Source organism: Nothobranchius furzeri, chromosome 5 (assembly GCF_043380555.1).
Source record: "Nothobranchius furzeri strain GRZ-AD chromosome 5, NfurGRZ-RIMD1, whole genome shotgun sequence".
NCBI lineage: Eukaryota > Metazoa > Chordata > Actinopteri > Cyprinodontiformes > Nothobranchiidae > Nothobranchius > Nothobranchius furzeri.
In genome coordinates, this window is record NC_091745.1 from 34,803,437 (window position 1) to 34,944,623 (window position 141,187).

Below are 141,187 nucleotides of genomic sequence, written 5' to 3' on the forward strand. Positions count from 1 at the left end.
TCAGGTTAGGCAGCTGTCACTTCAAACATAAGTAATAAATATTTCCTTCATTCAGATTCTAGTAAAGTATAAAAAACCCAGAGGATGAAATAATAAAGATCAGGACGAGAGAAGCGCAGAGCAGCTCTCTCTCTCTCTCTCTCTCTCTCTCTCTCTCTCTCTCTCTCTCTCTCTCTCTCTCTCTCTCTCTCTCTCTCTCTCTCTCTCTCTTGGGGGGGGGGGGGGGGGGGGGGGGGGCTCTAAATAAACTTTAGAACTCATGGGGGGGGTGCAGCGGAGGGCTGAAGTCATCAGCAGCAGGCGGGAGGGGAGTGAATGAGTCCCGCACGCAAAGCAGAAGTGTCTGAAAGTGCGGAGGTTTACTTTGGTTCGGATGCGGCTCCGTTACAGCAGAAGGAGGAGGTCCCGGTTTGGCAGCAGAACCAGAGCAGAGGTTTTACTGGTGCCGATCCTGTAACGGCTTTTCCTCCAGCTGATGCTGGAATGAAGCCCTCAGCGCGCCTGCTTTAGTCTCCACACTGCCAAGCACGCACCGGAGCGCACGGCGCATCTCCATCCAGAGAGACCCGGAGAGGGGAGCCAGTCTGGAGTTCAACAAATGGATTTAAAACACCCAACTGTTCGGAGATCTTGCTGAAATCTCTGTTGTTTTAACACCTGAGCGGTGGTTCTGATTTGTTCGTGCGCGCAACAGATGTCAGAGAAGCGTTTCCGTGCGTCCGGCTACGTTCTGAAGGGAATGTTCTTCATCACCGAGAGGATAACGGATCACTGACTCAGCCTGGCCTTCTTGGCACATATGTGGACCCTATCCAGGATGTTAGAGTCGAAACGGCCCAGGCATCATTGGGCCACCGTGCACTACCACCACCACATAACCCCCCACAGCTGGGCGTCCCGCTGCGTTTAGGAGTCATCTGTGCCGCAGCCTCTTTTACTGGGGAGTCAAGAAAACGTGGGGAGAGAAAAAAAGTTTTTTGGGTGAACATTGGCTGTATCTCCTCTCTGGGCTACTATGCAATTACAACTGATCTCCTTTGTTTTGATCTTCTCGCACTGCATGGATTACACTGGTGGTCAGCCGAACAGCAGCTCCAGGCACCGGCAGCACAAGCGTGAGTCTTACCTCAGCTCCGTTTATTTTCTTTCTCGGTTTCAGACAATTCAAGAAAATAGAAATAATAATTTATAAAAACGTTGTTTTTCTGCTCATTCTGATATTAAAGATAACTTCAGCAGATTTCAGCAAAGCTCAGAAAAGCCAGCTTCTTGAGTGATACGTAACTTTGTAATTAAGTCAGACACATTTTAAGAAATTCATCAGGTCGGATAAGAAACCAAAATAACTTTCAGGTTCGTTTTATTTTTGTTAAATTGGTAAACTCTTTAAGGAAATAACTTTAAGATTTCTGTCGTTGCTATTTCTGATTCCGTTAACGCGTGTTGCCTCGTTGCTTTTCGTGCCTTTAATGGCTCGTGTGTGGCTTTGATTGGTTAAATTAGACGCATTAATTAAACGTGACGCCGCAGCTGGTGCGCAACTACCGCTCCGCGCGCGCAAACTCTCCTGCGTCGCTCTCTAGCGGTCAGAGCAGCGGAGTTTTGTGTCTAGTTATCAAAGCTGTGAAAATTCACACATTTTGTCCCATCTGTGGAGAAATTAGCTCCCACTGCTTTTGTTTATTTTGGCTGCAGCATTTTAAAATAATAAACGATACGTTTGTAGTCACGTGGGCGCAGATCCGGAGACTTCTTGATCATGGAAAACGCAAAGTTTATGCAAACTGACAGCCGGCTGCACCAAAGGCAAGAGGAGATGTTCCACACTTGGTCTGCTGGTGTTCCACCTTGTCTCCCTGAGGTCCAACATTGTCTCATTTCTTGGGCTGTGACCAACTCCACCCCCACCCCACTATAGCATAAGTATCAATAAAGAGCATTTTCCTGCTCTGCCCACGCAGACTTTATCACTGAGGGCCTCCAGATGTGCTGGGTGACTAACTCAGTAAGTGATAACTGGAATATTCCATGTTTCTCTGGCCAGGACGCCTGAAACTGTCTGTGATTTACAATAATAGCCCTTCGGAGTGGTGTTTTTATCCATGCCACCTGGAAGCTCTCTCCTCTGGTTGGCTTCAGACCACAGCTTGTGTTTGACCAAAGTTCATGCTGAGTTTGTTTCTAAACACTCTGGATATTTTTTTAAATGTTCTGTTACTTTCAGGGTTGTCCATCTTTACTTGTGTTTTGTGAAATTAGAGCGACCCGGTGCAATAAAATGGGTTCAGGCTGAAATGAAGTTTCAAATCTGAATCCTGAAGTACTGGTCCATGATGGGATTTCCTCCCACTTTGGGATGGCAGCAGAGTCAAACGAGAAGCGAACCCCCAACACCTCCCCAATGACGCTCACTCAGAAGAGACTCTTTTCTGTTCTTCGGTGAATCCAAACTTCCTCCACGGATACAGATATCTACACTCGTTCAGATATATCCGGGAGGATGGAGGGATTAGTTGGTGAGGAGTTCAGGCCGTAAAGAGGAAAAAGGGGGGCAATAGAGTGAGTGGAGAGTCAATGACCACGAGGTTAACATGCCAGAATTACAACGACACAGACAGAGCCCAAGTCCTGAACTTCCTGTGTGTGATGATGCCCCCAACTGGAATGAAGGTCTAGGCACAGACGGCGTGTGCTTCATGAATTATCAGCTGTCGTTTTAGTCATCCCTTTTCTCTGAATCATCTTTGCTCTTGAAGATCTGCTGGTATCACACGTGATTTTGTTAGCGGCTGTCTGTCTGAGGTGTGTTTGGTGCGCGGCGAAGGGCAGGCCCGAATTCCTGCATCTGAGGTTTCTGTGAATCGGGCCAGCTTGGCAGGAACACGTGTGGGCAAACGGACAACGCTTGCAAAGTCAGTCAAGACATTTCAAACAAAGTGTTTCTGATCTATGGTGCACTGGCAGCTAAACCGTGAGCTGGAAAACACAGCAAGTGCAAGCCGCTGAGATGCCAAGACGGCAGAGAAAGAGCAGATTCTTGGGTGCGTACATGAGTTGTTTTAACTCACCTACCATCTGTGACTACTGAAAGGTTTTTTTTAAAACACCACTGGAGAAAAGAGTAGATGCAACAACGATATGTAAGAATCTGAAACATACCACAGAGTTTACCGTTGCAGGTTTGTCTGACACATGTTGGTACCTGAGTTCATCTTTATGAACCAACAGTCATCAGAAGCTGTGTGGTGATGCTCTATGGTGGGTGTGATGTTAGAGCATCTCTTCCAAACAGGAGCAGAGTCTTCCACAAGGCTGCAAACACTTTTCACTTCTACTGTTTTTGTAACTGAAAAGTGTTGAATGAGATGTTTTCCTGGAGCTTTTTTGCCATATTGCTTGAAATTTTCTTCACATACTGATTTCAAAATGAAACTTTCTGTTAAAATGACTCATTTTAATCATACAATCCTGGAAAAACCTCGTCCCATCATGGCGAAAGCCTCGTCCATCCTTCAAACTGCCCTCTGACCCGCCCTCACCCCTCTGTACGTAACCTTATTTGTGCACAAATCACACATTCTCAACTTGGAGCAGCTGAACAGGAAGCAAAGCCAGAGTTGGGCTGCTTAGTTTATTGGATGGAATGCTCCACTCTGCACATTTCGTTTAAGGAGACCAGCTAGCGTATGGTCGTGTTCTTGTTGGGAAATGCTTAGGCGGTGGACCTGTATTCTGTGAACGCAGCCTGTTCTCTGTCGGCCGGCAGAGGTGTGTATCTAACGTGCTGGTTTGTTATGTCTCGCCCTCCGGAGAGCAGAGGGAGGAGAGCCAGGCTTGAGGAAGTTGGAGTCGAGTTCCGGTACGTAGTATGTGGCTCTTTCTAAGATTGTAAACTCCACCTCTAAATGTTTCAGATCAGAGATAACCTGAGTAAAAACGCTGATTTCATTTGTTAATGAGAAAACATCTAAACCAAGCCGTTTGATGCAGTATTGACCCCCTTGTTGAATCATGAATTAATTGTGTTTGATTGGAAAGCTGACTCCAGTTTCTCCAGCCACACCCAGGCTTGATTACTGGCATACTCGCAAATGGGCCAGCGACTTGTGTCTTGAAACCTTGGAATACTAGAGTTTTACTATTTAGGTACGGTGATTAAGAGTCTAAATCTTTCTTATTGGAGCGCTAATCCAGGTGAGAAATCTGATGAAACTCCCAGTGATCTATTAAACTGTCAGAGCACCCCTGCTGCTTGGCTTTTATCTTAGTCACTCATTTTAAAAGTTCAGTTATGTGACGTTTTAATGTTTACTGCACGATGCGGCTAACTCACCTGTTTAAAATTTTACTTACTTAGAAAGAAATAAGAAGTATTACAATAACAACAACCACTCAAACTATCTGACCTGATCCCATCACAGAGAACAGGAGCAATTTTTACTGACCTCCATGTTTCCATGTTTATGTTTCCACGCTTCGCTGTGGTGGCCATCTATCGTGCTGATTCTAAAAGTACTTCAAATCTGCCACAAGATATTTTGCAAACACCATCGCTCCCCTTTCGCCCCGTGGAGGTGATAACGTTTACCTCTAGCAGTGACAAAGGGAGATGGATGTGTTCGTACTCTGGCTGTGACAATGAATGTCATCTGCTTGTGTCAACAGTGATGACGGGTGCAAGCTCAGCGTGCCAGCAGAGTGGCTGTCTGACCTGCTCCGACTACAACGGCTGTCTGTCCTGCAGGCCACGCTTCTTCATGCATTTGGAGAGGATCGGGATGAAGCAGATCGGGGTGTGCATGACTTCCTGTCCTCCTGGCTTTCATGGCAATCGCTCCCCAGAGAGAAGCACCTGCACAAGTGAGTCCCGATGAGCAACAAACTGGACATGATGGGCCTACAAATGTCTCTAAAATGTTAAAATAAAACTATTCTTTACAAGCATCTCTTTTAAAATACTATAAATCGCTTATTCTGATTTAGATTGCCTGTTTAAAGTTGGTAACTGTTGTAGATGGCTCTTTGAAAAACCTTAGTTTGAAGACACAGAAATGACTGTAAAGGTCCTGCACCCATTTATTAAAGGTCTTATTAAAAGGGAGACTGCAGGGTGTGTTCCAGCTACAGGGGCATCACACTCCTGAGCCTCCCTAGTAAGGTCTCTTCTGGGGTTCTGGAGAGAAGGGTCCGTCGGTCTGTCCAACCTCGGATTCGGGAGGAGGAATGTGGTTTTTGTCCTGGCCGTGGAACACTGGACCAGCTCTATACCGTTAGGGGGTCCTTGGGGGTTTGCCCAACTGATCTACATGTGTTTAGTGGATATGGAGAAGGCGTTTGACTGCGTCTCTCGGGGGGGCTCTGGGGGGTACTCTGGGAGTATGGGGTACCAGACCCTCTGATATTGGTTGTTAGGTCCCTGTACAACTGGTGTCAGAGCTTGGTCCGCATTGCCAACAGTAAGTCCTCAAATCCGAGACCACGGTCTTGAATCGGAAAAGGGTAGAATGCCTTCTCCGGGTCAGGGATGAGGTCCTGCCCCAAGTGGAGGAGTTTAAGTATCTCGGGGTCTTGTTCACGAGTGAGGGAAAACTGGAGCGTGAGATCGATAGGCGGATTGGTGCTGCATCTGCAGTGATGTGGGCGTTGTACCGGTCTGTCGTGGTGAAGAGAGAGCTGAGTCAGAAGATAAAGCTCTCGATTTACTGGTCGATCTACGTTCCTACCCTCACCTATGGTCACGAGCTTTGGGAAGTGACCGAAAGAACGAGATCATGGATACAAGCGGTCAAAATGAGTTTTCTCTGCAGGGTGTCTGGGCTCTCCCTTAGAGATAGGGGAGAAGCTCAGTCAACCCAGAGGGGCTCAGAGTAGAGCCGCTGCTCCTCCACATTGAGAGGAGCCAGTTGAAATGGCTTGAGTATCTGGTCAAGATGCCCCAGAGAAGACCCAGGACACGCTGGAAGGACTATGGCTCACGGCTGACCAGGAAACACCTTTGGATTCCCTCGGAGGAGCTGGCCCAAGTGGTCGAGGAGAGGGAAGTCTGGGCGTCTCCGCTCAGGCTGCTACCCCTGCGACCCCACTCCGGATGAGCGGATGAAAATAGATGGATGGATGGTCCTGTATGACGCAAAAGCCACTTTTTTAGCTTTTGGCCATGTTTTGTTGTTATTTCCTCATGAAAAACACCCCAAAGTGGTTTGAGCTTCAACCACACATGTTCCTGTTTCAGCTGCAAATCTTAGCTGGTGTGCCGACCCGCGACCCGCTCCTCCTCATCCAGGTAGTGTCGAACCCCTCCTCTACTGGACAGTAAATACGCTCTGCCTCTCCGTTCAGCTAGCAGGAAGTCTATTCTTCCCAGTTGTGAAGAAGTGATTTCTTTCTAATCTACTCTGCCCTTTACACAATGCCTAGATGCTAAAATGGATTTTAGTCTGCAAGAGGAACAGGATCCCTGTCCAGTCTTCCTGAAGAAGGGTTTAATCAGCAGAAATGGTCTATAAAACTGAGCCAGAACGTGAGCGTGATTTCACAGACTGTTGATTAAACAACCACCAGTACCGGAGTGGGTTTTCAGATGGATTAATTCTTCAAACCTGCCCTATTCCAACGTTAGAACCCCCGATGGACTGGCCCGAGATGTACGTACAACCAAAATGCTAACTGCTAGCTGCATGGTTATAAAGTGTGTGTGTGTGTGTGTGTGTCACCAGCTCTGCAGCTTCTGTGGAATTCACATGTGGTGAGGCGGGGTTTCATCAATTTCAAGCGTCTTATTTTCAGTTTGAAGGAATGACTCACGAAAATAACATATTTCATAGAAGTGACATCTCAGCAGTGCCAACGGTAAGCATGACACAGGCCCTTTTATGTCTGGTCATGGTAGGATAAAGTTAAACGGTACTGCTGCAACTAGCCGTTAGCTTATCAGTCCAGTCAGAACTAATCTGATTCTTCTACCTGCTACAACACAAACACCCACTTACAAGAAAAGTGACTGGGTTGTTTATGAACGTTCTTAAGTAAACACTAACGAACCTGCAGGTGACTCCTGATCATTTAAACACCTGTGGTGTGTCTGTGCTTCTCTGACAGAGTGCAGGTCGGAGTGCGACTCCTGCTTCACCAAGAACTTCTGCACGCGCTGCCGGACGGGATTCTACCTTCACCTGGGCAAGTGCCAGGAGAGCTGCCCAGACGGCATGGTCCACAGCGATGCCCAGCGAGAGTGTGTTCCCGGTGAGTGCCCTGCTTTTACTTCAGTCTGGAACAGGACTTCCACCTCCTGCTCATCCACATTCACCCCACATAGCATGTCCATCAGGATCCTGAAGTGGCTCTGTTTGCAGGGTGCCCTGCAGAGTGTGAGTCGTGTGTGAACAGTGAATCATGTACACGGTGCCGGCCAGGTCTTTACCAGCTGAGCGGAAGGTGCTACCACGTCTGTCCAGATGACTATGAGCCCAATGAGGAACTCATGGAGTGCACACCACAGGGTGAGTTCAGTGTGAGAAAGTGTCTGCTTGTGCTCTTAACCTAGTCAGAATGCTGCAAAGAACAACTTTTCAAGTTAACACCATTTCCTATCTGTCAGTGCACTGTGAGGTGGGCGAGTGGAGCGAATGGAGCCCCTGCTCCAAGTCCGGAAGAACTTGTGGCTTCAAACGAGGCCAGGAGACCCGGACCCGGCAGGTCCTGCAGTATCCGTCACCTTTTGGCAAACCCTGCCCAGACATCTCTGAGATCAAAGAGTGTCTAGTCAAAAGGAGGAAATGCCCAGGTAAACTGTTTCTCTGTCTCTGGGATGTGTCGGGACCTACGGCCCCTCTGGGCCAGCAGATGAACCCAAAACCTTGGTGGTCCAGAACTTAATAGCTGTCATGTTTGCTGCCAGCATCATATTTGTGACACATGGCATGATCTAAGGTCTGTATAACTTCCAGACCAAGCAGCCTGTCTTTTATTCAGGTCTGTGCCTGTTTGCTGAGAGGACAGTCATTGTGGCTAATGCGAGGACAGAGTGTGTGTGAGAGTGTGTGTGTTGTGGGGGGGAACACATGTGTGATGTTGCAATGCTGTGTATTTTTCCACCAGACCTCTTTAAACTGCAGTGCTACTTTTATGCACTGGGCAAACAGAGACCAGTGTGATTAATTCTAATGAACTGGGTGAAAACTGCTTTCAGACGCTCTTTTATATAAAATCTGTTGCCTGTAGAGTTTTTAAGACTGTTTTGTGTTCTGCGTACTGTGTGTGTGTGTGTGCGTGCGTGCGTGCGTGCGTGCGTGCGTGCGTGTGTGTGTGTGTGTGTGTGTGTGTGTGGTTAGTGAGGAGGTTGGCGGCTTCGGCTAGTTGTTTTTGCACCGAGGTTGTGTAGTGTTAAATGACAGACTGCAGACAGGCTAGAAGGCTGAGATCCAGCCCCCGGGGGCCTCACACTTACAGAACAAACACTGTGTGTGTGTGCGTGCGTGTGTGTGTGTGTGTGTGTGTGTGTGTGTGTGTGTGTGTGTGTGTGTGCGTGCGTGCGTGCGTGCGTGCGTGCGTGCGTGTGTGTGTGTGTGTGTGTGTGTGTGTGTGTGTGTGTGTGATGCGGCAGAAAAGCATTTGATTCTGGAGCTGAAACAGTCAGCTCAACATCAACATCCTCCCCTTGGGAGGCACGAGGCGACCAGGGGATCAGTCCTGGTTTATCCCCACAGCTGCCAACATACACACACACACACACACACTAAAGAACACATAAACCCGGTATCAGTCTTGAGTTGGTGCTTGCAGCTACTGATCGAGCCATAGACATGAACAGAGAGATAGAGTATGCTGTGTGTGCGTGCGTGCGCGCGCGTGCGTGCATGTGTGTGTGTGTGTGTGTGTGTGTGTGTGTGTGTGTGTGTGTGTGTGTGTGTGTGTGTGTGTGTGCAGACACTCCTATCATCTTTGCCGTTTTTACTCAGATCGCCACACTGAATGGGAGCTAATTATCAGCCTCTCCTTCTCTGTTTACCTTCTGCACACGCTAGCGGGTCAGTGGCCCGACCTTCCAGAGCCCCAGTAATCCTGCAGCAGCCCTCCGACACTGATACATCCTCCTTCCCATCCTCTTCCTTTCCTCCTCTTTAGGGCTTCTCCTCCCCCTTCTTGCCTCTCCCTTTCCTTTACCTCTCCTCAGAATAGTGTTTTGTTTTTTTCCTCCACAATCCTCCTTGTATCTCGTGATCACCCTAAGTCCTCTGGCACGGTTTCCTCTTTAGTCCTCTTTGGTCATAATTAAATACAATCAGATGAGGTTTAAAGTCAGTTTGAAAGCATTTGGAAAGCACCCTTTTTATAGTTTCAACATTTTGTTTAAACTTTTCAGACACAAACTGACTTCCACGTTCATTAGAAAAAACTGATTGCATCTTTTTATTATTTATTTCTAGTAAAATCTGTAAAAAATAAAGTTAGGTGAGTTCAATCAAAAATGGTTTCTGTTTTAGCAAATGAACCTAAATAGACTGAAACCTGTTTTGGGGATTTTTTAAAGAAGAAGATGCCTGACTACTCAGCTTTTCCTACTGAGTCTGGACAGTTTAACAATTTTAAACTGAAAACACATTTTAGACCAAGTATTAGTCCCAAGTATTAAAAACTGTTTTTTATATAATTATAAATGAAAATGAGCATTTAAATCAAATCTCCCTAAATAAGGAAAACGTATTTAGTCTGAACAAGTGCAGGGAGGTGAGGGATGCAGGGTCAAGCCCAATCAGTGGGTCATGCTTCAATCCTAATGCAGGTAGCTGTAGGGACATCTGAACTGTTTTCACTAAATCACAAATAAAAAGCAGCACAAGCACTCATGCTGCTGATCTGTGTCTCACTTGCAGCTCTGACAGCTCACCTGTTTGTGAGGGGAAATTCAGTTTAACGCCTATTTGAATTTTTTGTGCAGAAATCCCTCCACAGTCATTATTGAGCTCACCATCATTCATAAACTCCCCTCAGATTCAGTTTTCCTCTGATAGACCCACTGCCTCAGGAACAGAAACTCAACCATGTTAACGCTCACCCAGACGCAGAAACATGCTGATATACATGCTACCACCAGCCATTTGGTGTGTGTGTGCGGGTGTGCGTGTGTGTGTGTGTGTGTGTGTGTGTGTGTGTGTGTGTGTGTGTGTGTGTGTGTGTGTGTGTGTGTAAGGGGGGTGTTACTCACCCCCACAACCACAACCCCCTCCTTTGGGACATCCTGGCAGCCATGCGGGAGGCATTCCACTTGTGGGACAGCCCAAGGCCTTTAATCCCAGCCTGGCTCCCACCTAAAGCTCCCTGAACGACAGAACGCCTGCCACAGAGGATGTGCCACCATAAAACACACAACGTTCCTCTAGCCATGTACACACTTAGATAAACACTTCCTCTTACCCTCAGTGGCCCTCTGCTCTCATTTCATCTGGATCTGTCAGGTCCTCCTGTCCAACTCTGGCTCGTTTCTTACTCCATCTCATTTCCTCTCTAACATCCTCCCCAGCTGCATATCAGTAAAGCTCCTCTCTTACAGAGCAACGTTACAGCCAGTGACAGTTAAGTCCCCTCTAAGATGGACCTCGGGAGTCCAGAAGTATGGTAAAGATTTAAATGTTCAGTCAGATTTTCCCTAAATTTAACAAGAAGGCAGTAAAGAAGACAGAGGGTCTCTCCTATTGGACAATGGTCAACGTGGCATCCTCACCGCTACAGACGTCAGTCATCGGGGCAGTCCTTGATACACCGTTGAAGAAGACACAAATGCATCCTTCTTCTAAATAAGGGACTAAAGTACCTCTGTCCACTTATGACTCAAAGAAAAGCCCAAGTTTAAATAGTCCAAAGTTGATGCCAATGCTGTTTCAAACGAGCCGCCGCCATCTTTGTTTTGCTCAGTCGCAGTAACATCCCGCCCACCGAACCGACGGCCACAAGAATGGTCTGGCCCGCTTAGGCTCTAATGGAGCGTGGCTAGACCAGAATGCAGAGCGGCGACTGTCTGTCTAGACTTCTAGGCTACTTGTTTTATGTAACAGAGAATAAACCTGGACTTGTTCTGGTCAATAAGCTGTTTGGATTTCCACAAACGATTAAAAGCAAAAGACAAAACTGTTAATAAAACTAACTTCTTCCCGCCAGACCTGATTCAGTCTTTGAGCTGAGCCACTGTTAGCCCAGCGGAGACAGTTCAGCACACGGTGAACACCAATAAACCCAAACCCGTCTCTTCTTGGACTCTTTCTATTGGTCTCAGGAACATCAAAGGGTCAAGAGAAGATGGTAGAATAATCTGCCTGAGTACCAAAAAAAAGCCCAAACACGTGGCTGAAAATCAGACTGTAGTGATGAAACAACGGCGTTCTATAAAAGGCTTTATTAAAAAATAAACTTCACAACTTGCACTATGATGACTAATTAGATCATTAAGAGTCAGTGACTTGAGTTGAGAAAAAAGGCCCCAAAGGCCTTTGAGAGGAGTCGACTTCCTCGTCTTTCTCAGCAGAGCTCATCCAACTCTACGTTTCTTTTCGTGTTTGGTTCGCCGGCCAGCTTCCCTGAAAGTCTCTGACTTCTGAAATGATTCTTGACAGGATGACGTTTGGGAATGTGCTATATGTCTTTTGACAATGTTCCAGAACTTCTAAAGGTGTCTCATGCAGGAACCGCCACACACACGTCAACACACAGTTTACAGAAAGCCCATCAGAAACGTTCCGACTAACCAAATGCAGGCTGCTTTGATAAACACTGGCCTAATCATCTCCGCGCTGGCATGGATTAGGTTTCTCCTCTGGTTCAACAAAAGCACCGGGGCTACAGTATGACTAATCCACTGAACTTGTAAATAGTTATGGTGTTAGGACAGAGAAAACAATGAGGGCCAAGGGAACTTCCTGTGTTTATAGAGCGAGGGGGCATACCCTGGATGAGTCAGCGGACCAGACTACTCCATTCATCCATCCATGAAACCACCTCCCTCCACTATCACTGATATAAGTCTGTTGGACTCAAAAGCAAAGCCTTGGTATTATCTGTTTCCTGTCCTCTCCCTGCAGGATGTCTCGATTAGACGCAGTAGAGAAGGAGAGATTAAATACAATATGCACAGGTCAGACCTTGTTCCTGGTCCAAACTGAGACCTGCCTTGATTAATGCACATAGGGAGCGAGGTAAGGGGCGTGCATCAAGCAGACAGACAGATGTCTTTCCCCCCTCTCCCTGTCTGTGCCCACTGCCGACTTCAGCAGTTTCACAATCCCCACTCGGCCGGCCAGCCAGCAGCCAAGCAGGCCGTACTGCTCCGTTCCACTCACACATGGGCGGCAGCCGTACAACAACAGGAAGGGCCTCCTCTGCTTTCGCTCGCAGCAGGTCCCATCTCCAGCCTCCCTGAAGGAAGATCTCAGTATTATCATTAATAACTGCAGCTCGAGCAGAGAGATAAACCTTCAGCATTCCAAAATGCTCCGTTTTGTTTATGAGATGATGTTGCAAGAGCTGATAAGTCTGGGAGGTTATTTAAAGGTTTTCTATTCTGGACAAGGGTCCGCTCATCACTGCAGCAGCTGACTGACAGCTCTTTCTGTGGGTAAACACTGACACCTGGTGGTGAAGGAGCCACACTGCTCCTGATGTCCATCCATCCATCTTCTGAACCCGCTTTGTCCACGCGGGGTCGCGGGGTACACCCTGGACAGAGAGCCAGTCCATCGCAGGGCAACACAGAGACACGCAGGACAAACACACACACTCACACCTAAGGGCAGTTTAGACGGACCAATTAACCTAACAGTCATGTTTTTGGACGGTGGGAGGAAGCCGGAGTACCCGGAGAGAATCCACGCATGCACAGGGAGAACATGCAAACTCCATGCAGAAAGATCCCAGGCCGGGAATCGAACCTAGGACTTTCTTGCTGCAATGCAACAGCTCTAACCACTGCACAACTGTGCAGCCTGCTCCTGATGTTTGTAGTTCAAATGTTTTCACTTCAGTAGAATTTTTCTATCCATGCTTCAGTTTTATTATAATGCTGATGAGTTCCTGCCACTCATGCTGAGTAAATTATTTTTACTCGAACAACAAAATGACTTTTGTTTCTTGACTCCATTAGGAGGACGGAGAAAGACTGAGCGAAATGGCAGAAGGAGTCGCAACAACCGTAAAGACAAGGAGAGCCAGGAGGTGCGGCGGGAGAGGAAGAGAGAAAGGGAGCGGGACAGGGATGTGGGAGAACGGGAAGACTCGGATAACAGGAACAAAACTGAGCACCGGCACCGCCGAGGCCACAACACAGAGACCGTGTCCCCCGAAGACAGGCCTGTGCAGTAATGCTCAGGACAGACTATGTTAAACAGCATCGTTTGACCCTTTTGACCCCTCTCTACGGGGTGCTGCTGCTACCTGTACGAATTAAAACGACTTGACTGTTTATGCGCCAACGTTATGGGAAATATTCAGCCACTCTGGACTCTATGTCCCGTTGTACGCTGGGGCCAAACTCCTGCAGATCCACGGCTCAGTCTCATCTGAAACGGACAGGAGACACCACTTTAGGGACGATGGACATAGAGAACGGTGACCGTGAGGACTCAAGGACTTGTGTGCTTGTTCATAAGGTTATTTAATGATGCTTAAGGGTACAACAATGTGCATCTTGGGTTCTGAATGTAGATTTTATAGCATTATGTAGAACGAATGTTTATTATTATAACTGTTGTTGTACCTGTTCTTTAGAGCTCTGTATTCAGAGTAAAGCTTGTAAAGAAACCTGACGTCTTTGCCAGCTTCACATCCAAACCACGGACAGATGGAGAGCCGGCACGCTGCGGTCAGGAGGGGTTTGTTCAGCGAAGCAGGATGATCGGATCCAGAAAAGTCATCTTGTGTTTTAGGCATTCTGTTCTCGAAATAAAACTCCTGGAACCAAAGACAACTTTATGTCAAATAAAAGTGTAATGGTTTGTATCTGTGTTTATTCTCTAAAGATAATCTGCTGTAAAATGTTTCTCAGAGAAAACAGAGAGACGCTGCGTGTCATTAGCGGTGGACTCGGATCTTAATCAGGAATTAGATTAGGAAGTTTCATAGCTGAACTTTCAACCCACGGCCTATTTCCTTGTATTCCTGAGTAACGCGTATTTATCATCAGTAATAATTGTCCAGGTTTTATCATTGTTTATTACACAGAATTTAACTATTAGCATCAAGTGAGTCATATAAAACTGGCTTAACCTTTAAGTTGGTTTCAACTAGACTTTTTTTTAATTTGGGTTAAAAATGAAGCTATAATATTAATCAGTACTAAATTTAATGTCCCACTTAATCCAGCTGATGAAGAGAACTGGGATTATTTTATGAATTTGGTATTTATCTGGTGGATTTGGAGGGAAATCACTGGGTGTGATGAGGCATGCATGAATATTTGACACATTTGATCCTCCTTTCAGTGCACTGTCAAATAATGTTGTGCAGAAGGGAAACAGGCAAGCTTCTGAAAGCTAAATTATTTATTGGTGGAGTGAATATTTTGTTCATCAGCAACAACAACCGTTTGCATCAGTAAGCATGAAAGTATTTCCTCTTTGTTCACTCAGCAGAGACGTCCTCACAAATGCATGCTGTACATTAAATTAACAATCCTGACAAAACTTGCAAAGTAAATAAGTCACAGTACAGCACAGACACCAGGTATAAGCACAGGATCAGGCCATGTTTGTTAAACTAAAACAGCTTAAAAATACGACCCCGCTGCCAAGACAAAGAAGAGGAAACCCTGACAGATCTTCAGTTACACAGATGTCTTAAGACTGAACCTCCATCATAACTTTGGCTTCTGTTTACTTCATGTTAGCTGCAAAGTCCTCGCCTTTCTTGATTGAAGCCTTCAGCTCTCCGATGGCGTCAGCCACCAGCTTCTCCTCAAAGGCTGACAACTTCCCCAGCCCAAGGTTCTTCTCAATGCCGTTCTTGCCCAGAAGGAGAGGCGTGGAGAAATACTTGCACTCCGTCTCCTCAGACCTGACAAAGGCGCACTCCACCACACCTTCTTTTCCATTCATGGCATCCAGGACTGAGAAGGTAAATCGGGCACCCGCATAAGCCATGGAGAGGGTGGCAGATCCTGCTCCCGCCTTGGCTTTCACCACTTCTGTGCCGGCCTCCTGGATTCTTTCTGTGAGGGCAGTCAGCTGGTCAGCAGGAAACTCTACTTTGGGTGTACACTGGGAAATCAGCGGGATGATGGTCTTCCCAGCATGACCACCAATGACTGGGACATTGACCCGAGCTGGATCTAGACCTTTGAGCTCAGCCACAAAGGTGTTAGCTCTGACAATGTCCAAGGTCGTGACACCAAACACTCTGTTGGGATTGTACACACCATGCTTCTTCATGATCTCTGATGTAATGGGGATAGTTGAGTTCACGGGGTTGGCGATGACACAAATCATGGCTTCGGGGCAGGTGCGGGCGCAGGCGTCGGCCAAGGTGGCTACGATGGTGGCGTTGGTGTTGAACAGGTCATCGCGGGTCATACCGGGTTTCCTGGGCACGCCGGCGGGGATGACCACCACGTCACAGCCCCGCAGAGCAGCGTCGAGCTGGTCTGGGCCTATGTAGCCGGTCACCTGGGCCCTGGTCTCGATGTGGCTGAGATCCGCCGCCACCCCGGGTGTGTGAGCGATATCATACAGGGAGAGGCGACTCACCAGAGGGCTGTTCTTGAGCAGCAGGGACAGCGACTGGCCTATCCCGCCTGAAGCCCCTAGCACCGCCACTTTGGCGTTGTTGTGCGCGGAAGTAGACAGGCTTCGAGCGAGGCTCGCGGTGGGTCTCACGGCGCGGGAAAACATCCTCTTGCTGCTTCTTTTTGCGGCTTAGCGGAGAAAATGAAAAGAAAACCTCGGGAGCCCCTCTCCTTTGTGACACCAACGTCCTCTGGCCACGAGCGAACAGGAAGTCAGCCTACTTGACATGCGTGAAAATGGTCGCGTGACAGGATGTCAGATGACGCAGACGCGTAGCGTTAACGTCGCCCCCTTTATCTCAGCTTCTCTTGCGGAGGAAAACAAAGCCAGTTAGCATTGAAAGTCGTGTTATTGGCACCGGGAATCGGTCTGCGTAACGAGTCAGAGCGCGAAGGAAGACGGAGACAGCAGCGTATAACGACATGCTCGGTGCGTCACCGTTTTATTGGGAGTTGTCTCGCGACTGAAGGTTTTTTTCTGTTTATGTCGCCTCGCTAAATGAAGCTAGCGTTGTCAAATGTACTCCGTCTACTTTCTGGAATGAGGATGCAGCACTTAGCCCAGCCCAGCTGCAGATAACTACAGTCGTTGTTCTGAAGGGTTTGGTTTGTCCTCGGAACAGTAACGGTGGCCTCCCTTCCCTAGCTGTCACTCCTACATACATCCTGTAGGTGAGAATAAAAACGCTGTAGTTGTAGACGGCTGTCTTCATGTGTCCGACGTTGAAGTCAGATGGGTAAAGTTACCGTGAAGTGACACAGTTCGGTGATTGTAGTCGGTACAGAGCTTCCCTTTGTCCCTCAGATTTCGCCTTTAACCTTTACTATCAGGCTTTAAAAGACAATAAACCTCTGTGGTCTATTGGGCCATTCCCATCTGTACCGGGTCGGCCCGGGTAGCGTAGGTTGTACCATAGTATTATACAACTGCGTGCTCATGTTAACGAAACGCGTTAAAGTCCAGTTTAAACGCTTATTAACTAGTTGTTTTTGTTTGAAAACAACACATAGAAATAGTTTATGGGCCATTTTTGCCTGAATGAGGTAATAAATAAAGTAGCTCTTCAGACAAAGACATCACAATGAAAACCATCAGATGTTTAATTAAGAGGTTTGTGTCTTTGAGAAAACATTTGAAAGCCGGCAGGTCTGTTGCCTAAGATCATTAAAACACTACAAGTAGAAATTAACTGATGTGGGTTTTTCTACGGCCGACGCCGATCTGTAGAGATCTTTTTTTTTTAGCTGATTGGTGCTGTTAGTTTTAGGCCAGTTTTCATGGCCGATATCTAGAGGTTTTCCTCCCTATTGCTGCCACAAATGTCACTGGTACCAGTGGATACACAACATTTCTAGTTTCAGAGTCTTTACAGCAATCCTCATGCTAAGCAAGCATGCAGCGACAGTGGAGAGGAATACTCCCTTTTAACAGAGGATCCTGGCTCAGTATAAGCAGCCGTCCTCCACGACTCACTGGGGATGGAGAAGACGGAACACACACACACGCGCACAAATACCTGATTTCTTAGTAAATATTCTGTTTAGTGAAAGATAAACTTTATTGTATTTATCCTAGTGAATCTATAATTAAACGGGTAAACTAGTAGTAGCACATTCAATGTCAAAGAGAGTAAAATGTTATCAGGAGAGGGAGAATGTTTAAGTAGTTAGCAGCAGTGTGCTAGCCGATGGCCCCTGCCCCTAGTTTTGTTTAACCAAAGTTTTAAAAAATCAGTAATCCAAGTATTAAGTACATAAAACCGGTAAACAAAAAGAAATCTCAGTTAAAATAATGTTTCTGAGCATTTAAAGCTGTTTTTTGTCAGGAACATAAATATAAATACAACTCTGCAATAGCACAGGGCTGCCCACGAACGTGCCTGACTTTTAAAATATCAGCTCGACATGTCGGTCTATCTCTAATTACAAGAAGTATGACTTTTATGCAAACTCTACAGAAGAGAAGGCCGACTCTAGCCTTTTGCTCTGTCATGTACCTCCAAGCTAATGTGGAAAACATGTTCACTCACTGCCTGTTTCCTTTTAACAGCGGGAGGTTTGAAGGTCCAGAAGCGTTCCTAATGATTCGTCAGCATTAAAGCAACTTTGAGTAAGTATCTCTGGGTGGCTTTTTCTGTATGAAAGTGGTCTGTGTTTAAACTTTTCATGACGAAAAGAATAGTTTTACAAACACAAGGTTTATGCTGCAAGGTTAATACTACAGACCAGAGCTGTCATGATGTAATCACTCAAGTAGAACAGGGCAACATGTTTTCAACTGGTGTTTAAAGATAATAAAATGTGGTGGTCTTGCTATAAATGCTTATCTCCTTTTCTTCAGCACTTCTCAAGGATGGCTAGTTGTGGAGAGGTCGACCACTCTGTTGGCTCACTTCCTTCTAGTAAGAAAGGCAGCAACGGCGGCGGTGGAAGCGGGAACAGCGCAGACTCGTCGTGCTCTGGCTCCAGCAGCTCATCCCCAGCTCTGTCGGTGCCAGAATGTGCCATCTGTCTGCAGAGCTGTGTCCACCCTGTCCAACTGCCGTGCCACCATGTCTTCTGCTTCCTGTGTGTGAAGGGAGCGTCCTGGCAGAGTAAACGCTGTGCCCTCTGCAGACAGGAAGTGCCGGACGACTTCTTGGAAAGACCCACCCTTCTTTCCCCGGAGGAGCTGAAGGCTTCGGCAGGAGGTCGGGGTGGGGCAGCGAGCGACCACGCGTGGTACTACGAGGGCCGTAATGGTTGGTGGCAGTATGATGAGCGAACCAGCCGCGAGCTGGAGGATGCTTTCTCTAAGGGGAAGAAGACGGCTGAGATGCTGATAGCAGGGTTTTTGTACGTAGCTGACTTGGAGAACATGGTGCAGTATCGGCGCAACGAGCACGGCCGTAGACGCAAGATGAAGAGGGACATTTTGGACATTCCCAAGAAAGGGGTTGCTGGACTGCGGTTGGACTCTGAGGCCGTTATCGGGCCAGCGAGTCGTGGAAATTCGGCAGATGGGGCCGATGCCTCAGTAGCAGGTTTACAACAGCAGGCCACAGTCGCCCCCCCCGCTGTTATGGCCCCCTCGGCTTCTGCCCGGCCTCCCACCTCTCTCGGGGGTCAGCCCGGCACCAGTTCTAGCCCCTCTCTAGAGGACGCTCTATCTCATCTGGAAATCACCCCCAGGCCCAAGCCTTCTGACAATCGAGCCGAGGCTGGGGAAGGAGAGGGGGAAGACGAGGAGGAGGAGACATCACCCTCCCGGTCTTCTGACCCTCACACCTCCGTGGAGTCTGGCTCTGGAGACTGGAGCGACGATGAGGAAGAGGAGGGAGGGGATGTGGAGCTTTGGGAGGACTGGCCACGGAGACGAAGACTGACTCCAGAGGACAGAGCCCCCCCTCGTGCCGAGTCTGCCTCCCCCCCTCCGTCATCCAGCAGCAGCGGCAGGTCCAGAATGCCTGATGGCCAGTGTACAGTGACTGAGGTGTGAGGGGCTCATCTCTAACATCAACACCGAATGGCAACGTTCCACTCCGTTAATTTATTCCTGACATCATGCTGTTGTTCACAGGTCTGATGGGGGTGGGGGGCTCTTTGGTACCGCAGAATTCAGCACCCACACATCCTAACAGTACCAGGTTGGGTTTACTCTGGGTCTGGGTACTTTGTGTCGTCATAGAAACAAGCAGCCAGCTGGTAGAGGGGTTAGCTGTGGACGAGGTTACATCTTAGCTCACAGGTAGATGCTCTGTGAGTGAGGAACCACGCGTCTGCTTTGTGTTTACATTTCATGTCTGACTCCCAGAGGGAAGAAGGAATAATGGGGAAGGGATCCAAGTCGTTCCGATGAGCAGCTGCATCGTTGTGCTCTGAACTCCGCTAACAGCTCACAGGAACGTTAGAGTTCAAGTCTGGTCCCACAGAGAAATCCACCTTTCAATCCCAATCCTTCAGATTCGTCTAACGGCTTCCCTTCTAAACCTCTAACTTCAGAACGGTAACCTGAGAAGATCTGGAAAGTGTTCACTACAGTTTTTCAGGAGTCCCCGTAGCCAGTTGTGCTCTGGATTTGATCTTGTGAAAGTCCACCGTTTGCAGATTCATAACTGTTCGTCATATGAATGTCTGCATATCTGATTTAACGAGAATTTACGTTTTAATGTGAATTATGTTTTCTTTGTTTTTTGTATTGCAGCTGAAGCTTCTTTAATGATCTTATTGTTCCTGAGTAATAAAAGTTCTCAAAGTGTGTAGTTTTGTGATTTGTGTGTTTGATGTGACCGGTTCAGACGGGAGGAGAACCGATGGCTTCAGTTTCCCTGTGGTGGTGAGTCTCGTGTCTGACATCTGAGGGAAGAGAACACGGACACGCCGCTGTCTCAGGCCGTCCTGCAGAAGCTGCAAGTCATATTTTTATTACCTCATCGACTTGACATTCTGATTAATAGTTTGTGTCAACAATTTCCCTTTGTTACTCGATTTGTAATTAAACATTTCATCCTATTATTACATATTTGTGGTCTTTTGGGAAAGACTTTTACACTAGCTGTTACCAGAGCTGTCGCTGTGCCCACCAGGTGATGACTGCTCACCTAGTAGGTGTTTGATCATGTGACCACAGCAGGTATTACCACCTCAGCTGGGTGTCTAGACAAGAAACGTGACCTCTGGATGAAGGGAAGGGCAGCCGGGCTCTTTGGACCATCCACCACGTCCCCTGACAGCTTGCTGTTTTAGTTCGAGCACATCTCTGCTTTCACTAATGTCCTTTACAGACTCGACCAGACACTAAATCACAAGTTTGAGCGTCCCGGTTTGACAGAAACCCAGGACGGATCTGAAGCTGTCCTGTCCAGGGGATGTCCTGCTGTCTCAGCGTCCATGTCCTCCAGCTGGACCCGGTGTGGATGATGTAATCTGGGTTCTTAAAGAACTGTAATAAAACGTGCTTGTGCATAATAAATACTCTTACAAAAGGTTTATTTCTATTATTTACAAAAGTAATGTGTGACGTGAACCGATGTTCAAAACTGGATTAGTTTAATATTTACAAAAGATTTTCAGAGATGGGAGGGGTCTGACGTAGGGCTGGGCAATAAATCAAAAATTTATCATCATCTAAATTTCTGACTTGAGATCATTTTTATGTCTAAATTCATTTAAAAAATGAAATGATGTGTGTAGTTCAGCAGCGTTCGTGACCCTTTAAGAAGCTGTACCACCTTGAGTCTCATAAAAATGTGACTAACACAGCCCCATCTAGTGGACGCTTTTGTTTCTGCATACCTGTAGTTATCATTTATCGTTATCCAGGTGAAATCCTCAGTATATGGTAACATTGATTTTAGGCCATATCGCCCAGCCCTAATCTGACGTCTGACACAATCACGGCCAAACCACTCTAGTATCCTCAGATGTTCCCAAGGAGGCTTCTGATTGGCTCTGCATCCCACCATGAGTTCATGCACAGAACAAGCATGCACTTTATTTTAAATCATGACTCAAACGCCTCATCTATGTTTGGACTTGCTGGCCAGGGCCTCCAGATTAGCTGCCGCCCCCCACACTGTCCCGAACACATTCTTCTCCGTCCTCAGAGCCTCGGACAGAGGGAGCTCCCTTCCCGAAAGCACCACTTTCTTCACAGCCTGGATCACTGGAGCGGGTCCTCTGGTGTAGCGACTGAGCCAGTCCTCAGCCTGCTGCAGGACGGTGTCCGCCCCCCCAGCTCCCTGATGGTCCTCCAGGACTCCATCTGCCAGGCCCATGTGCAAGCCCAGCTCGGAGTCCACTTTTACCGCCCCGCCCAGCAGCTTCAGAGCGTTCTGGCTTCCTACAAGGTGAACGAGTCGTGCAGCACCCCCCCAGCCTGGAACCAGACCCATGTGTTTATGGACAAACTGGATCACGCTACCTGGTGCCATTAATCTAGGAGACAGAGGTGACAGTAAGATGATGGATTAAGAAATACCAGGAGAGACATTACAGTCATTACCTAAAATCACAGGCAGTGGTGAGCTCCGCTCCTCCTCCTAACGCTTTCCCCTCCACAACAGCAACAGAGACCAGAGGCAGCCTGCACCGAGGAACACATCCTCTCAGCAAACCGTGCTCCTGCAGGTTACTGCAACAACACTCAGCTGAGCTCCTACCTGAGCAGTCTTGTAAGAGTATTTTGCATGAACATGCACATTTTCATCCCGTCCTACGAGAAAAGAAAAGATCTGAGGATTAGAAGAGCAGCATGGCCATCACAAACGTGTGAGCAGTTGTTCCCTGTGCTACCTGCGGGTTGGATATGGCTCGGACGGCGTTGAGGTCCGACCCAGAGCAGAACGTCTCAGCAGCACCACGAACAATCAGGCTTTTTCCGTTGGTCCAGTTCTCCAGCTGGGTCACCTTCTCCTCCAGGTCCACCATCATGCTGCCTAAAGGAGTTAAGACTCAAAACTCAGAAGTGGCCTAAAGGCTGCAGCTGTCAGGCGGCTTTAAAGTGAGGTTGTCATACCGGAGAAGGCATTCATACGAGACGGGTTGTTGATGGTCATCACGGCTAAGCCAGAGTCCTGCTTCAGAAGATCGATGGAGCCTCCGGGGAAGGCCTCCAGCTTCTGTCTGACCTCATCGTGGCTGAAGCCATGGACGCTGGAGTAAACACCGCCGTGGGCCCGCCTCTGCAGCTGCCTTCAATAAACACACCAGGTGGGGGTTTACAGCTTGAAGAAACAGACAAGTCAAACTGGAAAATGTGTGTTTACACAGATTATTTCACATGATAAATAAGTATCAGCCCCTCAGGGATTATGTGTATTTTTAAATCCAGATTTCCTCTGGAACATTAAAGTTCCTGTACGAGTTACCTGATCCAGACGCCGCAGCAGAGGCTGCTCCTCGCAGCACAGAGGACCATCCTGCTGATGAAAAAGAACAAATGTTTGTTTCATTCCCAACATTCAGCCCACAAGCAAGACCTCTCTATATGAGGAAGTTCTCTAAATAGTTATTTAATCGAATCAGGCTCATGTGTTCACTAGAGTGGCTTTGCTTGTTTTTATTCCAGCCCTATTTAATATTTTAAAACACGTAAATTAGCTTCCTACCTTTTCAACTGAGAGACTTTTTTTTACCAACTTTCCAAACATAATTGGCATTGAAACCATAAAACGGACAATGCGAGTAAAGGAAATAGTAACATTAATCAGATTAATCAGATTACACTGTTGGGGACCAGGTCCAGCTGCTAAGAGTATTGTGATTATTTTATTAGTTCTCCTCTTATTTATAGAAAGTAAAATAAATCCCAATGTGAAACATTTAAAACATAAAAACACCAGGTTGGGTTCCTACATGTTGCACCTTTAATGGCACACGAGAGGGAAAAAGATAAATATCAACATGTTTACACTGATGATGCAGTGATGTGCACATGTCTCTCTGCAGCAGCAGTGAACGTAAATCAACTTAAAGTGGATTTACTGCTGATTGAGATCATGACTCGTTTTTATCACTGCATGTTGAGCATTTCTGAGAAACGCTGTTCCGAGTAAATCCTGGAGCTCAAGGTTAAGAGTCGTAGATGTAAACTTACATATGTTTATGTACTTATCTATGATTAGAGTCCACAGCTGGAGCACCTACTGCCAGGAGGTCACCAGCAAAGCAACACACGTAAACATAAAATGAGCCAAAAAAAAAAACTACCTTCAGTTATTTAAATCAGCTCTAAATTAAATCATAAAAGAATATTTCAGACTAACTAACCTAAAGTGTCTGGAAAAAAGTCAAAAGTCTGATATTTAAAATAATATCAATCGGGTTTGTCTTGTTTTGTTGATCCGCATAAAACAAAAAGCAACGCAAACGATATATTCGCTAAAACGTCTTAAAATGATTAAGAAATGTCACTTAGCACCTACCTTGCTTAGTAGCAGCGCGGTGGTGTTGCACTAAATCTGCTCGACCAGAAACTGAAGCTGGAGAGAATTTGGGTCTGACGTGAGATGTTAAAGGTGGCCACACGAGGGCGCCAAACACAAGGGAGATTTAACCATAGACGTGATAACGTAAATGATGGCTACGTGCTCATCACGTTGATAGACTACACCCTCAGTAATCATCATTATTCAGATTTGAATCAAACTTTCTTTAACTGCAGCTTTTATTGTTTCTTTATTTCCCTGTGCTGAAATCATGTAAAAAGTAAAGTAAAAGTAACATAAAACAGAAGCAAATGTCTAAATGTCCACAACAAATAACGGGTGTACTGATAGGCTTCAGGAGCATGGACTCTGTGTTCACTATGAGGTTCTGCAGATGTCCTGGATCATGTAATGTGATGCCACAAGGTGATGAGAAAAATAACAAAGAAAATAATCTTTATAAGGGACAGCTGAGTTATCACACACACACACAGAGAGAGAGAGAGAGAGAGAGAGAGAGAGAGAGAGAGAGAGAGAGAGAGAGAGAGAGAGAGAGAGAGAGAGAGAGAGAGAGAGAGATCCTGAAGAAAATGTGGAAAAGTTGGGCCTAAAACAGTTGGATAGAAGATGAGAGTCTTCCTGTTCTGAGGTTTGGTTCATACCTCTGTCCACACATCCTCCACCACTGGTAAAAAATATTGGTCCTGAAGAATATTTCTTATTAGGATTCTGAATCTATCAGGTTTTATGATCATGTATTGTTTGTAAAGGAGAAATCTCGATTTTTCTTCTCAGAATTATTTGTGCAGCATGAATCCTTTTCGACTTCATTACAAATATAAAGGACATTCAACCAGAAGCCTCTGCTCTGTAGATCAGTGGCTCAGCTTTACAAGTCCACACCTCTCTGGTCTATTTAAAAGAGGGGAAGGAATTCAGAAAAGGTTTTCCTTAGACAGGAATCCCAGACACGCTGACTCCCGTTCCTGCTCTGCACAGTACATCAGCCCAGACAGCAACACTGCAATCTGTCCGTGCACATCACTTTGTCTACCTGAGGGACCTGTGGCTTTGACATCTGCTCGTGTGTGTGTGTGCGTGCGTGCGTGTGTGTGTGTGCGTGCGTGTGTCCGTGCGTGCGTGTTGTAAAGTAGTGCATCAGCACCCAGATCGATATGCAGCTGTCCTCTGCAGGAAGTCAGAGAATGTGCTGCAGCCAGGAGGGCTTCAAAAGCAGGCAAAGAGATAAGAAACATCCCACCTGACCAAACATTAGAGTCAGCTTCAGGTTCTATTTCAAAAACATGGCTGAAGGTTCTGGGTGGGTGGAGGTTTCCTGTGAGGAGTACTGAGAAGAGAATCAGACACCTACAACTGTACGATCTATTGCAACAAACAGAAGTAGCAGTAGTCTTTATAAATGCCAGCTAACACTGTGTTTAATGACATTGGAGGAACGCACATGTGCAAAAATAAACTTATTGTGTACAAAACACTTCACCAAGTGCACTAGAAAGTCATCATTTCCACGGCCAAACAAATAAAACCGTACATTCCCACAAAGCTGCATTCCTGTGTGGTGCATACACTCCCAGCTCTGCAGCTCCGTGTTTATGGCCTGCACCTAGCCCACAGTGGCTCACGGTTCTGGTAGGGTTAGGAATCCTGTGTGAACAGAGCTGATGAGCGACACTGCAGCCATCACAGGCAGACGTGTACAATCATCCCTCCTGTAGCAAAACAACATTATGTCTGCAGCAGCTTCTGCATCCAGTTGGCAGTGTTGCATGAAGACAGCAGATACTCCGAGCTTGTATAATCGAGCACAGACCGTTGCAGAAAATCCTTTCCAGGGCTGCGATTTTAGGAGCTGATGAGCAGCCAGCTAGTTATATAATAGCTTTAGCAGCTGGACACCTGAAGACAGGAGGACAGGTCAGAACTGTTCGCTCCTTCCCAACCTTGACACAGGAAAGCAGGACGAGACTGGCTCGGAGCCGGGCTGGGCGTCAGGAGAGAATGATAATATTTATATCAGCAGTGGGCTAAGATTTCCGGCACCACAACATGGATGCACCTGTTGCTTTAGTCTGCACAGGGTGCCGGGTTTCAGGGTGAGGGGGGTGGGAGGCTGAGTGTGTGCACGGCACCGTGTCCCTTCACATGTTCTTAAACATGGATGATGATGCAAAACACATGGATTTATATGACTCGGCAGTGATACTTGAAATAAAAGTCCAACTCTAACGTTTAAAGTATGAAAATTAAAAGAAAACTGGGTTAAAAGTCACAAAACTCTTTAAAGACCAGATCCACGTTTTCACCACATCTGCAGTAGGCTCTAGTATAAATTAATTCCTTGTGAGTCGCTCTAGCAGGAAGTTGGAAGTAGATCTAGTCTTACTAATATGCCTGGTATTCAGACAGCTCTCCTCTGATTGGCTAACAGCAACACGGCTCTGCAACTGACTGTCTGCTCTGCAACGTTGATTTAGCTCCACAAATAACACAAGTCTGGAGGAGTTCGGCTATGTGGTGGAGTTGCTAATGCCAACGGGTAGCTTATTTTTACAATTAGACCCAAATCTCTTGTATTGACATCATTAGACGGCTTTAGTTTGAAACTCTGGGCTGCTGATGCCTGGTCAGACGGGTGTCGTGGCCCGTCTTTACCTGGTAGTACACATTTCATCATTGGTCATGAACTGCCTCTGGTGTGTGTGACTAGAGTCTGTATTGTATAAGTAAAACGGGCAACCTGGGTCTCCCGTCTCTGCTGTAACCCTTCAGGTGTCGTGCTGTTTGCTGCAGGGCGACATGAAGACAACAGAAACCTGGTAAGTCCTTATATTTATTATAGAAAACAACAGAAAAGGCATTGTGATTCACCACCTTTTAGCGCCACTAAAACTGCACTACTTAGCCGAGTAACATCCTGATATGTGAACATTCAGAAATATTAAAAGTTTAAAAAATGCTTGCCTACGTTTAAAGTGTGACACAAGCTCTGGTGAATCGCGTTTTTAGGGACTCACCGACAGAAAACGTGTTTCCATAAACGGCCTAAGAAAGCAGCCTTTGGTACAACGTTGTAGAAAACAGGAAACAGAACTCTAACTATTGATGAAACTTAACCAGAACCAAGTACTTTGCTTGAATAAACACAGTTTTAGTCACAGGGAAGGTACAGTCCAGGCATGTCCTGCAGAAGACCACCAACATGAGAGGAAGTCATTTATCTCAGAGTTCGGTGATGTCACGATCTGTGTCTGAGTAGTGAGGGATCTGTTATTAGTAGATCTGTAAGGCTACACTAGTCACAGCTGAAATCCAGACCTGAGCGTAGGACAGCTTTGCATCAGAGGCTCTAATCTGACGATGCTGCAGCGCGGAGCCGGTGGGGTGAATAAGGCCGTCCCGATGCATCCGTAGCTGAAGCTCTTCTGAGTCTGCAGGTTGTGCAGGCTGGATTTGGTTCATACAACAGTAAAGGCTTCCGGTGGAGGTCACATGATGATGGTTTCCATGTGAAAGCTGTGCGAGTAAGAAAAGGAGGGGGCGTGTTTCTGCAGGGGGAAGGATGCGGGCACGACGGGAGTGCTGCGAGGGGAGGAGGAGGGGGAGGCGGGTGAGCAGCTGGCCCATCGGGATGGGAGGCGACGGTTGGCTGGACAGGCCGGCCTGGAGAAGCTCCTCTGGACCGAGGAGGAGGAGGAGATGGAGCGCTCTTCGTCTTCCTGTGGAGAAACAAGTGAATTAACGTTTAGGGTTATCACTCCGCCCTGGCGACAAGCAGACCCACACTCACATACTTTACATTTGTCACGAGCTGCAGCTGAGGTCTTCTGAATCCTAGGAGGAAAACGACAGGCACATTTCAAACGAGCACGCTCCTGAGAACAGCTCCAAGGGAAAACAAATCAGTTCCATGTGAGGCACTTCCTCTGAATCAACACGTGATCTGACTGGTCACTAGTGCGGTTCCCCTATTGTGAGGTCACCTAAAACTGCCTCCCAGCTTCTCATGCCACGTCTAACGGTTGCACGACTTTAGAGCAGAATCGTTTCGTGGGCTCTCCCGTTTCTGCCGAGGCGTTGGGTCGGCTGGCTGCTGTAGATGCTTCCGTAGTTGCAACGCTTCCCCTGCGAGGCCTCGTGGAAGCAGGGAGAAAGCAGCTGGTGTGGGCGGCAGACCACCTGCCTGGTTTCACACATAAACGCTTTAAGCTGCAGAACGGCCCAGTTCTTCACGAAGGCTTTGGCCTGCTTGTCTCTTAGCACAAACCAGGAATAAACAACATTCCCACCAGGGCTGTCCTCCGTCAGGAGCAACAGCTCAGCATGTCAGAACGTCCTGGATCCAAACCAAATGTTCACCCTGGCCTGCTAGGATCTATAACATTCACCTAACCAGATAAAAAGGAACACCGTTAATGGCGAGGAGAACAGGAGCCTCAGCATGAACTCACCTGCACTATAAGGAGAACCTCCTTCACCCCAGCAGGGCTGCTGCTGCTGGGGAGGCTGTGGGGGCGGTGGGACATCTGCATGAGCTTCACAGAGGGACTTAAAGGCAGATGGTCCACATCCAGCGTCTCCTCTTCAGTAGTGGTCTCCTCTGCTCCACAGGTGAAGTTACAACTTGAAGTCATCTTGTTCTGTTGTGCCCGAGCTGCGGTCTCGTAGTTTTTTAGAATCCGCTCCACAGCGCCATAGTTGGACCGCGATCCCTCGGGCCGCGGGTACGCAGCGAGAGTGAGAGGCTTCCAGGGGTGATCGCTCATCATTCGAGGAGCAGGTTTGGAGGAGTCTGAAGGGTGAGAAGAACCGGACATGTGGGTCACCTGGCTCCTTCTGGTCTCAGCATAGGAGTGCAGCTGTGAGGCAGCAACTGTGGCCGTCTGAGGCGGTGATTCTCGGGGACAGTGTATCTCGGCAGGCTGACCCGACAGGCTCTTTACAGCCAAAGACTCTGAAAGAAGAGCATCTGTGGCTGACCTCTGTTGCAACTTCCTGGAAGGAGCTATGTGCTCGACCTCAACAAGGTGATGAGGACTCTGAGAAGACAAAGCCTCCCCGAGTCCTGCCTGCGGCTGTTCGGGTGGTTCTGGGTTTAGTATGACATCCTGGACTTCAGCAGCATGTGTGACCAGAGCTGGCTGCTCATTGGGAATCTGTGGAGTAGAGGTTGAGACAGAATGCCATACGGACTCTTTGGGATGTAAATCAGAACAAACGGCTTGAGATGATGTCTCTTCAGGAGCTGAAATGTCCTGAGATGACGTAAGGACTGGCTGGAGCGTTGCAGCGCCAGTCTCTGTTACAGTCAGACGGTCCTGCGTGTCTACCCCCTGGCCCATCTCGGCTTGGAACAAAGCTCTGTTGAACTCATCGGTTTTCCGCTCCAGCATCAGGTTTCTCCTGGAGCCCTGGAGGGAGGGGCTGACAGGTGGTTTTTCCAGCGCGGAGAGGAGTAGCTCCACAGGAAATTCTTCAACATCCTCAGACGTTTGTACCTCCTCGACAACCAGATCTTTCCGAGCGGTCGATATGTTGACTTCAGAGAAGCTTTTCTGGACCGTCCCGACTGCAGACGATTTATTGTGGGTGAATTTGCTGGCCTCACACGACCAGCGGCTGTGACAGCAGCCCACGTTGCAGTTGGAGTTAGCCGTCACTGAGCACGATGCCAAAATGCCATCTTTAAATATCTTTCCCTCATTCTCCTGCAGCATGGCCTCAAACTTCCTGACAACAGAGGGACTGCTACACTTCCTGTCCACTAGAACACAGGGGCTGTGGCACTTCCTCAGCGTAGCCATGGGGGATTCTGGGATGTGAAGTTCTGCATCTGAAGTAGGAGTGCTCAGATTCCAGGAGGAGGTGCGAGGAGGGACGGGTGGTGCTGCTGCGTCGACGCTGCTGTAGCTAACCAGGTTAGCTGGCTCTACTGTCCAGGAAGTGCTCGACCTTCTGTTGGGTTGCCAGGTATGATCTGGTGACAAAGTGATCCAGTTTTCATTCTCCAAGGCCCGGAGGTCGTCGTAAATCTGGCCGAGGTCACAAGGAGCTTCATCTGGTTTTAGGCAGCTCCTGTCATGGCCTCCTCCTGCAGGGTGCAGGAAATCAGGTCGAATCCTGCAAGGACCAAAAACGTCTTAAATGTATTATTTAAATATAAATGACTCCTCGTTATGACCGTTTCATAAGCAAGATATTAAAAACCAGAATTATCTTTGACTCCAGCAACAAAGTAGCAGATTGTGATCATCATCATGTACCTCGGATCTCCACCCTTCTTTCTGATCTCATCCTGGTAGCTACACAGCTCCTCACTCACACGGGCGATCTCCTTCAGAGCCTAAAACAGGAAGGAAGACAAGGTGAGCGAGAGAGAGAGGACGAATCCCCGCTTTACACCAGAACAACAAACCAATCAACAACACAGATGTGTTATATTTAATGTTTGGCTATTAAACCTCTCACCGCATTGAGAGCAGTGGTGTTCTTCTCATTGCCGTAACTCAGTCCTCCCCAAAACGAGCCTTCATGAGGACCGACATGGACACCTGTCTCACGTCCTTTAGAGAAGTCGTCCTGCAGTACTCCACATCCAGATGTTCCAGGGTAAAAGGTCTCCAGCTGTGTTGGGTCCACAGCCTTCCTGTTATCAGTGACTGCTTCCTGCTGCCAACTTTCTCTGGATCTGAAGTCGTCCACCGTCTCAGGGCCACAGCACCTCACTGGAACACCGACATTAAATCCAAGAATGTCTGCTTGGAGGCAGGAGTCACCACTCGTGTTCCTGCTGGGTCCACATCCAGGTGAAGGGGGGTTTCTGGTTGGTTCTGACTGAGCGCTGCTGAGCAGCTCCGAGCGCGAGTTGTCGCTGAGCAGACTGGAGCCTGTGCTGGTGGAGCGAAGGCTGAGCCTGTGGCCCACGGCGTCATCCTGCTTCCTGCTGTCCAGGCCGGTTCCCCGTCGGTTGGCTCTCACCTCACAGCACAGCTGGAAAGGAGCCACTTTTGTTTTAGTTTCAATTAAAAGGAATAAAGAACATTTAAAACATGATTCTGCCTGATCGTGCAGATCTGGAGGAAGCATGTCAGAAGGACGCCAACATTTACTACTAAAATCCTGTTAAATGACGCTTTATACGGTCAGATGTCTGACGGATAAAAACCTCAGAAACACCTTCAGTTTTCTGGGCTACGCTGCCGCTGAGTCATATCTAGATGCCTTCAGATTAGTGATTAATCCCCGGTTTCCTCTCGTTTTCTCATCCCAAAAGGGAAAAACAAGAGTCATGTGTTTGGAGTTAACTGTTCCGATGTTTGTGACTTTTCGGTCTTTAACTCAAGAACTGATTCTCACATAAGATACAAACACGAGTAACAAGGTCAAACATGAGTACCGAGGTCATAAACAAAGACACGAACACGAGTACCGAGGTCATAAACAAAGACACAAACACGAGTACCGAGGTCATAAACAAAGACACAAACACGATTAACGAGGTCATAAACAAAGGTAAACACGATTAACGAGGTCATAAACAAAGGTAAACACGATTAACGAGGTCATAAACAAAGACAAACACGATTAACGAGGTCATAAACAAAGACACAAACACGAGTAACGAGGTCATAAACAAAGACACAAACACGAGTAACGAGGTCATAAACAAAGACACAAACACGAGTAACGAGGTCATAAACAAAGACACAAACACGAGTAACGAGGTCATAAACAAAAGACACAAACACGAGTAACGAGGTCATAAACAAAAGACACAAACACGAGTAACGAGGTCATAAACAAAGACACAAACACGATTAACGAGGTCATAAACAAAGACACAAACACGATTAACGAGGTCATAAACAAAGACACAAACACGATTAACGAGGTCATAAACAAAGGTAAACACAATTAACGAGGTCATAAACAAAGGTAAACACAATTAACGAGGTCATAAACAAAGGTACAAACACGATTAACGAGGTCATAAACAAAGAAACACGATTAACGAGGTCATAAACAAAGAAACACGATTAACGAGGTCATAAACAAAGAAACACGATTAACGAGGTCATAAACAAAGAAACACGATTAACGAGGTCATAAACAAAGATACAAACACGATTAACGAGGTCATAAAGATACAAACACGATTAACGAGGTCATAAAGGTACAAACACGATTAACGAGGTCATAAAGGTACAAACACGATTAACGAGGTCATAAACAAAGGTACAAACACGATTAACGAGGTCATAAACAAAGGTAAACACAATTAACGAGGTCATAAACAAAGGTAAACACAATTAACGAGGTCATAAACAAAGGTAAACACGATTAACGAGGTCATAAACAAAGGTACAAACACGATTAACGAGGTCATAAACAAAGGTACAAACACGATTAACGAGGTCATAAACAAAAGGTATAAACACGATTAACGAGGTCATAAACAAAGACACAAACACGATTAACGAGGTCATAAACAAAGACACAAACACGATTAACGAGGTCATAAACAAAGACACAAACACGATTAACGAGGTCATAAACAAAGACACAAACACGATTAACGAGGTCATAAACAAAGACACAAACACGATTAACGAGGTCATAAACAAAGACACAAACACGATTAACGAGGTCATAAACAAAAGACACAAACACGATTAACGAGGTCATAAACAAAGACACAAACACGATTAACGAGGTCATAAACAAAGACACAAACACGATTAACGAGGTCATAAACAAAGACACAAACACGATTAACGAGGTCATAAACAAAGGTACAAACACGATTAACGAGGTCATAAACAAAGACACAAACACGATTAACGAGGTCATAAACAAAGACACAAACACGATTAACGAGGTCATAAACAAAAGACACAAACACGATTAACGAGGTCATAAACAAAGACACAAACACGATTAACGAGGTCATAAACAAAGACACAAACACGATTAACGAGGTCATAAACAAAGGTACAAACACGATTAACGAGGTCATAAACAAAGGTACAAACACGAGTAACGAGGTCATAAACAAAGGTACAAACACGAATAACGAGGTCATAAAAAGGTACAAACACGAGTAACGAGGTCATAAACAAAGGTAAACACAATTAACGAGGTCATAAACAAAGGTAAACACAATTAACGAGGTCATAAACAAAGGTAAACACGATTAACGAGGTCATAAACAAAGGTACAAACACGATTAACGAGGTCATAAACAAAGGTACAAACACGATTAACGAGGTCATAAACAAAAGGTATAAACACGATTAACGAGGTCATAAACAAAGACACAAACACGATTAACGAGGTCATAAACAAAGACACAAACACGATTAACGAGGTCATAAACAAAGACACAAACACGATTAACGAGGTCATAAACAAAGACACAAACACGATTAACGAGGTCATAAACAAAGACACAAACACGATTAACGAGGTCATAAACAAAGACACAAACACGATTAACGAGGTCATAAACAAAAGACACAAACACGATTAACGAGGTCATAAACAAAGACACAAACACGATTAACGAGGTCATAAACAAAGACACAAACACGATTAACGAGGTCATAAACAAAGACACAAACACGATTAACGAGGTCATAAACAAAGACACAAACACGATTAACGAGGTCATAAACAAAGACACAAACACGATTAACGAGGTCATAAACAAAGACACAAACACGATTAACGAGGTCATAAACAAAAGACACAAACACGATTAACGAGGTCATAAACAAAGACACAAACACGATTAACGAGGTCATAAACAAAGACACAAACACGATTAACGAGGTCATAAACAAAGACACAAACACGATTAACGAGGTCATAAACAAAGGTACAAACACGATTAACGAGGTCATAAACAAAGGTACAAACACGAGTAACGAGGTCATAAACAAAGGTACAAACACGAATAACGAGGTCATAAAAAGGTACAAACACGAGTAACGAGGTCATAAACAAAGATAAACACGAGTAACGAGGTCATAAACAAAGATAAACACGATTAACGAGGTCATGAACAAAGATAAACACGATTTACGAGGTCATAAACAAAGATGAACACGATTAACGAGGTCATAAACAAAGAAACACGATTAACGAGGTCATAAACAAAGAAACACGATTAACGAGGTCATAAACAAAGGTACAAACACGATTAACGAGGTCATAAACAAAGATACAAACATGATTAACGAGGTCATAGAGATAAACACGATTAACGAGGTCATAAAGATACAAACACGATTAACGAGGTCATAAACAAAGGTACAAACACGAGTAACGAGGTCATAAACAAAGGTACAAACACGATTAACGAGGTCATAAACAAAGATAAACACGATTAACGAGGTCATAAACAAAGAAACACAATTAACGAGGTCATGAACAAAGAAACACAATTAACGAGGTCATGAACAAAGAAACACAATTAACGAGGTCATAAACAAAGATACAAACACGATTAACGAGGTCATAAACAAAGGTACAAACACGAGTAACGAGGTCATAAACAAAGGTACAAACACGAGTAACGAGGTCATAAACAAAGATACACACGATTAACGAGGTCATAATCAAAGACACAAACACGATTAACGAGGTCATAAACAAAGGTAAACACAATTAACGAGGTCATAAACAAAGGTACAAACACGAGTAACGAGGTCATAAACAAAGGTACAAACACGAGTAACGAGGTCATAAACAAAGATAAACACGAGTAACGAGGTCATAAACAAAGGTACAAACACGAGTAACGAGGTCATAAACAAAGATAAACACGATTAACGAGGTCATAAACAAAGATAAACACGATTAACGAGGTCATAAACAAAGATAAACACGAGTAACGAGGTCATAAACAAAGATAAACACGAGTAACGAGATCATAAAGATACAAACACGATTAACGAGGTCATAAAGATACAAACACGAGTAACGAGGTCATAAATAAAGATAAACACGAGTAACGAGGTCATAAATAAAGATACATACACGATTAACGAGGTCATAAATAAAGATAAACACGAGTAACAAGGTCATAAAGATACAAACACAAGTAACGAGGTCATAAATAAAGATAAACACGAGTAACGAGGTCATTTTTAAACCTGTTGTAAAATCACTGCTGTTTCTGACTCTGATAGGGTCTGTCCCGTCCTGTTGAGTGACTGAATTTAAACCTTTTATATCAACACACGTACTAAATTCCTCCAAGTCATCAAAGTCACATCCTCGGATTCCAAACATTTTCTAATGGCATTTAGATCTTATTTTTATATGGAAACAATTTTTAAAGTTTTATCTTTCATTTAAATAAACCTTTTTATAAATGACATAAAAACTCCAGCGTGAATTGATTTGCATGTTTTTCTTATTCCTGACACAGTTCTGCTAAAAATCATCCCTGCTCCAGGTCACGTCTCAATAACTTCCTGTCTTTGCACTCAGAGATGGGAAAACCAGCCAGTCAGCTTGTCTCTGCAGCTGCACACATCTGGGACGTTATTTAGTGGGTTGTTGGTATAAAGGGAATGCTTCCCACTGCAGGTGTTTCAAAGCAAAACGTGAACCTCAGAAAACATTACATTCTCACCTCTTCTATTTTCCTCTGCATGTCCTTCAGCTGACACTCCCACTCTCTTCTCTCCACATCAAACCTCTCTAGCAGCTCGGCTTTCTCCCGTAACCAGTCCCTCTCGCTGTGCTCCAGACGGCAGCGCAGGTCCATGGCTGCTGAATGGGTGTCGGCCAGGACCCTACGCTGCTCTTCCCTCTCCCTGCGGTGCGTCAACGTCTCACTGGTGGTTTCTTGGGGGCTCCGAGACGTCACAGATCCAAGACCTGCTCCTGATTTCAGTCCTCCGCTCACCAAGCCCGTAGCTTCTCTAGCCTCCAGCTTTAAAGACAAACAAAGGGGGAGAGAAAGGTGATATGAGAAGGGAAGAGTGGGAGAAAACGATGAGAGCCAGATGACAAGACATATAACACGGGGAGGGGGAGAAAATGTAGAAAGTGGAATTAAGAGAATTGAGGAGTGGCAGGAAGCGAGGATGAAGAAGTGGGGGGATAATGTACCACGGGGATGAGCGAGAGGGTTGGTAGGCGGGAAGAGAGAAATATCACACACACAGCTGGTTCCAGGGTTCAGGGGTCAAGTTTCTTTTCTGTGGTTCTTCACGAACACAGGATGCAGTGCAGGAAATGGTGGATTCAGGCACGGCAGCGCAAGTCTGCAGGTGTGGGCTAATGCCAGACATTTTCTGGTGATCCGGCTTTCAAGAATAACAAAGATCATCCCTCCTCTAAAAACACCAGGGTTCACTTATATAACACTTAACTCTTGGTAAAACAAATTCACTGAGTTTATGATAAAAAGATGCCCTTTTGTCACCGTTTTATCTCTGGGTGAAAAAGTTCTACCTAAACCCACAGCAAAGGTTCTGCGTTCGACCTGAGCCAAGATGCAAACCCCTTAAAGGCTGTAACGAAGAGTTGTGAGAGCACGAGAGGCTCTGGGCGACCTAAAACAAGAGCGTGTTTTCACATTTGTACATTATGTGGTAAATGAGAAGCTTTGTTGCTTTTAGAAAAAAAAAGTTGGCTTTGGGACTGGAAGAGTCCCAAGACAACGCCTGTGTGTGCAGAAATATCCCGGTGCTTCTTTGAGATTTGGTGCGTACAAGCACGCTGGAATGCGTTATTTCTGTTTGCACCACAGACGTGAACCAAAGCCTTCTCACAAGCCTTGGTGCTATTTCTGCCTGTGGCCTGAGGTCATGAAATGATGGTGCAGAGAAACAAGCCTTCTGTCTGCCTGTGGCTCTGCTCGACGCTCTCAGCAATTAGAGACGGTCGGCAAAGGGAGCCGTCCACGGCCGTTTAAACATCCGACGTACACAGAGTCAAAATGCAAAAGCAAGATGCTTGGAGTCACATCGAAGAGCTGACTGATGATTTTACTGTGAATTATCCCCTCAGAGACACAGATCATCAGGATGCTGGTGAACTAACGCATTTACACCTTCAAATCAGTCTGAAAGAGAACCTTCAGCCCCTCAGAGCCCGTCGCTGTGTGCCACAGGGGTTTATAAAGGTAACTGTGTCACCAGGGTGACCCACTATAAATAGCGGACACTCAGACTTGTACAATGTCACATTCCAAGAGGAGGCGGGAGAGTTAAGGGGGTGCTAAGCCGAGTGAGATGTCTCCTAGCTGCCAGCAGCAGTCATAAATCAGGGTCACGCCAAGAAATATGCCTGGAAATACCCATCCAAGCCCCAGCCTGGGACCTTGGTTGTTTCCTGGTATTTGGTGGTGGAAGTCGCCCAAAAGGGAAATGGGAACAACTTAACAGCATTCATATTCTGGCGTCAGCTGTGGACGACCGCAGGATGTGACGTGTGGATTCAAGGCTTGTTCAGGAGAATCCTGAGAAGTGATTTTTGAACTGAATGTAATACCCGAGACAGACTTTTAGTTTAAAAATGAACCCAAATACCAGTCATTGTCCTCCTAAAGAGCCCAAAGCGGTCGGGTGAACTCTAATTCCTGTATTTAGAGTCACATGTGAGACGCTGATGCCTGAAACATAGCTTCAACAAAAACTAACTGAAAGCTGTTCAACTGACCCACTTGGTGCTTTGTGAGCTGAAGCATTATTATGGATTTGGTTGCTCGGTTTCATTCAGTTTGTTGGTCCCTTCTCCCGATCTGCTCGTTGCTCTCTTGTTCCTCACACTAATCACAATCACCACCTGATATAAAAATGTCAGTGTGACAGTATCCAGACGAAATGCAGGTTCACTAAAAACAGAACACCATCTCTTAGTTATCGTTGAAGACCCCACTACCTCTGCTTTTACTCTTCAGAGAGCAGGAACAGTGGCTCTAGCTGGCCAGAATACAAACGGTCTCATTAGGAGGCCGTAAACAGAGCTCAGCTGAACCAGCCAGGACGGCACGAGTCACGTGACTGCACTAAAACACTCGTCTTTCTGCATGTTTACTACAATTATTGGAAAATGTAGAGTTTCAGCTAAATCTGGGCCAACGTTCAAGCTACAAACACACTAGCTGTTGAACTCCTGCTATTCAGCAGCAGCAACACAGGAATTTTATTATTAAACGTTTTTTACAACTGGAAACTGTTCACTGAGCCCCTAAAGCCTGTGGTGCTGTGTTGGGGTTTAAAATGTCCCAGAAGCCCTGATAAATGGCCAAACACAACCCCATAATAATGCCCTGCAATGGACAGACTGGTTAACCCCGCCCACTCAGCCAGGACGTGAATATTAAATGAGCTGAGTGCTGATTGGCCGGCCTGCCCAGATGGCTCTATGATGCTGCAGGCAGCCAGAAGCTCTGCATGCAGTATCTGGATAACCCAACAGAAAAGCTTTGGATCCATCTGGGATTCGTTACGCTGGATATTCCCAGTAGATCCTGGAACGTTTTACTCTCGTCCAACAAGGACGTTAGCAGTAGCTTGGGCTAGTGTTGTTCTGCGGTTACAGTGGCCAACGTTTATGTATCGCTGATGATTAAGTGCGTTGGGATGTGCAGATTAAAGCACGTGTGTCTTGATTATTATGCGTTTAAGCAGCTTTTGTCTGAACGAACAGATTCTACGTGACCATAGCAAAACAACTCATTTACATAGGAAAGCAGGTTGGGATGACGCCAACAAGGTGAATGAGGATTCAATGGCCCCTGTAGAGAGACAACTATTGACCTGTAATTTTTAACAAAAAAAACATGGTACAAGGTCATATTACTGATCGTCTTACTTGCTTGAATTTGATGAAACAAGCCTTTGGTTTGAGTTGCACCAGTCTGAGTGTAAATCTGGAACATAATAAGTGTGTTGAAGATTATTTTAGAATGCTCTTACGGTCGTGATGCAGAACCCCAGACAGTCACTGGTAAACACACACCGGCAGGATGTGGCCTGTAGACAATAGACCCATTGACCTGGTTCTGTTTGTGTAATCAGACTGGAGAACTGTACTGATGCATGTCCGTGTGCATGTCCACTCCAAAGAGGGTGGATCTTGATCATTTAAACACAAACAGGTCGACTGAGCAGAGCCCGTTTTTGTGTTAAAGGAAATGTTACGTTCTTTTTGTTTTGTTGTAATCTGAGGTTTCTTCCGGCTGCTCTGCAGGATTGCTCCGTTCCTTTAACTCTGTGTTTTCTGAGCTTTCTTACTTCAGTCGCCATCAGAAAAGCTGCCTGTGTGTGGGAGGGTTCTAGAGATAGGAATCACATGGGCTCAGATGACAAAGACAACTGTTGTCATCTCTCGTCTCACACACTCACCCACACACACACACAGAAAGAAAGGCACGCGCGCACACACACACACACACACACACACACACACACACAGAAAGAAAGGCTTAAACTTCTTTGGTGCAGCCTCTTAAATCCATGTTTGATCTGAGAGAAAGTGTGCTAAACCCCTCAAGCTGTGCGACTCTGAACAACAGCCCACCATGTTTGTTCCTCTCTACATGTCCTGGTACAGCATGGCACTGGTATTACAACAAAGCGTGTCTGATGTTTGAACGTAGCTGGGCTAACTAATCTACTCGGAGCTTGAAGTTAAAAGCCCAGATAAGTGTCGGTGACTGGCTAAGCAGGTCTAAACGTGTTCTCTGTCTCTAGGGGTCTGTGGAGGTGACCTCTCCCTGTTAAACTCCAGAAAACAAGCTGGTTCAGGTGACCATCGCCCATCCCTCTCTCACCTGAGCGATCCTGCACTTGAGCTCGGCCTTCTCCAGCTCCCAGGCACATCTGTCTCTAGTGTACTGCAGCTGCAGCTCGCTCCTCTTCTCCTCCTCTCTCTTCACCTCAGACTGCACTTCCTCCAGAACCGTTTTCAGGTCCAGCAGAATTCTCCGGTTCTCCCCGCCCTGCATGAAAACAAAAAAAAACCCTGCTGTGCTTAGCTAAAGCAGAGCCAACTCAGGTCCCACATCAAGGTGAATGATGAGTGTTCTGATTGTGTATTTTAACAATAAGACAGGTGATGCCTTCACAGGTCGCATTTACTTGTATGTTGGCCACTTCTCTCAACAAGGACTCCTTCTCCCGCATCCACTCCTCTTTGTCCTGAATGTGTCTCTTTTTCAGATCTTCCAGTTTTTTTTTAAGCCGGGATTGCTGGTGCTGCTGGGGTTCGGAGCCTGGCCACATCTGTCCCCTGAGGACCTCTATCTGGGCCCCTGCTGCTCCACCCTCTCCTCTGGGCTCCTGGATGTGACTGAAGACAGTGGGTGGAGATGAGATCCTCCTCAGCGGGCTGCGGGTCTTGCCCCTGCCCCTGTCGGTCTTCTCCATCCTGGACCGGGGAAGGAACTCCCATCCATGGGACGGAACCCCCCCCGCCGCCCCCACCGTGCAGCCCCGCACCGTTAATAAACGCACTCCACATCCGCCACGCGCATTCAGATAAAACCGTAAACCTGGACGAAGTGTTGTAAAGTCAAATCACTAAAAAAATCCACTAAAAGTCCGTCTTAGAAGTGAAAAGTTCAGACAAACGTCCCGGGGTGTTTGTGCTATCCGAACCGGGCCAGATCCCGCTGGGGCCAGCCAGCAGCAGCACAGGGGAGTCGACACCGGCGACGGGGCTGGACGCTGTTTTCTCCCCCATAGCTGCGCCCGAGCCCCGTGACGACCTCCCCCCGGCCCTGCTTATCCACCTGCACCGTTTTCCTGCTCCATGTTTGCGCTGAGCTCCCGGGACGGTCCGTCCGCTGCCTCCGCGCTCCAGGCGACAGCCCCGAGCAGAGGCGGCCCAGTAAACACGGCGGGACGCGGACCAAAAATATCCCGGAGAGCACTGCTGCAAGGGCGCCCGAGTATTTTTACCGCCTTGTAACCGGGAGTTTTATTTTCCCCCAAAGCTGAACGACGCCTTCAGGAGGAGGCTGTTGGGAATCAACGCCGTCTCCTCTAATTATGTCGCCACCTTGCGCCGTAGCCATGGCAACAAATCAATCCCGACCCGCGTGGCGGTGACCGCTAAGCAGCAAATCTGTTTCAGAGAATCGAACTGAGCAAAAGGCTGGGAGAGTACATGAAAGCTTTCCTCAGCTGTAAATAAAACATCTTTAGATGGAGAGGGCTGACGGTCACGAGGAAACGGAGGGTGTGGTTTTAGGTCTAAAGCTTTCAGCTGTCTGATGCCTTTCGTTGTTGTTTTTTTACCAAATCAAGTTCAGGTCAGAGTACATAAACTAAGTCAGCTCTCTCAGGTGACTGACAACCTGTTATCTATCCCAGCGCGTGCGCAGCAGCTCTTACCGTGATAAACGTCCTCACGCCGGGTCAGACTCAGCATCCTCACATTTCAGCGACTGGATAGGTGAAAGCAACCGCAGAGCTGCAGCTCAAATTATGCTTTCATGAACTGGAATAAAATTCCCCTTCCTCCCTCTCTCCTATCCCGCCTCTCTCCTCCTCCCCCTCTTCCTCCCACAGCTGGCCCGGTACAGCTGTGGGACTTGAGACATCCCACCGGTGCCATGAGGGAGGTGGACCAATTCCACCCCCATAGTGGTCACTCAAACCCCCCATGTGCACATTTTTGTTGTGGTTTCAGACCCCACCCAGATCCATTTTTATTCTGCCCAGAATGTTGCGCAACCACAGCGTGTGTGTGTGGGTAAAACACTGTTGAACTATCTAATAGGCAGAAGCAGGAGCCAAAAAGGCTCGATGCCGGAGTTTCTCTCTCACAAGCACAGTGCACATGTCCTAAAGCCCACAGAACTCCACCAGAGGCTCAAATCTCAAACCTCAGAATGAAGCAACTAAAAGCTCATCGTATATACTGTAAAGAGGTCCAAACGAGACATCAAAGATGTTCTTCAATGAGAAACCGTTTATTAAAGGGTGTGTATCATCAGTCCTGTCTCTATATCCCGACTGATCATGTGCTCTGGCCACCTGGACACGGGAATGTCCATTTGGCTGACACGTTAGGGCGTGTGACTCTCGTCCGGGAGTCCGGGGATTGAATCTCACCCCGGCCCCTGTCTCTCCTCCCTGCCACACTCCACCCACATCTCAAGTATGAAAAATGCACCATTTGGAGGCGTCCCCAGGTAGACCGAGAGGGCAGAGCTGCGGTAGTGAGCAGTACCCTTTAGAAGACGCACCAAACTGGCAAATCAGCATAATACTGCCGCCATGCGGGAATTTTGAGGCATTCTTGCTGGCCCACTTGGTAGTAATATTGCCACAACGCCAGACTTGTAAATGCGCATGATGCCTCGACACAACAGATGGAGGAGTCAAGATCACATGAGGAGTTACTGCCGAGCTCCGGCCGAGAATGTGATGAAAATGAACGTAAACACGGCCGTAAGTTAGGCTTTTTGAACGAATCAGCTGAGATGATACACTGGAGTGATGCAGAGCTCCGGGAGCTTCTCTCCGTTAGAGCTGGAGCTCAGATCACCTGACCGTTCACATGGGCATGTGGAGGACAGACACCTTCAGAAGTGGCTTGTGGAAAAAAAACTTAATGAGCGTGTCTTCGATCCTCTGGTGACTCCCTCGTTCTGCTGGGGGACTTTAACGCCCATATGGGCAACGACAGCTAGCCCTGGAGAGGTGCGGTTGGGAGGAACGGCCCTCTGATCTGCTCTTGGCAGCAGGACACCTCAGGATGCAGTTCGATGATCGACTTTGTTGTTGTTTCACCTGACCTGTGGCGGAGAGGGGCGGAGCTGTCAACTGACCGCTACCTGGTTGGCTTTGATGGTGGGGGAGGATGCTGGTCAGACCTGACAGGCCCAAATGTATGTATTACTTTTCATTTTGTGAAAAGTGATTATTATGTACATAATTAATTATTTGATTAATCATGCAAACTGAGAGTGCATATTTTACAAAGTTTTTTGCAAATTACGTCACCATGGTACATCGCATTTCTTAAAAAAGTTTTGGCACGTGTCCCACGGCCAAGCCGGTCATTTTGATGTATAGTTTGCGGGGGTGTACCCAGTCGTTTGAGCCGCATAAATGTTCTTGGACGAAGAATAAAGATATGGAATCCTCTGGTGAAGCCATTCTGGCCAGTACCTTAACTGAACAAACTACAACATCTTGTAAACATGAAAACATCAAACCACCTTTACAATGTAATGAAAAGTGTATTCAACAATGCTTTCAATACATTTTTCAAAAACTGCTGATGATCCGAGTTTTATCTTTCTACCTCAATTCAGTCAAAATAAATAGAATTAATGAATAAATCCAAACAGCCTTGTGGAAATGTGGGAGGACATGTCCCCCTTTGCCCCCCAAATATTACGCCCATGGATGTGGGCATCACTGATGAGCCAAAGACAAAGCTGGACTATGTCTCTATTTTAATGACAAGAAATGTTCTAGGTCACATGGCAAGGAAATGTTCACTGAAGGGTGGAGCTGGCCCGCTGCTGCTTTACAACAAACAGAAATAAAAATCGACTTTCTCAGAAGATCCCAGATGCCCAGATTCCACGATGAGGGTTTCTGCAGCAGCTGGGGAGTTCTGAGCTGAGTTCCTAACAGTGAGGCAGCATCCAGGCAGGTGGAACGAGGTCATCCAAGGTTCAAAATGGGACAAATAAAAGGATGCTGTTCGAGATGCGGAGGAGCTGCGTTAAAAATCAACTGGCCATGTGCGGGAGCTGCACCTGGCGTAGGGAGGATCTGTGCTGGCTGCGAGTTGTAAAAAGTTCTAGTGAGCATTTAAAATCACATCAAACGTGTTGCTTTCATAGCTGTTTACTGATTTTTAACATGATTTGATCTTGTTTGTGAGTTCTTTATACTTGCTGATCACAGTTTATTTCATATAGTTTGGTGATATTAAAGGAAGGTAAATGAAGCTGAACCTGTGGTAATACCGTATATTAGACTTCTTGGAATCGAGAGAGAAAAATAGCTTTTGTAGCTGTTTAATATAAAAGTTAAACGCATGATGTGGGAAACTGTACATTTGCAGAGGTCTCTGATAGGAATGAACACCTTGTAGGCCCCACTCAGGGCATAGAAAGCCCAGAAACGCCTGCATCAGCACAGACAAGGCTGCCACGTCAGAGGAGAACAGAACACAACAGGATCTGGAGTTTTACATCCCGATATTCAGACATCTCTCCTCTGATTGGCTAACAGCAACACAACTCTACCACTGACTCTGTTTGCTCTGCAACATTCATCTCCACAAATAACACAAGCCTGGAGGAGTTCTGCTGTGTGGTGGAGTTGCTAATGCTAACGGTTAGCTTCTACTAGCTGAGATGTTCTCTGCTGTTTCCTGGACGCTAAACCAACAACAGTCTTCCCCGCCGTGAGCCAAGATGGTGAGTCCGTGAATGTTAGTGACAGTGTGACGTAGATCTGTCAGGCTTTTCTAATCCTAGGGTTTCACCGTCTGTTTTCTATCAGAGGCTAATGCAGGAGATAGGTGTAGGAGACTATTTTCATGTTCAGCCTGCATGAAACACTCAGTGTGACCCGTTAGGATCAGAAATGATCATTAAAAATGTGTTTTCAGTGTTCCACACTAATCGTTTATTGCATTATTAGACGTTATATTTCATTAAAAGTTGGCTATTTTTGTGTTCGTTTGGATTGAAATACATTGTGTATTAAATCAAATTAATTAGTAGGCCTATCCTAATTGTAAACTTACAAACTGAATAACTGGAGAATCAAAAGCAGCGCTTGTGGCCGTTAGCATTAAATCTGGGGTGCAGGTTTGAGACTTTGTTTAAAGTGTCTGGCTTTGATCTTTGGTTTGGATTCAGGCACATTAGTAAAACCTGTCTCGCGTAGGACGTGGCTCGTCGTCGTGCAGGGAAAGACAAAAACAAGGTAAGCTTCTTTTTTCCTTAAGTAAATAAAAAACTGAGCTGATATAAAAATGTGACGGCTGCAGTATGTCAGCATTCCTGTTGGATCGCTGCTCACATTCAGAGAACAGAAAAACTCACCTTAAGCCCTCCTCGGCGTTCCCGGGTTTCGTGCTGAAAGCCTCCCAGCAGATGGATGCTTTGGAAAGTGAAAGTGCCTCATGCCCGGAGTGAGTCTTTGCTGTGTTCAACATAACAGACTTGAAATGATGAATGAAAAAGCCCAAATAATAACAAAAGCAACAACAAAAGCATAAATGGGTCGATCTGAACTCGTGCTTTACAGAACAAAGAAGAGGGTGAAAAGAAAAACCAGTTTGAAAATGGTGGCATATGAAAGAGATGAGAACAGAGCAAGGATGAGGATGAGCAGAATAATGGGCTGAAACATCTTTGTGGGTGTAGAGAAGTGGAGAGCAGAGCAAAGGCAGTCAGAACATCAAATCTTCACACCAGTCAAGCTAAATGTGTTAGCATTAGCTTACAGACAGCGGCTCATCTGCCTGTTTATCCTCCTGCTTAGGGACATCCAGTCGATCTATGAAGGTCTGCAGCTCCTTCCTGAAGGCCTTCATCTGAGCGTTGATGCGATACAGCAGCTCATGCTCTCTGATCCTGAGGAGCAGAAGAACTATTAAGTCTTTGACATACAAGGATCATCTTAAAAATAAATCCCAGTGTCTCACCTGCCACCTTCTTCATCCTCATCCAGCCGAGTGAACAGCTCTCCGTTGGTGACGTAAACTCGGGCCTCTGTGATGATAGTGTTGGTGTCAGCGATGAGCCTGTCGATGGTCCGGCCCAGCCTCTCCGCTTCAATGCGGATGTCTATCATTTGTTGCCGGTCCCTCAGGCTTCTGGATAAAAAACGGCTGTCTACAGGTGAGTAAAGGGAACGCGTAGGGGTGAGGCAGCGGATGTTTCTCACCTCATCCGAGTCACTCTCCCCTCCAATGGGACCCTCACGCTTGCGATGGGGTGGGAGGAGGCAGGGAGAGACGGCTGAGGCTGAAGGCATGTCGTCTTCCCGTCCCCCATCACTCTCCGCGTCACTGTCCCGGGGGCTGCCGCGGATGCCCAGGTGGGAGGCCAGGTCGTAACGCTGCATGTTGGAGAGCAGAACACGATTCTCGTACTGGAGCTGCATGACTTTGCCGCTCAGCTCATTGATCTGCATGCGAGCTGCTTTCAGCTCCTCCTGGAGGGCCTCCACCTTAGTCGCGTCACCTCCTCCTGAGGGTTGGAGAAAAATCTGCTCACCTTTACCATCTTCTAATGAGAAGATCCAATCAGATCAGAGCAAAGACAAAAATATGAACAAAACAAACCTCCGCCGTGTCTTGATCCAGCTTCATGGGACCCAGCCTTGTATTTCAGCTTATTGAGCTCCGTTGTCACCTGAAGATTCAACAGTATTTTTGTAATTGTTCTACAAAAACGTGTTGGTCAGATAACAAAAAATTTTACTCAGACGGTCTGATTGCACCAATGACTTTTGTCAGCATGATTAAAGGAGCAACATGTAAGAATTGTACAGGAAAATAATCACAAAAGAGTCTAATGTCTGAATTGTGTTGAAAGGAAGATTACATTAAAACAAATGTAAGTCTCAGTCAGCTGGGGGGTTGGCAGGTCCTCCTTTCCAAAAAGTTGCTGTTTACAATCAAAGAGCCCACCTAGTTGCCAAGTCTGTGCTGGGCAAACGCCACTTTCAACGCTGGCAGGCTAAAAGCTTCAGACTTGTTTAAAGAACCAACGCCAGTAAACCGGAGTGGCCCAGACATTATTTCTTGTAGCCCTAAGAAGCTCGGCAGCTTTTTGTTTTACTCTAATGTTGGGTGAAGCAGGTTGGAGGCTAACATTGAGCTAACAATGAATTAGAAGCAAATAGTCGGCTCTAAAAATACTAAAGCTTATTTTTCAATTACCAACAACCTGTTATTACAGTGAAATGTGTGGATAATGAGTCAGCTGTGGTGTTTAACTTCCTTTAATGAGTCTTTCAGAACTTTAACAGAAAGCTAACAACAAGACGCCAAGAACAACACTTCCTGTAATGCTGGAGGCATTTTACCATAATAAGTGTAGTAAGTGCCCCCTACTGTAAAACACCCAGAAGTGCAAACACCAGATAAAGCATCATAATCTATGTAAAATATAACAATATCTACTTATCAACTTACTGTGTATGACTCGTCTTTGATTGTCATCTAAAATGTTCTGGTGCGGATCTGTAACTGGCAACAGCCACAAAACTCACGGAACGGCAGTGAGAAACTGAGCTTTGTTTAGAAAAATGAACTGCAGTGCCCACATTTGACCACAGGATGTCACTCTTATTTCATTCTTACATATTGCACCTTTTAAAAGCAGGACAAAACCATCGTTGCTGCTTTCAGATGAACGGTTTGTTCTTGACTAAAATCTAGTGAATGTATTGCATAGCTGAGTAGAACTCAACCTACCTTTTTGTTCTCATCTTCTACATCTGCTAAATTTCGCCGAAGGAGTTCTGCCTCGTCTTCCACCAGCTGCAGCTGCAGCCTCAGTTCAGACAGGGCCTCCCCGTGCTCCCTGCTCTGATGAACCCCGCTGCCGGAGCCGTCCACTCCTGCTGCTGCCAGACTACAAAACCAGGATTTCACATTAACTCAAACATAAATAAAGGGGTTTTCATGTAACAGATAACTCAGTTCTCCTCTATGTGAGTTAAAGTAAAACAAATGTACCTGTCCTCCCTCATGTCATCCAGTTCGGCCTTCAGGCCCCTGTTCTCCACCTCCAGCTCCACTATCTTCCTCCCCAAGATGTTGGCCTCCTCCTCCACCAGACGCAGCCGGAGCTTCAGCTCTGACTCACGGGTGGTGGGAGGCCCTCCGGCCTCGCCTTTGGGCAGAGGGCTGTCCACGTCCCCGTAGAAGGAGCGGTACTTCTGCAGCTCCTGCTCCAGTCGATCCTTCTCCTTATCAATTTTTGCCATCTTTTTCCTCATCAGGATGGCTTCCTCCTTGATGAAGGCCAGCTGACACTTTAGGTCCTCGTTTTCTTCCTGTAGAGAAACCATCCTGGTTATTTGTGTTGAATGATTTGGAGAAAATTGTGGCTTTTAAATTCAAAATAAAAAACGATGCGTTCTTGACATATCTTCTTTATTTTTTCCACCTTTGTTAAATATGCATGTTTTGTTTTTAGTGATGTTAACAGAAAATGTGATAGCTCAACAAATCCAGCAGAGACTACATCCGACCTACCTCGACCGGGGTTTGTTGGGCCTTTCTCTCTGTTTTCTGGCCATCCTTGTTTCCCTTTCTTTTCAATGAGAGCTGGAGAAAAATAATAAAAGGTCAACTGATCCAGATGTGCTGGTTATACTCATCCCTAGGAATATTTCTAATGATTGGAAGAAGACGTTTCTTCTTTCTAAGCACTGATCTTAAAAACAACCTGAAACAGGAACCATGAACATACCCACACTGACGTCATTCAGGTGTGTACTTACGTCGAGCAGCCCAGCCATCATTAGGTCTAAATAATAAAGATAACATATGTGCAACATCTTAAAATGCACACACCCATTTGCAGCTAATTCTGTGCATGTTCCTGCACGTTTGCTGCACTCGTGCATGTACGTCTGACAAAGCTCTGCTCAGCTTCTCCTGCACCTCACACATCCTCTAGAATTACATTTTGTCGTCTGCACATTTAATACGTGAGATGAAAAGTAGCCCACCTCTTTGGCTTTCTCCAGTTCGTTATGCAGGGCTTGTTTGTTGACTTCCACTTCTATCAGCTGCTGCCTCAGCTTCTCGTTCTCCTCCTCCGTCTTCATCCTTTTCTCCTCCACAGTCTCCAGCTCATGGTGCAAGCGCACTGACACATCCTTTGCCACCTGGCCGCATGGCCAAAACAACATTTTAAAAATGAGAGACGGCTGAAAAGCTCCCCGATCTTTTGATGAGCTGCCTGACTCACCTTCAGGTCCTGCTCCAGACTTCTGAGCAGCTCTCCATCCTCTTGGCCCGTTTCAGTGAACCTGAGCCTCTTTCTCTCTGCCTTCTTGAGCCGGTACTGGAGAATCCGACAGTTCTTATTGGCTCTCTCCAGCTCTCTGCGCATGTCCTGCAGCTGACAAGCATCCTCTTCGTAGAAAGTGTCTCGCATCTCATCCATCTCTGTTCGCATCTCTTCGATTTCATTCTAGTGAAAAATAAAGTGCACATGAAAATGATTGAGGCCAGCTTCCCTCCACAGACATGAATGAACAAGATAAGCTCTTTTAGCATCTTTGCAAACGCAATGGTGCTCATGTATCGTTTTACAGGACATGTCTCCATTCACCTTTAGATCCTCATTTTCGTCCTCCAGCCTCTCGATCTCGTCCTGCAGCCTCTGGTCTGAGCGTGGAGCCCGTTGTGGACTGTCTGGTTCTGGGGACAGTTCCGGCTCTGATGTGGGTGGAGACGTTGACTTCGCCTGCATCTTTGTCCCTTTCTTGCCCAGGCTCTTATTCAGATGGAACTGTATCAGTTCTGACTGCAAGCATCCCTCCTTCCAGAAGCCGGGTCCACAGCCCACTGTACTTTTGGAACTCTTCTTGCTCGTGACCGCTGCAGCTTCCTCTCCTTTGGGCTTTTTGCTTCTCAGTTTGGGGGATTTGGAAGCGCACGGTTGGTCTGAGACGACGCGACTCGGATCAGCTCTTGAGGGGGTGGAAGCCTCTGTGACAGGACGGGGAGGGTCTAATGCTGCCGGTACAGCGGCCGCGGCCCTGCTCAACGTCGGGCTTTCAGCACCAGCATGCTGGACAGCAGCCGCTCCTCTGACGGGAGCACTGCCTCCAGCCTGCCGCTCCCTGCCGATGGAAACGGGGGAATGACCCCGGCTGTTTCTCCCTCCTCCTCCTTCTCCTCCCTGCTTGAGCTTGGCTGAACTGCTGCCTTTCTGTGCAGATTTAGATCCGGTTTCTTTGAGACCCGCTGGGGATGACGATCGCTGCTGCTTGCGGCTGCTATGATCTGGCTGCCGAGATGAGTCGGCAGAGGATGGGTTCATCATGGTGTCAGAGGATCAGCTCATCCTCAGGAACATCCATGCCCCCTGGGAAACAAACACATAACACGTTGAAAGGGAAGAGCTTAATATGGCTAATTTTCTTTACATGTCCATCAAAATAAAATAATTAATAAAAATTTCCCTTAATAAGCCAACATTTAAAACACTCCTCTATTTCTAGAGCTCCAGCTCCTCCGCATCATTAGTAATTTCCACAAAACCTGCAGAATGCAATTCTCCAACCCCTCTTCTCCCTCTGGTGGACGATCTGAGTACTGCAGTACTCTGCTGAAGGATGCATTAAATTCATCCTCGATGATGAGTGGAGCCAGACACGTACAGGAATTCTTAGCGCACTTGCCCTGACACTAGAACAGTAATTGACCATAGCTGATGACGTTTCACAAGGACAAGTGCACAAGTACAGGTGAGCACTACGTGAGATGAGACCCCACCCCCACCCCACCTCCACCCCCCAACCTTTGTCCCAGCATGATTGAGCCGTGTTATTTCACTCTTGTGCCTTACATAATGTTCCTTTAAATTGAGCCAAAAGCAAAAAATATATAATAATAATAAATACTTTTGAATTATTTAGTGCAGTGTTTTACAATCGGCTCCCCATAGCTACAGAGCAGAGGCAAGACAGGAAATTACAGCTCCTGTCAGAGGAAAGTTGCGGGTCACCAGCAAAAACCCCGCAGTCGGACCCTCGGAGCCTTTGTTTTACATCAACTGCAGCTCAATTACACGGTGCACGTTTGCGTCACATGCGCTCAAAGGGCGCACTTTGGGTGCGGGAGATGTCACTGAGCTGAAGAGGCGGGCAGCCAGTTCAACCGCGCTGTTATTCTGATCCCAGACCAGTTCAATCACAACAAACCTCGTGAAGGCCGGTGCAACAGCAGAGCTGCTTCCTGTCAGCCATCATCTCATCGCCGGATGACTCAGTGTGGAGTGATGGAGGCCAGAGGTACGCGCTCTAAATGATTGAAGGCATTCTCAGAGCAGCATCGCTTCTTTTGCTGCTTTGGTTTGTTTTTGAAAACCAAGAATCAGCTGTTCTCTGATCAGCTCTTATCCAGCATCTAAAGGAAGGAAAGGAAGAAGCTGCTCAACAACAACACTTGAAGGCAGCAACAGTGGACCAGCTCACGTTGGTGGCCTGTACACCAAACAAGGAGCTCGCTCGGGGTTCGTCCTTCAGGATGATTCAGCCACGTCATCTTCTCACGCTTTTGTCTAACTATCATAACTATCCAGCAGATGAACATCTTACCTCGTCTGTCCTCCGCTGGTGTATCGGATGCTGCCGAGAGATGCTGGTGAACGATGTGGAGGCAGGAGGGATGCTGACTCCGGCGCCTCCCGACCGCCAGACAACCTGTTTAATAATCATGACATTACGTCATCGCTGGGCGGTTCCCACCAGGACCGGACGCGTCTTTTGGAATTCTAGGGTGACCAAGGAAGGTCTCGCCTTTCTCGCCTCTGATTGGCTAGATGGGCTTTACTACGATTGGCTGAAAATTCGCGGGGGCGGCAGAAAACAGCGGCCTTCGCTTGTAGTGATGGGAATTCCGGCTCTTTTTAGAGAGCCGGTTCTTTTGGCTCAGCTCACCAAAAAGAGCCGGCTCTTTCGGCTCCCAAGTGGCTCCTCAGATTTTCTGTTGCGTAAAGTACATTTATAACCAAAATAATGCAAAACTATGTGTAAAATGATTTACTAATGTAAAAAAATGCTATATCAAATATTTATCATTTCTATGGATTTAACAACTGAACACTTTCAGAAATCTCCACTTTCCGACTGCTGGCGCTCATTTTCTCACCGTCTTCGTCGCACTCTCCTCTCTCTCGCTCGCCTTTTTCCTCCTCCTCATTCCCTCTCGTCTGCCTCCGCCCACATGTGCTCTGCTGTGTGTCTGAGTCTTACCCTCCCTCTTCCCCGCCCCTACTGCTCTGTGTGTGGACAGTCTGGACACGCAGTTACACATGCTGACCAATCACCTGTGGCTTTCACCAAAGCAAAAGGGGAGGGGGGGAGGGGAGGGGACGGCTCCCAATGACGAGCCGGCTCCCGTCGTTCACTTCAAAGAGCCGGCTCTTAGAGCCGGTTCGTTCGTGACCGACACATCACTATTCGCTTGCCTGAAAGCTAAGCAAGCAAAGCAACTGATGTGGATATCTGAGCAGAGGTAAACATGTCTTTGTGAGACAGCTAACATTAGCTTTTCAAAAGCCACGTTAAAAATAATAGGCATGCCCTCAAATGTTCATCTAATCTGTTGTTTGCTGATGACATAGCTGCCAGTTCAATATACTTATTCACACACACACACACACACACACACACACACACACACACACACACACACACAGTGCAAACCTCAGCTATCCTAGGAAGAGCTGAGGGCTGGGAGTGTTTGCAGGATGTGGGGTGGGGACAGAATGACCGCTGGTGTAACCATGGAAACCTTTGTCTAAATTCAAAGGAGATCTATGAGACTGAACAGGGATGTTAACTGAATGTAAAAGGTTTATCTTATTTATATTAGAATGAGTATTTTACACTGATGTTCCTAAAATGTAAAAACTCTGTTACTTTATTAGATTTAATGGATCTTAATGAAAAGCTTCCACCTTTTTCCAGATGAGCAAACATCACCATGCTGTGGGAAGTGATAATGGTCCCACAGATTTATTAAAAATATTCTTCGACGTGCAACGATAATCTGTTCTAATCATATCAGACAATTTAATAAAAACTAAAGCTAGTTTTTATTTCCTTAATTATAAGAGTTGGCATCAAACACCAGAAGGGAGTCGTTTAGGAAGACAGGGTCCTCTAGTGGCAGAAACATTGTAAATATTCTGATTTAAGCACTTGGTGGATTTATTTGTTCTTGTAGTTTGACACGTGCTGCTCTAGGTAGCACTAGCTCAGGTCAGTCAACAGTCTGATGAGAAAAACACAAATAAATGTAAATAAAAAATATTTAGACATTAAAGAAGTTCTACAGGTGTTCAGTTTTATTTTATTTTGAAGAAAGTTCAGTTTATGACAGTAAAAAAAAACAGAAGCAATGTGGCCATACAAATGTCTACTCTAAAAGCACAGAGTACAAATGATCACAATGTGATCTATACATCACAAAAATAAGACAAATACGCAAACAAGCACTCAGATCGATAAGTCGGTATTTACTCGAGTCGTCCAAACTGATAAATAACAGACTGCGTTGGCTGGTTGCTGGCCAAAAGCAGGCTTTACTGATTTAGAGCTGACCTACTCTGTATTTTACACAAAGAGCAAAGGTCTCTACCTTTTTCACATCTAGGATGAATTTACATTCAAGTCAGCCGAGGTCATAAATAAAGCCTCAGTTCTTAGCTGAAAAAACAACTCTTTACTCCTTTAAAGAGGTTTAGATATTTGTCTTTACGAAGTTAGCCATAGTACCGTGGTAAAAAAGAGAGGAAGCAAGCAGGATGAGCGAAAAGGAACCCTAAACGATAATAACAGCAGCTTTGATTTCTCCGGCGTCTGAGAGGAACGAGTTCACACAAGTTAGAATATAAAAGACAGGAAAACATCAGTAACACTCCTCCAGCTCCTCCGTAAGAGCAGGAAAACACAGAATATCATCAGATCCTGGATATTGTTACATCTGATCACATGACGAACAGTTATGGATGTACAACCTGGGTTAGAAGTTTACAGACAAGAAAAAAGAGCTAAAGCAACAGCGGGACCATATCAGCTGTTCTTTTGGGTTTTAGGAACATGTTGATGTTGACTCACTGTCCACATTCTGGATATGACTGCGCGATAAAGGATGGCAGCTCAAAAGTCAGAGCCCACGTCTCAGGTCAGAGTAAATAATAGAAGCTGTGAGAACGCCTTTCACGCTTAGCCGGAGTGAAACGATGGAGAACCTTAGCTTTACGTCTCTAGCTGACGTGTTTGTGTGTCTGTTTTGTGTATTTTTGTTTAGTTCCAGCTGTGTTTGGTGACTACAACAGCGTTAAACCTTTGCTTCCAGCGTGGCGTTCATGTCCAGGCCCAACATCTGAAGGCTACAAATCCTGTTTATTTCTACCGTACATGGCACTAGAAGGAACACTATGAACAAACCAATATGTTGCTGCTTCATTTAAGTCATTTTATGATATTTATCATCTTATTCATGACTTTTTATGAACAAATAAATCCCCTCTCATCTCAGCTTGAACCTAGAACCTCAGATCATGGCCTAAAGAAATAAGTCTGACTTGAACACATCCATGCATCTAAACGTTCCTCAAATCAAGTCTTTCCTGTTTCAGCTAAAACCAGAATGCAGAGCATAAGGTCCCACCTTGCTCGTCCTCCCCCTCTTCCTCTAATCTCTTTTGGCGCGTCCTTTCCTCTTTCTCCTTCCAGTGTTCTCCTGGGGCTTCTCCTCTTTGCTGCCCATCAGCACCGCCACGTTGGCGGCTTTGCTGAGCCCGTTCAGGCTGCCGTTGGAAATGGCCTTGGTGGCTTTGGAGGAAGAGGAGGGGTCGCGACGCGTGGGCTGCTGCTGGCGACGGTAGGTCTGGTAGTAGAAGTTACCGAACAGGACGATGAAGGTGATGGCGTAGCAGATGAGGGAGTAGTGCATCCAGTGGGGGAAGTCACAGTTGACATAGAGTGACAGGGCGGTGTGGCCGATGGTGATGTGGAACTGGATCTGGGATGCAAGAGAGAGGGACAAATAAAGAATGGTAATGCTAATCCTAACCTTGGATGCTGTAACTTCAAAAGGAAATCAGAACCCCTTCTTACCATCTGAATGATGGTCAGGTACTTCTTCCACCACAGGTACTTTTGGATCTTAGGTCCGCAGGAGGCCAGGCCGTAATACAGATACATCATAACGTGGATCAGTGCGTTCATGTGTGCACCAAAGAAGGCTTCAATAGAAACAGAAAAATGTTTCAGCACAGAAACCAGAATAAAAGCGGAGGAAAATCCCTCTTTTATTTCAAAACCCAAAAAGAATCTGTATGAAAGTAGAACCTGTTATGATTGGAAAGCCCAAAAACACAGGCTAACAGCACGAGCTTCCCTGATTCTGTGGGTGGCACTGCACTCTAACCCTAACCCTCACACACTTTTGGTGGGAAGCTAAAGGAGTTTGCTGTGATTCTGCCTCTAAAGCCATCACATTTGCAAGTTTTCTCGTTTGATAAAAATCAAAAGTCAAGAAACAAAAATCCTTATTTGTTCCTTATATGATGGGATATTGCATCATTTATTTATTTACCATTATTCACGACTACGACGTTGTGGAATAAAACAGGCTATACGTGGAAACTGAGAACTGATATTGGCTTTTTTACCAAAATATAAACCAATATCTGCTGTGTCCCCCCTTCTGAAAAAAGAAAAACTAAAACATTTTAGGTTCCTAACATCACATAGCTCCTTCAGTGTTGAAATTTTAAAAAACGTCTGTGCGAAATGACAACTACTTCAATTTAAGTTGGTAACAGGAAAAGTGTCCTTTTTATTTTGTCTCCAACAGCAGCTGAATCTTGTTCTCTCTCGGCGTGACGCTAAGGTGTGTTTATTAGTTAGTAATGTCTTTTCTTCTGTAAATTGCAGCTGTGGTGATAAAACATTTAACAAGTTCTCCAGATAAGAAAAACAAGCCTTGTGTGAAGATTCTTGTTTTTGTTTTATTTCTTTGTTAGCTGCTAGCCACACGTAGCCACGTACAGCATATGTTCACCACACAGGGCAAATTTCTACCCACAAGTTGTGCCAAGTAAACTAAAATATCTTGAAAATGTTACTTCAGATCTTTTATGTTTGAATGTTTTGAGAAAGAGGAGAGGTAGCTGAAAAGTTTATGTATAACATGTATGGGATGTAAAGGCTGTGTCATTAAAAGACACAATATTACATTTTAATGCAGATATCAGTCGGTATTAATGGTGGATCAATAATATCTGGCATCCCTGGTTCAAAGTGAAATAACTACAGCCTGGACTTTCCACCGGATGCGTAAGCAGCTCTGAATATAATACAGATGCGTTTTCACCACGACCTCAGCAGCACGTCCCTTCCTAACGAGTATGTTTCACACAACTGTAAATAGGGCTGCTCAATTAATCGAATTTTAATCACGATTACGATCTGAGTTTTGAACGATTATAAAAAACAAAACAAGCCGATTATTTGCTCCTCCCACTTGCGCTGCCCTGAGTTGCAAATGAAGCGCTCCTCCCTACAGTGTTGCCAACTTGGCGACTTTGACACTATTTCTGACAGCTTCTCAGACCCCCTTCTTGACTTTTTAAATCTCAAAAGTACCTAGCGAACACCTCAGAAACATCTCTGGTAACCCTTAGCTACTTTCTGGATAATTGTCGTCGACATTTCCTGCAGGTTAGCTAAACGCTCTGTCTGCGCTCCGGACCATTCTTCAGAACACTAGGAAAGGGAATGATGTAGTGATGTGTCGGTCGCTACTGAAACGGCTCTCGGAGCCAGCTCCCTGTTGGAGTAACCAGAGTGAGTGACACACACCGTACCTGCGGACTCCTGAGCCACTAAAAACGGCTGTGCGTGTGCGTGTGCGGCGTGCTAAACACACGTGCAGCTTGCCCCTGATTGCTGTGAGACCGGGTTGGGGGGTGGGGGGTGCAGCTGTGGTTGGGACAATTATTACATTAACTGATGGATGACTTGTAAATAAATAGTTTATAAATAAGGTAGAAATAAGTTCCTCATGCTGATAAATAATAACTAATCTCTCTGAGGACACGGTGCTAGTGCACTCTCCTACAGCACCTTGACACGATTCAATAAATGTTATGCAACATTTTGTGAACATCAATTTATTTGCATTTATTTGTTATAAATGCCACTGTATATTTCTTGCTGTCAGTATTTGCAAGATATTGGTATTTGGGTCTGTACTGGTTAGACTTAAATGAGTTAAACCAAGTTCTATAGCCCTTGGGTCATAGACTATGAGCTATAAGTATATTGGTCTTTTTATACTGGGAATCAGGAGTTCTTTTAGTGATAATCTTGTTCCTTATTTATTTTTGTCCTGATTGTGCCCTGAGCAATTTTATGACAGAATAAAAACAAATAAAATCAGCATAAATAGAAAAATCGTCCTAAAAAATCGTGATCTCAATTTCAGTCACCATAATCGTGATTTTTTTTTTTGCCATAATCGAGCAGCCCTAACTGTAAATATGTTCCACATAGAAGGTCCCACGTGATCATGGGAGAATTGCAAGATCACGCGAGATATCACCAGTTCATGTTGAAACAAGCAAGAAGAACGACAGCTGCAGGTATCCGAAAGGTCTGTGGGTAATTTTCTGTTATTTTACTTGGGCCACAGAGTGTTCACAGGGAATGACGGTTTTTGTTTCTTAGTTAAATCTGCACGTGTCTTTTATTCTGAAATGTACTGGATGCTTTACACTGCTTCTGTGATTAGCTTCCTGTCCGGCCTGATCTGAACTGTTGAACTTGAAGCACTTTGGAAGCACAGTGAGTAAAAAAATAGACCTGAAGTTCAAATTTAGCGCAGTCATTAGTTGTGTGTTACGCTTCCCAGAGGTAAGCCATAATTGTTTTTTCTCTGACAGATTACACATATAAATGTTGGATCTGAGTGCCTCAGAACAGACTCTGAGATAGTTCTCCTGTTGCATATTTAACTTTCTATGAAACTGTGCGACGACAAACCAAACCCAGTTGGGCCACAATGTTGAGATTATGGTTCACTCACACTGTCCTCCTGCCACCCACTTGATGCCGATCCACCAGAGCGTGAACATGGTGCAGTGATGGTAGACGTGCAAGAACGTGACCTGGTTGAACTTTTTCCGGAGGATGAAAAACACAGTGTCCAGATATTCAACGCCCTTAGAGACGAAGTACCACCACAGAGCTCCTGCCACCTGTTTTTAAAAGGAGGCAGAAGTAGTGGAAAGAAGTGAACAAGAAAAAGTGATGAGAAATAAACACGGCACAATGGGGTCGGATTCCCACATTTAATCATAATTAGTAGCTACAGACGCGTGAGGAGCACATGTTCCTGTTCTACTCTCATCTTTGACAACTCGATCTCAGTCACCCGAGAATAATGCACTGCTGGTTTGTGTGTCGAACTCGAGACGACGTCATGGAGGAAGGTGAAACTGATCCTTCCTTCAGCCTTTCTGACAAAAGGACAAGAGCCCAGATAAAGGGGATGGGATCGTGTTTCTAAAAGAAGACAGTGACGTTTCAGTGAAAGGGTGAAGTGGAATTAAGATGTTGCTCGTTTCATGTAATTTTCTAGTGATTTAATCCAACCTAACAGGTCATTAATATTGTCCACTTTCTGGGTTTCACCATTCAACACATTCTCACTCCCAGCGCCTCAAAAACAAACGCTTGGTCAGCCACCCTCCACGTCAGACCCCAGACGCCAAAAGTGCTCTTTTTCGTTACTTATGTGCGAAAAGGGGTTTTCCCCTTTTGTAACTGCAGATCCCAATGCAGCGTTACACTGACGTGATTAGATATCCGCTGATGTGGCACTGAACCAGCTCATTTAACCGCACCTAAACCTTAACGTTTCACTATTTATAACCTTCCCCTCTCCCTCATCCTAACCTTAACCCTCTTGCTACCTAAAATGTTACTCTCACTGTGATCAAGCGTTTGTTTCCCATGCATTCTGACTCTGACAGTCAGAGTCTGACTGTGAATTTTCGTATTTGCCGCCCAAGGGGAACGTTAGAACATACCATCTGGCGAGGGGGAGGTTACAAATACCCTCTACTTTAACCTCCACCGTGGTAGTTGAAACCTCCCCCTCGCGTTGGCTCGGTCCAAATTCGACCAATGACGAGGCGGCTCCCGCCGTTCGCTTCATAGAGCCGGCTTTTAGAGCGATCGACACATCACTAACGTGTTCGCTAGCAAGATGGTTAAGGTTAGGATAGGGGTGAGGGGAAGGTTAAATAAGAGGATAAGGTTAAGGTGAGGTACAATGAGATTGTTTGGTGCCCTGGCTGCGGACATCCCATCGCGTCAGTGTAATGCTGCATTGGGATCTGCAGTCAAATAAGGGAAAAAACCCTTTTCGCACATAAGTAACGAAAAAGGGCACTTTTGGCGTCAGAGGTCTGGCGTGGAGGGTGGCTGACCAAGCGTTTGTTTTTGACGTGCTGGGAGTGAGAATGTGTTGCACCATTACGTCAGTTTGTGCTCACCTCCGGCAGATTCCAAGTAATGACACAGTTTCAATCACCCAATTATTAAAATCAGGCGTGCTGGAACAGGGAAACAACTAAAACATGCTGGACAGTGGCTTTGGAGGACCAGGGTTAGGCACTCCTGCTTTAAAGTGCTTGTTCCCTGAGGATCTGAACATTTGTTTTTTTTTTTAAATATGATTGGTCACTCTGAGTTTCACACGCACGATGAACGTAAAAGCAGTCTCCAGCCCCTATTGCCTGCGTTAGCCACATACAGGAAATAATAGGAAAGCGATCAGGTCTGATAATGCTACGTCACAGAGAAAATTAGCATTCGCCCACCTGGGCCTGGGACTGTTGAAGGCTGTTTTAGTTTAGCGGCCAGGAGAGAACAGAGCTCATGATTAGTAAAAGCTAACATTAGCATTAGCAACTCAGTTCAGGCTTGGGTTATTTGTGGATCAACGTTGCAACATTTTTACCCAAGAGAAAAGAGAAAACGAAGCAGCAGAAGAGTTGTGTTGTGAGATATGTTTGTAGTTCATGAATATTAAGACTCGTGATCCTCTTGTGACCCCTCCTTCGAAAACCTTCTTCCTCCTGAAACTTCCTTAGAAAAGCTCAAGGCAACCACTGATCCTACAGAGCACAGTCATTTTATTGAAGGAGACTTTGAAGTATATTTGTAAAGAAAGTTTTAGCGAGGACTGTTTCTTTAGCCTGTCCTTTATTCTTGGTCAGAGATATATGTTGGATAAGTAAATTTTTTAAACCATCCATCCATTTTCTCCCACTTATCCGGATTTGGGTCGTGGGGGCAGTAGCCGAAGTCAAGAGGCCCATATTTCCCTCTCCCCAGCCATTTGGGCCAGCTCATCTGGGGGAATCCTAATGTGTTCCCTGGCCAAGTGAGAGACACAATCCCTCCAACGTGTCCTGGGTCTACCTTTAGGCCTCCTCCTGGTTGGACGTGCCCCGGAAAACCTCACCACATGTGGAGGAGCAGCGGGTCTACTCCGAGCCCCTCTTCCGGATGACCAAGCTTCTCACCCCATCTCTAAGGGAGAGCCCAGCCACCCTCTCATTTTTTCGGTCACTACCCAGAACTCGTGACCATAGGTGAGGGTAGGAACGTAGATCAACCGGTAAATCGAGACCTTCGTCTTCTGTCTCAGCTCTCTCTTCATCATGACAGACCACTACAATGCCCGCATCACTGCAGACGCAGCACCAAGCCACCTATCGATCTCACTCTCCATCATTCCCTCATTCCCTCACTCGTGAACAAGACCCCGAGATACTTAAAACTCCTCCACTTGGGACAGGACCTCATCCCTGATCCGGAGAAGGCATTCTACCCTTTTCTGAATAGGGTTGTCACGGTAACTGGTGTAGCGGTAAACCCCGGTAAAAAAGTTGACAATAATAATAACCGTCTTGTTTTTAAAAATATATATTATCTCGGTGTATTCCCGTGGCCGCGGTGTAGGCGCGGTGACCCTTACCAGCCACCGTATCATCTGCAGAAGTTGCCGGCGGCACATGCGCACTTTGTTGTTTACAACCAAAACTTTCTTGAAGCTAAAGCTGAAATAATGGCCAAAGGAGGAGACGGCAGTGCTCAGGACATTTATTATCCCTAAAAGAAGACAAAGTCGGAAGTACGGGCATTTTTTGGATATTTGAAGAATGCCGAGGGACAGCTGATAGAAGACGGCTATCCTGTTTGCAGCACGTGCAGAAAAAGTGTCTGTGAAAGGCAGCAACGCTTCAAATCTCATGACACATCTGCGTGACCATCACCCACAACTCTACAGTCAACGCAAGGCAAGCTAACGTTAGCGTTTTAGCTAAAATGCGTGATCCGAGGATTTGGGTTGAGGGAGAATGCAACGAGTCGCTATATAAAGCAGCCGCAGCGCCGCTACCTGCATGTAAACCGTGTCGCGGACACCCCCATATTGAAATGACGCTATGCATTATGGGGCTCTCAGGGGCAGATAAGGGTTGGTCTCTCTGAGAATAATTATGAATTTAACAATGATTACTGCCTGATGACATTTCCCCACATCTGCAAAGCTCACTGGAAGGACACAAACCGAGGACAATATTTTCCTGACATAGGGTTTATTACTCAAGTAAGGGTAAAAAAAAAGTATCTGATTAGAAGGCTACTTGAGTACTGAGTATCATCTGATCTAATATTTTTAAAATTATGACATCAAACAGACAAAAATTAAGAAGTTATGGGCAAATGTTGCTATTTTAAAGACTAAAGGGAAAAATGTAAACAAATAAAAAACATAATTACAAAATAACAAATTTTAGGCAAAATTTAGACACAAACTGAGGACAATATTTTCCTTGATATACAGGGTTTATTTAGATGTCTGAAAATGTAACACGTTTAAAAAATATACCACGATAATACCGAAAACCGTGATGATTTTGGTCACAATAACCGTGAGGTTAAATTTTCACACCGTGACAACCCTAAAGCCGGGCGTACACTGTGCGACTTTTTCACTTTTTTGAGCCGATTTTCCAGTCGTGCGAGAAGCCACGACATCGGGGCGAGTTTTGCGCCGAGCGGTCGTGTAGTGTACAGGGGGTTACGAGAGGCGATTAACACCACGTGACCAGCCGCCGATCAGCAGTCGTGAGGTCGCAGGGACTTCTGGTGTGTTTAATATTTTGCTCGTCCCTCGTGAGGGTATCGCACTGTTGAAGCGGCGCTGCGAGCAGCTGCGAGCAGCTACGATCCAAAAAGTATCAGAACCGCTCACGGCGCATGCGCGCGCAATCCTGCATCAACGCGGGTGTTGTGCCATAAATCGACTCACTGCCAAAAAATGATTAGCTTAGTTTTTTCCAGTTCGGAAGTTGTTTTAAGTGTTGCTATTTGTCTTAAACGTTCACAATGAGGATATATTAATCCTTTTTGCAATATTTGCGATTGAAAGATGGTTTGTGGTAAGAACTGGCTTTCTTTATGTTACAGCCTTGATACTAAAAAATAAATAAACAATGTAAAATGGCGCCCTGTATTGAATGTAAACGTTGTATAAATGTAAATAAACAATTCTCCAGCGATTTGATTTTTTTCCCCCTTCCTTCCTTTAGTGGCTAATCATTTTTTGGCAGCGAGTCGATTTATGGCACAACACCGGCTGGTCGCTCGCTATTTCCCTAATAACACACGCTGTTAGTTTTTGTTTCTACACGTTTTTTTTTACTCACAAAGATTGTCAAGAAAGCGTGTTTGTCGTGTTCATGTCAAATTAAACTGATCACAAAACACAGATTTACTCTCTTTATTTCGTTTTCCTCATCCAACCCCCATAAATCCCTGTGTGTCCTCCTGCAGCACTCCCGAAGGACAACAGGCAAGACAAAAAAGTCTGACGTGTTGAGTAAAAACTGCTATTTCTAGTAAATTTTTAGGGCCGACGTGTTGCTACCAGACGTACAGTGTGAGCAGTCAGGTCGCATGCGAGAACTGGGTCGTACAGTGTGAGCACACGACTCGTGAGATCTGCCCTGCGAGGAAGTCGTACAGTTTGAGCTGAAGCTGAACGCTGCGAGTGAAAAAGTCGCACAGTGTACGCCCGGCTTAAATCTGAATCAAGACCATGGTCTCAGATTTAGAGGAGCTGATTCTCATCTCAGCTGCTTCACACTCAGCTGTGAACTGCTCCAGCAACAGCCGAAGATTGCGTTCTGATGAAGCCAACAGGACCACATCATCTGCAAAAAGCAGAGACCTGATCCTCAGGCCACCAAAACAAATCCCCTCAACACCTTGGCTGCTCCTAGAAATCCTGTCCATAAAGGTCATGAACAGAATCGGTGACAACGGGCAGCCTTGGAGGAGTCCAACTCTCACTGGGAACAAGCTCGACTTACTGCCGGCAATGCGGACCAAGCTCTGATACTGGTCATACAGGGACCCAGCAGTCTGTGTCAGAGGGCCTGGTACCCCATACTCCCGAATTACCCCCCACAGGCTCCCTGAGGGACGTGGCCAAACGCCTTCTCCAAATCCACAAAACACATGTAGATTAGTTGGGCGAACTCCCATGCACCCTCCAGTATCCCCCTAAGGGTATAGAGCTGGTCCAGTGTTCCACGGCCAGGACAAAAACCTGAATCTGAGGCTCGACAATCCAACAGACCAACCTCTCCAGAACCCCTGAATAGACCTTACCAGGGAGGCTCAGAAGTGTGATCCCCATGTAGTTGGAACACACCCTGCGGCCCCCCTTTTTAAATACGGGAACCACCACCCCGGTCTGCCAGTCCAGTGGGACTGCCCCCAATGTCCACGCGATATTGCAGAGCCGCGTCAGCCAACACAGCCCCACAACATCCAGAGCCTTAAGGAACTCTGGGCGGATCTCATCCACCCTTGTAGCCTTGCCACCAAGGAGCTTTTTGACAACCTCATTTGGAGAGCCCAACTCAAAGTCCCCAGACTTTGCTTCCTCACTGGAAGACGTGCTGGTGGGATTGAGGAGGTCTTTGAAGTATTCTGCCCACTGATCCACAACGTCCCAAGTTGATGTCAGCAGCACACCGTCCCCACTATAAACAGCGCTGGTAGTGCACCGCTTTCCCCTCCTGAGGTGCTGGATGGTGGGCCAGAATCTCCTCGAACCCTAACTCTAACCCTTGCTCCATGGTCTCACCGAACTCCTCCCACACCCGGGTCTTTGCCTCCGCGACAAACCGAGCCACATTCCGCTTGGAATGCTGGTATCCATCAGCTGCCTCTGCAGTCGGACACGCCAAAAAGACTCAATAGGACTCTTTCTTCAGCTTGACAGCATCCCTAACCGCCGGTGTCCATCAGTGCATTTGGGGGTTGCCACCACGAAAGGCACCAACGACCCTGCGGCCACAGCTCTGGTCGGCAGCCTCAACAATGGAAGCACGGAATATGGTCCACTCTGACTCAATGTCCCCCACCTCCCCCAGAATGTTTTAGAAGTTCTGTCAGAGGTGGGAATTAAAGACTCCTCCAGACGTTCCCAGCATACCCTCACAATACGCTTGGGCCTGCCTGGTCTGACTGGCATCTTCCCGACCATCGGAGCCAACTCACCACTAAGTAGTGGTCAGTTGACAGCTCCGCCCCTCTCTTCACCCGAGTGTACACGACATTCGGCCGCAGGTCAGACGAAATGACAACAGAGTAGATCATCGAGCTGCAGCCTAAGGTATCCAGGAGCCAAGAACACATATGGACACCTTTATCTCTGAACATGGTGTTCATTATGGACAAACCATGACTAGCACAGAAGTCCAATAACAAAACACCACTTGAAATTAGATCACTCTCAAGCACCCCCTCCAAGGCCTCGAACAAGGGTGGGTAGTCTCCCAGGGCTGCCACCTTACTGTGGTGGAGGGGTTGAGTGTCCCAATAAGCCTAGGAGCTACGTTGTCTGAGGCTTCATGCCTCTGGTAGGGTCACCCATGACAAACAGGTCCTAGGTGAGGGATCAAAGAGCAGCCCATTTTTAAAACTAATGTTATTTAATTTTACTCTAGCACCAGTCACATCCTAAGTTAGTATTTTCTCATTTGTTAACGTTAAAGGGGCATTATGGAAGTTTGACGGCCAAAACATGTATAGAAATAATAAATTTCTTCTTCATACATTCTCCTGCAATGCCCTGGTCCTGTAGAATGAGCCCTGGCATTTTTACTGTGATTGCCCGTTTTTCTGTAAAATCACAGAAAATGCTCGGGTCGAGCAGGCTGCTTCATGCGTGTTCACGCTCAGGCATAACCCGTAGCATTTGCTATCAGCAGCTATCAGTAGCTTTAGCAGCAGAGAGTGAGGTAGTGCCAACTCAGCGACTTTGTCGCTGTTCTTAACGCCTAGTGACAAACTTACATTTCTGAGGACCCTTAGCCACTTTCTGTAGAACTTTCTTCTAGATATTTCCTGCAAATTAGCAACAAAATAGCCATTTTCGCTCCGAAACGGTCTTTGAACATTGTTTCAGCTGTCATCAAGATATACAAATGTTACAGATACAAAAGATGTCACTGGCACTTTAGCTCAGCTAGTAAGTCATCGGACTAGTGCAAAAGCCCTGGGTTCGATTCTGGATGTCAACATTGTTTATTTAGAGTTTATTTTTTACATTAATGGCATTTTTTTTTTACAGGAAGATGCCCAAATTTTTATTTGAGACTCACCGAATGGCATTGAATTCACAGATAAAAAAGGTGTGGGTTCAACTTTAATTTTGGAAATATTTTTCAAGCAAGGGAATGGAATGATCTGAGCATGCAGGAGGACTGACCCATCATAAACCTTTGCCGGCTGTGCTGAAGAGAAAGGTACAGAACCAAATTATTTAATTAATTAGCTGCGCGTTCTGTCCTCTGTCCTCCGGGCCACACACACATGCGCACACACACACACACACGCGCGCACACACACACACACACACACACACACACACACACACACACACACACACACACACACACACGCACACACACACACACACAGGACTGTCTCAGCTGTTCTTTTCGTTAAGGAGTGTGCACGTACAGCATGTGCGCCTCGTGCACGAGCCTACTATTGAAGCTGCTGTTACGCTTTTGGCCTGAGGGGGCAATCACGAGCATAAAAATTCAAAACTCCGTAAAGTGCCTTTAAAGTTAAATCTTTGCTGTACCTTAAAGGAGCATGGGGCAGGAATTGTCCAAAAACAAAAAGTACATGTTCATTCTTGAGAAGCTTATGGGTGATGAAGCATTTTAAACTAAAAAGAATGATGAAACCAGTTTATCATTCCATTTTGTTAATCAGGCTTTGTGCTGCAAAATGCAAAACATTCCTGATCCGAATTTCCCGCGCTGTTTTACGGATGTGACGTTAATTGACGCTTCAAGCGCGTTCTCGACAAGGTTCAAACCCGGAAAAACATTTGGAAGCTTGCTAGGTGACGGTAACGCGTCTTTCACTACTAGCCACGTTAAAACCCCAAACAGAAGAGGAAGAACCTTGGAAATGGATTCTACAACTAGCAAACGACCAAGCGCAACTCAAAGCCCACTAAAGAGTGGCACAAAGAAGAAGGTTTTGTGAGCGGTATCTCGAGAGTCAAAAAGAAAATATGATAAAAGTCGGCCAGGGACCCGAATATCTATTGGTTACGCTCTGGAAGAATGGAGGCTGCTTCAACTGGATTTGGGCCTGAAAAAGGATGCGGACATGGCGCATTTTCTAGTGACCAGGTAAGTGTTGGTCTCCTTATTTCTGTAGGTTTCAGTAACGAGTAGGTAAACATCAGAGCTGTATCTGCACAATTTGAGAAAATAAAATAAAACTTATGGATTTAGATAATGCTGATTTAGGTAATCTAACAAATCTTTGTGCAGATGAACAAGAAACTTATCTAAGCTAACGGTGTTTAGCATATGGCTTCCTGATTAGTTTGAAAAAGCTAAAAGCAACCAAGGAGTTACCGGATCACTTCTACTTTTTGTGGACGACACGCCGCATGTGTTTGGAGATAAATGGATGTTCCGTTTATTCTGACGAGAAAAGTAAACAGAGCTTGATTTGATTATACCGCTCAGCCGGAGAGAGCTAGCGTGCGTTAGCATGTTAGCTGCGATCATATTAGCTGCGATCACGCTTCAGTTTGTAGAAGAGAACGGACATTTTCCAAACCAAAGATGAGTCTTTAGAATTATGTCATATTTGATCTACAGTCCAACCTCTAAGCAGGACTGTTACTTTAGTAGATAATGTTATTCGTGGGGTTTGTGTAACAGAACCCCATCGGAATATATTTCCCTAGCGCTATTGCTGAGAATAAATAAAATTAGGATTCATAAGAATAAATAATAAGTCAGCCATAACAACACGTTTGACTAAAAGTAAAGTTGTGCAGAAGTTTGTGTTTATTTTTCTAAATTTGTCCAGTTGAATGTAGGTCAGAATAAAATATGTTTGTGAAAATGATAAATAATTTTTTTTATAACTGACCTGCATTTTCATATTACTAGTTGTGCCACAGGTAAAGAAGCTTAGCCGTTATTGATCTATGTAAACAGAAGGTGTAGAGTCTCAACCAACTTGTTGACATTTTTGTTTAAAAATGTGTTTTCCAGCTACCGGAAGAAGCAGGCTCCTGAAACTGCAATTCAGGGAGGTAATGTGCAGTCAACCTCAACACCCAGTAAGCGAACAGCAGCTAAAATGTCGCATCGATTATCTCCAACTGAACCTGTGTCTGAGGGGTTAGTATCTTTTCTGTAAAACAAATATTCACGTTTTTGTGCTATGATATTTCATACATTAAATTACACCTTGCATATCCACACTTGGTTCAGAACTAACATCACACCACCAAACACTTCTGACATTATCTTTACAGGGAAGATTGTCTAATGGCTGGTGTTGAGGCCTTAGCTGATGACCTAGATTTGGATCCTTTTGAAGAAAGGTAAATTTGTTCATGAGAAGTCTTGCCATATACGCAGGAAATTACTGCTGTGCAAAAAAGATAAAAACACAATAGATAAGCAAATATAGGTCATTATATATATTTATTTATGTTGTGAAGTGTCAATTCACAGCAGATTGTTGTTATTTGCAGAAATAATTAATGACAGATGTATTAGGCTCCACATTTATCTCTTTAGAATCAGTACCATTTCAGGTAAGTTCTAGTTTTTATCTTTACGTACAACAAATATTATTGTGTTGTCTGTAGTTTCAAATCCATGGATCTAGCTACGGATGCAGTCCAAATTGATGAGGACCAAGCAAACAACTTACTCAACAGTGTGTGAGTTGCAATGTCTTCTTATCTAGGGGTGGGCAAAATAAACGATATAAGGTAGAAATGATATAAAATTGGGTAATGATAGTTTTTGGCTATATCGCAATACGGCGATATTGTGATAACACATGACGTCACTAAGATGTGCACCCTGCTGACAATGGGACAACAGAATGGCGGTGACTGCAAGCATGGAGTGGGCGGAGGAGGAGGCCTATATGCCTCAAGTGGCATATATTTGCCACATGAGGATATCTAAAAGCATGTCAATTTGACATCTATAAACAGATGAAAAAATATATCGCAATATATATATCGTTACTGCACATGCTTCCGATTATATCGCAATATAGATTTGAGGCCATATTGCCCAGCCCTATTCTTATCTACACTCTTTTTTTAAACTCCAAAGTCTTAAAACAATATATTAATTCTACTTTTATTTATTGTTTTCATAACAGAATAGAACTGTTATGAAAACTTTGTCAGGCTGACGAAGTTTGCAGCCGCAAACAAAACGTTGCAGGTAAATAAAACCCTTCTATGTTTTAAAAAGAACTAAAAGATGGAATTGTTGTTTTATCCTTGTTCACAGACTGGGATCCTAAAGGGAATTTCCATCCTTCTTGTGTGGCTGAATGACATCTTCAACCAATTTTGGTACATCTGCCAGAAAGCACAACATCGTGATATGTTTAATGTAAGTATTGTGACATCTTTTGGACAACAAGACAACAATGCACATTGACATAATTACCTTTCTTTTCATAATAGTGCCAGCTCTCGTGTTTCTGTTTGTGAGCGCTTCTGTCACATGTAAAGTTTTCAAATAAAACTTATTTTTTCTATTAGGACATGTGGGTGGGTGTGCTTCACCATGTCACAGGGAAGCATGAATGGACCCGTGGCAAATGTGACCATGGACCACTTGATGCAACGACCAGTGATAAAGAGCTCATGGTACCATGATCTCCACCACACGAGGCTCTTCAACGAATCATGTTCAACAGACGCTGGTTGAAGGATGTCACCAATCTGACCTTTAGGTATATTAATAACATTTTCATAAGCAAAAAAGCTAAAGTGTCAATATCAAAGCTGACAATTTACATATAGAAATGACAATTGTGGGTGAGAAGGCAATTAAAAGTGTGATTCCTAATAATCTATAAAGTTGTAGCTTTTGTTTTTTTACAGGTCAACTTCAGAACTCGAGAGTTTCCAGAATTGCATTCTCATGTAATCTATGTATGATCTAATGCTGCTGTTCTCTCTCCATAAAGGCCCCAGGTACGTGAAGCATCAAAAGACAGGAATGACTTCTTTCATGCACACAGATTTATTAGAAATTAAGAAAAAATACTATGTACAAATGCAAATAACAGAACTGTTTTTTGTACATAAATAAAAATAAATATATTGCACAAACAGTTTGTTTATTTTTGGGTGAAAATGCTGTCTTCAGCTAAAGTTATTTTGAGGTATTGTGCTGTTTTGGAACTACTGTAGTTGTAGATAAACGGTTTGGATTTTTGGGTTAGGGTGCCCTCATTCAGGAAGACGGTGTCCTGGCGTCTCTTGCCGAAACTCCAGGATATCCAGCATCACCCCTGGAAGACGGGTCACCACTCTCTCGAGAATATAATCTCCTCCTGGCTCAGGTGTTGTAAAGCTGTCTAGGAATTTAAGTGCATATGTTTACATGACTAGATTCATATCTCCAGTGAGTGATGTTTTCGTTTTTAGCATCTATTATTTTATTTTACTTTTTTTACACAAATGGCTACAACCAACCTGCATCTCAGCTATACTGGCAGCTCTCAGCTGTGCAAGCCGGTCTCGGTCCTCTTCTCTGAAAGCTGCTCGCTGCCTACCCCGGCGCCCTGGTCCTCTTGAAGGAGCTCTGGACCTCAACCTGCTGCCCTCACCCCTTGAGCATGTCCTTCCCCAACCCTCGGAGCGACCTTTTCCTCTCCCCTTTCCTTTAGCCCCTGGTCTCAAACTTTCCCACGACACATCAAAGTCTGTGGCAGGCTCGGGCACACTCCATCTGAACTGTCTTCCATCACTCCTTCCAATGTGAATTCCTGAAAATCAATGACAGTAATGGAAAAATTACTGTACTACCCTGTAGGTCTTGTTGATATTATGATTTTATTTTGATGCATTTTTTGAACTAAACATTGATATTTATGTTCTTATTTACATTGTTGTGATGCCTGTCCTGTAATGAAATTTGTTTCACAAATGATGTCATTGACTTGAAATTGGATGTTCTTACATGATGTATAAACTAACATTAGCTTGTTAGTAAGCTTAGTGCAAAATAATAACTGTAATTGGTCTAAAAACATCAGAAATCACCTGCAGCCACAAAGCCTTATGCTAATAAAGTAGCATCATGTTACTGTCTTGCTCGCCAGTCACAAAACTGGCTTATGAATATTTCATAGGAAGGAGCACTTGCTTTACATCACGAGTGTCATGGCTAAATTAAAAAGCTAATGTCATGGAATTATACAAATATTAGACTAAAGTAACAATGTTACTTACTTCATTGCTCGACACGGTGCCTTGTTCGAGCCGCGCTCTGGCCATACATCACTGTAACTTTTTTTTTTCTAGTGAAGAGTTTGTGCGCGCTCTCGTGCCGGGCTGCAGTTACTCACAGCGCCGAGTGCGTCGCTAATGAGTTTCGTTTCTTCATCCTGCCCCATGCTCCTTTAAATTCGAGCGATTAAGTTCAGTGGAACCAGCTGACATAACTTGGTGAAGTAAACTAGACATCTATTTTTTAGAGTGTAAATCTATGTAGAGCAGTTTGGTGTCTTCATCAGCCAGCCCTAATCGTGCTACATCAGCAGCTCCATCATCATGAAAGCTTCTTGTGAGGGACAGTGAACATTTGTGATGTGAAACATCCAAACACTCACCCTGACTTCATTGGGGTCATCTGAATAGTCGACTGGCTGACAAACGTAGCTGTACCTCGCTGCCCGTGCTGCCATAAACAGCTAAGGAACAAAAACGGTGAGTGAGAATCTAAAGGATCAGAAGGAGATGCAGTGCAAGCAGCAGCACGAGTCACAAACATCTGGAACCCACCTCTTTAAAGATAAAGAAGTTGAGGAAGACCATGCTGAAGTTGTAGATGACGAGGGTTTTGCGGAGCTGGAAGGGTTCTCTGTTCTTCATGTATTTGGGCCCCAGCCAGAGGAAGAGCAGGTAAGAGGTGCTGATGGCCAGAGTGGGCAGCGGGTTGTCCATCAGAGGCCATTTCTCCACTCGTTTGTCTGCAGGACAGATATTCTCACACCGTTACACATCAGTGTGACAGGGCGTCAGGACAGAGTCATGTCACATCAGAGCTGATCCTTCTGGATGAGATACTCCCCAGAGGTCAGTCTGAGGCTACATTTTTGCAATTTGGTCTAGTTTTTTTAAAGTTTAAAAATTATGATCCTTTGAGAAGTTTGTGGTTTTATTTCACATTATTGCGAGGAATTGTTTTCATTTCTATTTATACACTTTAAAATTATAGCATTTTTTCCACAAAAACACAGAAAAAGCAATTAACTTTGTTTCCTTTTTTCTTCATTTCAAAAATACAGATACAGCTATGTATGCACCAATAAAATCCCACACACCTCTGCCTTCTGCAGCTTCGCTCAAACTGACTTTGCTGCTCGTAAGATAAAGAAAATAGTCACGAATAAAACCTAATCTTATTCATACTGAGATATTTGCTGCTTACAGCTCAAAAAACACAATTGGAACATTTTAAATAAATTTCTGTGGTCAACTGTTGTAAATTTGCTGTTTTTATGATGAGTTTAGAGGCAGAAATGCAGCTTTTTGTTATGAAATGTGATCAAATCTGTGAAAATACCCATTTATTTAGATTTGTGTCAAAATACACAACAGTGTGAAAAAGGCTAGCGATGCTACTGGAGCCATGTTCAACATCTAAAGCCTGTTGACAAAGTTTGGTTAATTTTAAGGTCAAAGTTCATTTTTGTCAGCGATAAAATGAGGAAAGGGGTTCAAATATGGCCTCCATGGGGGAGTGCCATGCTAGGCTGTCGCGGTAACCGCAAAAATGAAATATCGCAATATGAAGAAGCCCACCGCGCTGCATCATGGGCCACCGCGATTACTGAACTTGGTTCAACTCAATGATGCATGTTGAGAAGGATGGCTGCACTGGTATCAAAACGAAACGTCACTTCGCTCCTTTGGGAGCACTTTGGTTTTCAGTACGTCAGCTGCTGCGCAGCCAGAGTCCTTGGCCGAGACAGAGCTGCCACCAGCGGCAAAAAAATAATAATAAACGCTCGGAGACCTGCTGAAGTCCCGGACAAGCACTGCTTCTGCAACCGTCCCGAAGAGAGTTTGAGCCGAGCTGGAGCTCACTCGCTACCTGCAGGAGGAATGCAACCGAGAGATTCCCTTTGCTCGCCAGAGTCGCACGCAAGTACGTGTGTGTTAGTGCAACGAGCGCACCATCCGAGAGGGTTTTCAGTGTTGCTGGAAATGTTGCCACCCCTCTCAGATCCTGTCTCAAACCGTATATGGTTAACATGCTGGTTTTGCTTGTAAGTAACAAGGACGTGACCGAGCTATAAATCACCGTCATTCGTGTGTGTGAAAGTGAAATTATAGTGCGTCCGCCACCCGGCGCGCGCGCGCCCGGTACATGTAATTTTTTTATGCTTGATTTTAAACAACTAAACAACATGGGGACTTGTTTCTTATTTGTTAGATGCTGCAGCCAAATTTGCATTTAAAAGTTTAACCTCCTGAATTTTGTTGTCTTTAAGTTCAGTCGGACTCCGACTGTCGGAGAAACAAACGTTACTGCGATCTGTGTTGTTACTGCCCTTTGATCTGCATTCAGTAAAGTGTTATTAAAGAAGGCACGGCAATTTTAACCTTTTTTAAATGTGTAAACCTTATGTTTAGATAGTACTGCAATAAAAAAAAGAAGTGCTGCAATAATATCGCACACCGCAATATTAAGCCACCCTGAATCACCGCAGGAGGAATTCCTCAACCGCGACAGCCCTACCGCTGACAACAAAAAAACCCACAAAAAGCTCAAGAAGACATTTTGATTATGAAAGTCAAAGGTGGAACTTTTTAGAAGGTGTGATCCTTACCTGCAATAGTTAGGGTCCACTTGTAGAACTGTATGGTGTCATTAATTAGATGTTTGACAATCTCCATGGCTGCAAAAAGCTGAAATTAAACAGACAAAAATTCTATTAAACAAGTGGGGGAGCATTAACACAAATGCTGCAGATCATTCTGTGTTGCTTTGCAATAATTTAAAAACAATAAAACGCTGGTTGTGACTGATGAGGTAGACTTTTTGGGCCAGGAGCACCGCCATTGTCAGCACCTTTTAGGTGTGAACACGACCACCAGCCAACCTGCAAATATGACCCTGTAGAATAAAACCCATCCAGCAGAGGAGGGCGCATACAATTCATGACCCTTAAAATACTGCTCCTGTGCGAAGATGCTCCATGAGCAGGTAGTGCTGCAGCACCTGCCATCCTGCACGCGCTGCTTCCTAATATAACAAAACTGTCCTCACCAGATTAAATTACGACATTTGTATAAATCTAAGCGGGTTTGATAATAGGAGCCTGTAAGTCTGCGGGAGGCTGTCCGGCCTCTAATTAACTCTCGCAGCCGTGTGCAGGCCTGTTCTTTATCTGATTTACAACAACACACACACACACACACACACACACACACACACACACACACACACACACACACACACACACACACACACACATAATAAGAAATATTCTAAGAGCGTCAATAACGTCATAATCCGCTGGAAACGGATGGCCTAATTTCTCTGTTTTTGTGCGAACCGTGGAGCACAATAGCTCCCGACACTGTCTCGCCTTAACGCTCCGTGAGGATGGGGATGCTGCTCATCACCTTACCGTTTGGGTGCTTGGTTAAAAAATAAAAGCCCGTCTGTTTTTACATTCGGTGCAGAATGATTGCAGAGCGCGTAACTCCTGCTGGTCGGACTGGTCGGCAGGTGGCTGAGCAGGCCGTTCAATGGCACGAATTAGTCGTTAAGGTACCGTCCCATCCTCCAGAGCGAGGCTGCTTCAGCAGGACTGCGCCTCCGTCCTCCGTCCGAGCCCTGGAAGGCGAGAGACGCAGTATGCGCCGCGTTTCCGGTTGGAGTTTCAAAATAAAACAATTGTGTCTACTTTCGGATTGGCACGACGCACCAGTGGATTTATTCAGTGAATTTTAAACTAATGCATATGAATTTTGATTAAACGTTTGTGACTTAAATAGTGCCCATTTTGACAAAACTCCTTTTGAAAAAGTGATGCTATTCTGCTAAATATTTATGTAATAATAAAAATAATAATAATAATAATAATGATGATTATGTCATTGTTTTCATGTTGGCTAAGTTTCATTCAAGCAGCCAGGTGTTCCAAAGATACGCTTATTTATTATTTATTATTAAGCCAATCAGAAAAAAGTTTCCTATATAAGGAACCCAGCAGGTTGCATCGAGTCACTGACTAGTGTCAGAGTCTTTACAGCAATCCTCATACTAAGCAAGCATGCAGCGACAGTGGAGAGGAAAACTCCCTTTTAACAGAGAGAAATCTCCAGAGGATCCTGGCTCAGTATAAGCAGCCATCCACCATGACTCACTGGGGATCGAGAAGACAGAGCAGACACATGCATACACCAACCCACACACACACAAACACACATCCACACACTCTACATATATACCAAGAGATGTTTCTATGGTTATATTGTGATTTCTTAGTAAATATTCTATTTGGTGAGGGATGAACTTTATTGTATTCATCCTAGTGAATCTATGATTAAACAGGTAAACTAGTAGTAGCACATTCAATGTCAAAGAGAGTAAAATGTTATTATCAGGAGAGAGAGAATGTTTAAGTGGTTAGCAGCAGTGTGCTAGCCGATGGCCCCCACCATGAGGCCACCACAGCTCAGCAGAACATTATTATAGCTTCTTCTGGGGAGAAAAACACTTAGAGAAAAAATAAAGTTAACAGCTGAAATAGCAGGAAACAATACAGTTAAAGAGCTAATTGTAGAAGAAAGTAGTAGAGTGTGGAAAGTGGTCAGTGTGTCCACCAGCAGTCTAAGCCTATAGCAGCATAACTACAGAGATAACTTTGGATGACCTAGCCTTTTAGATGGAGGCATGTTGAAGGCAGGGCAAGGGAGAGCCGTCTTTACCGACTGTACACTCCACCTCCCTCTACTCCCCCACTTGTCCAGATCTGGGCTAACATCAGATTTTAACCATAGGCCCTATCAAATAAAAATGTTTTAAGCCTAGTCTTAAAAGTAGACAAGGTGTCTGCCTCACGGACTAAAGCTGGGAGCTGAAAAGACATCCATAAATATTTGGGATGTCCATCCATCCATTCATCCATCCATCCATTTTCATCTGCTTAACCGGAGTCGGGTCATGGGGGCAGTAGCATAAGGCGAGAGGCCCAGACTTCCCTCCCCCCAGCCACTTGGGCCAGCTCCTCCAGGGGAATCCCAAGGCGTTCCCTGTCCAGGTGAGAGACATCCCTCCACCGTGTCCTGGGTCTACCTTTAGGTCTCTTCCCGGTTGGACATGCCCAGAAAACTATGGAAGAATTAAAGTGCCAGAAATTGAGCACTTGAACTTTCAATTTGAGAGCAGAATTTCATATCAAGAGACCAACTTTTTAATTTGAGAATAAGATTTTATATTATTGCTCTCAAAACTTGTAATGCGTGCACTCAAAATGTCTGCTCTCTCTTTTAAATATACTCTGTTCTCCTTCAAATCTTTGTTTCTGCGCTCAGATTTAACCTTCTTTCACTGGTATTGTCTTCTCACGTGACAACTTTTTCTCTGCACGGATCAAAACTGCTCCCACAAGTCTGCTCCCTGCTCTCATGGATTTTTTCTGCTGTTGCTCAAAACTTGGAAGTACAATCTCCTAGCAACTGCTCAGCCAATAGGAGAACTGTATGGAACTGGGCGGTGACAAACGTCTTGGGGTTCACTCGATTTTAAAGCGGGTTATCCCATAGATATGAATACGTAGATGCCCAATTGGGCACTGGAACAGTTTCACCGCCATATTAGATGGGTCTCCTCACTCTCCATTGTCAATGCAGAACAGCAGTGACTGTAAAAAGAGATGCAGAAGCAGAGTAAACAACTGTGCCCATTTCTGTGCAGTTTTTAGTTGGGTAAACACCTCCTCAGTAGAAAAGAATGCACCGGAGGCAAATGGAGACCCATCTAAAATGGCGGCCGGCCACTACGACAGCTCCAATAGACAGCGCCAGTCCACGAGGCGTCTACGTACATTTGTCTGTGGGTTATCCTGTGAGGCTTCAACAGTTAGCTACATCTGCTCTTCAGCTTTCTGCTCCACGTTACGATCATCATGTGGACATTGTCAGTATCATGGTGTTCAAGCTGATGAAGACTAATGAATTATTTTGGCCAGACAGACTTTTTACACACATACTTACTCGTTCGCTTAGCTAACACTAACCCTACATGACAGCAACAGCCTGCTGACCTGAAGCAGGTTATTTCTTTTATGTTGACTGTTTTAGAGTTTTATTTTTTATCAAAAAACTATTTGTTAAATAAAAACAGCAGATTTATGCCACACTATCTAAATGTAATATAAAATATGATCAGTTATTTATAAAAATCATTTTAAAATCTAGATGCACAAATGGCTCAAATTTCAGTTCTTCTGTTCAAGTGAAAGAAAAATAAAGACTCCAGTTGAATCAACATTATTTATTGTAACAATGAGATTTCTACATGGATCACAAAAAAAAACTGCTTATTCAAACTAGCATGGTAGTACACACTCCTCATCAACACTTAGTTCCTAGAGACAAAATCACACTCATCTGTTGTTGTAAAGAGTAAATTAGCATAAAGGGTAAAAATTGTATTAATGATGTAAACACATTTCACAGTGTATAAACATGAAGCCTCACTTTAAACCAGCTTCTTCTGTCACAGATAAAACTAAACACAGTTATTGTAAAGCAGCACATCTAACCTCTATCTCACACTGGAAGCATCAGCAGCGCAGAACAGCGCTGCTTCAAGTACAACCCATTTTAGTCTGGGGAGGGTCCCCAGAATCGGACCGCTGTGCCGCTTAAGATAGGATCGGGTTATATTTTTGCCACGAGCCACTTCTGTGCCAAGTCCATTCCTGCAGTAAACACAGGGCTAGACAGGAAATCACAAGTTTCAGTGTAAATGTCTGGCAATTTTCAAAATATGACTAATGCAGCAAAGCTCACATCTACATGTGACCTCATGGCTTTGTTTACTATCAGTTTCTTTCAAGAAGTGATTTTCAGCATGGACGATGCTTTAACCTGGCAGGAGAGGGGCACAGCACACTCCTGCAGCCTGCACACCAGAATGGTTACGGCCGACTCGCCACATCAACAGGAAAACGGGAAATGATCAGTCATGGTGAAAAATGTGCCCCAGAAAATAAAAGAACTGCAAAGATTAATGTAAATGCATAGTTTAGGTTGAGTGGGTTGTCCAGTAATCAGAAGGTTGCAGGTTCAATCCCAGCTCTGACCAGAGAATGCTGCTGTTGTGTCCTTGGGCAAGACACTTAACCCACCTTGCCTGCTGCTGGTGGTCAGAGGGACCGGTAGTGCCAGGTGCCAGTGCTCGGCCGCCTTGCCTCTGTCAGTGTGCCCCAGGCCAGCTGTGGCTACAGGGTAAAGCGCTTTGGAGTCCTCTGACTCTGAAAGGGGCTACAAGAGTGGATCATTCATCATGTAGATCATGAACCCAGAGATGTTCATGAATCTAGAGAACAATGTTCCCGCAGGTTCTGTCAACACACAACCGACCGTGAGGTGACATCTGGGAGTCAGAAGCAGCGAGCTTCAGGAGCATCATCTGCTAACTCTAGAAGTTCTGCTAGATGAACCCAGATGTGAGCAGCTCCTGCTAGCCTGATGCTTCTCTGTTAGAAGTGAGGAAACCACAATGCTCCATCCATTTCTGGTAAAGCTCTGCAAGCACTCGTCTCTCTGACCTCATCCCTCCTTTCCTTTTACACGAGCAGCAAACACAGCAGCACCTACTTTTACACAAACAATCATTTAGTTTGTTTTTCAAAGTAAGAGAAATAAAACCTTTTAAAGATCTCAGAAAAGCATCTGATGTTCTGCAGAACTGTGGTTCTTTGTTAAAGTTGTGAAAGTTAAATACATCATTACATTTAAGTCAACGTATCTGTTGAATTATTATTCATTCACTTTTTCTTTTCTTCTTCTAGTCATTGAACGCCCCATCCAACAGTGGCTCTCCCGGTTCTCCGACTCGGTTAAAGTACACCATAATTCTACAGAATAAAGTTTTTAATGTTAATAATGTTCGTGGACACCCTCTGGCACTGATCAGTGACATAACTCTGCAGAAGCAGTCGTGATACGCTGACATCTGAGCAAAGTCCTTAAAGGGCCGAGTTTGTATGGAGAGACAACAGCTGGGAGGACCGAGCCGTTGTGTCTTCTTCTACAGAGGAAACATGGCTATCATGTCTGTCATATCACCTCTACAAACTAAATGTCATTGTTTACAGTATTTATATGTTTACTGAAACTTTTCTAACATTCACCACAAACCCTGAGTCCTGGTTGAGCTCCACACTGAGGCGCATCAACAACATGTTCAGATCTGAGTCAGCATCCTCTTGTTCTGGTCCAGGGTGGGAAAGCAAGGTTTTAATGTTGATGTAACAAATCATCTAGATCAAATCTAAATATTTAAACTAATGTTGAGACTCACATGAGCCGTGATGTCCATGATGCTCTGGAGCTTCTTCTCTTCTGGCCTCCTTGTTGTTAAAACCTTCGGATGAACCTGGCTGATGCAGGAGTCTGGACAGCAGGGGACGGTGGGAATGCTTCTGAAATCTGCATTTGTCTGAGAACAAGAGTAAACACACAAAACTACGTCTGAGAAATGAATCATTCTTCAGTGGTTGGTGAACCAACACACACAGAAGAAACAAATCTACTAGGGAATCAAATACTCATGTTCATTATCCAGTTCATGCAGGAACAGATGTGGCTGATCCTAAATGAACAGTCTGAGTGTCCCAGAGTAACAATAGCTGTGTCCATAGTGTGGAGGATTACTCTATGGTTCCTTCAACTGAGCACATTTAGCACTGCCACAAAAACAAGTGGACAAAGAAAAAAATTATAATTAAAAACATTTAAACCAGGGATGTTCCCACTGATCAGACCAGCCAATCATTAGGGTTGGGCATCGAGCATCGATTGGAACCGGTTCCAACTGTTAGTTTTTCCGGGAATCATTCAAAGTTTTTACTTCGATTCCTAGAATGCCGACGGAAGAGGAATCCGCGGCCGATCTCCGTGAAAAATAAGTGATCTGCAAATTGTGATCAACGCTTTTCAGAGCTGATCACACCAGCTGTCTGTGTGCAGCACCGAGCCCCCTTCCCCCCACCCAGATATAAACAAACACGTCTGCTAAACTTTTACTCCGTGCAGCGTAGAGAAAACCTTTTAAAATACGTCAACACAGTGGATTTAATAGAAGCTTTAAAGAACAAACTCTGGACGGTGTGAGGAGAGTTTGTCTCAGTGCAGAAATAAAAACACACACGGAGCATCAGCAGTCAGACACAGCCGCTCACCAACACTCGTGTGTGTGTGTGTGTGTGTGTGTGTGTGTGTGTGTGTGTGTGTGTGTGTGTGTGTGTGTGTGTGTGTGTGTGTGTGTGTGTGTGTGTGTGTGTGAGCGTCAGAAGGCTGAACAATAACCTGTAGAATAGTTAAAGTCATCATGCTAGAGCAGCTTCTCTGTGGTGGACCACACCAGCTTCTGCCACAATAAATAGTAATAATAATAATAATAATAATAATAATAATAATAATAAATCACTCACAATGTTGTGAACATTTTGATTTCCTTTCTGAACTATTTCTGTTGAGAGATTTAATGTTTAAAACTGTTAAATTGTTACTGACAGCAGCTACGTTTAAGTTTCTGTTCTGACTGAAGCTGCTGCAGCATGGAGGTGTAGTTCTCAGTCATCCTGGACATGATCATCCTGAGAGTTTTAGCTGAAAACAGCTGGGCGTTTCTGGATATGTTGGAGACATTTAGCCTCTCATCCCAGAGGCTTCTTCCAGACTTTGGTTGTGGTCAGAAACAAACACACTGGTTGTGCTGCAAGTCTTTTTCATTTTTTTCTCCAAAACATGATTTTGTCTAAATGAAGGTGATGTTATGTTATGTTATGTTCTGTGTCCCTTTGTTCCCCAGCCCCTCCAGTTCCCACTCCAGGTTTTTCTCTTGTGTCCCATTATTATCTCCAGCCCTCTGTAGACTTCCCTCAGGTGTCTTTCTAATCATTCCCCATTCCTAGTCAATCTTAATTTAGTCCCCTCATCCGTCTATTTGTTTATTTTTGGCCCTCAGTCTTTAGGTTTTGTGTAATCCTTGTATTATAGGTTAAGTAAGGTTTTCTGTCATCCTGCTTGTTTCAATTAGATTATTGTATTCACCTGCCTTCCCTCCAGCTCTCACTATGCACACCTGCCACCTGTTCCCCTGATCACCTCCCTCTGTGTTTAAAACCCCTGTCTTGTCCTTCAGTGTTTGTCGGTCCATTGTATATGTCTGAGCTGTTCTGTGTCCTCCGGTGTTTTTGCCTGAGTCCTTGCTCCTGTTTGTGAAACTTCAGTTTTTGTCTTTTTAACTGCTGGATTAAGCCTCACCTTAAAGAATAAAGAATGTATTTCTTTACTCCTGTCTGCGTGATCTGGTGTTCTGCATCTTGGGTTCAAACCTCCTGCCCGTCATTGTGACATGTTATTATTCATAGAGTTAAAATTTATGTTGAAGTTAAGATTATTTCATCAAGTAGGACCTGTGGTTAGCTGGCTCATGTAAAACATGTCATGTCTTCAAAGAATCTGAATCGGGAATCGATAGGAACCGGAATCGTTGCCCACGTGAGCGTTAAAGTCCCCCAGCAGAACGAGGGAGTCACCGGAAGGAGCGCTCTCCAGCACCCCCTCCAAGGTCTCCAGAAAGGGTGGGTAGTCTGAACTGTAGTTTGGTGCATAAGCACAGACCACAGTCAGAACTCATCCCCCCACACGTAGGCGGAGGGAGGCTACACTCTCATTCACCGGGGTAAACCCCAACGTACAGGCACCAAGATGGGGGGCAACGAGTATGCCCACCCCTGCTCGGCGCCTCTCAGTGGGAGCAACTCCAGAGTGGTAGAAAGTCCAACCCCTCTCAAGGAACTGGTTCCAGAGCCAGAGCCATGCGTTGAGGTGAGTCCGACTATATCTAGTCGGAACCTCTCAACCTCACACACCAACTCAGGCTCCTTCCCCACCAGAGAGGTGACATTCCATGTGCCAAGAGCCAGCTTCTGTAGCCGAGGATCAGACCGCCACCCTTCACACACTGCGCCCGACCCTTTTGGCCCCTCCCACGAGTGGTGAGCCCGTGGGAAGGGGGACCCACGTTTCCATGGGTGGCCCTACCAGAGGCATAAAGCCTCAGACAACTTAGCTCCTGGGATCATTGAGACACTCAAACCCCTCCACCACGGTAAGGTGGCAGCCCAGGCAGAGGCTTTGGAATGTATTGGTCTGAATTAATGTAGGTTTGTTTAAATGATTAGCGCTCAATTTCAGCCTCCTAGTTATGAGTAATGCTGATGCTTGAGTTTTATAGGAAGATTTTGAGGAATAAAACCACAAATAAAACAAGATTTTGCACACGTGTAAAGGACATTAAAAAAATTCCAAACGACGCATGCTTAAAATACTTGTCTGAGCTAATCTGAAAATTTATAAGCTTGGGTTAAAAATGTGATTCTAAGAAATTAGCTAAATTATTTTTTATTTGTTTATTTTGTTTTTAATGTTGTTTTTGTACAGTTGTAAATTTTACATTATATGTTTGGACTTCTTTAAAATGTGTTTCCTGATTAAATATCAGGGTTGAATCCTACATGCTCTTGATTTGAAATAAACGAGACACAACTTCTGCCGTGTGCTGTGAGTTTTAGGTAACTTGATCCGTTCCACATCTAAGGAAGGGGAGGGAGAACTTGCTTCAAAGATGCTCCACGCATGCACATTGATGGAGGCGGATGCAGCAGCGAAGCATCAGCAGCATCTGACGCAAAAGAGACAGGTGTCGTGCCAGAATCGGAACGGCTGCAGCAGGAGTGCGCGCGCAGCCGCAATTCTGGTTATTTCTGCTTCAGCGAATCAAAGAAAATGAGTAAAATCAATCCCAGCAATATTTGGCGTCTACTTGGTAAAAAAATTGATGCGTCCTCGCTTGGAATGTTTTTTTTTCAATGCATGCGCGCTCCCGACACAAGACCACACATTCAAATACCTTGGCGCAACACCGGAAGTGAAGATGGCTGTGGACGGTTCCTGGATGACTCACTGTCGTAAAATCACCGTCAATTTGTTTAATAGCTAAAATTAAATTACATTTGGAGCTAAACGTGATAGTGATATTTAATCAAGCAATACTGTTCAGCCTAATGAATGTATACGGCTAAAATGTAAGATTTAAAATTACTTCAAGGTATTTTATTTTGAAACTCTGAGCGAGAACCTCTCGCCCTTGGACATTTATCTTGACTATCGGCGTTTCTGGTCCACCGGCTCTTTTCCCAACTCTCATCTGTCCGTTAAATGTTGTTTTGTGCCAGTTGTCGCTGAGACAGGTGTATCAGCGGGAAACGTCTCTGTCCTCACGTGACTCCGACATGCCCGCGCGAGCGGAGATGGCTCCTCTGGAATCATCTCGCTGACACATCCCAGGCCTCATTCGAACAACTTGTTCCGTGAGTGGTGATGAGGATGAAGGCAGTCCGGTGAGGAGATGTAGCTTCGGATTAGGGCCAGGACAGCCGTTCTAATAATGAAGATCTGGAGCACCGAACATGCATTCAGGTGAGTCAGCATGATGTTAAAGATTAAAACTTCCATTTCATTAACTGACCTCAAACAAGCTGATGCTCCTAAATGTGTGTTTCCGCTTTAATCCCATTTGAATAATGGGTTATAGGGTGACGTGGTCCCTCACCATCACACTGCCACCACCATACCCTACTGCTGGTTTGATGTTTTGTTCTGATTTTGAGTGCAGCTACCCCTGGGAGACGGTGATCAAGGCTGCAATGAGAAAATACCCCAACCCCATGAACCCCAACGTGGTCGGGGTGGACGTTCTGGACCGCAGTCTGGACTCAGAGGGTCGCCTCCACAGCCACAGACTCCTCAGCACAGAGTGGGGGCTACCGGGTATCGTACGAGCGGTCAGTGGTAAACGCTGGGATGTGTATAAACACACATAAACAGACATGTATCGTAAAAACTCTGTGCTGTGTGTCATCAACATGAATGGAGGTAAGCTCACCTTCTCTGATTGGTTTGTGCTCATTTCCATCTTTAGATACTGGGAACCAACCACACTCAGACTTATGTAAAGGAACTCTCCATAGTCGACCCCAGCCAGAAAAAGATGGAGTTGTGTTCATCTAATGTGAGTCAAAAGCTAATTTAAACCGTGAAGCACGCTTTCAGTTTAAATGTAAATAAGTATCTCTATCCCCCAGATAACTCTCACCAACCTCATATCAGTGGACGAGAGGCTTGTTTACAGACCACACCCACAAAACCCTGAGGTGTAAGTGTTCATTTGTCTTATTATTATTTCTTTCATCTGATTTGATAAGAGCTGTCCACGTTATTTTGTTCTTGTCCTTTCTGCCTCCTCTGTCTGCTGCTCCCCAGCACCGTCCTGACACAGGAAGCCATCATTACAGTGAAGGGAGTCAGTCTGGGCAGTTATCTGGAGGGGATGATGGTCCGGAGCATGTCCGCCAACGCCCGGAAGGTGCTGCAAATCGAATATGATTATCTTCTACGTGTGCAGAGGCACAGAGAGGCTTCACCGTGGCCTCGTTACCTGCGAACGCAGACCAGCATGTTTCCTAATAGATCAAATAAAATAGAAAACTCAAACATTCTCCTGCATTCTGCAGGTTAAGGTTTACGCTTCTTCACGTTCATTAAAGCAAAGACTGAGTCCTGCCAGATTTTCATCATATTATATTATATCTTGATGTTTAGACTCCCTGTTTGGACAGTCGGCAGTCACCTAGCACTCTGATTATGAAAATTACACATCCACACTGAGGAGGAAAAGCTGTGGAATTCCCAGAATCCTGACCAAACCTTTCCTTTGTTTTGTTTTACTCCTTAATTCATTTTGAAATCATTAATACAGAAGGACTTTGCTTGAAAGGGACTTTGTTGTAGGAAAGTCTGTGTTTTACTCCCGCCGCGGCTCGCAGCAGCAGATTTAGACCCAGCCGGTGTCATATGGAGGACTCTTCCTGCAGAAATAAGTAATTAATATTAAAGTGAGGAAATAAAACAGGAAATTCATAAATAAATGTGGAAATAAAATTATAAAATGTTAAATAAATGTGAAAGGAAAATAAGAAATAAATATATAAATGAGAAAATGAAAATTAAATATGTGATTAAATAAAATTAAAAATAAATAAATATTGTTTTTATTTACTTAGATTTTATTTATTTATTTACAGTCTACTGTGACAGTGAGGTCCTCCTGGTGTGTAGGCTTGTTTTCGTCTCAGTGACTCTGATCGTCGTGGCGATGGTGCGGATGACTGGTTAGGGATGAGGATTGGGGTTGACCTGCTGCTCTGTTCTGTGTGCACCTGCAGGGGTGGGACGCTATTGAGTGGATTATTCAGAACTCCGAGAGGGAACGTTCATCTCTGTGACATTCACTAACGCCGGTAACTCCTCTCTCTGCTCTCCTTCACACGTTTCTTCTGCTGCATCAGAAAAATGAGAAAGCTACGTTTAATCTCAAAAACACACAAGTGTTACGGCTCTCACTACACTGTTTTATTTTCTGTTGTTGCTCAGGCCTCTGACTCTTCAAGAACGTCTGCTCTCCTCAGCTCCACCCGAGTTTTCAGCATCTTTGGATCTTCTTGCGATGTCTGGAAGGACTTTTCACTTAGTCCATCTAAGCAGACAAACTAGCTTCAAACCATAGCTTTATTCGTTGCTCTGCATTCTGCATTCCCTAACCCAGTAGGTTTAACAGTATGATGGAGAGACACCTTAGCTAGATGTTGGTGAAAGTTAGAACTCTAGATCCAAATTCAGCTCACATCTTAAAGGTGAACAATGCAAAAGGGGGCGGCTCGTCCAAGATTTGGGACAATTTCATCAATAAGCAACAAACTTAAAAGAGAACAATAAAAACGGATCTAAAAGGAGAACTCCACCATCAACACTGGCCTCTCTTATTTATTTCTTCTACCTGAAAGCAGCCGCTCTGTAAAACAGATTTTTTGAGAGGGAAAAGCGGGTTACTCTCTCCCTCACACACACACAAACACACACTATTCTTCGGAGTTCTAATGGCCTTAAACCCCCTCCTCCCGGAGAAGTGGCAAGCCTCTGACGGTCTCATGACTCCAAACGTAGATGCTACCTATGTAGATCTTGACCATCAGGGCAGTGCTGTATGTGCCATGGTGCACCTATGTGCTAAATGTATTTATAGGTATTATTTGCATAATATTTGATGTTATTTAAAACAAATGCACTGCTTTTATTCTGTCCATGTTACATAAAATGAGTTCAGTTTGTGTTTTATTTTGGTTTTAACATCAGATGATGTTTGGCTGCAGCTTTTGCTGAAACTACTAAAATGAATAAATAAAAGTATTTGTTGTTTGAGCTCATTATCAGCTGGTCCTGTGGTCTGGTTACACCCTGGACATCACACACACACACACACGTAAAACCACAAAGCTTGTTTTAGATGATCCTAACTCCAGACACAATATTCCATCACGTGGATGGCTGCTTATACTGAGCCAGGATCCTCTGGAGGTTCTTCCTGTTAAAAGGGAGTTTTCCTCTCCACTGTCACTGCATGCTTGCTTAGTATGAGGATTGCTTTAACGACTCTGACACTAGTCAGTGACTCGATGCAACCTGCTGGGTTCCTTACTTTTTTCTGATTGGTTTAATGACCTGTGAGAAGTGCCTTGAGACACTTGTGATTTGGCGCTATATAAATAAACTTGAATTGAAGTTAAAATGTTCTAACGTGATGTTGCTCCAGTTTTATTTTGTGTGGGTGGCAGCTCTACACTTCTAAACATATTCCTTTCATTTCTTCTGTTGCTGTTTTAAAAGGACAATGTTGAGTGCTGGTGCAATTCATCATGCGTCCAACAGAGGGCAGAATAAAACCACAATTTGTCCCTCAGTGGACACGTTTAGGTGCAACAGCAGCAACATGAGCAGAAAATAACATGAAACAAGAATCCTTCAGCAGAAAAGAGTTTATAAAGTGTCAAAGACCAAAAGCAGGATCATTTTCATCTTAAACATCAGTGACAACGTCATTTTAGAATATTTTGTTTTATTTATTAAACCAAACAGACAGACTGCATAGTGGGGACGTACAGACAGCAGCATCTGAGCCGATCCAGGCAAGCTGGACCCCGTTGCTCCCAAACAAATTCAACCACTTGTCTAAAGTTCCAAGAAATACGTAAACAATCAGCTGGGTGTGTAAAAAAATATGCAGGAGGCTTTTACAGAAACACGTTGCTTCCAGCAGCCTGGAAAAGTGTAAATCAGACACTTCGTTGTAATTATGAAGGAAAAAAACTGCATCCGAGTTAAACGGGTGGCAGCAAGACACAGATGGTACCAGGATTGTTTTAAGTCTCACAATACACCGTGCTTATGCTGGCTCTCATTACAAATCTTTGGTAATAATAATACACACAGGTGCTGCTGTAATTACAGCCATAGAAAGAAAATGGTTAAAAAAATTATCAAATCCATATAAAAGTGATAAAAAATAACAGAAGTCAGAACATCAGATCCTCCATCTGGGTTACTTCTGCAGCTTAACAGGAGCCTCTCGGCCATCCCAGAACACGAAAAATAAAATAAAATAAAATATGTACATTAAACATATTGCACCTCCCCGTGTGTGCAGGCCTCGCTCTGCAATTTAATCCCATCAACTTCATCTTCCTCGCCTCTAAAGTCAAAATAAAAACCTCCTAACAGGAGGAAAACAGAGGAGTGGCTTCAGAAACCACACCGAAGACTAAACGCACACACCTGCATCCCTTTCACCACATTCAGTCCCTTTCACAGGTGAACCCTTCACAGACGTTCGAAAATTGCATCCTCGTCCTACCGCCTGCGTCACACCAAGACTAAACCTACATCCAGGACCTTCCTGGGACAGAAACATCAACATCCATATGTACAGCAGCTCATCTGGGGCCGAGGCGTCAGAAGTTGAACAGATTGATGAAGTCTTGAGGGGAGAGGGCGGTGGTGCAGCTCTCTGGGTTGTTGGCTGTGCAGGGGTGATTCGTGTCCTAGGAGCAAAGATAAACATTTAGTTAGTTTCATGTCAGGCGCCTGTTTTCCTTTGCTTTTCCCTTTAGGTGCAGCTTTAAGGACGGGAGCGTTTGAGTTTCACATCTGCTGTGATGGAGGGTTAAGGCCAGCGTCGTACCTTCCAGAAAAGGATGTGGCAGTGTGTGCAGAGGTGCAGCGTGTCGCTGTACTGCTCTCTGAGAGGATAGCAGCGGCTCAGCTTGAAGTACATCTTCTTCCACTCCAGGTGGCCTTTATCCGACAACATCAGACGTTTGCAGATCTAAAGAAGAGAGACGGTTTTAAAAGATGCAACCCAGAATAGCAGCGTCTTCATTTTCTCCAGCACTAAACAGAGGTTGAGTTTATGATATTAATATTAATAATAATGGGTATTTAAGTGTTTCTACATGAAGTTGTAAAACCTGTGCACCACACGGCCAGACGTGTGACCCCTGGAGGCACCAGGCACGATAATGTTTCTCATATTTAAGACACATGGCATCATGTTGGTGTCACTTTTACTGTAAAGGTTTATAGAAGAACACTGCAGGAACCGGTCATTTTAAACACTGTTCTCAGACTAGCCATTAGCTCATCAGTCCTATAGGATGTAATCTCCGTTTGGAGAAACTGAGGCCATTCTGGGTGTAATCTAAAGTGATTTTTTTTAATAACCTTTACACAGAAAACACTTAAACGTGCTCGATTATTTCCTGGATAGCCTTCCACCCACCTGTCGGTCTGTGAAGTGGTACTGACAGAGTTTCTTCCACAGCAGGCGGTCCTCAGCAAGGCTCCCGAGCTCTGGACACACCTGTCCCAAACTGACCAGGTCCCTGCCATCCGACAGACGCTGCATGATGTTCAGCTGCAGGCTGGCTGGCAGCTCGGTCAGAGCCATGCCCGTGGACGTGGGCTGCAGGGACAGAAATGGTCACGACTGAAGTACTCGAGAAATTGTGGTGTGGGCAGATGCTCACCCTGTTGATCTGGATGCTGTCCAGCTGCTGCTGCCACTGCAGGATGTTCTCCATGCGGTGCACCCAGATGTTGATGTTCCCCACCAGGACGGACTTGCCCATGTCCTGAACCAGACCGCACAGCGAGACGTAGAGCATCTGCAGCAGCTCTTTGATGGGACGGACGTTCTGCTGGTCATCCAGGACTGTGTGTGTGTGTGTGTGGGGGGGGGGGGGTCCAGATTAGTGAGGTTATCAAACCAAATGTTTAAGATTGGCTGCCATCTTTTCTGCTGCACTAATAATATTTGTCCACGAGGTTTCATAGCGTTACCTAAACAACCTGAATCTGTTTAGTAGAAGGATCATTTGGTTTATGCTCTGGCGTGTAGAGCGGTCTGGTGACCGTCAGGGGCTTTCACAGAGCCAAAGCTGCAGATCCAAACAGCTTCACTAGCCTTTAATCACCTATGTTCATGGACGTAATTTTTTTTGGGGGGGGGGGGGGGGGGGGGGGGGACAGGGGGGACATGTCCCCCCACTTTTTCCAAAGTCAAGTTTTGACCCCTGCACTTTTTACCATCCAAAAACAATATTACGCTATATTAAATTGACACTGGTTGAGCTCTAGGACCAAGCCGAAAGCAACCGTTTGTGTTGAAGCCGGTTTCCCATTAGAACATATTGTAAAGATCCCCCCCCCACTTCTAAAGAGAAAATTACGTCCTTGCCTATGTTTATGTCTGTTGGTCATATCTAGATGAAACCAAACTGAATCCTGCAAGAGCAGTACGCCTTTCCTAAAAAACTAAATTTGCATGACCCAATGAGAGGAGTGGATGTAGTAGAGCGACGAGGCTCACCTTTCTGAACAACCCTCTCCAGAATATTCATGTAGTTCTTCTGCGCCACTCCGCTGAGCGAGGGGAGCTGGGACTTTGGCGATAAGCTCTAGCAGCTTCAGCAGAAGAAAACAAAAAGGACATGAAAAGAAAAACATCAGTTTCTTCCTGTCAGCTGCCGAGACTCTGTTCCACTGTCCCGTTACTGCACACGCTCGGCCGCATTCCTGCAAAACACTCGCTGTGCAGACGCCAAACATTATGCTGGCGACGCTCCACCTGGTTGTTACTCCTCAGCTGACAAGAGCCCTTAAGTCTGTAACCTTTAACCCCCCCCCCCCCCCCCCCCCGACACACACACACACACACACACACACACACACACACCTCTACAGGGGGAGAAGAAGCTGCAGGAGACGTGTTGGACAACCATCTCAACATAAGCTGCCAAAAATAAACTTAATCATTTGACTCCTGATCTCCCGTCATGTGAACTAGCTGAATCATGGTACAGAAAGTGTGTGTGTGTGTGTGTGTGTGTGTGTGTGTGTGTGTGTGTGTGTGTGTGTGTGTGTGTGTGTGTGTGTGTGTGTGTGTGTGTGTGTGTGTGTGTGTGTGTGTGTGTGCTGTTGGCAAGCATTAAAGCAGGGGGTCACAGGAGGAGATGGGAGGGCATGTAACAGATGCTGTGACATCATGGAGACATTAAAGTGAGCCATCAAGAGTGAGTCATGAGAACAAAAGCTACCATCATCATCTGTAGGATCCAGGAGATTCCCTCTGATCCGGTGAGAAGAAATCATTTTCCTCTGGTTATCCACGCCTGATTTTCCAGCTTCTCTGAATGGTTTCATCCCTCCTTTCTTCCCTAATCCTCTACCCTTCCTTCTTTGAGCAGCTTCCCATCTCTGCAGAGCAGTCGGGCAGAACGGCACTTCTACTTTTAGACCCTCCCGCTGAGCACTAAGCTACACCTCAAAGCTAATCATGTGGCTCGCACGCTTTCCAGAAGCACTGGATGTCAAAATTACATAAAGTTCTGCTTCTAAAAGTTGGAGTTAAGTTTAACGTACCGATTACGTCTCTTTGACTGATAGTGGGGGGGGAGGCACTGATGCAGGTGAGGAAGAAGAAACTGATATGTGTAATCGAGATGGAGTCAAGCGATCCCGTAAACGCCATCAGACGGCGAGAAGCTAGTGTTCCATTGTGGTATTGTTTTGGCCTTAACGCACCTCGCTGCACTTATGAGCTGGGATCTGCGACAAGAAGCAAATCTAAACCTCCCAAAATTAGACCAGATTACAACCAAACTGGTGTGTGAGGACATGCGGAGCTTCTGGACCCGTTTCTTCAAATGAAAGCAAGAAAAATTAAAAACACAATCCTGCCTGATTAGAGAACTGGAAAGTCCAAAATAAACGGGCATGGAGTGTGAGCGGAAAACCGAGGGGTTAATCAGAGACAGTGTGTGTGTGTGTGTGTGTGTGTGTGTGTGTGTGTGTGTGTGTGTGTGTGTGTGTGTGTTTGGGGTTCAGATTCAGCTGACAATCATCAGGTCTGGTTTCATAAACCCCCTCCTGGGGTGGTCACACATCACCACACGGCTGTCACGGACACCTCACAGTCACATGTGGGAACATGTGGAAGAGAGCCAGGGTTTAGATCGCACATTATATTGTAGCAGGAGGGAAAAAAAATCAAATTTTAAAGAAAAAGATTGATCCTGAGACCAATGTACGTTAAATGCGTCCGTTTAGTGGTTTAAATTCAACTTGGAGATTAAAACACACATTACTCCAATTTCCCTCTGGGATTAGTAAAGTATCTTTGATTGATTACTGGGTCATATGGTCACCACTGAGGGGTTCTTGTCTGGAGAGTTTTGATAAGACCGTCCCAGAAGCGTGCGTACGCGCGCGCGCACGCACACACACACACACACACACACACACACCAACTCAGAGTAAAGAGAAGAAAAGGCACGAGAACTCACTCTGACGACGTAATTAAATCTCCTGGTGTCCTTGATGGCGCTGCAGAAATCCAAGCGGTTGAAGGCCTCGCCGAGTGTACAATAACCATGGCGCTGGGAGAATTTAATTATCAGAGTATTTGATTGCAATCGTCCACAAGAGCACGGAGCAGTCTGACGGTGTTTGCATTAGATCAGAAAAGTTGGATATCAGACTAATTGTTACCTCCTTGGTGCTTCCTTTATGAACATAAATCCACTTCTCCCTGTGGAAATCTGTGGAAACATCAAGTGTCTCCATCAGTGGCTGCTGCTGCTGCTCTCGTTACACAGCATCAGCTCTGAGACTAATGCACGAGCATGCACCACAAACAGGACGTGGACAAATTAATGAAACGTTCCAATTGAGAAAGTGTCCGTGCACGTTGTGCAACTGTGTGTGTGTTGTGTGTGTGTGTGTGTGTGTGTGTGTGTGTGTGTGTGTGTGTGTGTGTGTGTGTGTGTGTGTGTGTGTGTGTGTGTGTGTGTGTGTGTGAAGACTCACAAGGGATCTTGCTGTTGTTGTTCATCAGGTCTTTCTTCCTCTTTCTGGCAGCCATATCATAGCTGAGGGAGAACAGCAGGTTCTCCTTGTTGAAGCTCTCTGCCTCTTTGACTTTGCAGAAGCTGCATAAACACATGCACCATCAGAACCTCAGCTGTTAGAAATAAAAACACATGTACCACCCTCAGCTCTGAGGTAAAACACATGTGCCTTACTCAGCTCTGAGAGGTAAAACACATGTGCCTTACTCAGCTCTGAGAGGTAAAACACATGTGCCTTACTCAGCTCTGAGAGGTAAAACACATGTGCCATCCTCAGCTCTGAGGGGTAAAACACATGTGCCTTACTCAGCTCTGAGGTAAAACACATGTGCCTTACTCAGCTCTGAGAGGTAAAACACATGTGCCTTACTCAGCTCTGAGAGGTAAAACACATGTGCCTTACTCAGCTCTGAGAGGTAAAACACATGTGCCATCCTCAGCTCTGAGGGGTAAAACACATGTGCCTTACTCAGCTCTGAGGTAAAACACATGTGCCTTACTCAGCTCTGAGAGGTAAAACACATGTGCCATCCTCAGCTCTGAGGGGTAAACAGCCCTAATCACGCCTGAGGTCATGGTGAGAGGAGAGTTACTATAGAGGCTGGGACAGACGCTTGTTAATCCTCTCACTTGTTGTTGGGTTATTAATAGCTGTGCGATTCCCTGCGAGGGAAATGTAGCAACCAGCAAAAACCAACCAGCGTGAAGGCCCACTTCCCTTTCTTCATCTCCCCCTTACCCATCCATCCTTCTCGCGCCTCTAAACGAGCAGCTGCGCGTTTCTAAAGTGCAACACTTCTGGACAGAACGACGCACCTCTCCGCGGAGACGTTGTTGCTGTTTCTGCCGTCTGCTGCTGTCCTTTTCCACCCATCTTCGGTCTTGACCCAGTTCTGACCCGGTGACCTCCAATCCTGTCCGAGGAAAGGCATTCTGACTCGGCCGCTGCTCTAAAGCCAACGAACCAACCTTTTAAATACGCGTTTAATGAAGAGTGTCACGTCCCTGAAGCGCTTTAGTTTCCTGAGTGTTGACACTGCGCAGCTCGCTTTTATCCTCCCACTCAGAACCCGGAAGCGCACAAGCCCCGCCCACTCAGGAATCCTGTCCCCAACACGTGGCTTTGTTTATCAACCTCAGTGTTGCGAAAGAGCTTGGAGGGGATGAAAACGTCTCATGTCATGGAAAGTTAAAGACAGAGGGCACCTTTGACATTCGTGTTGGAATCTTTTAGCGGGTTAAAGCCCGAGCAAGGCATTTTTATTTTAAATCAGGGCTAACTCACCTGCACCAGAGGGGTAACAAAGATCATCAACAAGCTGATGTGACTTTTACCCCTGAATGAAAATAGCTCTGATCAAAATGAACATAGTAATGAAATACCACCAACCTGTGTGATGTAACTGAGTATCTACACGAGAGACACAGCTGGAACACATTTTAATTGTGTCCCTCTACCAAACAGCTAACGGTGTCTGTTAGCAAACCTCATGAACCAATGGGTGGACTTTAAATAAACAGAAAATGTTCACTGAAGGTGCATAACTGGCTACCTTTTGGTCACCTCCATTCAAGATGGCTAACAAGCCTAATCAACCTTAGCAAGCCCAAAGCTAGCTCGAACTCAGGCAGTTTTACATGTGCTGAGCTAAACGTTAATGTGGTCATTGCTGAGCGTGTCAGTGCCCTGCCAGGTGTTTTCTAGTTTTAATGGCTATGGCATCATTTCTCACCAAAGTTTAAATATGTTGGTATGAAAAACATCAGGTGATGTGCTTTCTGTCAAGGTTTCAAGGGTCGTGTGCTCTTGAGAATCTGCCTTAGTGGAAATTAAAGTTAAAAAAAATATTTGGCTCCTCAGAAATGTGGCTCTAATGTCATGATTCTTTTTCACTTCTGCAATTGTAAACAGCCCGAGTGCATTGGATCCTTCCCGAGGTGTAGGCTCGATCCTCTGTGAACTGAACATAGAAGGAGGGGTTTACCACTGTATTTAAATGATTTTTCCCCAAATCAACACTGATTGTTCTAGGTAATCTGTTGGAGGGTGTGTTTGAGTTGATTTGAGCCAGAGCTGTGAAGGATCATGTCCTGTCCAAGCACTGGAGCAGATCCTATCAGCATCATTAAGTGTGTTTGCACATTCATCTGGTGAAGCTTCTGTAGACGAGTTCATTGAGCTGTTTATGGCGTTGATAGTATTCCTACTGTTATTCGGCCTTGTGCTGTATTAAAAATCCCCCAGGAGATTGGCTTTGTCATCAACAATCTGGACACGAGATAAAAAGTGATCAAAGAGGAACAGATTTAAATGCCTCACCCAAATCCACATACATCACACCGATAGGTGGCTTCGTCTTCAGCTAAGTCCAGCTAATGTCATCAACAAGCCAGAATAAGTAAGAGGAGATTTCCCCACTCTTCATAACTCATGAAACACAATCAGCAAAACATGTCAGGACATGAGGCACAGTGTGCACACGGAGTGGCTCCTCTTCTGTGGAGCAGCAGACTAGTTTCAGATCACCTCCAGCATACGCTGTGGAGCATCTGGGCTGCTCAGCATGACCAGAGCTGCACATGTGACTAATGTGGGGTTTGTGCTGCAGAGTCAGTTATAGTCTACCTCACAGTCATTTCATTTCTTTTCTCTTATAAGCTACAGTTAAGTTCTGTTACCAGACACATTATAACTACTGTAACTTTAGCGTTTTGTTGGTTTTTGTTTGCTGCACTAAAGTGTGGACATCTAAGCTCCAGTTCACACTGCAAGATAATTAAACCTTTCCCGTCCATTTTAAGGATGCACCCAATTACCACAATGGCCCTAAAAATAGTTTTAAATGATATTCCTGCCGTGTGTGTGTTATGTTAGGCCTTACAGCAGAATTTTGTCAGATGATTTAAAAATCATGAGAGAAGACAGACACAGGAATGAAAAATCACGGATATTCCAGTTTGATCCTACAATGTGCGGTGTGTAAAAACTACCCATCACACACAAACCAATTTTACACAAACACTGCTCCGTCAGACATCAAACTTCAACATAAACAAGCATGGCAGAGAAGGAGGGTGCACGTGCTTCCATCAGCTCGTTTTCTTATTAGACATCACATTCATTCAATCACATTCAACACGTTTGGTCTCAAAAACCGACCAAGAAAATCCAAAGTGTTTGAAAGTCCAGATTAAAGCAGAAATCCAGAAGTTATTTTAACCCAATGGCACCAACTAGAGGCTGGAAAATAAATGGCACCTCACTTCGTTATCCCAGCTTCTGTAGTTTTGCCCGAAAGCAACACCTCTTGTCCACAAATACGCACCTCTAGCCGAGCAACCGAGCTTGAAATGGAACTGGCACATATCCTCAGAGCGGCACAACACTTCTGGGACGCTGCGCTCCCCGTGTAGCCATGCTCACTAACTATGATGGCTTCTATTTAAAATACGGGCGCTGAGCATCTGTCTCCGGCGTGCCCCAGGCTTAGACTATCACTTTTACGGAGTTCTAAAATCATACATAATTACTTAAAGGAGGAAACCCCTATACTGAAGCCTTAATAATCAATAACCCAACATACTTATGAGCAGACCAGGATGCTCTTAACACACCACACATGACAAAAAACTTTAATAGCATTAATTTTCTGGCAAATCCTTCATACTGTCAGAAGGGGAGTTCAAGATCCTGGTTGTGGTTTTTAGGGCAAATCATTTTGTCTGAAGTTTTTCCCGTGTGACTCGCAGCACACACCGTAATACCAAAACTAGTATTTCTGTGGTTTTTCCACATGCTAGGGTTTCTCATGTTTTGAAAATCGTGCAAACAAATTTTTAAATCTTGCAGCGTGAACAGGGCACAATGAGGACAAAACAACACACTGGTCAGCAGGATTATTCCTGCAGACGTGACTCGTGTGAAAATAGTTTTATTACAGAAAGTCAAAGTGACATTGAGGCATGTGGATCTGCAATGCTGAAAGTGTGTTTCTGTGTGACTTCCTTGAGTGTAGAGTAATAAATATGGCAGCAAAAGTCCCCAAGTCTTTCTATTCCTGGAGCTAGCTACGCTACATGGTGACTTGGAAAGTCCCAGCAGATGCCTGCTCACTGAGTGGTTCACCTCTGACCTGTTGGTTTCAGCTGAATTTATTCACTGTACGATTGATGGTGTTTAATCAGAAATCACGTGCGGTTAGAAACAGAACTACCAGCAGAGGTAAATGTACTTGAATGACTCCAAGGAGAGAATTAAAGCAATAACTTTTAGACGCTCTTAAAAGTAGATGGCAATGCTGAGCTTCAATCCCACCACAACGAGTCCGGGTCCTGGAAAAGTAAACTTGGTTTGTGGCACAATATCATTAAAAGATGCGGCTAGTCCAGACGAAGCAAGGATAATTCTGGTCATCAATCTGAACTGCATTAAAACCACATGGATACGTCACATACTGTTTGTTTTCCTAAGAGGCGTCTTTCCCTCCTTCACTCCAGCGATAGCTGGAGCATGACCCGGGTATTTTATGAGATTTCTGTCGTTGTTCTTGGTTAGGTTTAGAAAAACAACATCCATCACAGACTTTGTTGAGACACACGACCGGTCCTCTCAGCTGCTTGGTGACCTCACATACCTTTATTATATTTTCGGAGGTGGTATCATGTTAAACTTTACTCAGTTGTATATTTCATTAAGTTGACCAGATCATTTCATAAAATCTTTGGCTTTTTCATGTCCTAAAGTGCAGCTTCTTGTGTTACCTCTGCTTTAAACCCTGTAACAGGATCAGAGCAGCGTGCTCGCTGCATTCAGAGCAGTTTGGGCCCAACTTAAACAAATAAATGCCCAAACAATTAAACTCTGAACCACATAATCTAGGTGCGTTAATCTGACTTTGGCTAACTTTGGTTCGACTCGATTTGAAGTCACGTAGTGGGATTGAGTGTGAACATTCTTTCTGCCAATTTTAGAGAATAAAGAATACACTGACAGAATAAATTAAAACATTTAGTGCGTGCATGGGTGAATGACTGATTGTGTTGTAAAGAGCCTTGGGGGGTTCTAGGGCTCTAGAAGGCACTATATCAAATACAGGCCATTATTTAGTTATAAATATTACACAGTAGTGATGATGTTGATTTGTCACGTTGGACACAGAGTAGTGAGATTGTACGGATATCACAGTTATTGTCCAAACCTGAGGTTGTGTTGTGTAGTCAGTGCATGTGTGGGCTTAGGTGGTTGTGGCAGGATGCTGTTTGAGATTTCCTCTTAAGATTTGTGTTTATTTGCACACATAAAGCCACACTTTAACACATTTACACACAAGTTCAGCTGCAACATGATTTATTTTAGCAGAAGAATATCAGCATGATATCATCGTTGAGCCTCTTAAAGAGCATTCAATGTAAGAAACCTGAAATCTGCTGTTTTACAAAGTTGGTTATTTGTAAACTTTCTGTTAAAATTGACTAAATGCATCGTTGAGAAAAATCGTAATCTCATCATCCATGTTGCTTTATTTCAGATCACCTCATCCTGTTTTTGTTGTGATATGATGAGACACAACAGGTGGTCAGTCCCGAGTTACCCTCCCCACCACACACACACACACACACACACACACACACACACACACACACACACACACACACTTGGGCACACAGATACCCAGATCCACCTGTTGCTGCTCCTCGTGGATGAGTTTCATCACTCGCTCAGATTCTCTGTTGTGAAACACACCTCTTGAGTTTCTCTGTCTCTAGCGCCACATCAGTCAGCTCACACCACACGGCATCACGTGGAGTAACATTTGCCCTTGTTTGTGACTCAAAATAACATCAGATCACCTATAGTTTCTCCAGCCTTCCTCGCCCTCTCCAACCACTTTTCCTTTGGCCTCGTTAGATGGAGGCAAGAGACTCTGTGTTGTTAGAAATGCTTAAACTCCTATAATGTTTGCTTCTGATGATTTTGTTCACTCGTCTTTCAGTTTCAGATATGCAAACATTAGCTGTTGCTAAATGACGACTTTCAGAAATAGCTTTAAAAAACCTATTTTCTCAAATTCAGGAAAAGCAGCACTTGGTGATGTCAGCGTGAAACGTTGAGAGAACAAATTATGTCATTTTCTCCACAACATAGCCTAAATATTTTTAAAAGCTCAAATGACTCATTCAAAAAGTAGCTGTAAACTCACCTGTTCAGGCTTTTTAATCATTTTTTAAAATCTTTATCATTTAAATTGTTTTGTTTTTGTGAAGCGCCTCGCGGTTTTTATCTTGAGAGGCACTACAGAAAAGATTGTTTCTTTCTTTCTAAATCTGTCCTCTTTCATTCTTTTTTGTACAAGTTAGAGGTTTTAAACTAGATGTAGTACTAGGATAAGGAGTTCAGCAACATGTCTGGACAGAAAGACATCGTGCGTGGACAGGACATCATCAGGGTCCGACTTAGAGGAGGTGTCTGTAATCAAAATTACAGTCAGCTGGCAGAACTGCTATGAAAAGCTGCAGTTAGAGAAATGAGATGTCACAATTACAAATTAAAATGTGTTTTTAAATTTTTAAGCAATGACAGAGAAAACAAGGCTGACGTAAGCCTAATGCTAAAGATGGTAGATTGATACTCTTATCTGATCTTTGTGTAAAAGAAATGTTAACATTTTTATCACAACGTTTTCATCACCAGTTTTCAATGGAGCCGCAGACACAAACATCATAGCCTCGGAGCTGAGGCTCACACCAAACAGCCCCCGGGATCCAAACATGACAAGAACAATCTCTTGACTCAAAACAGGCTGAAAACAGCACTTTCACCCTTTGTGAAGTTAGGGTTCAGGTTAACAAGCTGTGCTGCAGAGTAGCAAACCTTTTACATGTCTGGGGGTTGAAAGGACAAAATCACTCAAGGAATGCTATAGTATAATTCAAATAGTCATCAGCAAACAGCTATACGACAAAAGATTGGTCTTTAATGTACAACAAAAGGGATTTGTTTTTGTCCCTTCTGTGTCACGACTGAGCCCAGTTCTGTGAGACACGTCACAGTCAGGAAGCCATGGTCAAACCGTTTATAAGGCAAGCTCCCTTTACATGTCCACGTGTCTGTCTTTGGGTCACTCAAAAGTGTCCGAGTCTTCAATGACATCGTGTCCGCTGACGTAACGTCCACCCGTGACGTAGATGTTGTGGTTGATGATGGTGGCAGAATGGTGCATCCTCCTCTCCCTCAGTTTGGCACACTTGATGAACCTGCTGGTCTTGGTGTCGTATGCGATCATTCTCCTGGTGTATCCTGTGACAGAAGCATTTAGATGTGTGGGTGAATGTCGCAACATTTACCAAGACTTAAATCCTCACCGTTGAATAGAAAAACAAAGAGAGGATGTTATTTTTCCTACTATTTTAAAGTTGTGCCAATAGCAAAAACAAACATTTTGCTAACAAATCCTGGTATTTAGAAGACTCGATATTTCTTTTGTGCACGTCTTGGTTTTCCTGTTGTTGTTCTGCCTTTCAGCTTATTGCAGCTCTATTTAGTACCTCCAATGATGTGGATTCTCTCATCCATAACTACAGTGGGAGCAGAAACGTTCTTCACCGTTCTGTTCTCCATCTTGGACCCCATGTTCCTGCTGATGTGGTAAACCTGTTGTGGAGGAAGGTGAAGAGACATAAAATCAGTAGCTGACTGGGTGAGATTAGAAATGAGCCAACAGTCAGAGGGTTTGCATCACTTGTATCAGTCTGACGGGGTTTTGCATGGCATCCTCTCCTCCAATCACATAGACTCTCTGGTTGATAGCAGCGACCGCAGGGTGAAGCGCAGCCTCAGGGATTGGTGCCATTGGCTCCCATTGGTTGAACATACTGTTGTACCTCTGAACAACTTGCAGAGATTGATGGTTCGCAGGTGTCATTCTGCAACACTTTTTATACCGATGCAGCGTGGTGACTAAGGAGCTCACCTTTCCACATTGTCTGTTAGGAGCTTGTCAGGTCCGAGTCCACCCAGGACGAAGACGAAGTGCATGTACAGTATGAGACACTCTGGTGAGCAAAGTGAGGCTGCAACATGGGCTCTGCAGTGCGCCACTGGTTGGTCTTGAGAGAGAGGGTGTAAACGGTTCTGCTCACTTGGCCGTGCTTTGTGTTTGTGGTCAGGCCTCCGAGAACATACAGCACGCTGTGAAGGGCGACAAAGGAGGCTTTGTAAAGACGAACTGGAAGTTTGGCGAGCCACTGCCACTTCTGCCACTTCTCATCAAAGACCAAGGCTTCCTTTGAGGTCTGCTCATTGTTCTTCCTCCCTCCTACCACCAACAGCATGTCATCGTAGGTGCAACGCCGTGGAGCAACCCAAACAGATTTGAGATCCACTCCTTTGATGCAAGCTGTGTCAACGGAAAACATGAGGCATCTCACGGATTCGAGGAGCTCAGTGCAGAGGGTGCACGACTGGATCAGAGAGTTGTTAGCAATGAACTGAAAGAGGTAAGTGGGGTGGATATATCGGAGGCGGACTTTCCTGGAAAGATCACTGATTGCCCCACGCCTGGATATGGGGTCATGATGGATCCATGCAACAAGTGACTCAAAGACCTGCTCCTCCTCTGTACAAAGGCTATCATCGTCCAGGTACCCCATCAGCTCCTGTAACAAGCGCTCACGCAGATCCTCAGATGTCGACACATCAGAGAAACTCTTCATGGCCATCTCTTTTGTTTGTCCCTCAAACTGCTACAGTTCATTATTTCAGATAGTCGTATCATGCTCAGGCAGTTGTCTGGTTTCACGGGAGAAAACGGGAGCAGATCTCAAAAAGGCGGTCATATTGTAGCATGGATGCCGCCTGCATTAGAGGAAGCACCATATCCTTGCTAATGCTAATGAGTCCAGTGTAAACGTAGTCAATGATGCTGCTCAGGGTGGCAGAGGTCATCCCCGACCTTGCTCCGCTGTTTCTCCATGAAGTCGTTGCAGAACATGGCTCTGAAGTAAGGGCTGCTGGACATCAGAACATTACGATGGCAGGGGATCTGTGTGGTACCTGAACACAGCACCACGTCGGTCAGGATGTTCTCCTGTCTCAGCGTGTTGAGCCGCAGGAGCAGCGAGGAGGAGTGCTGTCCCTCCTCATAGTGGCGGACCTCAACGGCACATGGATCCATTCTGTGTAAAGACAAAGGAGAGATACGATGGACATTTTAAAGGTTGGAACAACTGTTGTCAACCAGATGAAACTACAGTCCAGCACATGCGTGCACCATAATCCCCATAAAACTATTTTATCTCTAAGTTTTATTTGTTTGAGGGTAAAAAGGATGAAGCTGTGATTTTGACTCTCGGACACATTTAGTTTGTTCAGAATGACCAAACTGCAACGCGCTGTCTTTGCTAATAGTTCGTTATAATGATCAGCATGCCCTTCTGCACCTACTCACCAGCAGGGGTGTGTTTCTGTAAGAAGTGTAAACTGAACAACACTTTTAGAGAAATCTGTTTTGAACCACATTCATACGTCTAGAAGAGATTTTTGTTTGTGTTTTGCTGAAATTCAAAAGTTTGCATTCATGCTTTTCGTGTGTGCAGAAATGTATTAATTTAAAGTAAAACTATAAAAACATGAATTATTTTTGTAAACATAAGAGAAGTGAATCAAAAACTCCATCACAGCCGTGCAATAAAACGACTCTCACCTTGTTCCCTTCTTCTTCCTCGGGTGTTGTTACTGGGATCCAAGCGTCTTCTCAGAAGAACATGTCTCTTCCTCTCTCTTCGTGTGGATGCTGCAAGTCCACCTCTCTGCAGGCACCGTGTTGCACACTGTTTGTTGTTGAGGTCTCTTTCCACGAGGCCTGTGTACATTCCTCCTCCCAAAAATAGAGCCGCTGTTTGGAAACAGACGTGCATGTGACAGCAAACTTCTCAGAATCCCTCTGACCCTTTCACCCAACGTCCTTCTGCACATGCATGTTCCCTTTTCTCCACCTCTTTTCTGACATTCTTCACCTCTTACACACACACAAGGTCTCACCTTTCACCTTACACATCTAGCATCTCCACACCCCATCGTCGCTGTCAGGCACACTGTTGTAGCAGCAAGGGAACAGCACTGGTACTGGATAACACTTGTTCTGCTGGAACATCATGATTATGTGTCTACAGAGCTACACAAACAAGAGGAGGTCACCACTGGACAGAGACTTTGGTGTTCTGGCTAGGATTACTGATATGAACTAGTTTGGTGCAGTTAAGGGAGGTAACTGTGTGGGACATTGCTCAGGTTATTCATTCTTCATACATGAAAGAAAAAGCTTAATTTAACTGTACATCAACAACAAACGCTCCTGTGGTTGTTTTTCAAGCTCATTTCCATCTCATTTGTTTTACGGCTGAACAGGAACACGCTCGTTCGGTGCCGTTTCTGTAGGAAACATCCCACAAGGTGGCAACGTAATTGTTTCCTCATTCCCTACAGCTGGAGACGAATCAAAGCAACGCTGCTCCAATGTGGGCGCACGGAAAACAAGGCATTTTAGCCATCACATTTACATACCCCGTGTTTTCCCTTGTACTTTGGCTCGTGTATAAAGCACGGCAAATTAGACACAAAAGGCTGCTGGAGCTTTTATAGCTACGTGATTTTAATGTGATGAGTGTTGAATCACCAGGTTTGCATTAGGGTTGTTCTCTTTGCACAGACACATCTTGTAAAAGTCAGCATCAGATGGAAAGTAGCTCATCTGAAGCAAAACTAAAAGTCTGCATTAAAGATATAATATGATCGAAGCACAGAGGCAATAACACTCTCCACAGAGAGCAGCAATGACTAAACAGCCCCATCTAGTGGTTCTACCTTAAAAAAATTTTGTGATAAATTAAATTGAATATTGAACGTTTTTAATAACAGGTTTGCACAATGAAGTATTAATTCAACAAAACACAAAATCCAAGCAGTTTATCTGCTCTGTCTCTATCACATCCACACAATTTGTCTCTAATCTGCATAATCAAGGACAATCACTCATGTGCCCAAATGAGCAGTGTGGTTTTTATCATGCACGCCCTCTCATCCTGCATCCTTTAATGCTTTTCCTACTATCTCTGTTCCTTCACCTTGACAAAAGGACTCATTAATGTCTGCCTGCGGGCAACAAGTTCTATTAGAGTGAAGGCTTTGATACACACTCGAGAGCGGAGCAGCAACACTGTTACGCCCCGCGCGTCATCCTCACCAAATGATTATAATCTGCTAAGCGCCTGGTCTAATTGAGCCAATGCCCAGGGGGTTTACATATCACTCGTTTGTTTTGTGCACAGGGGAGAAACTCACTCCTTAAATGTAAAATGTCATTTTAGAGGTCTGCATTTATTGTGTCAGTTTTCCTCCAACAAAACCAACGCTACGTTTAATAAAAAGGTTCATGGTTTGAGAAAACAAACGGAGAGGAAAGCTCAAATCCAAATAGTGAATCCTTTTCATCTTACGGTAGTTTGCTCAGTTAAGGCCCCTTTTTATTAGAGTGTGAAAGAGACTGAGAACATTTGTATCAGAAGAAGAATTTCTAAAAGAGAGGAAGTCATTCTCTTTTGGTTCAGATCAGATTGGTGATGGCAGCTTCTCACAGCAGCAGCCATCACTTCAGTTTCCTTCAACTTTACATCTCCTCCCCAAACCTCTCCCTTGCTGTCCAGGATGTGAATTTCAGGTGGTGCGACTTTGGCGTTCTGTCATTTCTGTTTAGATGGCCTGCCCATGGTGACGGGTCACCTGTCCTGAGTTTGACTGAACTCACTGAGACTTGCAGCCAAAACAAGTTTTGCTTCCAGAAGAGTCGCAAAGCTGCCTACAGTCCTGTGCTCCTGACTTGTTTCATAAAATAAACAATCTTTTCTTAAAGCAAAAGCCATAAAACCGAGTCCACGCTGTGCTTCTGCGCTCTCGCTGTTTCAGGTCAGCTTGTTCGGGCACCAGCTGAGTTCAGATGATTGATGCATCGGTCACTTGTAGTATGAAGCAGGTTATAAAAAGGCTTCCCTGTTGGAAATTCAACAGCATATAATGTTCATGCCCTTGGTGTGTTTCCATAACACCAATGCACAAAGCGTGTGCATGTGCTGGAGCCTGACTTACAGTGCATGCATCCTTTTCAGTCCTTTTTAGTCCAGACATGGGAGCACTTCTCTGCAGACAGCACCATGAAAGGAAAGAGCTCTTACTGTAAGGGCTGCAGCCCCAAAATGAGTCAGGAACGGGATGACAACCTGGACAATAAAACTCCTGTGTCATACTTTCATCTCAGCTCCATTCTTTGGTAGTTAGCTGCTGTTTTCCTCACAAACATTTGAAGTAAGAGTCTAAAATTTGTTTTCATTAAACGGTTTAGTCAGTCTGCTAATTAATGGTGGATCTTGATGTTTGTTTTGCAGCTGCAGGCTTCAGAAGATCACTCAGGCCAGGTTTTGACTTCCACTAGGTGTCAGGCCAACGTTACTCAGATTTCAAAGGGAGAAGAACTTTCACTTGGAACCAGAAGCCTCTAAAGACAGTTTCAAGATATGTTTACTTGACCGATAAACACCTAATGTGTAATTAAAATATATATTTCAGGGCATTTTAACATAAATATAAAACAAATAAGTCAAATGAGGATCTAGATTTCAAAAGTTGCAAACAAGCTTTTGTGGCTCTGAGTTTAAAGTGCATATTTACTCACGCTGACCCTCAAAAGAAAGGAAACAGACAGAGGGAATCAGGTGATACCTCAGCAGAGGGCAACCACTCCCAGGTGAGATCTGGCTGGTTTTCATAGAGAGATGGAGAGCAGGCTTGAGAAGAAAACTGTGTGAATGTGTGTGTGTGTGTGCAGGGGGTGGGGTGGGGGGGTGAGGGGGGGTACAGTAAATATACAGGGATCAGGAATTAAGGGGCTTTCAGTTAGCTGCTTAAAATTCTTCTGACGTAAGCAGCAAATGCACAACTTGATGTTTAACAAGAAAAATCAGGAGTTCATCGTTAGAAATACATGCAAGTGTGTGTGTGTGTGTGTGTGTGTGTGTGTGTGTGTGTGTGTGTGTGAGTGTGTGTGTGTGTGTGTGTGTGTGTGTGTGTGTGTGTGTGTGTGTGTGTGAGTGTGTGTGTGTGTGTGTGTGTGTGTGTGTGTGTGTGTGTGTGTGTATGTGTGTATGTGTGTGTGTGTGTGTGTGTGTGTGTGTGTGTGTGTGTGTGTGTGTGTGTAGGTGTGTGTGTGTGTGTGTGTAGGTGTGTGTGTGTGTATGTGTGCGTGTGTGTGTGTGTGTGTGTGTGTGTGTGTGTGTGTGTGTGTGTGTGTGTGTGTGTGTGTGTGTGTGTGTGTGTGTGTGTGTGTGTGTGTGTGTGTGTGTGAGTATCCCCACTTCTGCCCTGAACTATCTGAACCTTAGACCGTACCAACAGTGTTTTTCTGTTTTTAAATCTGACATTTTCCCTCTGAGTCCATCTGTTTCTCTGTGAGTCTTCAGAATACAGAGGGAGATGAGCGTTGGAGGCCTTCAAAGACATGATATCTGAGTAATTTCACCTCCAGATATCCCACCCTCCTCCCCCTTCTCCATTTTTCCTCCTCCCTCTGTTTCTTGATCTCTTCCCTCCTTTATATGTCTGGTTCCTTTCATGGAACCCACACACACACACACACACACACACACACACACACACACACACACACACACACACACACACACACACACACACATGCTTCTGCTGTTTGGTGGAGATGCTAATGCTAACAGTTAGCTTCTACTAGCCGAGACGTTTTCTGATGTTTCCTGGATGCTAAACCAACAACAGCCTTTCCCGTCGTGAGTCCAGATGGGTGAGTCCATGAATGTTAGTGACAGTGTGACGTAGATCTGTCAGAATTTTCTAATCCTAGAGATTCACTGTCTGTTTTCTATCAGAAGCTACTGCAGGAGATAGGTGTAGGAGACTATTTTCATGTTCAGCCTGCATGAAACACTCAGTGACCCGTTAGAATCAGAAGTAATTGTTAAAACATGATGTTTCAGTGAACCACACATTTAAACTCAAACTTCGGTTTGGAGTTGATCCTTTCGGGTCTAAATGCTAAAGTAGAAATATGAAATTTGCACCATAGCTGCAGACTTACCTGCAGATCCTGAGACATAAAACTTCTCGAGAACTAGAATTTACATCAAACCTTCAGCTTTTGGGCTGAATTTCATCCAAAATAGTTTTTTGGCATTTATTTCACTGCTGTACCTCAAGATGGAGGGATTTATTTCAAATAATTTGAGGATATTTGATGGATCTATTGCCAAAACCAGAAGTGTTAAACAAATGCTTTTTTTTTCTAAAAGTTTGTTTGAATCTTTATGGGTCGGCAATCTTCCACCCACCCATCCATCCACTTTTGGCCGCTTATCCAGGGTCGGGTCGCAAGCAGCAACCAAAGCAGGAAGGCCCTCTCCCCAGCCTCTTGAGCCAGCTCTTCCAGGGGAACGCCTTGGCGTTCCCTGTCCAGGGAATCTTCATGATAGTCATTTCATTTTATTCCCCAAACCCATGTTTGTGTGGCCTTCACGGCTTGTCACCACGTGTGGCATAAAAACAGTCAATAGGTGCTTCTTTAATCTTGTGACCTTTTGTCTTTATCTTCAGAAAAGTGCAGCTGTTTCTCAGATCATGCACCCATGGGGTCACGGGCCTTCTTCAGGAATGGTGTCTGCTTCCTTAAGCTGAAATTCGTCTCCTCCACCTCCTCACACCATCCAAAGTTTCTCCACACTTCTTCTTGGTTTCACTGTGTTATCATTCCTTCACTCTCTCTCTGCTGCTTCCTGGAAACCTGCTGCTCCTCTCCTCCCTCATTCCTCTCACCCTCCTCACCCATCCTCCCCCTTGTTGCCCTGGCTCCACTCTCTAAACAACAACCAAATGAATGAAACATCCGTTTGTGTAATGCCCTTCTGACCTTGTCTATTATCGACAGTGTTTAGTCAAACCAAACTCATTTATAGAAATGCACTTTTAAGGAACATTAGGAGCTAAACTTGGACCTTTCTGGAGCAAACATTCCAGAAAAGAAGCACGTATCCTGCTAGTGGAGGTGATTCACCCTCGTTTTTGCAATAGTGACAAAAGATTTTGGCACCAAAGTGTGCTTTGAGATGCGATAAGTGTCAACAAACAAAGCTTGGTGTGTGTGTGTGTGTGTGTGTGTGTGTGTGTGTGTGTGTGTGTGTGTGTGTGTGTGTGTGTGTAGCCTCCATGACCGGAGGAGCTTTCCTTGAGCTTGTCTCACTGAGTGCAGTTACCGAAGTGCACTGTTTGCACTGTGGTCTGTTTACTCTGGGTTGTTTATGTAACATCCAGCAGTGGTCAGTTTTTGGGTACAGTTTGACCATTCAACATCTGGTCAAAAAGGAGACACGAGACTGCATGTGTCCCCTTTAAATCAGCCTGCCTTCATCCCACCAGCTGGAGCTCAGAGACTCTGCAGCTCTGAACACGGATAATGAAATGTCAACAGTAATGTTCTCTCCACAAGGTCCAATCTTTCTGGATTCTTCATGCCTCCATATAAGTGAACACTCGCAGCCCGGATTAGTTGCTAAATCAAAGAATGATTTCCTAAATCAAATATGAACTTCTACAACTTATAAGCTGGATAATCATTAAATAAATGTTTGTTTATTGCTACTTATAATAATTATAATATAATGAAATGTTTCATTAATCTGTGCTCAATGATTGAAATTTGAAATGAATGTTATGTTGTGATTACAGTGATTGAAATAAATTTCAGCATGTTAATATGACAAGGTCATCACCACTTGCACTCACACAAGAACAAAGTAAGGTTAAGTTAAACTCGTGACACATAAATAGTCCCTTACCCCAGATCAGAGCACTGGTAGCAAGGAAGGTGTGTTTCTGAGAATCTTGGTAATATTCCTCAAACTTGTCAACCTCTGGTTGGCTACACAAATCATAACATGAGAACATTAAAACCAGATCACCCTGGTGATTCATAAGTTCTTGAGAAAGCTTCAGACCTGCCATCTGAAGCAAAACCCTCTTTAACCCATCAAAGCTTTTGACATGTCATCAAAACCTTTTTGCACCTGCAAAGCTGACACAGCAAAAAGTTCCTGCAGAACAAGCTGATCTTGTTCCGACTCCTAAAAGAGTCCCAGACGCGCGGTTCCATCCATATGTCGTGACCAGAGACATCTCTGGACTGAAGCGTCGGCGCCACGGTATTCTACAGCCCTTCTGTGCCAGAGGTCAGCTGACCTCTCTGACCTTCAGATCCACCAAGAGGGTCTCCGAAAATGGGTGAAGTAGACACACAGATAGCGTCTGATGTGCTTTTATAATAATCAACTTCATAGCTTAACACAAACCAAATTCTTTGCATCCAGAACTCAGCTCTCCTAGATACAGAAGTTCTGACCAACATCGCATTCACACCTAGGTTTTATCAAGCCCCCACAATGCGGTTCAAAAATTGAGTCCAACCCGGAAGTACCAAAAATTGCAGTTCCACTCTCATCTGCTGGGGGCTGGTGTCAGAAGCGAGCAAATCTTCATTGACTCCCATGTTAAAAATACCAATTTCACAGCAAAAATAAACATGTTTACAGCCTGGTACCAAAACATGTTTTTTGTTTAAATTATCTAGTTTACACTCATGACAACTCTGAGGGGGGTGAATTTTTTTCTCACTCTTCTGTTTAAGTGTATTAAAAGCCTAAAATTCTGTATAATTAATGAGCATCCGACCCACGTGACCACAGAGCTAGCTCCGTGGAAAGGCTTCAGTAGAGCCTCGGTCTGGCTTGGAAACTGCTCCGGGATTTTGAGTCTCTGTGTTTGTGTATTCTTTTTGGATATTATTTGTGCAATTGTTGGACAAAATGACTTTCTGTGGCATTAATTGCACCATTAGAGCGTCCAAGGAGTCTCCACTTCATTTTTTTCAGTAAGTAAAATTATATTTATGTATTTTAGGTCACTGCTGAGCTTAGATTTTAACATGTACTGTTTAACCATGAAATTTAAATGTAATAGGGTAAAACCCAGTGCATTTAACATAATGCTGCACTTTAGAAAATGGGTTGCAATATAACATGTTGGTGGAGCTGGGTTCTGACTATCGGCTTGTGGAGCTCTCGGTAGACCTCTGTTTTCCACTTGTTCTCCCCTCCCCGCAGCTCGGCGCATCTCTGTCTGATCGTGGCTCCTGTCTGCTGCGCGGGCTGCTGGCTTGTGGAGCTCTGAGATGGAAACCTTTCCACCTGGTTCTCCCCAGCGGCAGCTCTGCGCATCTCAGATCCCAGCAGCGCTTGTCTGCTGTGCGGCTGCCGGCTTGTGGAGGTCTCGGAGACCTCTGTGTTCCATCCAGTTTTACCCAGAGGTCAGCCCGGTGTATCTCTGACTCAGAAGCTCTGGTGTTGTGTACAGTTAACTCCGGTTGTAGCTAGGTTGCTACCTCCGTTAGCTTAGCTCCCACCTCCGCGTTAGCTTTGGGTTAGCTTGTAGCTAGTTTGACCGGGTGTCGTCAGTTGATCCCAGCCTTACAGCCCCACCGTCAGCTCCACCTCTCTTCCCTTTTGTGGAATTGTCTGGGCTTGACGGAACCTGTGACACGGTCAAAATGGCGGTGGTGGCCACCTCCCATTTAGCCTCAAAAATGTGTTATTGGAGCCTATGGAAATGAATTGTCCAGTATATATGTTGATGGGTTTTATACATCACATTTAGTTCCATCCATCACAGTAAATGTTAGTTAACTTGTCATGTTTTAATTGTTGGTAAAATAAATTCTTACTTTTATAAACCTGACTCTTTTCTGAATCAAAACGAAGTGTGTACAATCCCCTAATAAATAAAGAATCCTAGAATCTTCTGATAAACACAGTAAAGACCAAGCAGGGTTGATATTCTACATTTAGATAGAGTATCACAGCTTATTGGTCATATACGGGGCAACGGTGGCACAGGAGTTAAGTGCTCGCTCCGTAATGGAAGGTTGCAGGTTCGAGCCCTGCTCAGTCTGTCGCTGTCGTTGTGTCCTTGGGCAAGACACTTAACCCACCTTGCCTGCTGGTGGTGGTCAGAGGGACCGGTGGCGCCTGTGCTCGGCAGCCTCGCCTCTGTCAGTGCGCCCCAGGGCAGCTGTGGCTACATTGTAGCTCATCCCTACTAGTGTGTGAATGTGTGTGTGAATGGGTGAATGACTGATTGTGTTGTAAAGCGCCTTGGGGGGTTCCAGGAATCTAGAAGGCGCTATATCAAATACAGGCCATTTACCATTTACCATAAGTAGAGGTAATATATTGAGCTCTTAAAGCACTCAATTTACCAAACCCTTCATTTATTTAAACTGTACAGAAAGTTACCACCTGACTCCACATTCGGCTGGTTGAACTTGTGCTGAGCTGGGTGGTGAGTTGTCTCTGAGCTGATCCTGAACTCAGCACGCTGCAGAAGAGAGGCTTTTTGCTGTCAACGATACTTAAAGTGTTTGTATTGCTGCACACTTTCCCTCAGCCTTTAGGAACATTATGCAAGATGTTTCCGATGCACTTCAAACAGAGGAGCGCTGTCAAAATGTCTGTCGAGCATTAAGAGCTCTTATGTAACACCACAAGTCTTCGCCCGTGTCTTCAAGAGGCTATAACTGGTGAGCTTAACGGAGACACAAGTCACATTTGACTAGATTTTACAAAAGATGCTGAGAACAAAAGAGTTGAGTTTTGATTGGAGTATCAGATAACATTAGCTGGATAACATGAACATATGTCGACATAAATAAACACGAGTAAACACACGGCAGCAGCAGTGGGGCCAAAAACGTCAGTTCAAACCTCAAACGGAGCCGCATTATTTAGACTTTCATAAATAAAATGTAAAAATGACTTTTAGGATGTTTGTTTTACTTTACATAAAATAACCACTCAGTATTTTAAAGGAAACATTTTTCCCTTTTTTTGTTTTGTTTTGATGCGCTGCGTGACTTTTATCTTGAGACGTGGAATGTAAAAGATTGTTTCTTCTTCAAATCTGACCTTTTGCATCTTTTTTTCCTGCCATGTAAGTTGGGTCTCTGCCACCATAAACACTCCCAAAGTAAAAAAAAATTCCATCAGTGTTTGGTTTTGGGAATTAAACGCCTAAAACAAGCTGTTTCAAAAGGTCCTCATTTGTGATGTCACAAAGGTACATGTACATTTCTCTCCCTTCATCATATCTGTCGAGGATGTGACATTTTCAATAACCAAGACGTGGTGGAGAAGGCCTGGGAAGGCTGTAGGACTCCCCCAGCTGAGCTGTAGAGGAGAGGCAGAAGCTTTGGACCTTTCTTATTCTCTGGTTAAAGTTCTAACATCATTACCAGATGCCTCAGAATAAGTGGAAGAAGAAAGACTAATCACAAATGAAAGATTAACAACAGAGGGATGAATGAAGATGTGAAGAACCGGACCAGAGTGAAGCTTTGTTTCTGCTGAGTGGTTCCGTCGGCAGCTCTGTTTGGGTCAGGGCGTTATAAAGAACCACCACAAGTCCCGCCCATCTACTTCCAGACCATGGGTCCCTGGAAGAAAGAAAAAATGAATGTGTTTCACAGCTAAAGTCAAATCTGTCTGTTTTAATGAAGATAACACAGTATCATTCAGTCCATTCATAAGAACACAGACTTCTCCGATTTAGGCCAACATATCTGTTGTTTTATTGATTGCTTCTGTTCTCTTTGTTCTCACCAAAGAACGCATCTCCGCACGGCGTCATGGGCTGCACTAAATCCGTCCAGGTGAAAAACCCATCTTCGAGCTCGTCTCATTCTTTATGAATAAATAAATATTTTATCTGCCCTACGAGCTCCCTCATCGATTCGTTCATCAATGATTTTCATCCTCCCATCTCCCTACTTTCAAACAAATATTTAAATGTCTAAACATTACATTTTTTATCGTCTCGTTATGTAAAAGGATCAGGGGCTGAAGTACTGTATTTTGTCACTGACGGCTCTCTCCTCTGGTTTGGGATCTGAGGGAGTTTTATTAAGTAAGCAGGAGTTCATCGATTTTAAAGAAAGCCAAAGCTCCACTCACACTTATCTCCATCTTTTTTTAATCACGGGAAGAGAAAATATCTCAGAAGTTGCTCATTAATGTCAGCGATTTAACTTTTCACCCAGAAGTTGATGATTTCATGTAATTTAGTGTGAGTGTGATATTTTTAAATAAGCATTAAAATAACTTGGTCCTGTTCTTGTTTATTTAAATGAGAAAATGTGAAAACGGTGGCAGCGCACTCTCATGACTGATCCCTAACGCTGCTCACATATTTATATTCAACACGCCGGTTTTCAATAAATCACCAGAAGCTGAGTGAAAACTGCGGCCAGGCTCCAAACAAAAAGCCACTTAAGATTCAGCCTCACACAGCTCCTGACCTTGTGTCTGAATCATCTCTTCGAAATGTTTTAAATGACTACATGACATCACTGGTCTGAACAGGGTCCAGTCCTGCTGCCCTCCTTAAACCTGAAAATGATTAGATTCTCCATTTATTCTGTCTAAATCTCTGTTTTTGGTGCTGGATCGGGCTCCGTGGTCAGAAACAGCGTTTGGGTGAACGTGAAGGACTATGAGCTGCCATCAGGGTTCCAGAATGACAGAACTCCTGTTAACTTCTCCTGTTTACTGATATCTGAATGAAGATGACTCTGGAGTGGTCCACAGGCCATCACTGGCCCTCGCACAAGATTATTGACATCTGGGTTGGCCCATTTAGTCCTGGTAGATTTATTGTGTTCACATCTGGGTGATCTGTGTGTTTTCCATCCTCAGCTGGCCGTATTTTTTACCTGCTCTCAGGTGGTCAGCTTTGTGCAAAACCGACCCAACACACCCACTACCGATTGGTTGACCGGTTGAAGGTCAAGTCTAAATGCTTTAAAACTCTGGTGAAATGGTGGGCCACATGAATCTTGTCATTGATTGCCAGGCTTCTAATAATTTTTTTAAATTTAAAGTGAAAATAAATCAAGATGCTTAGACAAGACCCCGGTAGACTCTTGTTTGAAACTCAAATCATCTAAAAGCGTTCAGATGGAGCATCAGGATTAGTACTTTCATCATAAGCCTCACCTAACCAGCCTTATACTGCCCTCTTGTGGAGGATCTACAGGTGGAACGGGCCGATTAGATTTATTTATGATTGCTATTTTGTCATACATCTACATAAAGAAATGAAAAGATGATATTATGGTTGTTTTAACTAAAAGTTCAATTTAAAAGCTTTATTATCACCAGTGTTAGCAGGACCTAGCACAAAATATATCTGATTGTTTTACAGCAGGACTCAAACAGCCCACAAGCACCAAACACCTGCTTCTGTGCAGGTGAGCAGAAATGAGCAGCAGGCTTTCATGGGGATTCACTCATAATGTGACTTCTTCTGCCACCAATCGAGTGACTGTCGCCGTCGTCAAACAATAAAAGGAAAACACTGCACTGCTACTCCAACGTCTCCCTGTTTAGAAATGAGTAAACGTGAGCTGGTGGGTGAGCATTATTAAAAACGATCAGTCAGATAGCAGCTCACACGCTCCTGGCCCAGCTGCCTGCCTAGAGCCCTGTGTGTGTGTGTGTGTGTGTGTGTGTGTGTGTGTGTGTGTGTGTGTGTGTGTGTGTGTGTGTGTGTGTGTGTGTGTGTGTGTGTGTGTGTGTGTGTGTGTGTGTGTGTGTGTGTGTGTGTGTGTGTGTGTGTGTGTGTGTGTGTGTGTGTGTGTGTGTGTGTGTGTCCCCGCAGCCACCGGTACTGAAAAAAGCACTTTCAGAAAATAGCTTGATTTTAATAATCAGGAGAAGGGAAGCGTTTCCCAAACATCAGCAGTCTGCATGGAAACAACGGAACAGCAAGGATGTGGCAGGATGTCCACAGCTCCACCTTTACCCTGATCACCTTTAGTAGATTCTGCTTTTTGTTCAGAGAAAGACATTTTTATGGATATTGGGAAAATAATCAAGTTCTAGCTTTGAGTTTGAGTCCATCAACAACAAGGTTCAACATTAGTGACTGGACTTCTCCCTCTCTCATTGGTGGAGCTAGGCGGCTGGACTAAATATTATAAAGACTACATAATTGTAACTGGGTGACAGCCGACGTGTTTCCACCATCAAAACTTTCGTGTAAATTTACCAGAACTTCCCGGCACGCATGTGTCTCCACTTCAGCGGGACGCTCTCAGGATCCAGCGGAGTAACTGAACAGGGGTAGATATTTGGAAAGGCCCAGCTGAGTAGCTGAGAGGAACTTTTGGTTAATTCACACTGATTGATTATAACTCAGTAGGAAATGACATCAGCAGATGTCGTCCAAAACAACGGGCATTAGAAGAGTTGCTTGTGAAGCAAAATGGAAGAAAAGAAAATTATCACAGATGGCGCTGCTTTGAAATCACCGTTACTAAACTCCGGAAAACAGGGTGGAATTCCCCACAATGATGGTTCTGTCACAATTCCAACCTTACAGTCATCCGCTTCATACCTTCCCAACATTCCCTGCAAAGGAATTCTTCTCTTCACGTCATCACACACACCCTAAATCAGGAAGTCCAGCACAACCATCTGTCCGTGACCTTAGCGTTTACGTTTGGTGTCAGGTAGAACAGCGTCTAAAGCGGTAGCACGTTTTTACTTCGTTCAGCCTTTTACTTTTCCAGCTCATCGGCTCAACAGGACCCGCCGAACGCTGGGAGCTTCCATGCTGGGGCGGTCACAGCTCGCTTCGCTTCTGTCCAGCTCCAGGTTTTGCGCCACACGACTCAGGGCTCACACGCACCTCATCCAGCTACAACTAAACAAGCGCCTCGGCTCAAAAGTTCATGCTGGAGCGCTCGGAGCTTCTGCGCTCACCTCATCCTTTAGCTCCCTAGCCGTCATGGCTCCTGAAGTCATGCTGGACAGTTGCAGTTATCCTTCTGCATCTAAACAATGAGCCTGTTCTTTTACTTTCTGGAACGTAGCCGCGCCCTTGTTTCCCTTGGAGGACCGTGCTGGTGTTCCTAGATTTACTGCGTTTCAGACGTCTCCCATCGCTAGCACTTCCGCGTTTGGGTCTGGTCACACACTACAACCCTCCTCACTACTTTGAGCCAAGGTGAGGAGCCTGACATGATCACTGAACACCACATTTGATCACTCTGGGCCCTCGCTCCATCCTACCATCACTTACATCCACGACACCAAGGTACTTCCATCAAAAATTCACACCCAAACCACAGAGTGAACCCCACCTTGTTCCAGTAAGAATTATGGGAGAAACTGACTCTCATCCTACAGTTTCACACACAGCTGCAAGCGTGCCAAAGGTCGTGGCTTAGCAACACATCTGCTAAAATCTGAAATAAGCCCCGAAAGCATCTCAATCCAAACGCCCTTGTCTCCATCACTGTATGCCTTAAGATCTAGTCCACAATCACCACCAATAGGATCAGAGGCGGGGAGCCGCCCAGGAGGACTCCATCTGTCTGCATTGTCTTAAACATTCAAGCAACATTCTGAAAGGTTGAGAACTGGGTCGTATTTAATCAGTACATCCCAGCTATAAAACAGTCTTAATTTAGTTTGGTTCAGTGAAAACACCGACGCTGATCCCAACAATCTCAGTCTTCCAACAACCTGGATTCCAGCCATCAGTTGTCCAGGTAACAGCAGCAGCCGCGCCACGCGCTGCGTGCTGCCAGGTTCCGATGAAAGTGTCTGGAGGGGGTCGTGCAAATCACCCTTTGCACCTCAGCTAGTGAGAATCCCATGCATGAGTGTTTCTCCCAGCTCCTCAGTCCTGGTGCTCATTTTTCTACCATGCATGTGCTTTTAAATTTAGCTTGCTGAGGTCGTCTGACTAAATGATTATTTACCAACACAGAGAGCACATTTTCTTCCAAATCATATGAGAACAAAACTCCAGACAGCACATTCATACCCTAGCAGGTAGGTTTGTAACAGCAGCTGAAAGGGAACACAGAGGAGCTACGGAGCTGGAGGAAACCGCACTGTTGGAATGCTAAAAGTTAAGTTTGTGCTAAAACACACAGCAGGAGCAAACACACACCACACATACAAACACACATGCTGTCACTCAGTCATCATCTGCAACAGCAATGCAAATATGACAGTGCTCTTATTTTTACACAGCATCAACACCACTGGCATCACTCTTATTGAAGCTAACCTTGTACTCCGCCAGCTAGCAGTCCTCTCATTGTATAATTTCTCCTGCAAACAACGGGAACAATGGGCACAAGGTGGAACAACAGAGCAAAGCAGAATGTTGATGCAAAACTCCCAGCAAACAAAGGCAGTGCTGGGAATTTGATTCTTCAGGTTGTTTTATCAGCAACAGAAGAGAGCACATCTCTGCTTCAGTGACAGGTCTTGAGAACAAAAGTGCATGCAGCTTTCAGTAAACTTCAAATCAAACTCATAGATTGGAAATATGTAGATTTCTTGTAATAAACACATCAGCAGAGGCAGGCTGGGACCACACAGGCCAGATGTTTCCAAACAGCCCCTAACAGGGTTGTTCTGATTAACTATGTATGCACCGCAGCAGGGTGGGGGTCAGCGCTGCTGCCTCGCAGCATGAAAGGTTCAAAACTGAACTCTGGTTTTGCAGTGTGGAGTTTGCACGTTTGCTTCATGCATGCATGGGTTTCTGGTTAGATGGATAAAGGAATCTCAAACAGTGATGTATTTTATTTTTTAAACGTTGAATGAATCTTCTACATTTTCCTCTATTATTAAATGTACAAAACAGTGAGAGTTTTACTGTGAAATAATCACAAAACAGTCTAATGCAGGGTTGTCAAACTCACACTCACACTGGGCCGAAATGAAAAACTGGAACGATGTTGTGGGTCAAACTCAATATTTATTGAAAAGTGGCGGTAAATGTCCAAATTTTCCTTTATCTACAGATCTGTACGGTTGAACCTTTTCATTTGGAAAAACACCTACTTTTGCAGAAACACTGAATGGGTTTTTTTTTCTTCTGCTCTTGGAGAGTACAGACACTTTTGTCCTCCTCTCCTCCCTGTCTTATCCTCAAGGCTCTTTGTCTGTCTTTGGGTGCATGGCTGCTTCTGCATTTTTTCTGGAAACTGGAAATTATTAAAAATGGACCTGGTCAGCTGGTCACTCAAAGCGATTGATAAAAGTTGTTCAACAATGAGAACGGGAGAAGGGGCTCCCGGATGCCCCCTGGGACAGACCCAGCTGGTCATATCACGGACTCCTGGAAACAGTGGAACCTGATTTGCCTATCTCAGCTGTCTGTAGAGTATTCTGAAGACGTCTGGATATTTGTGGTGTTGGTGTCAGGTTTCCTGCTCTTTGGCCTGGGAGGCTTCCAGGCTTACCGGGAAATTAACGAACTGACAACTATTATTGGGATTTTGAGAGGTTGAGGGCCAATGGAACTTTGAGACAGAGAGAAAATTATTCCTGTCTGGCCCCAAAACAATTTCTATTCTGAATCTGGTGCCCTTGAGCCTGTAAGGCTGCAACCAATACTCCCCCCTCAGAAGAAATATGGAATGCTGCCGTCGCTATGGCAACTCTGTCTCCTATCCCAGCCTGGGTGGGACTGCAGGCTGGGTGAAGGCCGCAGAATAATTCCAAGAGTCACTGTGCCCTCCAAAACTCAACGACCTCCTTCCCCAGTCCAGACTGAGGTGACGTGTGCTGCTTATCGTGGCTACAGGAACTGACGTGTGGAGAGTCCCAAACTCACCACCCCACCTAGTGGACACTTATGTTGCGTTATGTCTGAAGTCTGTTGCATCTCTGTCTAAGGTGTTTTTTTTTTTTTTTTGCATAGCAAAGCTGCCCTCCCGGTGGAGGGTAACTCTGAAGTGCCTTTTTTTCCCTCCACCTGAACCAATCCTCATGTAACCCTCTGATCTCTATTAAGGTAGCGCGACTCAGGGTTGCGAATGACCACAGTCACCAATTCTTGTCATGTGTCTTTGCCTATGTATGTCTGATCGCTGAATTGTGTGTACTGAAACTCTAATTTCCCTCTGGGATTAATAAAGTATCTTTGAATTGAATTTGAATCACACACGAGCAAATCCATTTTAAATAAAGCACATCAGTGGTGTTTGTTACTTATTATGTCTCATTTTTTTATAATTTTTATTTCTTGGATTGTGAATATATGCAACATTTTTTTTTAATATTTAGAATCTTTTAAGTATTTCTGTTTTATGTTTTCTTGTTGTTTACTCTTTATTCTTATTTATTACTCTCCTTTTTTACTCCTGTAATGAATGTTGTTGCTGCTGTGACACCAAGCTTTCCACACTGAGGGACAATAAAGGGATTTTCTATTCTGTTTCTATTCTATTCATCTATCTGTAGTCTTTCCAGTTCCTGTTTTAAAGTAGGTTAAACCTTTTTTCACAGACTAACAACAAAAATAAAAATAAACTGTAATTATCTTAAATGAAAATGCAACATTTCACCTATTAACTTTCATGCTTGGAGCAGAAAAGGTTAATAATCCAGCCCAGTTTGCTCCACTCTGATTTACTGTGATGCTCACCTGTTCCAGGTGCCAGACACCTGCACCTGTGGGGTTGGGCTCTGAGCCAAGGAAGACAGCAGTTACTCACACAGGTTTGTGCTGCTGAACATGGAGAGCATCTGAGCTTGACCAGGCTGTTGGTCAGCATGTCAGCGAGGAAAGTGCAGCAGCTACAGAAAGCGTATCACTAAACTAGAGTTGAATCATCTCGATCTGAAAGTTTGTTGGTGTGCTTTCTATGTCTGCAGCAAACAGATTACTGAGCGGTTAAAATCTAATTCTGGGCTTCAAAGTCGGCAAATCGCTGAGTAAACTCAGCGCTGAGTAAGAGGAATGTTTTCAGTTTGTCTGAGGCAGAGGAGGGTAAAGCTGCAGGCACCAAGTAGTAGCGTGGATGCTAATAAAAGTAAACACTTGGAGGAGGCGCATCAACAGACGTGCTAACGCCACTACGGGATTGGTAGTCTTTGCAGCAAAAACACTTCTCTCTTTTAATACATATTTGATATTTGATCTCGCGGGCCAAATAAAAGATGTCTGCGAGCCACAGTTGGTCTGAAGGCCTGAGTTTGACACCTGTGGTCTAATGTCTCAATCGTATAGGAAGAGAGATTATACTTAAACAGGTTTCATTCTAAGCTGGCTGGGTGGTTGTCGGTTTTTCTCCTTTCAAAATGGCCAAAGAGAGACAAAGTCTATGTTTACAGCCTGTGAGCTCGTGGTGTTACAGAGTCTGTGTCGGCATTTGTAATTTGACATGGGTAGGCAAAATGCAGCAGTGTTGTGGACAGAATAAAAGACAGTAAACAGGAGCGACCCAGAAGTTATTTCATGTAGCCCTAAGCAGCCACGGCATCTTTTAGTTTTACTCTAATTGGGTAAGACTTTAATCTTTAAGGAAGGCTAGAGGCTAACGTTGAGCTAACAATGCTAATGGTGAATTAGAAAAAGACAAGATTTCTCAAGCTACTCCATTAATTACCAACAACTCAATGTTACAGTGAAATGCATTTATTTAAATATCAACTTACTGTACATGACTAGCTTCACTAGTCCTCTAGAGTCTGCTGGTGCTGATCTTTAACTGGAAACAGCCACAGAACCCACAAACACGAGGGAGGTGTTGCCCGTTTGTTTAAAAGCATGGACTGCAGTACCCAGATTTGACCACAGGACGTCATACTTACTTCATGCACCTTTAACCCTTTAACCTGCAGGTTGACGCATGAACTGAACTTAGCTTAACTGCTTAAATCTACAAAACAAGGTTTGAATTAAAAGGTAAACATTATTCCCTTACATAAGTGTTACTTCAACACTAGATTATTACCTTAAACCTTCATAGAACCATATTTGACCATTTGTACACTCTAAGTCCTGATTTACCAAAGACCTTTTTAAAAATGAGAAAAAGGAAAAAACTATAAAGTAGGCAAAGGTTCAAAAGGAAAACTTGTAAGAAAAAAGGAAATAAAAAATATATTTTCATTAGATATTGATCTGTTTTCCAGAATTTGAGTGATTTCCTTTTACAGTGATATTAATAACATTGTTTCTATTTTTATTATAATCATCTGACATTAATTGTTTTCTCTTTCTGACCCGAATGAATAAATTATGCAAACAAAAATAACCTTGAATCGATTTCGTCTTCATGTGGAAGATAGAGGGTTAATTACATGGTGCCAGTTAATATTTGGAGTCATTCCAATTAAATACAGCTCATGAACTTTAGCAGAAAACAACTTCAGGTTTACAGAAAGTGAGCTCAAAGTCAACAGCTGAGATGAGGAGCAGGCCTTACACTTCTTTATGGGACGATGAGGCTTTAATTTTTAAAAATATCATAAAAATGTTAGGAAACGAAAAGAGATAATCAGTGGATTGCTGGACAGGCAGAATTTGTAGAAAAGGCAGATTAAGAAGAGGATGGTGATGACGGTCCCACCAAAGCCTGAACAGGTGAGTTTAAAGAGGACCACTGAGTCCACTGATCTCAGGCTCAGAGGGAGAGAGGTCCAGAGTCTGGGGGCCACAGCAGCAGATGATCTGTCACTTTTGGTCTTTAGCCTGGTGCTGCAAAACCAGTAGGCTTTGGTCACTGAAGAAGAAGAAGAAAATATCATTTCTATAGCGCCTCTTAAGATAAAAATAATGAGGCGTCGTCGTCTTCCTCCGCTTATCCGGGTCCGGGTCGCGGGGGCAGCATCCCAACTAGGGAGCTCCAGGCCGTCCTCTCCCCGGCCTTGTCCACCAGCTCCTCCGGCAGGACCCCAAGGCGTTCCCGGACCAGATTGGAGATGTAACCTCTCCAACGTGTCCTGGGTCGACCCGGGGGCCTTCTGCCGGCAGGACATGCCCGAAACACCTCCCCGGGGAGGCATCCAGGAGGCATCCTGACCAGATGCCCAAACCACCTCAACTGGCTCCTTTCGATCCGGAGGAGCAGCGGTTCTACTCCGAGTCCCTCCCGAATGTCCGAGCTCCTCACCCTATCTCTAAGGCTGAGCCCGGCCACCCTACGGAGGAAACTCATTTCGGCCGCTTGTATCCGCGATCTCGTTCTTTCGGTCATTACCCAAAGCTCATGACCATAGGTGAGGATTGGGACGTAGATCGACCGGTAAATCGAGAGCCTGGCTTTCTGGCTCAGCTCCCTCTTCCCCACGACAGATCGGCTCAGCGTCCGCATCACTGCAGACGCCGAACCAATCCGCCTGTCGATCTCCCGATCCCTCCTACCCTCACTCGTGAACAAGACCCCGAGATACTTAAACTCCTCCACTTGAGGTAGGACCTCTCCCCCGACCCGGAGGTGGCAAGCCACCCTTTTCCGGTCGAGAACCATGGTCTCAGATTTGGAGGTGCTGATCCTCATCCCAGCCGCTTCACATTCGGCCGCGAACCTACCCAGCAAGAGCTGAAGGTCAGAGCTGGATGAAGCTAGGAGGACCACATCATCCGCAAAAAGCAGAGACGAGATTCTCCTGCCACCAAACTCGACACACTCCACACCACGGCTGCGTCTAGAAATTCTGTCCATAAAAGTGATGAACAGAACCGGTGACAAAGGGCAGCCCTGGCGGAGTCCAACCCTCACTGGGAACAGGTCCGACTTACTACCGGCTATGCGGACCAAACTCACGCTCCTCTGGTAAAGGGACTGAATGGCCCTTAACAGAAAGCCACCCACCCCATACTCCTGGAGCGTCCCCCACAGGGTGCCCCTGGGGACATGGTCATAAGCCTTCTCCAAATCCACAAAGCACATGTGGATTGGTTGGGCAAACTCCCATGCCCCCTCCATCACCCTTGCAAGGGTATAGAGCTGGTCCACAGTTCCACGGCCAGGACGAAAACCACATTGCTCCTCCTCTATCTGAGATTCAACTATCGATCGGACCCTCCTCTCCAGTACCTTGGAGTAGACCTTTCCAGGGAGGCTGAGGAGTGTGATCCCCCTATAGTTGGAACACACCCTCAGGTCACCCTTCTTAAAGATGGGGACCACCACCCCGGTCTGCCACTCCCTAGGAACTGCCCCCGATGACCAAGCAATGTTGTGGAGACGTGTCAACCATGACAGGCCTACAACATCCATAGCCTTGAGATACCCAGGACGAACCTCATCCGCCCCCGGGGCTCCGCCGCTGTGTAGTTGTTTGACTACCTCAGCAACTTCTGCCCCCGAGATAGGACAGTCCATCCCCAGGCCTCCCAGCTCTGGTTCCTCCTCGGAATGCGCATTGGTGGGATTGAGGAGCTCCTCAAAGTATTCCTTCCACCGTCCGACTATAGCCTCAGTTGACGTCAGCAGCTCCCCATCCCCACTGTAAACAGTGTGAGCGAGTTGCTGCCTTCCTCTCCTGAGGCGCCGGACAGTTTGCCAGAACCTCTTTGGAGCCGATCGATAGTCTTTCTCCATGGCCTCACCAAACTCCTTTCACGCCCGAGATTTTGCCTCGGCAACTGCCACTGCTGCAACCCGCTTGGCTATCCGGCACCTGTCTGCTGCCTCCGGAGACCCACTGACCAGCCACGCCCTGTAGGCCTCCTTCTTCAGCTTGACGGCTCCCCGAACCTCTGGTGTCCACCAGCGTGTACGGGGGTTGCCACCACGACTGGCACCGGCCACCTTACGACCACAGCTAGCAACAGCCGCCTCGACAATCGCAGAGTGGAACAAGGCCCACTCGGACTCAATGTCCCCCACTGCTCTCGGGACGTGGTCAAAGCTCTGCCGGAGGTGGGAGTTGAAGACCGTCTTGACAGGTTCTTCTGCCAGGCGTTCCCAGCAGACCCTCACTATGCGTTTGGGTCTGCCAGGTCTACGCGGCATGTTCCCTTGCCATCTGATCCCACTCACCACCAGGTGGTGATCAGTTGACAGCTCCGCCCCTCTCTTCACTCGGGTGTCCAAAACATACGGCCGCAGATCAGATGATACGACTTCAAAATCTATCATCGACCTGTGACCTAGGCTGCCCTGGTACCAAGTGTACCGGTGGGCATCCTTATGTTCGAACATGGTGTTCGTTATGGCCAAACTGCGGGTTGCACAGAAGTCCAATAACAAAACACCGCTCGAGTTCAGATTTGGTGGGCCGTTCCTCCCAATCACACCTCTCCACGTCAAGCTGTCATTGCCCACGTGAGCATTGAAGTCCCCCAGCAGGACAATGGAGTCCCCTGACGGAGCACTATCTAGCACTCGTCCCAGGGACTCCAAAAAGGGTGGGTACTTTGAACTGATATTTGGCCCATAAGCACAAACAACAGTCAGGACCTGTTCCCCGACCCGAAGGCGCAAGGAAGCTACCCTCTTGTCCCCCGGGGTAAACCCCAACACACAGGCAGAGAGTCTCGGGGCTAACAAAAAGCCAACCCCAGCCCTCCGCCTCTCACCCGGAGCAACTCCAGCAAAGTAGAGTGTCCAACCCCTCTCCAGGTCTCGGGTTCCAGAGCCAATGCAATGTGTCGAGGTGAGTCCGACTATATCTAGCCGGTACCGCTCAACCTCTGCCACAAGCTCCGGCTCCTTCCCCGCCAGCGAGGTGACGTTCCATGTCCCAAAAACTAGTTTTCTTGTCCGGGGATTGGACCGCCAAGGCTCCCGCCTTGGTCTGCCACCCGATTCACATTGCACCGGACCCTTCCTGTTCCTCCTGCGGGTGGTGGGTCCACAGTTGGACGAGCCCCTGTATCCGGTTCGGGCTGGGCCCGGCCGGGCCCCATGGGCGAAAGCCCGGCCACCAGGCGCTCGCTCACGGGCCCCAACCCCAGGCCTGGCTCCAGGGTGGGACCCCGGTAACCCTCCGGGCCGGGTACTCTGACTCTTTGTTTTAACCGCCATGAAAGATCCTTCGAACCGTTCTTTGTCTCACCCTTCACCTAAGACCAATTTGTCATGGGAGACCCTACCAGGGGCACTAAGTGCCCCAGACAACATAGCTCCTAGGATCATTAGGGCACTCAAACTCCTCCACCACGATAAGGTGACGGTTCAAGGAGGAGAAATAATGAGGCGCTTCACAAAAACAAAAAATGTAAAAATATAAAAAAGCATTTAGAAAATGTTTAAAAATATATTTAAAATGAGCAAAAATAGACAATTGTGATTAAAAAAATGTTAAGAAAGAGAGAGAGTGAATAGGAAACAGGGAAATCAGTGTATCCTGAGGAAGGTGGAATAGGTGGGGAGAGCAGAATAAAGAGAGAGGGGTTGAAGAAGGTCATACAAAAGCCAGCTTGAACAGGTGAGTCTTCAGCTGCTTTTTAAAGGAGACCACTGAGTCCACTGATCTCAGGCTCAGGGGGAGAGAGGTCCAGAGTCTGGGGGCCACAGCAGCAAATGATCTGTCACCTTTGGTCTTTAGCCTGGTGCTGCACAACCAGTAGGCTTTGATCACTGGACCTCAGGGACCTGCTGGGGTGTAGGGACTAAGAAGACCACCAATGTAAGATGGTGCTTGTCCATGCAAGGCCCTATAGACCAGAACCAGGATCTTGAAATGAACCCTGAAGTTGACTGGCAACCTGTGAAGCTGGAGGAGAAGTGGGGTGATGTGGGTGTGTTTGGAGGATTTGGTCAGAAGCTGAGCACAGGCATTCTGAACCACCTGTAGACAGTTCAGGGAGGTTCTGCTCAGACACGTGAAAAGAGAGTTACAGTTGTCTAAGCATGAGGAGATGAAGGTGTGGATAACTGTCCCAAGTTCAGAGCGGGACAGAATGGGACTCAGCTTAGCAATGTTCCTGAGATGGAAGAAGGAAGAGCAAACAAGAGAACTGACATGAGAATCCAGGGTGAGAGCAGGGTCAAAGGTCACGCCAAGATTCCTGACGGAAGGTTTGCTGTGAGAAGCAAGCAGACCAAGAGAGTCTCTGACTTTGGGAACCAGCTTATTTGGGGAACAGATGAGGATCTCAGTCTTATCTTCATTCAGCTGAAGAAAGCTCCCAGCCATCCAGGTTTTGATAGTCTAAGCAGGTGTGTAACAACTGCAGCTTAGACATCTCATGGGGCTTAATGGAGATGTACAGTTGGATGTCATCTGCATAAAGATGGTATGAGATTCCTTTGAAGGAGCTCAGGATGTGCTGAAGAGGAAGCAGATAGAGGAGGAAGAGCAGAGGCCCCAGCACAGAACCTTGTGGGACACCACTGGACCTCAGGGGCCTGCTGGGGGTGTAGGGACTAAGAAGATCACCAATGTAAGATGGTGCTTGTCCATGTAAGGCCCTAAAGACCATAACCAGGATCTTGAAATGAACCCTGAAGTTGACTGGCAGCCAGTGAAGCTGGAGGAGAAGTGGGGTGATGTGGGTGTGTTTGGAGGACTTGGTCAGAAGCCGAGCACAGAACCTTGAGGGACACCATGGGTGAGAAGGTGGTGGAGGACCTAAACTTGTAGACGGCCACAGAGAAGGAACACTCAGACAGATTAGAGGAGAAACACTCCAGAGCAGTTCCTGATAGGCCTACCCAGTCTCTCAGCCTCTCCATTAGCAGGTGATGGTCAACAGTGTCAAAGGCTGCAGTCAGGTCCAGCAGGACCAGAACAGAACAGTCCCCCTCATCACTGTGGGTCAGAAGGTCATTAGAGTCCCTATGAAGAGCTATATCAGTAGAATGAGCTCTACAAAAACCTGACTGGAAGCTATCATAGATGTTTTGTTCATCAAGAGCAGCTGTGAGTTGTTTAGCCACAACATTTTCCAAGATCTTGGAGATGAACGGAAGTTTAGAGATGGGTCTGAAGCTGCTATGGAGAGAGGGGTCAAGACTCTGCTTTTTAAGAAGCGGGTGGATTACAGTGTTCTTAAAGTAAGCAGGGACCTGACCAGAAACCAGTGAAGCATTAATATTGGAGAGCACGCTGGGACTGAAAAGCACTTTTAAACAAAGATGAGGGTAAGATGTCGAGGGGGCATACAGAGGTCTCATTGAGTTAACTAGTTTGGTTAACTCAGGCAAAGAAACAGGAGCAAAGCTATCTAGGATGATGGGCACGGTTGGAGTCGGGAGAGGCTGAGATAAGGCTGAGGGAGAAATGCTAGATCTGACCTTATTGACTTTGTCCACAAAGAACGACAGAAAGTTGTCACAGTCGGCAACAGAGTGGATGGAGGCTGTAGGAGAGGCAGGAGAGCCGATACTGCTGATGGTGTTAAACAGCACCTTGGGGTTCCCTTTGCTCTGGGACACCAGGTTGGAGAAATAGGCAACCCTCGTGTCTCTGACTGCAGAGTTAAACAAGGTCAGAAGATCCTTTAGGTGCAACAGATGGACGTGGAGATGGGTTTTCTTTTACAAGCGCTCAATTTTTCTGCATTGGTGCTTCAGGCTGCGAAGGCTTAGTAGGGTTCACTGCAGGAACGAGAACTAACCAGACGGTGAGCAGGAGGTGGGGATGCAGAAACTGACAAGTTAAGAAAATGTAATGGTGATGTGAAACATAAACATCCTTGGGACAAACACCATCAGCATTTAGACTCAGATGTGTGTGTGGGAGGCCATTACATGCTGGGTAAAGCTAAAGGAGTCTATGAGGCTGGAGAAGCTCATGGCAAAGTGAACTGAGGTATCATCAACGTGGATGATAAAATCACCAAAAATCACCAGTCTGGACAGCTTCACAGTGGAGGATAAAAAAATCACTAAACTCCTGATGGGAAGAACTGTTTGGATCAGGTGGAAGATAAAGGGGCAGCAGTAGATCAGGAGGTAGAGCGGGTTGTCCAATAATGGGAAGGTTGCAGGTTAGATCTCGGCAGCCTCACCTCTGTCAATGTGCTCCAGGGCAGCTGTGGCTACAATGCAGCTCATCACCATCAGTGGGTGAATGTGTGTGTAAATGGATGAATGAGACACTGCAGTGTAAAGCGCTTTGGAGACCTCTGACTCTGATAGGAGCTATACATTTATCATAAAGTACTCTTCATGGGCTTGTTCACAGAACTACGTCTTTTTACAGGAAAATGTTGTGGAGCTTTTATAAGACACGAAGGTTGGAATCCAGAGTCAAGCAGAAAACTAAATGACCTTAATTTTTCATATCTCTACTTTGTTTTTTTTGTTTTTTTATCAGACTCCCACCTGCATGTTTAATAGAAGTTACTACTTACTACTTTCTTTCTATCCATCCTGACCTCAGATAAGACAGTCCACAGAGATAATCCTGCAGCCTCAGACAAGCGAAGAAACCCTGTTAAAAAATCCACAGGGAGTGATTGGCTGTAGGAAATTCAGCATTGAGTTTTCTTTCTTATTTACTTTCATGATCGTTGGTCTGGAGGCGGGGGCGGCAGGGAGAAGAGCGGCATGCTGATCCAGCTCTGCGTCTTAGAAAGAGCCTGTGATTGTGACTGGCAGCGCGGAGACAACAGCGAAGGGACTGGACGGCGGGCCGAGAGACAAGAGCTGCAAAATGAATGCATGTCACATCGATGAGGCTGAACCAAAAAGAGCTGAGAGCAGGATCAGCTCCTCTAACCGGCTCCCGGCGTCTTAGCTCGAAGCCCTAACTCCAATTTTCACCGCCATCATTTGTTTCTCTGTCTCTTTCTTCCGTCTTTTTATCCAGTCATCCTCTGTTTCACTGTGACTCTTCAGAGGATGTTCTCAAATATTATCCACAAACTTTAGGAATCACCACAAAGTTCAAACTCCTGTGTGTCCATGGGATAAAGGTGGGATAAAGTAAGAACCCTAGAAAGCTTTGTGTGCTTCACGAAGCACTGAGCGTATGGTGGTGTTGCTTGTAATTTACAAATCAATGACAAAATAAACAGTTGGATTAAACGTAAATGAAAAACGTAGAAAGTAAAATCACAAACTGATCTGCTGCTCATGTTGCTCTAAGCTGAACATCCTCCGTCACCGAAGGAATTTTTCACACAACAATCACTGCTTCAGTTTGTGTCCTTCAGGACTTTACATCTGCAGTCAGGTGCAGCCGAGACCAAAGGCCAGTTTCATTCAGGTCTGCTTCAATGCTGGACCTTCACGGTACGAGCGTGTCTCCGTTTCACTGGGCCAGCCCAAAAGGACAGCTCTCCAGGCCATTTCAGGGACCAGTCCAGTACCTGAACAGGGGTTTGTACTTGGAAATAGGCCTGCAGTCAGTGGGCGGGACTTGGGGTTGCTGATTTGTTGTAACTCAGTAGGAAACAATATCGGCACATGTCACCAAGTAACAACTGGCATTTGTAAAATTGTAAGTGTCGCTGACTGAAAATAGTCTCCTACACCTATCTCCTGCATTAGCTTCTGAGAGAAAACAGACGGCGAAACTCTAGGATTAGAAAAGCCTGACAGATCTACGTCACACTGTCACTAACATTCATGTACTCACCCATCTTGACTCATGACGGGGAAGGCTGTTGTTGGTTTAGCATCCAGGAAACAGCAGAGAACGTCTATGCTAATAGAAGCTAAGCCTCAGCATTAGCATCTCCACCACACAGCAGAACTCCTCCAGGCTTGTGTTATTTGTGGAGGTAAAACTTCAACGTTGCAGAACAGACAGAGTCAGTGGTAGAGTCGTGCTGCTGTTACCCAATCAGAGGAGAGATGTCTAAATATCAGGAAGTAAGACTCCAAATCCTGCCGTCTGAAGCTCAGCTGTGATCTGGCTCACTTCTAGTTCCTGAAACAGGTGCACCAGAGCTTTTTTCCCCAGACAAAGACTTACAAGGCATTTCTACTAGTGACCACTACAGATGGAATGTGTGAACCACACCTTTAAACATGTTTGCATGAAAACTGATTACTTTAGGAGAATGGGGTTGTTTTAGGAAAACAGCAAGACATTTTGGTTTCACAGTGCTGATACTAGCAGTTAGCTCATCAATCCTGTCACATGTAAACTCTGGCTGTTCAGAAGGGAAATAGGATACTAATGCAAAAACATGGTTGATTGCCTCATATTTTGTTTTTTGTTTGCTCCTGTGCTTTGTTGTTTTTTGCTACATCCAGAATTGTTTGACCAGCCTCTGCAGCACAGCGTGACCGTCGGGGGTGCACAGACGCAAAGCCTGATCTCAGATCTGCCAGCTGATCATGGAAGGTGAACTTTTATCTTGGCCTTGGTGCAGACAGCTGCACTTTCACTCACTGTGATGCATTGTTTTTGTCGCTCTGTTTTTTTCACCACACTACATCAGATGGTGTCTGGATCAGCTAGTGGTCTGCTTGTGCAGTTTTTCTTCTTCAGAGTGCAGAACATTTTGTTGGTGTGTTTGTTTTAAAGATGCGTCCTCTCGCTGAGTGTCATCACTGCTGGTTAATCCTCTTTAACAGGTGTGGGACATTCGAGGAGGACACCAGGACAGAAAGTATGTTTATTTTCTCCTGGTGCAGAATGACAGATTTAATAGAAGAAAAATTAAAATGAATATGATTTTATTGGGTTTGCTGAGAGAGAAGACAATTGTCCACCTTTGATTGACGGTCGAACATCCTCTGGTCATCACCAATGACGACCAGAGGAGGAGGAGAAGGAGGAGGCTGCCCAACGTTCCTCTGCAGCCTGCTGCTCCAGTGATCTGACCGGGGAACAGAAAGCAAACAGAGCTAATCGTTCCCTCACATCACCCTCCACCCTTCCCTTTCCTTCCTTCCACCCATTAAAACAGGTCTGGGAATGCTCCCTGAATTCTGAGTCATTGTTAACAACTCCTAATTGAACTTGAGTGTTCCTAATGTGCCGTCATTCAAATACTCAGTCTGTGTGCTCTCTGCTGCTTAGCCCAAATCACCCTGCATGCCACTTTTGTCTCTGCCTCCTCCTCTGCACCTCTATTCAGCTTTTGGTGGAGAGTTGGAAGGGCTGGTTAGTAATGAGCGGGCACGAAGGGGAGAAGGACATCAACTCCTAATTCCTCAGAGGGAACAAAAGGCTTTGCTTTGCGCTAGCCGGGAGTTTCATCAGCAGCCGGGACAGACGGGCAAAGAGAGGAACCGAGAGACAAAAGGCGCTGTGAGAAACTCAGCACAAGTTTAAAATAAAATGAAAGTTCCTGGACTGGAATGGGCTGGGTGACATCAATAGGATCCCAAGCAGGGCCACAAATTAGCCAAGCGAGAAGCAGCACAGCATGGGACTCGACAGCTGAGGCCCCTTGTGCACAGCCACCAAGGGATTAACAAGGTTTCAGGATCCGACACAGAGGAGATGAGCGTCATGGGCAGAATAAAGAGCAACACTCGTATTAGAGACACTCCACCGACACTCACGGAGAGCTTAAAGGCTATAGATATTATTAATGAAAGGAGGGGGGAGAAGGTCCAGGGTTCATCGCCTTCATTGTGAACACACACACACAACTCAATGAGCGATGGTTGGTGGTTCCACGTAAAGCAGTAGCATCTGAGAGGCGCACTGTAAGTTTGATTCACACCACCCTCGGAAGATTGAGCCTGAATTATTCATCTGGAAGTCGTGGTGGAAATGCCAAACGCACATTTGAATATTTGTATTCGCCTGTCGGAGCGCGCCGGAGAAAACAAGATAGCCTTCATTGTTCTGCTCTTGCAGGTGTGCCGCTGAAATGTGTTTCGTATCCAGGTCTGCGTTCAGTTGATGGATGTGTGTGTGGGCTTACTTGTGTGGCCGTCGGGCTGTGCCTCGGTTTACAAAAGAGACTTCTCTCTCTGATCCGACTCTCCCAGACCGTTCCAGCTCCTGCACTGTGCCGGCACAACCGCCGCAGGGATTCAGCTCTGGGATAACCTTTGCTCAGGAAACACACGAGACTCTGAGACAAACCAAAGCCTGTCCTGTTTTGTTTGTGAGCTTAATGAATGAATCAAAGGCTGTTAGACGAGTGTCTAAAATGTGCTTAATGAAACACGTCTAAGGAGAGCACATTTGGGTTTGTGGTTTGACATCTTTTGGTTGTTTAGCTGTGAGAGCGTAAGGGTGTGATAGGGCAGAAGTTGTCCAACAGCGTCCACTGGCTCCGTTCTGGCCAGAACCCGATGTACATTTTAGGACATCCTCAGGACTCACGGGCTTATCGTCAGAAGTTAAATCAAACAGCCCCAGACGTCCAATCATCAGGTTTCATTAAAAACCATCAGACCTCCACCTGACAAAACACTCTCATGGAGAAGCTTCCTGTGGGTGGTGCAGAAGGAAAGGGAGAACTACTTAAACACGGACCTGATCACACAGCAGGATGGTCATGTTGGTTATTGACCTGCTCCTGCTCTTGAGGACGAGCCCCATTAACGACTCTAAAGATAATCTTATCAGATTATCCTACCCTGTGTGGTGTGTCACAAGAGCTCTAGTCAGCTCGGATGCATTCTCCGATCATGAGACATTCCAGAATTTGAGGCGCTTTTACGTGAGACCTTTTTTCTGACCTTCTTTTTTCTAAAAGCGTTTTGTCTGACTTCATTTTCCTGAGACTTTTATGTTTCAGAGACTTTAGTCATTAGTGTTTGATCTGACTCCTGATGTTCTCCTGAGAGTTGAGGATGTCCTAAAACATAAACAGTACTAGTGGTTAGCTTATCGATGCAGCCAAAAGAATATCTATCCCTTAAAATTTTGAAATCTCTGAAAACTGAGCTTGTTTAGGATTAAAACTTGGCCTCATTAATCTGGGTTGTAGCAGCAGGATGCCAGTAAATAACTGTATTTCTATGAATGAAAACACGGTGTTATTGCTGTGTGTTGTAGAGTATGGTTGGTCGATCTTTACGAGTTTTCCTGCGGATGTGACCCAGCTCTCTGTGGTCTTCTGAGCACTTCTTCATCTTTCTTTTAAATGAACAACGGCTTCATAAGAGGCTTAATGTGCTCGAGTAACAGATAGGAAAGCTGAGCGTGTTGGGATTGATATAACACCGAACAGCCGTGTTACAATTACTGCTTCTGCTCTCTGGTCCGAGCCACGCCACGCGCTCTAGCATGGGCGGTGAGAAGTGCAGAGCAGGATTTCACGTGCAGGAAGAAACCCTCCAGATTAAACACTGAAGCAGTTTCCTGTAACTGTGATGAAGATTGAGCACGTGGTTTATTTTCGATGGGAAAGTCATAAAATCAACCTGCAGAGATTTAAACGTCACCTAACGGCTTCCTCTGTGTCAACAGGCTCCGTTTAAAATGGAATCTGGAGCTCTTGTTGACAATAATTCTCAGAGTTTGACCTTAAAGCGAAAGCATTAGGTGGTGTTCGAGCAAACACGGGTGCTTGATAAGGCAGCGGGTAGTCATTACAGCCTCCCGTTCTCATACTGAGATTTGGTCGTTAGCTACAGCATTTCTGACTGATGTGTGTGCTGGGGGACTGAGTGTACACACACATATTCGTGCACACGGGGGGTTGTAATACATCTTTGTAATTAGTCTCATAATTATAAGGCAATAAACTCCAGCACACATGGGAAGCTGATCCGTCTCTGGGATACTGCAATTACCCTGCTGAAATATTTCTCTGTGACAGATTTTCAAGCAGCTCTGCAGCTCTGAGCACGACTTCGATTTTGTCTGGTTTTGTGTCTAAAATGTTTGTGCTGCTTTTCGGGGCGGAGGTGTGGTTGGTTCAGATGTGATTTAAATAAGTCCTGTTGAGTTTTTGCTTTGCTTTCCAAAGCCACTGTGAGGCCCCGCTTTGTCGAGATGTGACGCTCCAGCAACTTGTCTTGGAGTTCTCATCCATCTGCTCGATGTGGAGATATGAGACGACCACTGAGTCGGTCACAACTGGTTCATTATCAGCAGCCAAGCTCTTTCCCGCTGGGCCGGGCCTCGTGCACACACTTGTACACTGACCTCACAGGTATGCACGAGCACATAATGTTGATCTCACAGTAGCAGTCACTCTGACACTGCTGCTTCCATCTCCATATCTTTGATTAGGCCAGCAGGTTGTTTAGGCTGCCGCTGAGAACATCTGCTTTCATAGCTAACACCCACAAAAGATGATGGGGGGCAGAGAGAGAAATCCCAGATTGTGTTGTGGATGCGGGGAGGTGTGAGAGTGTAACAGTCTGTCATCTCCTAAGGCGTGAACAGCACTCATTTCACATGAGTGTGTGCTACACGTGCAGAAATCTGGTCAGCAGCCAAGCATCCAGGCCTGTCTGCTCAACCATTCATGAGCATTTCTAAAGTCCCTTCATCACATTGAAGCATTAAATTAACTTAACAAGAAAAAAATTGTAAAACAAGAACATTCTAAAGAATTTGGAGTTGTTTGAGGAAAAGCGTATTATTATTACAGGGCATTAATTGGCTTTTTTGTTGGTGAGGGAGTTAAAGGGTTAACTCACACTTGCATGTGCAGAGCAAAGGTCATGTTTGGTGGCATCTGCACACACACACACACACACACACACACACACACACACACAGAGAGAGAGAGAGAGAGAGAGAGAGAGAGAGAGAGAGAGAGAGAGAGAGAGAGAGAGCAAATGTGGCTTGTTTTTGGGCCTTTTCTAAAAACATGCTGACCTTTTGTTTTCATTTAAAACCTGCAGGATAAAATTTGAAAACTGGAGCACATGAGTCTTAACTGGGCCATTCCCATCTGTACCGGGTCGGCCCGGGCCGGGTAGCCCCAGTCGGCCCCAGCCTGGCCCGGTTGATTCCACACATCCTTGTCTTAAGCCCATGTGGGCTGATTCTACCCACCAATCAGAGGCTTGCTCTAATGGAAGGTGTGAATTTGCTGTCAGCAGTGGGCGTGTTGGCCCTGGTCGGCCTGAAGCAGTACCCCTCGGGAAGAGGGCCGAGAATGAGCCTTGGTTGGCCCGGGAAAATTCCAGGCCACCCAGATATGTAAACAACCTACGCTACCCGGCCCGGGCCGACCCGGTACAGGTGGGAATGGGGCTAAAGTAACCGGTCACTGAGGAATGGTTGTACAGAAATAGTTCAGATGTTCAGGTATAATAATCTGTGGGAAGGGTTGAGAATAATGTACCTGTTGTAGCTTTTTAAACAACCTCAGTTTGCACAAAATTAGATTAGTTTTGCTCCTCCTTGAACCGTCGTCACCTTATCGCGGTGGAGGAGTTTGAGTGCCCTAATGATCCTAGGAGCTATGTTGTCTGGGGCACTTGGTGCCCCTGGTAGGGTCTCCCATGACAAATTGGTCTCAGGTGAAGGGTGAGACAAAGAACAGTTCAGAGGATCTTTCATGGATGTACAATCAAAGAGTCGGAGTACCCGGCCTGGAGGGTTACCCATTTTTAAGGAGGGTGACCTGAGGGTGTGTTCCAACTATAGGGGGATCACACTCCTCAGCCTCCCTGGAAAGGTCTACTCCAAGCTACTGGAGAGGAGGGTCCGATCGATAGTTGAATCTCAGATTGAGGAGGAGCAATTTGATTTTCGTCCTGGCCGTGGAACTGTAGACCAGCTCAATACCCTCGATCTACTAATATAATATAAATATTTTATGATTGTAACTTAACCAAAAATGATCCTTCAAATGTAAGTCAACAAGACTCAGAGATGCTGTAATTTATAAAAATGTCTAAATGTGTCAGGGGGAGCTTAATTAGGCAGATGTAGTAACTATGTGTTTTAAATATTGGCAAAGTAACACGAAAGTGAAATTACAGAACAGCAAGAGGAATCTGGCAGGAGACATTTATTTAAAAATAAACAAACAGAAAGCCCGTCTTTCCCTCCTGGTGCTGAGGGAAGCGCCCTCTACAAATAAACGCTGCTAATATTCTTTCATCTGAGTGTATACTTTAGTTTTTCTTGGTGTATAAAAATACTATTAAAGGTACACGAGACTGCAGTTAAGTATGAGGAGGCGGAAGTAAGAAAAAGAAGAACATCAGTGAGAAAGAAGAGGAAGAAGAAGCAGAACCAAGTAGAACCGTTTCTCTGCTCGTCTAGCGGCCTTCAGCTGGATTTGACACTCTGAACAGAAACGGTTCGGCTGTGAGCGTGGCGGCTGGTAGAGGAAAGCCAGTGGTGCTGAGGACTCAGATCAGGAAATCTTGTGATGACTCAGAGAGATGGGGGGGGGGGGGGGGGGGGGTGATTGAATCAGACTGCCACAAATAATTGAAGTGACAAACGGGTCAGAGAGCTGGAGGCTCCAGCATTCTTCTGACTCTTCCTGCTTAACTTAAAGCAGCAGAAATAATTTCTGTCCATTACGAGTTCTGGTTCTGGTTCTGTAAACCAGGCAGGGGACCTGGAATCGAGCCTGATTCCATTCTGAAGAGACACAGCCTGCTGTCTTGCCCTAAACATGACATCATAGCAACTGTTTCTGATACTTTGGATTATTTGTCCTTGAAACCCATCAGCAGTTTCCCGCCTCTGCAGCTTTTAACAGCAGCTTCACCGCCACAGTCGACCGTTTGGCTCTGAGAAACACATGAGCAAGAGAGGTTGGATGTTCAAACACACACACCAACACGCACACACACACACACACAGCGGGGGGTGTTGGACTTTGCCATTGTGATGCAGAATAAACAAACTGGGGTCCAACATCCGGACACGAAGAATCTCGGCACAGCTTTGGTCTGAGACTGAACAGTAAACACAGCTTCAGGTCCAGCTGCTGGAGTCCAGTACAAATAATTAACTGGGAGCAAAGAGAAGTCTAACAAACACTGAAATGTAAAAGAAGATGCTGTAAGTAGCTGGAGGGTTGAACCGTGTCATTCGTTTGAGTTCTACAGGAGTTGTGTTACGTTGCAGAAAAAGGAAACGTTTCCCATCGACATGATTCAGGTGAGTGGGCCGTGAAACCGCCCCGGTGAACGCTGTTCCTGTCTGAAGCAGACACCTCCTTGTGTTTTCATTTTACCTACTAAGCAGAAAACAACAACTAGCTCCCATAATGCACTTGTTCATGTGAATGTGGCAAATAAAAGCTGACACAACCTTAATATGTTTTTGTTTACCTCAAAGGCAAAATATCTCCAAAATGATCAATATAATGAACACAGACTCAAGGAAGGAAAGTAAAACCACAAAAGTTTTAGCTCTAATAAACTCCTGTGGTGAGATTCAGAGGATAACAAACACTTTCTCAAAATCGGCAGACTTACAGAAACCATCTTTCTTTAAAACCCTTAAACTGTTTTAAATAGAAAACCATCTTACCCAGATTATCCGTCCTCCGTCTGCAGGCCTGACTCATATAAACACCACAGACGTTTACACTTTAGGCATTTGTGTGCAAGTCTTTTTGTGCAGATAACATCAATTTGTAAACATCAGATGGGCCTGATTCAAACTCTGGCTGGGCCCCAGCTTTTGTAACTGTGCCAGCTCCACTAGAAGGGTGTGGGCTAAGGAAACAAGATGGACCCCTCTGGGCCGGAGTCGGAGCCAACAGGTCCAAGAATCCACAGGAAGGAAAAAGCAAACATCGGATCTACCTGGTCGTAGTTGACTGTTTTTCTTTAAAGCTGCCATGTTTACTTCCCAAAAGCAGGATTTTATCTGTTATATCAGCTCTAAAAAGGAAAACACCTTCCGGGAGACCAATGCAGATGTTGCCTGAAAACATGACCGACAATTGATAAAGTTGGTTTTCATGTGTGACCATTAAAGCATCATAAAGGTCAGATATAATGTTCCTTTGGGTAATATCAGTCTGCAAGTCATATTTTAACATGCATCAGCTTTCTTTATAAATAATAATAGAACAGTTTGGATTTAAAAAAGAGTAAAAACATCTATAGAAATCCACAGAAATGTTTAAGCTGCTGCCAGTGGATCAGCAGTGTCACCATGGTAACCAAATACCAAACAGCTTGAGAGGTTAAAGCCTGATTCATGCTTCTCCATCAGCTCCGCAAGGGACAGACACGCACAGATTGATGGAAGCGTTTTGCTCTCATACTTCTCCGTCTCCTGGAGAGTGTTGCAAAGTAATTCCACGCCAGGACAACAGAGGGCGTAGCGCTGTTCTGTGGTATCCTGTCATGTATCGGTCCAAGATAGTGCGTTTATATTGTGTTTTTTTGTATATAAGAGACTTTTTAACAGACAAATTTGTCTCTCATCCTCCTCCACCTCTTCATGCACTCCCCACCTCTAAACCCACGTTTCCTGTCATTTCCGTCCACAAATAAAACGCTGGCTGCGCCTCTTTTCACTCCTCCAGTCACGAGGGAACTAAACGTTCATATTTTTAGAGTTTTTTCGCGAGGTATTCTTCAAGCTGCTCCATGTCTGCCACTTGTTATCCTCGGCTCTCTTTATGTTTTTGAGGGCGCAATGCCGGCGGTGTCGACGACAGCGGCTTCCTGACCAATCACAAGCTTGTGTTGTCCGTCTCTACTGACGGATGTTTAGAAAAGAGAGCTCGACTCCGTCCGTCCTTGCGGAGCTCTCCGGCAGGCCCGCAAGGACGTTGCGTGTCTCCGCACTGACGCAGACAGAGAAGCATGAATCAGGCTTAACACTGAACTCTGAGTGGATTTTAGTCCAAACCGATGCCTTGTTCGCACCAAATACGGACCGAATGTGGTCAGGTTTCCGTATGGCTTCCAAACGGATTGCCATTCACGCCGACTGCTACAACAACAGAGGAGCAGGTAAACAAAAGCCACACTCATCTTCTCCAACTATGAGCTGATATTGCTGTCATTAAAAATAAAACAAAAACTGGAGAAAAATAATGCAACACGCATTTTATTTTGAAACATATCAGATGCGACTCGCCAAACCATGCCTCACTTCCTGTCCAGCTCATGTCATTTCTGTAACATGACAATCTGAAATCCAGAAAAAAACAGACTCCATGTGAGCACTTTCCAGAGTTCCTCGTCTGGTGTGAAGGAGGCTCGAGTCCTGCGGCGAGAGGCGGACTCGTCTACAGGTTGATGAAGAATCGTATACGCAGTGGAAAAGCTGTAAAGGTCATGAAACATAAACCATGACTGTTTAAAAACATTTATCATAATCCCAATTCAGGCACATAAAATCCAACTTCCCGTGACCCCATTCAAACTTTGAACGATGTGGATCACTAGTTGGGTGTATTCCCGACTGAGCTGCATGTTTAGATGTAGTTTTCCGTGAGGGATCTCCAAACGCTGAGGGAGGAAAATCCAAGAAAATGACTAAATTGTTAACAGCAACAGGCTCATCAGAAATATGAACCACACACACACTCCTATTCAGACAAACCAGGAAAACGCTTTCCTTGACGGGACGAACAAACAAGAGCTGCATTTATGTCCAGTAATTAAAACTCAGCATAGACTCTTTAAAATGGAGGGACTGAATACGAATGATGCTGTCCACTGGCAGCTTAATTGCAGGTCTCCTGTGGAGATTTGAATCATTAGGAATGCTTTAAGGCAACCGGCTCCCTGCTTGGACTGCATCATGTGTGGCCGGCTTCGCACCATTTCACCTTTCCACCATTTACTGCAGAATAATCTCCTGTTTGTCCTGGAAAAATATCTGAACAACATTCCTAACGTTTGGAAAATCACTTTTGCTATGATGTGCATTCAGGAGAACAACCACCAGAACAGAGACCACAGGAAACTCCTCCTTTACCCAACAGAATATCATTTACAGTGTATTATTCTGCTTCTGTCTCACAGAGAGACATATGCTAATGTGTCCAGCAGCACTTCCATTTGGTACCGGTGCTGAAGGTGATCTATCTGTGGGTATGGTGGGACCTTCACCTGCCACAGCATGACTAACACCTCCATATAAAACCTGATGGAGGACAGGAACACCAGCAGAAGCTTTGAGATCACCAGCTTCCTCTGAAGTTGCTCAAAACAACCTCCCAGCCTGCTGCAACTTCCTATGCAGCCTGCAAACATCCTGTTAAGTGTTTTCATAGGTGGTTTGTGTTTGACACCAGCAGAACAGCAGAGCCGTTATCCAATCCCCGAGCAGCTTTAAAGTGATGAAACATCAGCAACTACAAACTTCTCCTTAAATTGAATAAATGCTGTGATTCAGCCAATGAGGACAACACTGAATATGGATGGAGAATGGCTCAAACCTACAGCCAGACTGAAATATAATAAATAAAAGTGACTCAGCAATGAGGGTATGGCCTGCATGGACCCATGGTGCTGAGGACAGCAGGCATTTGGATCAGGATGATGTAAATTTTATTTTAGGGTTATAAACTCTGTTCCGCTTCACCATCATCTCATCACCACCATCAGTTATTTGAACCTTTTGTTAGAAAGAAGAAAAAAAGCTTTACTCTTCAAATATAGATTTATTCCATTAGCCTTCATACAAACATGTTTTTGTTCAATTTCCCTAAAAATAAACCCATCAAAGGAGCATGGCTGGTCCACAGGTAAAGCTGTGAGATGATAGAAAAGCAACAGCTAGGAATCCAGATTATTACTGAAGCTACATGATCTCCACTGGGATTAGTCTCCAGGGGTTTATTTGGGGGGGGGGGGGGGCACTTTCAACACCTTCCTGGTATATATGTCAATGGTAAAAACACAAGGAACTCGTTGGAGAAAATGTAGGAGACGCCGATGCGCTGCGCGCCCTCGCCGTCCGGGTCGAAGCCGTTCGGCTCCGACGTGGGCACCTCTGCGTAATTGACGTGGAATATATGTCAATGGTAAAAACACAAGGAACTCGTTTAATTTTTGATTCTTCTCCACCCTAACAGCTCTGATGCAGGATTGTTGGGCTGAGGAGGAGGAGAACTTCCATGAAGGTTTTAGTCTGAACCCTGAAGACTTTTTACTGATGCTCTTATTGACCTTTTAAAGGTCCGGCGCGCGCGCTCGTGTGTGTTGGCACATCCTCTGACTCCCAAAGACCCTCCTGGTGGTAAAAAATCCTCCACCGTCTCATCCGTGATCCTGTCGGACTTTACGTGGCGTTTAAATGGTTGGCCAGCTCTCGCATCACAGCCTCCTTCCCGATCTGGTCGTTCCTCCTCTTCTCCATCACCACGTCCTCCAGACTCTGGAACTCCAGCACGTGGCTCTTCTTCTCGGAGAAGAGGAGTTTTAACCGGTACGGCTGCTTCCCGATCCGGATCTCTCCTCCGATTTTAAACTCCCGCCTGCCGAAGCGGCACCAGGCGGCAAAGCACTCGGAGTTCCTCCAGCACAGCTCCTGGTCCACCGCGCCGACGTGGTCCAGGGCGTTACGCACGGTCACCTCCGGCGGCAGCGCCCGGTACCGGTACAGCTCGTTCACTATCCTGCCCCTTTTGCCCTGGCTCACGTCGGTTAGAAAGTTGTTCTTGATCTCAGCTCGGTGCAGATGAACCACCTGGAAGTCCCCCACGTAGACGGCCCATGTCGGGTACTGTCCGGTGGCGACAAACTCCAGCAGGTCTCCCGGTCTGCACTTGGCCATGAGACCCTCCGGGCTCTGCGTCTGCGCCGCGGCTCTGGCGCTCCGCTCGTAGACGCACTCGTCCCGGTAGTAGACGACGCACTCCAGCTCGTCCTGCAGGTCAAAGGGCTTCTCCTCGTGGCTGGCGGGCTGGCTGCTGGAGGAGAACTGATCCAGAGTCTCGTCCTGATCGTCGTCATCGTCGTTGGAGAAAATGTAGGAGACGCCGATGCGCTGCGCGCCCTCGCCGTCCGGGTCGAAGCCGTTCGGCTCCGACGTGGGCACCTCTGCGTAATTGACGTGTGTATGTTTGTCCACTTGGTTTCCCATCGGGAATGGAAGCGGGGTTCAAGTCAACACAACCAGGGTCCACCTGTTCACCTGGAGAGCTGATCCCTAAGTCCACGGGAACCAATAATCCATGTCCGGTTTTCCAGCTGACTGGGACAACCTGACGGGAACACACAGCTGTCAGCACGGTCAGATCTAACGCTCCCAAGCCCAACAGGTGTGACCTGACTCACCTGTTGGCTCACATTTTCAGCTTCACTCTCCGAGACAAGAGCAGCTTCCTGTTTAACCCCTACCCAGCCCTCCCGCTGCTGTTTTAACGGCTTTTATCAAATCTGTCAGAAACTCACCAGAATAAGGGAAACGCTCACTTGACCTCTCCGCTCCAGCAGGTTCCCCTTCGGTCATCAAAGCAGCTCCTTCCAGTCTAAACACGCTTTGTTGTGTGCAGCTCTCGGGTTGTTGCAGCGAAAGTCGCTCAGGATGCCGCTGCTGGGAGGCGTTCTCTTAAAGAGACCACGTCTCTTTTTCTGACACCAGCAAGTAGGCGTGTCACCTCAGATCGCTGCTTTTTATCACGAGTGTCTGACTTTAAACCTGTTAAATAAGCTGGATGTGCTTCTGGTTTAATGATTAAATGTGCAGGAACACATTCTCTCCACCTGCCAAAAACTAATTTGCAACAGAAATAACCGATCTTCACGTGGACGGCTATTTTTCCTGAAACATCTTGATTCATTTACAAACGCCCATAAGCGTCATTTTAACCGGGGACGCCGGGGACATGTCCC

General features: G+C 45.3%; 9 protein-coding genes, 1 long non-coding RNA gene and 1 pseudogene across 21 annotated transcripts; 3 read left to right on the forward strand and 8 right to left on the reverse strand.

Moving 5' to 3' along the window:
* Window positions 1-952: 952 nt before the first annotated feature.
* Window positions 953-13,981, forward strand: LOC139070034 (R-spondin-3-like). 3 transcript variants are annotated; one of them, XM_070551607.1, is made up of 6 exons: window positions 953-1,115; window positions 4,666-4,860; window positions 7,099-7,242; window positions 7,353-7,499; window positions 7,598-7,783; window positions 13,130-13,981. In XM_070551607.1, exons 1-6 carry the CDS (start codon window positions 1,016-1,018, stop codon window positions 13,345-13,347), a joined length of 990 nt encoding a protein of 329 aa, XP_070407708.1. In that variant the 5' UTR covers window positions 953-1,015; the 3' UTR covers window positions 13,348-13,981. The 3 variants fall into 3 exon arrangements, with proteins under 3 accessions (XP_070407708.1, XP_070407709.1, XP_070407710.1); XM_070551608.1 differs by having other exon boundaries at window positions 13,133-13,981; XM_070551609.1 differs by lacking the exon at window positions 953-1,115 and adding an exon at window positions 3,435-4,194.
* A 526-nt stretch (window positions 13,982-14,507) lies between these two features.
* Window positions 14,508-15,996, reverse strand: LOC139070033 (malate dehydrogenase, mitochondrial pseudogene; annotated as a pseudogene). The gene has a single exon (XR_011520696.1). The product of XR_011520696.1 is annotated as a malate dehydrogenase, mitochondrial pseudogene (transcript).
* Window positions 15,997-16,038: 42 nt separating this feature from the next.
* LOC139070032 (E3 ubiquitin-protein ligase rnf146-like) lies at window positions 16,039-20,000 on the forward strand. Of its 2 annotated transcripts, none has more exons than XM_070551605.1 (3): window positions 16,039-16,193; window positions 17,814-17,873; window positions 18,105-20,000. In XM_070551605.1, the coding sequence occupies exon 3, from the start codon at window positions 18,117-18,119 to the stop codon at window positions 19,239-19,241; it is 1,125 nt and encodes a 374-aa protein (XP_070407706.1). In that variant the 5' UTR covers window positions 16,039-16,193; window positions 17,814-17,873; window positions 18,105-18,116; the 3' UTR covers window positions 19,242-20,000. The 2 variants fall into 2 exon arrangements, with proteins under 2 accessions (XP_070407706.1, XP_070407707.1); XM_070551606.1 differs by lacking the exon at window positions 16,039-16,193 and adding an exon at window positions 16,211-16,435.
* Window positions 20,001-20,714: 714 nt separating this feature from the next.
* On the reverse strand, window positions 20,715-24,113 carry LOC139070036 (ethylmalonyl-CoA decarboxylase-like). 2 transcript variants are annotated; one of them, XM_070551612.1, is made up of 7 exons: window positions 23,668-24,113; window positions 22,612-22,662; window positions 22,260-22,435; window positions 22,037-22,179; window positions 21,904-21,956; window positions 21,747-21,827; window positions 20,715-21,679 (listed from the first exon to the last, which is right to left on the reverse strand). In XM_070551612.1, the coding sequence occupies exons 2-7, from the start codon at window positions 22,659-22,661 to the stop codon at window positions 21,262-21,264; spliced, it is 921 nt and encodes a 306-aa protein (XP_070407713.1). In that variant the 5' UTR covers window position 22,662; window positions 23,668-24,113; the 3' UTR covers window positions 20,715-21,261. The 2 variants fall into 2 exon arrangements, with proteins under 2 accessions (XP_070407713.1, XP_070407712.1); XM_070551611.1 differs by having other exon boundaries at window positions 22,612-22,665.
* A 2,390-nt stretch (window positions 24,114-26,503) lies between these two features.
* LOC107378784 (microtubule cross-linking factor 3) lies at window positions 26,504-51,604 on the reverse strand. 6 transcript variants are annotated; one of them, XM_070551603.1, is made up of 13 exons: window positions 50,985-51,604; window positions 50,589-50,793; window positions 48,992-49,750; window positions 48,626-48,850; window positions 48,384-48,542; window positions 47,905-47,976; window positions 47,383-47,702; window positions 47,119-47,278; window positions 45,982-46,051; window positions 45,340-45,886; window positions 45,139-45,268; window positions 44,735-45,044; window positions 39,527-39,652 (listed from the first exon to the last, which is right to left on the reverse strand). In XM_070551603.1, exons 3-12 carry the CDS (start codon window positions 49,706-49,708, stop codon window positions 44,934-44,936), a joined length of 2,511 nt encoding a protein of 836 aa, XP_070407704.1. In that variant the 5' UTR covers window positions 49,709-49,750; window positions 50,589-50,793; window positions 50,985-51,604; the 3' UTR covers window positions 39,527-39,652; window positions 44,735-44,933. The 6 variants fall into 6 exon arrangements, with proteins under 6 accessions (XP_070407701.1, XP_070407702.1, XP_070407704.1 ...); XM_070551604.1 differs by lacking the exon at window positions 50,589-50,793 and having other exon boundaries at window positions 44,735-44,834; XM_070551602.1 differs by lacking the exon at window positions 50,589-50,793.
* Window positions 51,605-52,716: 1,112 nt separating this feature from the next.
* LOC139070035 (very long chain fatty acid elongase 4-like) lies at window positions 52,717-73,939 on the reverse strand. Its single transcript, XM_070551610.1, has 7 exons — window positions 73,728-73,939; window positions 72,924-73,002; window positions 70,870-71,057; window positions 70,698-70,778; window positions 57,490-57,661; window positions 54,516-54,643; window positions 52,717-54,420 (listed from the first exon to the last, which is right to left on the reverse strand). Exons 2-7 carry the CDS (start codon window positions 72,988-72,990, stop codon window positions 54,091-54,093), a joined length of 966 nt encoding a protein of 321 aa, XP_070407711.1. The 5' UTR covers window positions 72,991-73,002; window positions 73,728-73,939; the 3' UTR covers window positions 52,717-54,090.
* On the reverse strand, window positions 69,085-70,507 carry LOC139070037 (uncharacterized). Its single transcript, XR_011520697.1, has 2 exons — window positions 69,559-70,507; window positions 69,085-69,440 (listed from the first exon to the last, which is right to left on the reverse strand). It is a non-coding gene; the product is annotated as an uncharacterized lncRNA (long non-coding RNA).
* Window positions 73,940-82,654: 8,715 nt separating the features above from the next.
* Window positions 82,655-85,343, forward strand: LOC107378782 (PRELI domain containing protein 3A). Its single transcript, XM_015949179.3, has 7 exons — window positions 82,655-82,824; window positions 83,021-83,189; window positions 83,327-83,416; window positions 83,490-83,560; window positions 83,668-83,770; window positions 84,630-84,704; window positions 84,838-85,343. The coding sequence occupies exons 1-6, from the start codon at window positions 82,793-82,795 to the stop codon at window positions 84,687-84,689; spliced, it is 525 nt and encodes a 174-aa protein (XP_015804665.1). The 5' UTR covers window positions 82,655-82,792; the 3' UTR covers window positions 84,690-84,704; window positions 84,838-85,343.
* Window positions 85,344-86,755: 1,412 nt separating this feature from the next.
* Window positions 86,756-92,746, reverse strand: LOC139070089 (F-box only protein 32-like). Its single transcript, XM_070551730.1, is given in 10 exon segments — window positions 86,756-87,338; window positions 87,479-87,622; window positions 88,076-88,258; window positions 88,323-88,507; window positions 89,165-89,240; window positions 89,242-89,259; window positions 91,140-91,232; window positions 91,345-91,394; window positions 91,663-91,784; window positions 92,520-92,746. Coding segments are annotated over 10 exon segments (1,077 nt in total). The 5' UTR covers window positions 92,636-92,746; the 3' UTR covers window positions 86,756-87,248.
* A 5,701-nt stretch (window positions 92,747-98,447) lies between these two features.
* LOC107378780 (kelch-like protein 38) lies at window positions 98,448-101,546 on the reverse strand. Its single transcript, XM_054740381.2, is given in 10 exon segments — window positions 98,448-98,824; window positions 98,826-99,000; window positions 99,249-99,354; window positions 99,443-99,584; window positions 99,674-99,741; window positions 99,744-100,429; window positions 100,432-100,503; window positions 100,506-100,651; window positions 100,653-100,877; window positions 101,405-101,546. Coding segments are annotated over 9 exon segments (1,767 nt in total). The 5' UTR covers window position 100,877; window positions 101,405-101,546; the 3' UTR covers window positions 98,448-98,676.
* Window positions 101,547-139,499: 37,953 nt separating this feature from the next.
* On the reverse strand, window positions 139,500-140,884 carry lratd2b (LRAT domain containing 2b). Of its 2 annotated transcripts, none has more exons than XM_015949175.3 (2): window positions 140,747-140,884; window positions 139,500-140,556 (listed from the first exon to the last, which is right to left on the reverse strand). In XM_015949175.3, the coding sequence occupies exon 2, from the start codon at window positions 140,433-140,435 to the stop codon at window positions 139,632-139,634; it is 804 nt and encodes a 267-aa protein (XP_015804661.2). In that variant the 5' UTR covers window positions 140,436-140,556; window positions 140,747-140,884; the 3' UTR covers window positions 139,500-139,631. The 2 variants fall into 2 exon arrangements, with proteins under 2 accessions (XP_015804661.2, XP_015804662.2); XM_015949176.3 differs by having other exon boundaries at window positions 140,630-140,752.
* Window positions 140,885-141,187: the final 303 nt, after the last annotated feature.

Bases quoted from the DNA above. Each gene is read 5' to 3' on its own strand.
- LOC139070034 (XM_070551607.1), top strand. From the start codon at position 1,016: ATGCAATTACAACTGATCTCCTTTGTTTTGATCTTCTCGCACTGCATG. The intron at 4,861-7,098 runs GTGAGTCCCGAT...CTTCTCTGACAG, and splicing joins AGAGAGAAGCACCTGCACAA to AGTGCAGGTCGGAGTGCGAC. The intron at 7,243-7,352 runs GTGAGTGCCCTG...CTCTGTTTGCAG, and splicing joins CCAGCGAGAGTGTGTTCCCG to GGTGCCCTGCAGAGTGTGAG.
- LOC139070032 (XM_070551605.1), top strand. From the start codon at position 18,117: ATGGCTAGTTGTGGAGAGGTCGACCACTCTGTTGGCTCACTTCCTTCT.
- LOC139070036 (XM_070551612.1), bottom strand. From the start codon at position 22,661: ATGGTCCTCTGTGCTGCGAGGAGCAGCCTCTGCTGCGGCGTCTGGATC. The intron at 22,436-22,611 runs GTAACTCGTACA...TGTTTATTGAAG, and splicing joins TGCTGCGGCGTCTGGATCAG to GCAGCTGCAGAGGCGGGCCC. The intron at 22,180-22,259 runs GTATGACAACCT...TAACTCCTTTAG, and splicing joins TCGTATGAATGCCTTCTCCG to GCAGCATGATGGTGGACCTG.
- LOC107378784 (XM_070551600.1), bottom strand. From the start codon at position 39,935: ATGTGGCCAGGCTCCGAACCCCAGCAGCACCAGCAATCCCGGCTTAAA. The intron at 39,653-39,791 runs GTAAATGCGACC...GTTTTCATGCAG, and splicing joins GAGAAGTGGCCAACATACAA to GGCGGGGAGAACCGGAGAAT. The intron at 30,679-35,329 runs GTGAGAATGTAA...GCTCCTTTCCAG, and splicing joins TGCAGAGGAAAATAGAAGAG to CTGTGCTGTGAGGTGAGAGC.
- LOC139070035 (XM_070551610.1), bottom strand. From the start codon at position 72,990: ATGGAGATTGTCAAACATCTAATTAATGACACCATACAGTTCTACAAG. The intron at 70,779-70,869 runs GTGGGTTCCAGA...TTTGTTCCTTAG, and splicing joins ACTTCTTTATCTTTAAAGAG to CTGTTTATGGCAGCACGGGC. The intron at 57,662-70,697 runs GTGAGTGTTTGG...TTTTAAAAACAG, and splicing joins ATGACCCCAATGAAGTCAGG to GTGGCAGGAGCTCTGTGGTG.
- LOC107378782 (XM_015949179.3), top strand. From the start codon at position 82,793: ATGAAGATCTGGAGCACCGAACATGCATTCAG. The intron at 83,190-83,326 runs GTCAGTGGTAAA...TTCCATCTTTAG, and splicing joins TACCGGGTATCGTACGAGCG to ATACTGGGAACCAACCACAC. The intron at 83,771-84,629 runs GTGCTGCAAATC...GTGCACCTGCAG, and splicing joins TGTCCGCCAACGCCCGGAAG to GGGTGGGACGCTATTGAGTG.
- lratd2b (XM_015949175.3), bottom strand. From the start codon at position 140,435: ATGGGAAACCAAGTGGACAAACATACACACGTCAATTACGCAGAGGTG.